The sequence below is a fragment of the Hyaena hyaena genome, unplaced genomic scaffold (assembly GCF_003009895.1).
Source record: "Hyaena hyaena isolate Hyena2069 unplaced genomic scaffold, ASM300989v1 scaffold_31, whole genome shotgun sequence".
NCBI classification, from domain to species: Eukaryota; Metazoa; Chordata; class Mammalia; order Carnivora; family Hyaenidae; genus Hyaena; species Hyaena hyaena.
In genome coordinates this window covers 3,639,336-3,783,514 of record NW_024080664.1, presented here as the reverse complement: position 1 = coordinate 3,783,514, position 144,179 = coordinate 3,639,336, and positions in this window count along the sequence as shown.

The window sequence follows — 144,179 nt, the reverse complement described above, 5'->3', positions numbered from 1 at the left end:
GCCCCCAGGATCCCACAGGCAAGGGAATGGCAGTTTTTCTTTATTGGGATTATTTCTGGGACAGACCCTGGCATTTGCTATGCTAATCCAATCTGGTCAAATTATCCCATCTATTTAAAGGGCATGACACTTGGCCTCCAAGGTTCAAAAGATGAGGCAAAATGCCTTTAGTTGGGTTCTCAGAAAAAAACCAAGTTGGTCTGGCCAATATTTCTCTGAGAAAGGAGAGTAGGCTCAGCTCAGGGCCATCCCCCTGTCCCCTTGTAAGGGCATGGCTCATACACCTCTGCCCAGAGAGTGAGGTCATGGGGTGTTCTGAGCCTTCCACATGGCCTGAGGGCCCTCTGAACCGTCTGTCTGTGTCCAGGACAGAAATCAAGAGAAGTGGAATAGAAATCAAGAGCCTGGAACATGGCAGTGGGCCCTGCTATGCAGCACAGCTTAATTCTCGCAGTCTATGTGGGCTGGGGGTCAGTGGCCACAAGTGTGGACAGGAAGGGAGCACAGGAAACCAGAACCCTCCATGGAGGTCTTTCATCAATCAGGGCAAATGTTCCCTGTGTGTGACCTGTTCCCAGGCACAGCCCAGAACACGGCAGTAAGAACATGAACCCGGAAGAGTGAGTCTGAATCCTGGCTCCAGGGCTCACTCTCCAGCTGTGTGACTTGAGCAGGTGACATAGCCTCTCCGGGCCTCTGCTTCCAATTCCCACAGGGATCTCAGAGTCTGAGGGAAGTAAGCGGCTCATTTCTCTCTTATGAACACTCCCATGCACGTGTGCGGTGTGTGTGAGTGCATCCGTACAAGTGTTTCTTGACAGTATTTGGTCCAAATTATGTACCAGGTGCTGGACAAGTGGAAAAGGCTGTGACCTTGATCTTGGGAACCTGGTGTGTGTTTAGTCCTTAACCAGAGCATTTCCATCTAGAAGAGATAAGAAATTCTATCTGCCTAGGGAGGGAAAGCAGACTAGCCTTTACTTATCTCCTTCCAGACTTTCTGAGATAGATTCCCAGTGGCTCCATAAATTAGGGTTCAATTTGTATAATAGTCAAAAAAGGAAGGAAGGAAGGAAAGAAGGAAGAGGGGGGAGAGAGAGAAGGGAATGGAGGGAGGGAGGGAATGGAAGGAAGGAAGGAAGGAAGGAAGGAAGGAAAAAATAGAGACACCTGGGTGGCTCAGTAGGTTAAGCATCTGACTCTTGATTTTGGCTCAGGTCATGATCTCATGGTTTGGGGGACCGAGCGCTGCACTGGGCTCCATGCTGACAGCATGGAGCCTGCCTGAGATTCTATTTCTGCCTCTCTCTTTCTCTCTCAAATAAATAAACTTTGAAAGAAAGAAGGAGAAAGGGCGAAGGGCCCACGCCAAGCCCACAGAGCCTGCCTCAGCGGCCTGTGGCTTGCTGTCCCTTCTGCCCCGTTGTTCCAGAGCGTTTGTCCTGACATGGGCTCCGCTGGTGCAGACATGGTCCTGCTTGGATCCAATCACCACTTCATTTCTGCCTTCTTACCCCATTTGGCTGCCTCTGCATGTGGGCGTTTGGGTCTGGCCCTTATTCCCCTGTGACCATGTAAACACAAGACTCCCGGTAAAGTTTGCATTTCACACACTCAGGACATACTTACCCTACAAAGTTTTGGCATTTATCCGGAATTCGGTTTTAACTAGCAGCCTACATTTTGACTTGCTGAATCTGGTAGCCCCTTTCTCTTGTTGGGCTAACTTGGACTAGCCCATATACTAGCCCTGGCCAAGCTCCAAGACAAAGCCCCCAGCTACCCAACTCCGTGGCCTCACCCCACCTCAGCCCCACACTCCCTTGTCCATTCCCCTGTCCAGAGGAGGGACGGGCCCTGTGTAGATCAGCCTCCCCTCCCCCAAGGAGGAAGGGAGAGGTGCTTCACTTCACTTTTAGTCAACACTGGCTCTGTTCCCAGGGCGCTCCACCTCCAGCTGCGCCCAGAGTCAAGGTGGCTCCTGTCCAGGTAGCTGACTCGCTTTCTGTTGTGAACATGAGAGGTTTCAGGCCAACAGATGAGTCTGAGGTGTCTGCACAGCCCACGATCCCCAATATCCTCCTTAAGAGCCTGGGCTTGCCAGAGTTTTCTTTTTCAGATACTAGGTCGGGTGCTCATCTCACAGGAGGGAATTCTGTACAAGATGTAGGATATTCCTGCAGCGCAGCACAAGGTGGGGACCCAGGCCCCAGAAGAGGGAAACCGGCCCGTGGAGCCTGGCCTCTGCAGCCTGTGGAATCCGACAAAAGTAGAGAGAATAGACCGGAAACATCGGCTCAGAGGCCTCCTCTGTGGGGCCCCAGTTAGACACAAAGCAACCAGGGGATTGAAAGCCAGGGGAGGCCGTGGCTGAATATCCACCCATGAGGCCAAGGTGCAGGTTGGAGGGAGGGAGCAGACATAGTGTTTAACACAAATCACCCACAGTAGGGGGTTGGTGGGGGGCAGACACATCAGCTCCACACACCTGTTATGATGGGCTCAGAAATCAGCCTGGCAAGGGGCATCACGTATGTACGCTTGGCTGGCATAATTTATATGTATACTGGTGGCCAAAATGCAGATCTGAGGTCAGACACAAGGAAGCAGACAAGGTGGGGGAATTGGGTGTATTTGAGTCCCATCTGCTTTCTGGATATCCACAGAGGACATGCTCACACACTCCACTGCTGTGAGATTAATAACAAGTGAATTTATACTTGCTGGAGACCAGACAAGGGGGTCTGGGGAGGATGGTGTTCGTCCAGAGGGTGATAGATTCAGAATGATCCTGTCTTCACGCCATGGTTCTCAAGTATCATTTGAAAATGGAGAAACAGAGGAGGCAAGTCCTTACCAGTTAAAGATAAATGAGGTCTTCATCTACCAGGTTAATGTCGTAGTTTTTGTAGGAAAAACCAAAGCTAGAAAGTGCTTCGAGGTAAAGCTGTCTGCTTAGCCAGGAGGTGGTTGACTCAGAACAGCTGGGCGACACTGAAGTGACTGTCCTCGAGAACATCACAGGGAAACCCCTGCCTTCTGCAGAGTAGGGACACACAGCAATACCACCCCTGGACTTTTGAGTGTCCTGCCGTGTGCACAAACATATCAAGAGCCCATCAAAATGCCAAGACACCAATGGCGCTAGAGAGGGACAGGATTTTCCTGGTTCCAGCTCCGTTGTGATGCAGCACAGAAATCCGAGGCTTCAAAGGAGGCGGGTGTCCAAGAGATATCCCTTCCATCTCGCCGAGCAACCTGGGGTAGGTCGAGGGGGATCCCACATGGAGTTGAGGGGGCCGCTGTCTCGAGAGCTTTGGCATTTCCTTTCCATTCTTCAATCAAGAATCAGGAAAAGCCCTTCTCCCATTAGGGAATCAGATTCCAAAACGATTCTGTCTGCAAGAGCCATACTGTTTTCGTTTCACACATTCGGAGCCACACGGCCTCGGAGCCATCGGCCAGACAGTGCAGGTCCATGGGTAAGGGCCCCAGCGTCCTGTTCAGAGGGACCCCCATCTCGACCATCTGAAAATGAGGATATAACTGCTTCCTCTTGGGTTTGCTTCAGGGTTGAACAAGAGAATCTACATCAAAAGCCCAGGCCTGGATGCATCCAGAAAATGTGCAATAGATCCCAAGGAGACAAAGGCCATTCCTCGTGGACAGGTGAGGTGCACAGAAAGCATGGGGACTCAGTAAGCCTGCTGACTGGATGATTGCAGTTGAGAAAGAGAGATGACAGGTGAGGGAGAAGCAGCCCCAGGACATGGGGGCACCATCTTGCCCCACTGCCCCTGCTGCCAAGGGCTGGTCTCTTTCCAAAGACTGTGTCTTTGTCATGGCTATTCCCCACACCTGGGATGCCCTTGACCCAGATCTCTGCCAGGCTGGAAACCTTTGTTTTTCAGAGAACAACTCAAAGTCACCTGTGCTGGGACTCCCATGGGAACCTTCCATCCACTCCCCAGTGTGTCCCCTGTTCCCCGTCCCTGCATGGCTGTGTCTAAAACCGTATCCAGGATTTCATTTACCAGCTCTGGTAAGATGACAGGCACAGAGACGCCTGCCTTGGGAGAGAGGAGTGTATTACTCACAGTTCCCAAGACAAGGGGACCGTCAGGCACACGGGCCACCCAGGGAAGTGCCGGCATTGGCCACGAGGCACAGGCGCAGGTGGAAATCAGGGGCCAGAACTTAGATGTGGATTTTGTAGGAAAGCATGGGGAAGGGAGGGCAGACCAGCTGAATGGTTTAACATTGGATCATTTGAATATTTTTGGCAGGCTCCGGGCTATAGGGGCGGTCTCTAGTAGCCCAGTACCTGGCCCTGGTGGGGATTTAGGGCGAGGGGAGGTTGGCTTGGCATGGGAGTTGAAGGAGATGACTGTGGGTGTGGACTAAGGATTGGCTGATTTGCAGAGGAAAGGTGTGCCCGCAGGCCAGCTGAGTCACGTGCTGCCTCTAGGAATGAGCTAACCCTGAGAGGGGCAGTCCGCTGCTGCCGCAAGAGGTAAAAGCCCTGTAATATATAGAAGATAAAAAGTGTGGTGGATACAGGCTGCGGGCATGGGCGTCTGTGCCCTCCGGCTTTTGCCAGAGGAGAAAGTGCAATCAGGGTGTCCACCCACCTGCACCTCCCTGGCAGGCTGTTGCTTGACTGAAGCCACACTGCTTTTTCCTCCTCCACAGGACTGTCCCCGCGGTTTCTGTTGACCAGCCCTCCCTCCTTTCCCCGGGGGACCACTGCCCCACTCCTCGTGAGCCCCATGGACCCTTCCCACATTCATGGGGGCCAATCTTGTTAAAGCCCTCCTTGAATTATCCTAATGTAAGTGTGGAGCGTGCCTTCTGTTTCCTGCTGGGATGCTTACTGACACCAGAACTGCACCCAGAAGCAGCCCTCTGACCCTCAGAATAGATTCTGGGATTGGGTTGCCTGCATATTAATTACCACAGGAGTAACCTCCCTGCTGGTAACATGATTAATGCACGGCACGCGGAGGCCTCACGATGATCATATTATCATCATATTATCATCCGCGGTAGCACAGGATGACGCGCAAGTGGAAAGCAGGCTCTAGGAGATCAAGCGGCTCTGGCATTTAGTCACTATGGCAACAATAATGATTAGAAAGATTACGGAGTAATCTGGCTTCTTCTTACCGCCCAGGGAGCATGCAGAGAGAAGGAGAAATTAACGCTATAAATACGCAATTAAGAACACGCGTGCAGAGCCAGCTTTCCAGAATCCTTTTCTGTGGTCTCAGGACAGACATGGGGGAGGTGTTAGTCTACACACTGGTTACGTGGCTGGGTCACAAAGTGGAGTCCCAGTTAGAAGCTTAACCACCCAGATGCAGCCCACGTAAGGGTGATGGGAAGCTGAGTCAAGGGTGTAGAATCCGGAATGAGCCTCCCTTGTCACCGCGAGTCACCCCTTTGTTTAAAACAATAATAATAGCAGCCTGATGGTCGCAGCTGGGGTGTGGCGTCTGTTTTCTGTATCCTCTGCTTGTCACACCTTTCCCAGGGCACCCTCCTCCCCACTCGGCTAAAGCCAAGTCCTCCCCTCTCCCCGCTCTGCCCGGACCCCCCTCACCCTGTTGTTTGATTAGTTAGTGAGCTCAGGCCGCCACAGACCGTGGCTGACAGCGCGGGAGTTAATTTTCTCCCAGTTCTGGAGGCTGGAAGTTCAGGGTCTCGGGGCTGACAGGGCTGGTTTCTGGTGAGACCTCGTCCCGGCTTGCGACACTGTAAGCCCCTCGAAGGCCAGCCGTGCTGGGAGAAGGCCGCCATGGCTTTGATTGTGGGGCGGCGTGGGGAAAGTATTTTGGGGAATCAATATGGCCGCAACGCGAGGATGGACGGAGGGGGAGTAAGTGAGGTGGTCGAGCCCCTCAGGCTACAACTAAGCTAATCCAAATGTGCGGAGTTGAGTGTCTAGACCCAACAGAGCAGTGGAGGTGAGACAGGGGGATGCGTTAGAGAGACATGCAAGGAAAAATCAAAAGAAGGAAGTTTAACTGGAAAGAGTCGGGTGGGGGTGGCAGTGAAGGGCTACAGACAGTGAACGATCCCGGGCGCCTACGAGGCCGGCAGTCCTGTGGGTGGACAGGGGCAGCAGGGAAGGGGGTCTGCCTCAGACACCAGCTGTGCCCGCTCTGCCATCCCGGCGGCCCTTCCTCTGAGCCCAGCCGCGGGGACGGTCAGGAGCCGCACGCAGACGTCGGTCAGCCTTGTGCTGATAGCAGCTCACCTCCAGCGCGGGCCCCTCATCCCCTACCTCTCACGAGGGATGCCCACGGACAGCCGGCTGGCACTCCTGCGTGGGCACCTGTGAAGTTTAGGAGGGCTGACATCTCGTGGACCAGTGCTCAACCGTGGGGAGCTGGGCACTGGTGGTGCGGGCGTCTCCATCTCACCCCACCGGTTGACGATTCCGAGATGCCTGTTCTGTCCTCACCACGTCCCGCTGGGGTGGGCCAGCTCCGTATCAGAAGGTAGCGTGTACCACACTCACTGTACTGGCTTTTCCTACGTACTCTTTCCAGATCCATATTCCTCTACCTGGTTGACTTCCCAACATAAACTACCTGCACACACCCCTTCTCGGAAGCTGTATTTTTGGCAGGTGAAGGGATGGCAATACCACGTCGGATCCCTTTTGGTGAGAGATCACACGGCTGGCTCGACACATGCAGAGTCGATACAATGCTGGGCTGGCCGTCTGCGATGCGCAGCGAGGGATGTGGGCTCGGCCTCACATATCCAGAACGGACAGCTGTTGCCAGGAACTGGTGCATTTCCTAACGGAGAGCGTTAAGAAAGAGAAGAACAGAATGCTAGAAGCTGAGGCACGGGGCAGAGGCTGCTGGGAATGATTCGCCTGCACCTGCGTTTGCAGTGCATGCCCAGCCCCCAGGCCGTGCCAGGAAGCAGGTGCACAGTGATGAACAGAATGCAGGTCCTGACCTCTTGCGGCTGACGGTCAAGGGGAGGAGGCAGACCCAAACAGAGAGCAGCCCCCGGTGACAAGTTCAATACTGGAGGCCCCCAAGGGACATAAAGGAAATGTGATGCCCGCAATCCCCAGAGATGAAAGTCTTCTGAAAGAAGTCTTCCTGAGTCCTCACTACCAGAAATGGCCTCTCCCTGCCCCGAAACCCCCTTGGACTCCACAGGTGACCATCTTTTTGCATTTTTCACACGTTGCCTTCTGTTCCTTGCTTCCTTTTCGCCCATGTTCATCTCGCCTCGCCAAGTACGTGGCAAGCTCCTCAGTTCCCGGCCAGGTCTTAGCCATGTTTGCACTGTTCTGATTCTAACCCCTGTCCCTCTGTCTCCCTCCTGGACCTTCATCCTGCTCCAGCCCGCGTCCTTCACATTTGAGGATTTAATGGGCCTTTGTATATGTTGCCGCTAAATGGACCGGACAAAGGGAGGAGGGAAAGGAGGAAGCGGGAAGCGGAGATGGGCTGGTTGCAGACTGAGGAGGGAGCCAGGCCAGGAGGACCGCACCATGGCTGCTGACCAGGGCGGGTCGGGGCACAGGGGCCAGGCAGCGGTGATGTCAGATGCTTCCGACGGCCAAGGGGATTTAGGAGGAAGGAGACCCATGTGACCACAGAGGCGGAGATATGACAACAGAGTGAGAGCTCCATCTACGGACAACGTGCCAGGAGAGTACTTCACTCAGACCTCATTCCTGGTCTTCCGGCTCCGTGGACCTGCCTCTTGGACATCTGTATCCGGGCGTTTCACAGGTCCTTCAGAGTCCCCAGGCCCAGATGAAATGGATTATCACCTCCTAGGAAGCCTTCCACGATGCCTCTTTCCCCATAGAGCTATTGATTCTTTACCTTTATGTTGCACCCACCACCATCCCTCATCACCTACTCACCAGGGACAGGTCTGTCTCCCCTTCGTTTTGGTCACTGTGTGATCCCACACTTAGCCCTCTGCCAATGCATCATCCAGATTCTTCAATTTTTTGTTAAAGATTTTTAAAATTTGTTTTAATGTCTTATTTATTTCTGAGAAAGAGAGCATGAACAGGGGAGCATCAGAGAGAGAGGGAGACACAGAATCTGAAGCAGCTCCAGGCTCTGGGCTGTTAACACAGAGCCCGACGCGGGGCTCGAACCCACGAACTATGAGATCATGACCTGAGCCGAAGTCGGCCACTTAACTGACTGAGCCACCCAGGCACCCCTGTCTAGACTCTTTAGAAACAATGGTGGTTCCCTGAAAATAAGAACATGAAGGGGAAAGAGAGTTGTAGTGAGCGGGAAAGAGAAACAGGATGTTCCCTGGAGGGGTCAGCTAGACCAGCGGGGGTTTAGTAAGGGTAAACCTGTACGAATGGAAGTGGGAAGTGAAACGGTCAGTGGAGTGGGAAGGGGGTGGGGACACAGGCAGTTACAGAAGCCGTGGGTCTGCCGTCCCTTTGCTTCCAGTAATTCGCAGGTGGCCTCCATGACCTCAGACTCCAACCGGAAGTCAGAGGCTACTGATGCTTCTTGGAAGCATTTTGAATGATTTTCGCCCCAGCAGCGTTACAGAGCCAGCTCTGCTCAAAAATATTCACCCATGAAATACAATGTATCCGCTAAATACATTCTAATGAAGTCTAGATGAGGGAGTCCTTGTCTGTGGGTGTGTGTCTGGGGCGGATGCTAATGGCCTGGAAATGAGAACAGAAAAGGTCAGCTCCGGGGAGGTCTGGCAGTCTCCACGGGGACATCTCAAATGACCCTGGCGTCAGGGAAGCTCGCACTTAAGCCCAGCAAGGCCGGCTTGCCAAGGACTCTGGGAACGGGTCACAGGGAGCAAGAGCACAGGAAAACCAACCCGGGGCACAGCCCAGGCAGGGGACAGCAGCCAATAAGTCCAAACCCCTGACCTTTTTCCATTCTTTTCCACGGGAATCTGGGTTTGTTTGGAAATTTGCTTCCTCATAATTTTTCAGCTCAGGGCTGCCTGCTAAACTGACCCTGAGCACACAAATGCAGAGAGGCGGGTCTCCGTGATTCTCTGATTGGAAATAGCCTGGCAGTTCCGGCCGGCGGTGACCCCAGGGTCTCACAGAAGCTGCTCCTGCAAAGTCAACTGCTGTGTGCATGAAGAACGGGCCCGACAGTCAGGCTTATTTCTGTATCAACTACACCTTGAGCAGCAGAGCATTGAGTGCCATGCTACGGGAGACACTCTTTATTACCTTTATTATCTTGTTTAATATTCAAAATGCAATGACCTTGGTTATCACAGCTCTGCTTTATAGGTGGGGACACTGAGGTCGGAAACTTTAAGTGGCTTGCCCAGAGTCCTCCACACAGTGGATGGCAGAGCTGGAGTCTAGTCAAAGCCTCTGCTCCATCCAGGATGGGCGTTACTGTCCTGTGTTTTGGGGCAGATCATCGGATTCTTACAAAAACAGCAGACGGTTCCTCGGAGGGCTCCGGGCTCTTATCCAGGCATCCCCAGGACTCTGGGTATTTCTACACAAAACTGGGGCAACGTGCTTACAAGATAATGTAATGATGTGATTCTATCCACCTCCCTGTTAAATTTATTTTAAAGTGTCAGAATGATAATTTGACACATCGAGTTCATGTGTTCGCTGAACAGCCGGTAGATTTTTTTTTTAACTTTAAAAGAAATGTTTATTTATTTATTTTTGAGAGAGAGACAGAGCACAAGCAGGGGAGGGGCAGAGAGAGAGAGAGGGAGACGCAGAATGTGAAGCAGAGAATCTGCTCTGAGCAGGGCTCGAACTCACCAACCGTGAGAACCTGAGCTGAACTCAGACACTTAACGGACTGAGCCACCCAGGCGCGCCTTTTGCTTTTAATGAATTGATGGGCCTAATAACTAGTTAATAGCCAGTGAAGATAGTTAAGCCAGTTGTTGACAGATAGAATTCGAGTGTTTCTGTCTGAAGCATGCCATTTAAAGGAAAACATAATGCAGGCTAGCGTACCCCCTGCACACCTGTGCCCCTAACGGCATGTGGGGACAGGCTCCCTGCACACATCCTCCCCTTCGTCCTTTCTCCTCCTTCCACACTTGTGCTCTGTTGACCCAGGTTTGTGGGGATCCCCCCCGCCATTTGCCTCATGGCGTTCATTGTATATCACTGTGCTTCTCCTGTCTTCTCTGGGACCATCCGACTCCTATTCACCCTTCAAAACCCAACTCGGGCCTCTTTCCCAGGAAGGTTCCCTGAAACCTGAACTGTCGTTGCCCCTCGGTGCCCCCACAGCCATGCCTGTCCCTGCATATCCACCTCATATCTGCTATAACAAATTACTGTAAGTTCGGTGGCTTAAAACAATGCAAAGTTATTATTTTGCAGTTCTGGAAGCCAGAAGTCCAAAATGGATCCCCCTGGGCTAAAACCAAGGGGTCCGCGGGATTGCATTCCTTTCTAGAGGCTCTAGTGGGGAATCCACACCCCTGCCCTTTCTCGCTTCTAGAGTCCGCCTGTGTTCCTTGACTTGGGTTCCCCTCCTCCTCCTGAAAAGCCAGTGTGGCAGGTTGAGTCCTTCCCACATCCAGCCGCCGTGACTTCTGCTTGCCTGGTCACATCTCCTTGGACTCTTCGTATAAGGATCCCTGCGGTCACCTTGGGTTCAGGAGGAGGCACTTTTCTGCCGTGTCCCCCGTCCTTGTGTATAGCTCTGGCTAGAAAGTCAGTGCCTTGGGGCAGAGCCCACGTCTTTCTCGTCTCGCATTTCTACCCCCTCACTAGATCGGGCGCATCGTGGGACCTTCATAAACACACGCACTGAGTTCACCTGCCTCCCTACTCCGCCGAGTCATACCCCGCCAACCCACTGAAGGACTAACACTCAACTGCGTCGCAGAGGACCAGCTCCTGCCCCAGGATGAACACTTGAACCAGGAGCTCCCGGAGACCAGACCCTCTCAGCTCAGCGGAAGGAGAACCTAGAGGTGGAAGAAGAGCCTGTGAGGGTCTCAGGCTTGCGCTAGCCCCCCGCTGCTCTGCTCGGTGGGGCAGGAGCCTGGGGGGCCCTCTTACCTGAGCAGACCCAGAGCGACTCTGTTACTTTCCGGTAACTGCCGGTGCCCCGTTGCAACAGACCAAGCCGTAGAGCACAGAGTGGTGTTGGGGTTCACGGGCCAGATCCAGGACGTCTAGACAAAGCTGCTCCCCCCGCCCTCTGGAGTCTCCTTCTGCTGGAGCCTTCAGGGCTCCGGTCTCGTGATACATTTCCAGCATGTGCCTTTGTCTCCCACCTGCCTCACTTCTAGGCCCCCACACATGAAGGGTGCGTCTGGCTGTGGCCTCTCCTTGCACTCGATGCCTCTCTGTTGTGCTCCCTTTGGTCTGCGCCTGGGCTTGGCCAGCCAGCCTGAACCCCACCAAAGGTAGGCTTAAAACAAACAAACAAACAAACAAACAAACCCATGCTTGACGAGAACGAGAGTTTAGGCATAGAAACGGAAACCGTCTAGGAAAGAGTGTAGATGCGAACATCAAAGCACAGGAGACAGTCTGTGCGGTTGCCCGGCCGGCCCAGGACCCAGGACGGCGTCTCCGAATCACAGCCAGCGGCTCTGACATGTTCTCTCTCCACGGGGTTCTCCCCGGCGATGCCCCTGCTGGAGACGCAGAGCCCACCTGTCCTGCGCCTGCTCGTAGGCAGAGCACAAGCACAGACATCAGCAGTTAGAGTCTCCCAGGGTCCTCGTGCTAGGCTGCCGGGGCCCAGGTTCATACACCACCCCACACACACTGGCCTTCTCTGGACACACTGGGAGCCTCTATGGACCTCAGATGGCAGCTTCTCTGAGCTGTTCTGTGTTGCTCTGAAGGGAAGGCAGATAACAACCTGGACTGGACAGTCACCCTGAGCCTGTTGAGCAGTACTAGCGACAGACTCTAAAGGTCTCTAGAGTCGCCCCCCCACCCCCAGGTCCGATCAGCTGCACCACTCTGCTTGCTGGTCCTGTGCAAGCAGCTGAGCCTCCTGACCTAGGGCTGCGTCAGCGGTCCACATGCTCTTCTTGTTTAGGACCAGATAGCAAAGATTCTTGGCCATCGGGTCTTGATAGCAACTACTCAGCGTGGCCCCTGTAGCACAAAAGCAGCCATGCGGCCATGCACAATGTGTAAAAGAGCAAGTGTGGTTGTGCTCCCAGAAAGCATCATTTACCACAGCACACAGCCGCCGGATTTGGCCCACAGTTTGCTGAGCCCTGTTCTAATTTGTAAAACGAGGATCCTGAAGGTAGGTAGTAGATAGGAATGCTGAGAAAATAGGGCTCTTCGCACCCAACGTGGCAGACACGGAGTGCTGACGGGCGCCCATGAGTGAGGCTCTGCACCCGGAACAGGTAAGGGGTCGGGGCTGAGATCCGTGTTTATTCTTCTGTAGAACTCGAGGCTCTCCTTTGGCTTCTTGGGGCCGTGCGTCTGTAAAATTCTGTGGTTGCATGGATTAATGTCGATCATCGCTGAAGTCGGACTCCTTCAAATGAGCAAATGATTCCTGAACACTCCGTATGGCTGAGCCTGGTGGTGCAGGAAGAGATCGGAGGAAGGGGGACATCATATTACTTCTACTTCTGAGCATTTCTAGGGTCTGCTTTCCGGTCCTGCATCTCTCCATCTTTCTCCCGCCTCTCATTTCCCTTCTCTGGCACTGAGGCTGCCTCCTGTCATACCCACTTTACTCTCTCCTTCTGTAAATACCGGGACATCTGTCTATAGGTGCAAGCCTCATCATTATCTCTCCTCTCTTTTGGGTACTCAGTGGCTTCTGCAAACTTCCACAGCCTTCTTTAAAACATTTTTTAGGAGCACGTGGTTGGCTCAGTCGGTTAAGCGTCCGACTTCAGGTCAGATCATGATCTCACAGTTTGTGGGTTCGAACTCCGTGCCGGGCTCTGTGCTGACAGCTCAGATCTGGAGCCTGCTTGGGTTTTGTGTCTCCCCTTCTCTCTGCCCTTCCCCTGTTCATGCTCTGTGTCTCTCTGTTTCTCAATAATAAAAAATGTTTAAAAAATTAAAAAACAAAAAAACATTTTTTAAATGTTTATTTTTGAGAGAGAGATCGAGGCAGAGGGTGAGGGTGAGGGGCAGAAAGAGAAGGAGACACAGAATCTGAAGCAGGCTCCAGCCTCTGAGCTGTCAGCACAGAGCCTGACGCCGGGCTCAAACTCACAAACCATGAGTGAAAGACTGAGCCGAAGTCAGATGCTTAACTGACTGAGCCACCCGGGGGTGGTGGTGGGGGGCCTCCACAGGCTTCTTTAGCTCATAAGCCTTTTGCTGGAGGCAAAATGCACTGCAAGGGGGGTATATACCTGGCCATGAGCTGGGGGTGCAGGTGAAGACAAAGGAGGGGAGGTTACATTTCTTACTTCCTATGCATTTGTACTTAGTATGAGTGTCTAAATCATGATGTATTACTTTTCTATTGCTTTGTACCAATTATCCCCAAACCGAATTGCTTAACATATAAGCATTTATTATCTCAGTTTCTGTGCATCAGGAATCCCAGAGCAACCGAGCAGGGATGTTCTGGCTTAGGGTTGTCACCAAGATGTTACAGCTGGGGTTACAGTTATCTGAAGGCTCGGATGGGGCTGGATGACCCACTTCTGAGCTTATTCAGCACTTTTGGCAGGCGACCCCAGCTCCGGTGGCTGGCGCCTCAGCTCCTTTGCACACGGGTCTCTCCACAGGTTGCTTACTTCTCTTCACGATGTGGCAGCTGGCTTTCCTGGAGATGGGTGATCCGAGAGACTGAGCAGCAAGTTGCAGTGTCTTGTAAGACTGAGCCTTGGAGGTCACACATTGTCACGTCTGCCATATTCAGTTCTGTAGAAGAACATCACTAAGCCCCACCCACCCCCACCCACATCCAAGGGGCAGAGAGCTAAGCTTTACCTTTTTTTTTTTTTTTTGCTAAGCTTTACCTCTTGAAGGGAGGAGTGGCAAGGAATTCATAGATACATTTTAAAACCACCACATAAGCGTGCATTCAGTTTTCAACATGCATATCAGTGTGTGAAGGCTCATGAGCTGAGAAGCCAGAAAGACCTGCTTTAGATCCCAAATTTCCCCTCTTACTCCTTAGAGGATCTTCTACAAGACTATCGTCTTCCCTGAACTTCAGCTTCTATCTGTAAAAAGAGAATGAAGACACCTAATTCCAAGGAATGGCGGAGAGAGTAAATGAACTGATACGTGGCATGGATACTAAAACGTGTCTCGTTGTTACTGCGCGGGGCAGACGGTCCCTGGCAGCCTCGCCTCCCTCCGGCTCCCTGGGCACCTTGAATCCCAGCCTCACTCAATGGCTCATTGTCCCGCCGCCCTGTGTGCTCTAACACCTGTGCTCTTCACACACACTGCTTTTTCCGCCTACAGTGCCCTGACACTTTCATAATTATTCTTACTGTTACTAATCAAAATCACTATTCTGTGTCCTCTTGCAAAAGACTTTAAACACCAGAAGAGCTTCTACTTTCAAGAGCGCTAGCACAGAAAACCAAAACAAGAAAGAGGAAACTTCCTACGGCCGGTGCCCTGCAGAGATACTTTTCAATGGAGACATGTTGGCACCGGGCCCACGTGCTGGCTGGGAAGAGGGGCTTCACAGCTCTGATATGCTGACACTCAGTTCCCTCCTCATGTGGAAAGGGATCGTTCTGAAGATCAGATCTATGAACTCATGACAAATCTGCAAAAGATGCTCTCTGTCTTGTTCTCTGTCTCTGAGGCAGCCAAGTATAAAGGTGTGTAAGGAAATCCTCTGGGTAAAACCAGCTGGCCCTGAGCCACAAGGGAAAGAAAGAGAAAAAGGTGCTGATTCTTGTAAGTGGAAGTCTATCATATTCCTTTTAGTATCTTTGTACTAACAAAGAAGACAGAGATTCTGATTCCACTTCCTGTGTGGGGTTTTCCAACACCGTCAAGCAATTCTGTGACACGAGCTGAATCGCCAATGTCACAATAGCCAGTATCTGAGCCCCGGTTGTCGCCTGTGCTTTGGATCGAACTGCCATATAGATCAGAGGTTCCCAAGACCCCTCCTCAGGGTCAACCAAATAGCTAGAGCCCCTCGCAGAACTCAGAGAAAATTTTGCTTAGTAGATCACTGGCTTATGATAGAAGGATGGATCCCAGGGATAGCCGGACAGAGGAGATGCGTAGACCAAAGCATGGGCAAGGGACGCGGAGTGTCCGTGCTGTCTGAGTGCGCCACCTCCACGTGTTCACCAACCTGGAGAGCTCTTCAAACCCTGTCCTTCAGGGTTTTGTGGAGGTTTCACCATGCAAGCATGACTGATTCAATAATTGGTAGTTGATAACTGAACTCAATCTCAAACCCTTTTCCCTCCCATCCTTAAGTGATCTAGCTACTTTCCAAAAGTCACTCCATTAACATGAGAAAAGACGGCTTAATGGCTCTCCTCACTTAGGAAATTAAAGGATTTTAGGAGCTCTGTGCCCAGATCCAGGATGAAGACCACATATAAAGTTCTTAGGATGAATCACAATATCACAGGGGTTTATCTTTAAGGTGTCCAACGGAGGAACGAATATGAGAACCCAGACTTGCAATGTACCCTGTATTACAGCCTTATAATTTCAACATGCTTTAAAATTTTCTATTAAGCCTTTCCCATCCAGACTAACAGTATAAGAGTCAGAGACTCTTTTATTTGGACAATTTATTTTATTTGATTATAACATAGAATTTCCATTATAGTTTTATATCACATTTCATTGTAAGGAATACATATTTTTGCCTAAAGATTTGTTGTGCACATACTTAATTGTATATACAATTATTTGGTAATTTCCTTACTTATTCTTTCCTTCTCTAGTTTCTAGTAGTAAAAATCCACACGCAGTTGTATCGCAAAGGAACATTCCTTCCAGAAAGTTTCCACTCGGTGCCTTTGTGCTGGTAGAGTGCCTCACTATTGGTATAGAGAAGCCAGACCTCCCCGAGGGCACGAAGTCTGTGGATAAGCACAGGGGCTGGCGGGCTTCTGTCTCTGGACATTGCCTCCTTCCCCATGGAGAGGATGATGAAGGTCATCTGAACACGAGGCACACCCTCATTACAATAAGGGACATGCCTTTGACTGTGAACGTGGGACCTATCAACCAAGAGGTCTGCATGGCTCTGCATGGGATCCCAGCCATGTGCCTTGCCCCGTTTATTCTTATTTCTCTATGGATTGAGCAGGGCCAAGGGAAATCCAATAATCACATCATTATACAGCTGCCATTACAGCCAAGGTCCTGCACAACGAACATTTTTCATACGGAGGCCCATCAAAGGGGCCGAGCCTAAGCACCATTTGGAGCCCACGTGTGGAGGCTCTTTGCCAGGAACGGTAGATGAAGACGTGGAAGGTGCTTTGGGGAGACTGGAGGGCTGGTGTTTTGCCGGCTACCAGGACGTTAGGACTACTTTCACTTTTTATTAAAGCACTGACACTCAAGACCCAGTACTCTTTCTTGTGAAACCCTCTCCCCCCAACCAGGAGTCTAATCAGGGGCACAGGTCCCTTTAGGGACCTGAGTCAGAGGCAAAGACTCAAGTATGCACAGTTCCGAGAGGCTGGACTGAGGCCTGAGTTTACCTAAGTAAGCTTCAAGCCACGGTGGGAGTGGGACAATCCCCATAGGCTAGATATTCTCAGTCCCTACTGGGTATTACTGCCCACAGAAGTCCCACAGAAGCCTCATAGTATCTGTATTATCCCTTAGTTTTGTCAAAAACGTATATATCTCAACTGGCTGGACAAAGCCAGGATAGCACAAAATTTACTTATTGTTAGTTCTGATCTAATGGTGATGTGAGATCACATTTATGCTTAGTGAGAAAGAGTTCTGGGATCAATTGGAAATGTCTTCCATGAACAAAGGAGGAGGTGGTGGTGACCAGCTTGCTCTACATTTCCCTACCCTGGTCTGAATCCATGAAGCCAATGTATATCTCCAACTTATGAGCTAGAGTATCTCTCCCCTGACCATTTTATGGTAAAAGTAGTGGCTGTACATCCTCCTGAAGTCCCCAGAATGTTTGGTGTTTTGTAGGGTGACCTTGAAGAAACCTTCCAGCAGTGGGCATCTAGTCATACCATGTCTTTGACTCTGACAAAGTGTGTCAGCATCACATGCATGGATGGATGGAGAAGTGGTACTCAGAGTCTATATTAAAACTGAGATGGGGGGCGCTTGGGTGGCTCAGTCAGCTGAGCGGCTGATTTGGCTCAGGTCATGATCTCACAGTTTGTGGGTTTGAACCCCACGTCGGGCCCTGTGCTGACAGCTCAGATCCTGGAGCCTGCTTCGGATTCTGTGTCTCCCTCTCTCTCTGCCCCTTCCCAGCTCACCCTCTGTCTCTGTCTCTCAAGAATGAATAAACGTTAAAAAAATTTTTTTAAATGGAGAGGAAAGTCCCCATAAAAGAGGGGGTTGATTCTGTCTAGGAGTCTTGAACATAAGGCCAAATTTCAGACCAAGCAATAAATAGAGCTGAAACCAGAGTGTGGGTCCCAGTGTAGGACACAGACACGGAGCACAGCAGGGTCATCGCAAGAATGCTCATCCAATGGTACACACACACACAGACACACACACACACACACACATGAGTGAAGTCCCAGGAGCTAAGCTCAGAGAAACAGCAATGTGAGTGGGTTGTGATGACCCTCTTCAACTGCAATGTCATAGATTTAACTTAGAGTTTGAAAGAACCTTTCAGGTGATTGAGTTCCCTCACTATCCAATACATTCTTCTTCACCTTGAATCTCAGGAGCTAGGACAGCCTGGCAGCCCTAGCTCTGGTGGTGGTCTTGCAGAGGAAGGATGTTCTCCCTTCTCCACTGATGTAAATCCCCCTTTCAGGCACAGCCAGTTGGTGTTCATTCTCTATCCTTGCTATTCTTCCTTCAGCCTTCATTCATTCATTCATTTGGATAGTCAGTCAGTTATTCCAATATCCGCAGGAGTTTTTGGAGGACAATGCCTTTGGTGGTCCAGGGTCCCTCTCTGGGAAATCAACCAGGTCTGGCGCTCCATCCATCCATCCATCCCCACCTTGGATTTACTCAAGCATTGGTACACCAGAAATTGTCCAAGGGGCATTGTGGGTTGGCAAGGATTGTGTCCAAATACTCAAAACCCCAAATTTCAAACCCACAAAGAGCTTCCTGTAGTCATGGATTCTTTGGACCATTATTAAAGCCAGAAAACTATTTCCATTTCTTCAAACTCATGCTAAAACACATCATCAACTGATGTGGCAGTGATGGCTGCCCTGCCCAGCAGTATTTTCCGAGTTATTGGAGGGAGTGGGGGAAGGGAATCAAAGAGCCTGAGGATACCAACCACATGGCATGGCTATGAGCTGCAGTGAAAGCATGAACAGTTCAGACTCTTCTGAGCAGAAGACAATTCAATGGTTGGTACCTCCTGGCATCTGGCAACTCTGAGTCAGGTTTGTCTCAGCTTCTGCTTCCTGGCCTCTGGGCCCTCTCTCTGGTTTCATGATCGGCTCCTTATGTCCATGAAGCTGGTGGCTGAACTTTGTTACATGGAGGAGGCTGTGGAAACCTCAGTAGCACTGATCACTGTATCCTACAGCTCTTCTAAGTTTCCAAGCTCCCTAAACCTGCCCCTGGGTCTCAGCTATCACATGTGATGTCTTGGCCTGATCTCATGACTACTGCCTCTTGTATCCTTGGGTTTTGCAGAAAGGAATCTGAATTTGGGCAGGAATCTGCCTACATTTGAGAAGTTCCTTGAGGAACTGGTGGGATTATCTCACCTTGAAAAACAGTAAAATGACAATAAAATAAAAGGAAATAATCACATGCCAGTAGGCGTTTGGAGAAAACCCATTACTGAAAATCTGAGTAAATTTGTGATGTTCTTTTCAGTTCAGCAGGACTTTCTCAATCACTTCCGTTATGGTTATGGAATTTTAGCCATTTTTAAAAATCCATTTTAAGGGTATTTTTTGTCTTTTTTAAAATAAAATTTCTAGCTTATTGTTCTGGAAATTATTAAATCTTGGCTTATGTGATTGTCAGAAGCTCTATTTATTGACTTAATTGTTTACTGTAATGACATAAATATCTTTTCCCTCTTCTCTTTAGCCTGATTTGAACAGTTGTGAAATTTTTCTATGATTTAGTAAGTTCAGTATATACTAAGCTAACAGACTATATTGGATGCCAGAAATACAGATTCCTTTCTTTTCTAAGATCCCCTTTATGTACAGTAACTTATTAAAGTCAAGAGTCCTCAGGGGGAAATAAAAGAAAAAGGTAAAATGAGGGTCATGCTAAATATGTTCAAAATTAGAGGTTGAGGTGTTTGTTTCCAAATTTACTATTTGCAATAACTTGCTACTGGCCACCAAGAGGACCTGGCCCCACACCAAACTTTAAGTTCCAGGGTTAATCAGAGGTTGTCCCAATAGCCTCTATAGGATAGAAGGTGTTTCCCCAGGTAAGTCTGAGGGGAGTGTCTGCTGTAGTAAAGAAGAAAGACTATAGATCTGGCCCCATCAAGGTGGACAGAAATGGACCCATGGGGGTTCCAGAAAACGACAGACTCCCAGTCACAGGCAGAATGCCACATGAGACACACTATACCCATGTTCTTCACATGAGCCCTGAGACCCTGCTCAGCGATTCTCTGGCCTCTCCTTGGACTAGGACTTGGCAGAGGCCCAAGATCTGAGACAAACCATGCATGGGCTCTGCATCTGGTCCAACCACATTCATCACAGAAGAGGATGATAGATGGGCAGTTGGTCTTCCTTCCTTCAACCACCCCCATCCCTAGACTCTGCCTTCTTCCCTTTTAAGTGCCTACTACTGCTTTGACCAGAATCTGAGAGATGTTAGGGAAAATTAAAGGTGATATCTGGCTTCTCTAACTAGAAAGAGGACACTTGCAACAAGCTAGGGTAACCAGACTTGTGTCCTTGGCTTCCCTTGGCCTGTCAGCAGTTTCCATGACAAGCCTGGCCCATGCACTGTGTCTCTGCTGTGGACCTGGGCTGACATCTTCCCTAAGGTTCTGTCCACATCAGAGCCTGGACACCCACTTTCCTAACTGTCACCTCCTGAACATCCAAAGTCTCCATGGGATGAGACGAGGCACCTGACCAGCTAGGACCATTGTATCTGCAATACAAGTACCAATACTAGCAACAACTGCCGAAGTGTGCTGTTAGCACCCAAGATGAGCCATGACTTTTAGTCTCTCAACTCCTTTAACCCCACAAAAGCCTCTGAGCTAAGCATTAAGTTTGTTTGTATTTGAAAAGAAAGGAATGGTAAGAGCTGATATTTATTAATCATCTCCTCTATGCCAGCTACTTTGCCTAGCACTTTACATACTCTACCTCACTTTACCTTCACGTTAGCTCTGTGGGGTGGGTGCTTGTTACCATCTTGGAAGATGGTAAATAACTTGCTAGAAGCCATGGATTTTATCAGCATTAGAGGCAGAGGATTCAACCCCAGGCAGCCTGGCTCCAGAGCCCTCACCATAGGTACCCCAACACCCCTGTGGGCTTCTTTCTGCTAAAGGTACCCCAGGTCCCCAGGCCCACCTGATGGCTCTGGTCTACTGCACTCTCTGAGATGACCCTGATCCCCTCTTTCAAGTAGAAGAAGATAAATCTCCTGGACTGTTAGGTCACCTGGTAGCAATGCAGCGATCTCTTGGAGCCCCCTCTGGCTGAGAGCTGGGATGTGGAAGTTCGGAGGAAATAAGCTCCCTTCCTTTTTTGGAGGGGGGCTGCTGGGCTGATGCTTGCCTCAGAAAGCCTTGGACAATGAGTGCATTCTAAACACAGTGGTTAAGCCTGATCCACAGAAGTGGTGATGGGGGCAGGGGGTGGGGGGCCGGTGCCAGAATGGCACAGGAGAATTTTTACATAATAACAACCATATGTCTTAGAAGAATGGGAATGGTTTTCACTTTTTGCACAAGGACCCTGGAAATTGCTTCAGGAAATCAGCTTCAACCCCCTGATGAAGTTAAACTAACGTGTCAGAAAAGCAGATGAAGTGAAAATGTGCCTTTGAGCATCTGTGGCTTCTGACATCCCCTGACCACTACCCACGTTACAGTGGATGAGATACTGGATGTAGACAAAGAAAACATCAGAGTATCTCGGGTGCAACTAAATCCTCCAAAGACCACGCTGTTCATTTTTCACAGAACTTTCTAGGTACACTTGGAATCCAACCTCGTCCTGACTGAATTCTCAGAAAGAGAAGTCCACGCAGAAAAGAATGTGCATTGTTTGCTGGCATTTGGTCTTAATTTTAAACAGTGTAGTAAACAGTATTAAAACACTGATTTGCCCACCTTATGGAAGCACTAGACATAGACTTGATAGCCAGCATCATTCAACACTCACTAACAGGAATAGTAATTTGTGTCATTAAACTTCCCCTACACTTGAGACATTGACCCTGAAATGCGTAACAATGGCCATATTGACTTCAGTTCCCCCCACATCATGTGACTGCTCTATGCACTTCCAATTTCCTAAGCATTTCTTTGTGAATTGGCATCAGATAATGGGCACTTGAAGGAAACCATTTCCTTTGCATTTTCTTACCTCATTATTCCGATTAGCATGGAATGACAGCACTTGAACTTTATTTTATGATCAGAGACAAGGGAAAACTGGCCGGTTGTTGTGCCTTGTCTCTCCTCTCCTTCTAAACTGTGGACTCAGTGTTGAGCAATTCCTAGGAATCTTTGTCATAAGAAAGGAAAAGGCTTTGTCACCAAAGAAGACAAAAACCGTTCTGCAGAGCGAGAACCAAAGCTCAAGCACGGTGGGGAACATCAACCTCAGAACCATAGGGTTCTGGGCAAACTGGCAACTGGGAGTCCTAGCCTGCGGTGGTGAGAGAAAACCACAGTTTTATGGTGGCAAGTTTTATTCTCCAAGAAAGTCTGTCCCCTCATCTGTGGGCATATAGTGTGTCATTGAGGAGCCTCACTGGGGCTGCAGTGAGCTTTGAAGGGAGCCCTCCCTGCAAATGGCGCGGGCGTTTTAGGCCTTGGGAGCTGCCTTCTTTTTTTTGTGGCTTAGAGACAGTGAGATGTTGTCGTAAGTGCTCCTTCAATAACCAGCCATTGGAATGTGCTCCCTGGGACTGTGAGGCTGCCTGTATGCCCACTCACGTGGGACTCTCTCCTGGATGCAGCTCTCTATTCTCTGTCCTCAGCGCCAACTCCACCAGAGGGGACCCTCTCCTACGGAAATAGCCCTTCTGAAATCCAGGGACTGCCTTATCTGTCATTTTTAATCGCCTCTGTTTCTGAGTTGTTATGAGACATGTACCCTGTTTTGTGACATTTAACTTAGTTCTGCCTATCTAACTTTGCCATCTCCTTGGAATAAAGAGCAAGTTCTTCCACATGGGCCCTGGCACAGATTTACACATGAGAGCTGAGTTATCAAAACAGCTGTGGCAAAAGCAAACAAGCATTATGCTTTCTCCAGGATACATGATGGAAAAAGACTCACTGGCAGATCAAAATGTGCTGCTTTCCAACTCATTCCAAGCTCATTCCGTTTCTACTTAACGACAATTTTATTTGTGAAAGTAATGTAGACAGTTAGCTGTTTTCCCTCTAGAAATGACTTAAAATTTGAAGCTAGGTGATACGATCTGTTTTTGTAACAGTGTTTTGACTGATATTTTAAGCACAATATCTTTTAAGTCACATTTAAGTCACATGTCTTCACTATCCCCCACAATCCAAGTCACTTCTTGATTATAGCATTCATGGCAGCACAGATTTTTCCCTTCCTCCCCTCCCTTTGTAATCTTTGGTACTGTGTTTCAGACTTAAACAGTTGTGTCTAAAATGGCATTAATTCTGGAGCGCCTGGGTGTCTCAGTTGGTTAAGTGTCTGACTCTGGCTCAGGTCATGATCTCACCGTTTGTGGGTTTGAGCCCCATGTCAGGGTCTGTGCTCCCAGCTCAGAGTCTGGAGCCTGCTTCAGATGCTGTGTCTTCCTCTCTCTCTCCCCTTCCCTGCTCATTCTCTTCTCCATCCCCCATCCCCGTTTCAAAACTAAATAAACATTAAAATGGCATTAATTCTAAAGAGTCTGGACATTGCTATGGTTGAATAGTCATTTTTGATCAGCGTGAAGTTGTACCTGTGAAGCCCTCGCAGAGCCTGGCTGGGTGCTGAAGATGCTTAGTTAATTGTTATTAAATGATTGTAAGAGAGTTTGAGATGACAATGATCGTATATGAAGAAAAAAAAAACCACCAAAAACCAAAACCAGAGTCTTGTTCAGTAAGAAAAGCATTTGAAGACTCCCAAAGTTGGAGGCTTCAACAGAGACAACTCTGAGCCTCCAAACCTTTTCTGCTTTTACCATAACAAGAGATGACCATGCGGCATCTGGGTGGCTCAGTTGGTTGAGCATTCTATTTGGGTCATGATCTCACAGCCATGAGATCAAGTCCTGTGTCAGATTCTCCACTGAGTGTGGAGCCTGCTTGAGATTCTCTGTCTCCCTCTCACTTCACCTTCCTCTCTCAAAAAAAAAAGAAAAAAGAAAAAAAGATTGATGTCCATGGATGCATGGATGCTTAGCCTTATTCTGGGTAAATAGGAAATACCATTGAAGCCAGGTTATTACAATTAATGTATACAGCACATTACTAGACATCTAAGAACATTTTAAAATTTCTATTCCCTAAAGGATGAGGAAACTATGATTTATAATTGTCATATTACATTCTTTTCCCAAACTGAAAAGCTCTACGTCTTTAATCTCTTCTAATGTTTGTTTATTTTTGAGAGAGAGAGACAGCGACAGACAGAGCACAAGTGGGGAAGGGGCAGAGAGAGAGGGAGACAGAATCTGCAGCAGCTCCAGGCTTCGATCTGTCAGCACAGAGCCCAATGTGGGGCTTGAACCCAGAACTTTGAGATCATGACCTGAGCTGAAGTCGGAGGCTTAACCAACTGAGCCACCCAGGTGCCCCCAAAGCTCTAAGTCTTTAACTCTTTCAATAAGGACACATTTAATTACCCTATTTTTCTTATTTTCCAAACATTTGGTCATTTCCATTAGCTCTTCTGTGAGCTACTTTTATAATAGCGACCTTCACTTTTAGAGACTACACCTGGGCACGTTTTTTTAATGATGGCCCAATACATGCTAAATACCATCTTAAATTGTCTTCGTGTTATTACATAATGATGCTTTACCACCTCTCTCCATAACACGATTCTATTTTTGGCTTGGTCTTTATTACTGTCCAGGAACTAACTCTAGATCTTTCTCAAGGGTATATATATTGGATGTATCCATCCCTTGACCTTTAAATACTGTTTAGTGATTCATACTATGTCCACACCTTCTGTCTGCTGTAAAACAATGGCACAAGAGTCAGAATGAAACCATTATGCTGCTCTAGGCATCATATATAAAGTGCAGTGAGCCTGGTGTCCTGGGCAAACTGAGGGCAGTTATCAAGAGGGCTTGGGAAAACTCCCTGGTGCTAGCAGAGTGGGCAGAGTGGGTGAAGGGGACGTAGAGCAGGGGTGACCATGCCACTGGTTCATCCTGTCTCTGGTTTGTCTTTGTTCCCAGGTTACTTCCTGTTACCGTAAGAACTTTCAAGTGGTTCTGCACAAGTGGAGCTCTCCTAGATGTGTACCTGGTGAGGTCAGCATAAAATTTCATCTCTCTGATTGCTTTCAATTTATCGCAATTGTGAGCTGGTGGATTGAATATCGTGTGTCTTGGAGCAAACAAACTTATCTGGCCAGAATAGAAACCGCACTTGTTTGTGTATTGCTTTCCCATATTCATTCATTCATCATTCATTCATTCATGCATTCCTCTAACACATTTTTGGAACTTCTACTCCATGTAAAGTGTTAAGCTCAGCTCTAGGAATGCAAACAGTCCTGCCTTGAGGAGCTCATGATCAGCGGGTTCCCCAGAAAACTCTTTGTCAGGGCCTTCCACTCACCATAGCAGAGGCAGAAAGTGCACCTTGAATAGATTGTCATGTGGAATCCAGTATCTGATGCCATGCTACCTAGAAAGGAGTACAGGTTACTTTTAAGAAGGCAGCTAGTTATAGCAGATCAAGGATGAACATAGGAGCCATCAGGCACTTGCCATGTCATTTACCTATTTCACTTACTAACTAGTTAGATTTGGGCAACGTCCTTAACCTTCTAATCTATAAAACAGGGCTAAAGATAGAACCCCTCCCATAGGGTTGTTATAACAAATCACTCTTCAATATGAAGAAGGGAGCACAGTCACAGGAAGAATTGCTTAAGCTTTTGAACCCTTCCTCTCCACCCAATATCACTTACCTCAATCTCTTATTACTGAAAACCCAGCCAAACCAAAATCAATCTATTTCATCTGGATTCAACATTCTGCACCAACTGACACTTATAATCACTTGCTGTGATTATTGGATGTAGCTTAGAACACGAATAGAATCGCTAAAATGCAAGTTATGTGTGCCGATGGGTCAGTGTTAACCCAACTGGTGTAGGGTTATTGGGGGGCTATGGGGATCTCAGGCAATATAAGACTTCCAGCATTTTCCATGGCTTGTTGAATCCAGATTAATCAGGTGGAGGGTTTGTGCTATTGTTGTTATTGCTGATATTATTTGGGTTTTTTAAAGTACAAGACAGAGGTAAATGAATTGGGCTCATCTAGGGTCACCAAAATGTAGATGATTTCTTCCTGAATCGACATTTTGAAGTCAGCAGGCCTCGCTCAGTGTTCATAAAGTTATGCTGAAAGCCACGTGCAGGAAGCAAAATCATAAAAAGGAGTATGTGGACACAGTTGGGAAACTTTTCCTTTTTTTCAAAATAGGGATTTGGGCATAAAAAGGAAAACATTGGACCAGTCACGCATCCTGAGATTAGTCAAGACACATGGGACCTTTCACCTCCTGCAAATGTGGGGTGGCTGGCATGGCCAGTGGTGGCCGTGAGCATTTGGCACTTGGCAGGTGTGATGGGTCACAGTGAAATCAGATCCAAGGCCCTGGCCACTTCTAGGGTGAACAGGTGCCCATGCCACACATGGTAAGTATATTTTGTGAGGGACGAGTAATCCCAGTGACTAGGTGGTCTGAAAGATGAAATCACTCTGGGGCCTCCTGAAACCAACTCATTAATGCGTACGGTCTTTAATCCTTAAGCCCCTACTATACTTGTTGGGTTGTGAAGGGGAATTTCATAAATTCTGTCTGGCTAGAATTGGAGAGACTATCACAAGATTCTAGAAAAGGCTGTGTGTGTGTGTGTGTGTGTATCTCTGTGTGTGTGTGTGTGTGTGTGAACACAATGAGTAGGAAATAAGAAATTGCTTGGCTGGAATAAGAATTTGAAAAGGAAAGATATTTCTGGTTTAGTTCAGAAAAAGGATAAAGGTCTCAAAGCTTGAGACTGATGATACAATATTAAAATCAACACAAGAAGAAAAACCCCTTTACTGCAGGCTGATTTCTGCATTCTTTGTAAAGTGTTTTACTATATGTTTTTCAGCTACGTAGACAGAGCACTGATCTTTATTCTTGACTATTTATTTTTGTGTCGTAGGTTTACCTGTTCCATCAGGAATTTTCCATCTAACATCTATTCATGAGGTAGATATGTATATAAAATCTCCAAATAATTTGAGCCCTACCTTTTATACGCATGCCTGTCCCTGTTACAGAAATGTTGATAGCAGGCCTTAAGAATCACTTCAGGGGCACCTGGGTGGTTCAGTCAGTTAAGTGTATGACTCTTGGTTTTGGCTCAGGTCATGATCTCACAGTTTGTGGGTTCGAGCCCCACTGAGAGCGTGGAGCCTGCTTGGGATTCTCTCTCACTCACTCTCTCTATGCCCTTCTCCTGCCAGCTGTCTCCCTCAAAGGAAACTTAAAAAATAAACTTAATAAAAAAGAATCACTTCAAAGGCTTCTGTATGTCCCCTGAATGCTCAGGAAAGTCTTGACCATGACTGTTGAGGTTTTCTTGCAAGTCTAAGGAGTATAAGGCACTGCTCTACATCAAGGGCCAATTTGCTACAAAGAAGGAATGTTTTCAAGCATTTCCCCCACCCCCCCCACTCTCTTCTAACCTTAGGTCATGGTCCCTTTGTATTTTTCATGACAACAGTCCTTGCCTCTGAAATGTGTCAAATGGAGCCCGGGCTGGCTGTTACTCCACAAGCCTCAGGTAAGGGATCTAACCTCCAAGTCTCTGTGCTCAGCAACTGGGGCCACATGTGACGGAATGGGAATTGAAGGGGCTGGTTATATAAACAAGCTCAGAGCAGAGACTGGTGATAGCCCCTGGCAATAGACCCTCTAATTAGCGAAGTTCAACCCCACCCCCATTTTCTGAGAACTTACTGGATACCTGGAGGAGTTGCCTCAGGAATGTATTTACAGCTAATAAAAGGTGACCCTTCCCGAAAGTCTCCTGCCTCTTCAAACAAACAAGGCTCCCCTGGGACCAGCCCTCGCCTCCTGTTCTGTCCTTTGAACCTATTACTATGCACGCCTGCCCCAGAGGATGTCAGGCCAGGTTTCAGATTTCACTGGTATGCAATGGCTTTTGCTCTGATGATAAAAACTTCAAACACCAGGACTCAGCTAGACGAAGCAGGGGAACCACGGAGCTGGCTGTCCTTGAGCTGAGAGCATTCTGTGAGATGGACCCAAGGGCCACATGGATGTCTGCTGGCTCTGGCGGCTGTAGATAACCTCGTGGAGTCCATGCCTACGTGCTTTTGAGGGGGAGACCAGACAGGATGGGCCTCTGTTGTTTCCTTTCCTTCCACGTTATTTGAAGGAGAGGCTTTTTGTCAATACTGTATTATCCAACCAGAGACTTCATTAGAATAGTAAGATATTAATTGACTTTAGTAATCTGAGCTAAAGGTCTAGTGATACAAGAGACAGCGTTGTCTTAGAGTCACTGCCCTCTGCAAAAGCTGGGATTGTTAGAGCTTCAAGAATCTGCCATCACCCTCTGAGACAGAGCCAGATGGAGAGGGACAAGAAAGGTCCCCGGAATCCTGGGGAGGAGAGGAACCAGGCCAGAGAGAGAACCCCAGGACTCACCTGGAAGAAAACTCAAAAGGTGTATATGTGATCCGCTAAGAGCGAGAATTTCCATCTGATCATGCATATCCCCTACAAGACGTCTCAGGCTCCAGGCCCAGCTTAAGGCTGCATAAGGCTTCTTCCTACCATTGTATTTTAGGGATTATTTTGAGAAAGGAATATCAGAAGGATGTATAAATGGCATGACATTCCCATTTGTCTCTGATAGCTTGTAGGGTAGAAGGAAAATTCTGTGGGTGTTTTAGAGCACAAAGCAGTGTTCTCCCTACCGCGATGAAATGCTTCCAGATACAGAACAAGTGAGTGATTGGCTGTCTTGTCCTGGTCCCAAAGGCCCCAAAGGGCTGCAGGGAGTGGGTCCAGACAGCCTGTGGGGAGCAGGCACACACCTGCACTCCATCAAGGAGGCCCGGGTTGTCTGAGGGGAAACCGAACCTGCCAGCGCAATCTCGTCTTGTCTTCCAGTCACCTGGTGGGGAAGATGTCTACGGTGTGCAGAGTAATGATGTGTCATGAGCGGGGTCTGTATCTGCTGTCCACAGGTTTGCAGTCTCTGGCTGGAAGAATGTGGCTCCCTTGACGTGTCTGGGGAAGATCAGAGCTCGTGGGGTTGCCAGGTTGTCGGAGCTGTGACCAAGGGGGCCTTGGACAGAGCCCCTGGGCTTCCTTTCCTTTCCCCAGGGGTTCCTGGCCAGCGTACGGCCCGCTCGCTGCGGGGACAGCTGACTCGCAGGGGTCCACACTCCTCCCTTTTAGCCCCCAGCTCTGCAGGATGAAGAGTGTGTGGCGGGATCTCTGCTGTTCTCTCATGATGGCGAAATCAGACACCCGCCTAACGCAGTGGAGAAGAAAACTGTCAAATCTGCCATTTTGCTTCATGCAGACCAACCAAGCTATTCATTGATCTATTCTGGTAGGTATTCTCGTAGCACAATGGTTAAGACGCATGTTTTACAGGCAGGGCGTATCTGTTCTTCTGTTAGGAACTTTAGCTCATCAAGGTGGTGTTTGCAGAACCTGACAAAGTGATAAATTTTGCTTATTTTAATCCTTTCCTTTTTCCCATCAGAGGTTAATTGTTTGGTATTCTTTGTTAAACTAACAGTTTTGATGGGTTAAGAACCACTAAGGCTGCTTAAATAAACAGACCCTTCAGGTAAGAACAGAAAAGCCAGTAGACACAAGCTATTAACTTGCTGCCTAGGCTTGGAGTGTTAGTTGAGTGACACTGAAAATGACTTGTGGATTCACTCGCAGAATGTTTTAAATACCTGTTAACTGCCAACAGGCATTAACTTTCTTTTTTGAGGCCGGAGAAATGGATTCCTTGATATTTAATCTTCCTGAATTATAAAAATAATCCTCTTAAGTAATGTTGTACCATCCTTCAAATGCACTGCTTACTCCCTTTGACATTATTTTTAATTTACTGTTTCACAGAAGTGAGCTCAATCTGCGTGTACAATGACCTTACCCCTTTTTTTGTACACAGACTTGAGAATCTAGATTGTACAAGTTTGCTAAAATGATTCAGGAAATATTCCACTTGTTTCCATGCTCCAGAAGAGTTGTTGTGTCGTGGGAATTCTGAATTTGCTTCACAGACAATTTCACAGTAAGAAAGTAGGATAGTCATTTATGTCCATAACAGCAGGTGTAGAAACCCGGGTCTACTGCTCTTCTAGAAGTATCTACCTCCCCAAATTTCCTCCTTTCCTGCAGTCTTTTGTCTATTCTGAAAAGTTTGAAATTCTGAACACACTTCAAAATAAGCCACAGATCTGTACAAAACCAAGTCTGCTGATAACTTGATTTTAATTATTTTAAAGCGATAGAGTAGTCCGACAGAATAGATGTCTTAATGCAACAGAGTCTGATGAGCCAAAGATACAATATCTTCCCAATTTATGTAAGTCTTCTTTCATTTCTTAACAGTGTTTTGTAACTTTCGTGGTATAATTCTTACACACATCTTAAATTTCATACCAAGTGTTTTGTATTTTCCGTGCTATTGTAGCTATTAGTTTTTGAGTTTCCAAGTTTAGTTGTTTGTTGCTGGTACATCAGCTTTATTTTTCCTGGTAGACTTTAGAAGGATTTTCTGCAGGCATTTTCTCCTTCTACTTTATTCTAAATTCTTTTTTTATCTCGCTGTATTGCACTGGCTGGGAAGTTCAGTACAACATTCACTGGAAGTGGTGAGGGGGTATTTTGCATTGTTTCCCACTGTAGAAAAAAATGCATTCAAATTCACCATTAAATATGAAGTGAACTATGGATTGATATTGATGTTCCAAGGTGAAGACAATTCCTTTTATTCCTAGTGGGCTGACAGTTTTGAAATATGAAGTGGGTTTAAGGAACGTCAAATGCTTTTTCTACATTTATTGAGATTATCATGTGGTCCTTCTCTTTTGCTCTGTTTAACAAATATGTTTGGATTTATCATTTGATTCAGTCGTGGTGAAAAATAAAGCACACAACAACATTGTGATTTCAATCCTTTAATATGTATTGAGATTGATTTTATAACCAAGTATTTTGTCTATTTTGGCGAATGTTCCATATGCATCTGGATAGTATGTGATTTCTGTAGTTTTGTCGTGTAGTGTCTCTTTTCTGAAGGTCAATCTGGTCAACTAGTTAATAGTGTTCCCCAAGTCCAGTGCCTCCCAATTGATTTTCTATTTGATCTATCATTTACTGAGAGAGAGGTATTTAAATCTCCAAATATAATTATGATTATGCCCATTTCTCCTTTCAGTTCTGCTTCATCTATTTTCAAGTTCTCTTATTAGGTACATGCACATTAGCATCACATGCCACTGTGATGAAGTGAGTCCTTTATCATAATGAAATGACCCCCTCCGGTCCCAGCAGGATCTTCGGTTCTCAAGTCTCTGTTTCTACCTCTTTGGTGAGCCATGGCCAATGGCGTTTCTATTTCCATTCTTTTATTTCAACCCATCTATGTCTTTATGTTTATGGCTGTTTTGTTGCTGTTTTGTGTTTGTTGTTTTGGAGTCAGCATACATGTGGACCATGTTGTTTGACCCCATCTGAAGTCTAGGTTTCAGTCAGAAATGTTTAGGTGGGCATTGTCTAACAAGACTGTCCATGGTGATGGAAATGCTCTCTATCTACACTGCCTAAGATGGTGGCCACTATCCACCTGCGACTATTGAACCCTGGAGATGCTTTTAGGTTGACTGTGGAATGACATTTTTATTTTTTTATAATTAAATTTATATTCAAATAGACACATGTGGCTAGTGACTATCAGATAAAACCATGCGGGCTTAGATCATTTATATTTAATGCACTTAGACTTATGTGTGGGTTTAAGTATAACATATTTTGATTTGTTTTCTATTTATTAATCTCATATGTGTTCCTTTTTTTTCTTTTCACGTGTCTTTTTTAAAATAAATTTCGTATTTTTTGTGATTCTATTTTAAATCTACTATTATTTGTTAGCTTTACCACTTTCTTTTGGGAGGGAGGGGCTGCTCTAGGATTTAAAATACATATGTTTAATATTTCATACTTTATTTTCAAATGATATTAGATCACTAAAATATACTGTAAGAAATTTATATCTACTTACCACCTTTTTTCTGTTGTCACACATTTTATATTTGCACATATTATACACTACACAAATCAGTGTTATTATCTTTTGCTTTAAATAGTTGTTGGTGAAAGGAATTTAAAAACTAAAAATAAGTTTCATATTTTTGTACATATTTATAATTTGTAGTACCCTTCATCCTTTCTACAGATTCAAGTTTCTAGCTGAAATTCTTTTTTGTTTGCCTAGAGAATTCCCTTTAATATTTCTTGAATGAAGTTCTCAAGGCCCATTTTTTGGTGAAGATTTGCTAGTTATAAATTCTCTGGTTTTGTTGATCTGATAAACTTTTAAGACAAATTTTTAAGATAAAATTTTAAATTGAAATTTCCCCCCGACCTCAGCCCTTTAAACATGAAATCCAATTTTCTTCTGGGTTCTAATATTTCTGATGAAATGTCTTTGTTTTTTTCTTTATAATGTGCTTTTTTTTTTCTTTTAGAGATGTTTAAGATGTTCTCTTTATCACTGGTTTTCAGCAATTGTACTATGAGGTGTTTAGGTGTGGTTTTCTTTGTGTTTGTTAGATGACTTGGATCCATGGGTTATAGTTTTCAGCAAATCTGAAATATCCCCAGCTGTTTCCTCAAATATGATTTCTGACCCCTCCTCTCTCTTTCTCTCTCTTTTTCTGACTCTAATCACACATTTGTTAGGTCGTTTGGTATTATCTAAAAGGCCATAGACTCTGGTCTATTCACTCTTTCGTTCTTTTTTCTTCCTATCTTTATTTTGGATAGTTTCTATTGTTGTGTATTTAAAAAAATTTTTTTTTAATGTTTATTTATTTTTGAGAGAGAGACAGACAGAACAGGGGAGGGGCAGAGAGAGAGGGAGTCATGGAATCTAAAGCAGTCTCCAGGCTCTGAGCTGTCAGCACAAAGCCTGATGTGGGGCTCAAACACAAGAACCACGAGATCATGACTTGAGCCAAAGTCAGACACTTAACTGACTGAGCCCCCCAGGCGCCCCTATTCTGTTGTTTCTTTATGCACACTGATCTTTTGCAGTTCTTACTTCTTAATCCAATCCAGTGGAAATTTATATTTTAAAGACATTTGTCTTTAGAAATTCCACTTTTTTGGATATCTTTTCTTTCCGTATTATATTCATGTCTTCCTTCAACCCTTGATCATATTAAACATACATATAAATAATAGCTGCTTTGGAGTCCCTTCCTCCTGAGTTTACCACCTTGCTCATGTCTGGTTCTATTTGTATTGATGGAGCTTTATCCTTTTCTATGTTATATCTTCTTGCCTTTTCTGATGTCTAGTAATTTTTCTTAGATATCAGTCATTGCCAATTTTTTTAGTACTAGGTTTTTTTTTTTTTTTTAAGAGTGTTAGGCTTTGTTCTGACAGGCAATTAAGATATTTGTGGGTTAGTTTGCTATTTTTGAGGTGTATGTTGCCCTTTATATGGCTTTCCTCTAGAGTTAGTTTAGCTCACTACTATACCAGGACCCTTCTGGGGTCTCTGTTGAAGATCAAGTTGAAGACCCATCTTCTCTGGATGTAGGGAATCAAAAGCTTTCTGGCTCTGTCTGAATAACTCTGGACATCGTAAGGCCTGTAGCTTCCCAGTAACTTTTTGTGCCTGGAATCTCTTCTTCATCCAGCCTCATAGCAGGTGCAGAATGGTCCTCATCCAGAAACTCAAGGGGACATTTATGAAGATTTTTCAAGCACATTCTTTGCACAGCATCCTCCCCTCTGACACTCTGTCTTGCAAAGTCCTCAGTTTCCCCAACTCTAATCTCTATCCTCTTATATCAATGATATAGACCTGCTCTATTTAGGATTCTTCTCCCTGTACAACAGTCTGTGATTTGCTTCCTGGAAGTAAGTTGAGGAAATCTTGTTTCTACATTGTTTGTTTCCTTTTTCTCAGGGAACATAGTCTTATACTTCTTCTCCAATTTCTGGTACAGTTGTTTCATATAGCTTGTCAAGTGTTTTTATCTGTTCAAAGTAGGATAATGAGTCTCAACATTTTTACTCCCTCTTATCCAGGAGTCATATTTGATTCTTAATATATACTTAATGTATATTTTTAATTATAATTAAATCATTATTCATATAGTGCCTGGTTTTAAAAATTTATCTAATTTCTTTATATTGCTTACACACTATCTGGGCTATATGACTGCATTTTGAATGGCATTTTAATATGATCTCAACCGTTTTTTCCAGAGAACATTAAGATTATTTCTAATTTTTCCAGAATTATGATAAACATTTTGAGCTCAACTGTCTTCTTCTCCACTTTATCTGATAATTCTCTTCATCTTTGCCCAACATGATTTCTGCAAAAGAGAAGTCCATTCAGGTGCTCTGTGAGGAAAAGGCACACGGTTGGGTAAGTTTGGGAAGTACGATGTGCTAGACTCTTCCTGGTGAATGATAATGTACCCTGGCTTGTTACAGTCTTGAGAAACTTTACACCAAGAAAGCACACTTATCTTTTTTGTTGTTACTTTAATCATTGGGAAAATTTTATATATGCTTTCATTATTTTGTTAAACAATATTCAAAGCATGACGAATTCTGTTTCAAACAGCAGGGCCTTGGAAGTATGTATCCTGCCGGGTCTCTGGCCCGCTCTCCCCCCTGAGGCCTAAGCTGGGGAGTTGGATTCCAGCAGTTGAATGACCCTTGGCATGTTTTTGTCCATTCCTTAAATACTCTAGCCTGAGAGGTCTGGGGGTGAGCAGACTCCCACTTCATGGGCAGGGACTCACAATCCCTGGGATGGGCCTGATAGGCACAGAAGCTAGTAGGTTCCTGAGGAAGGCAGATGGGGATGGGGATCAGTCGCCATGATGCCCCTTGGGAACTGCAAAGGCTCTGGAGAAGTAGGTTTGTTAGAAAACACAATGCTATAAGACCCTCAAAGTTTTTGTATCCACATGCCCTGGGAAAGGTGGTGGTGGAGTCTGGGGATATGAGGTCTGAAGCCCTGACCCACTAGAATTGTGGGAGACGTGTTTCTAGGCTTCACACTCTGCCCTCTGGGTCCCCTCTGTGGTTGTCCTGGTGTCCTAGACACCTCTGTGTCCCCGCTCTAAGGGAGAGGCCAGCAGGTGGGCAATGTGGTGAAGGGAAGGCCCACCCGGTCTTAGCTGCTGACACAGAGGCAGGTAATGTGTTCCACCATAGGGAAGCCTGGTTCTGCTACTGGGTGCCTCATGCTACTAGGTGCTCCTAAAGAAGGCCATTATGTAGAAAGCTGGTAGCTCTGATGGTTCACTGTGGAGACATCTGTCACTCACTGCTTGTCTCCATAGTTTCTGACCCATCAGAGGGCCAGGTGGGTGGCATAACTGACTTACCTCAAACAGAGAGCTTTCCTTATGGAGTTTCATATCTTCTCAAGGTGAAAATGCATCTAGTCAGGAGGAAATGACATCTACCACTGCCACATTCAGGATCTGCTTGGCCTTGCTTTCTGGGACAGCTGATATCACTGTCCAAAGCCAACTGGGACCTTGGCCCCCCTCAACATTGGAGCCAAGGGCAGCTTCTCTTGTCCTGTGTAGAGTATATTTACAGGACAGAGAGAATGGGGCAGATATTTGAGTGAGGCAGTCGCAATCGTCCTGAAGAGATTTGGTGAGGACCAGAACTAAGCCAGTGCAGATGGAAAGAAGGCAAACAGTGTAAGACTTTTTGATAGAAACTCAGCATGACATCCAGCGCATCTGATGGTTCTGTTCCCTTCCAGGCATCTTGTGCTGTGGCCTCTATTTGCAAATCATCAACCGTACTATGCTGTCCCGAGACTTCCTTCCTTTGGTGATGCCATTCTGCCTGCCTGGAATGCCACCTGCCTTTGACTGTCTTTTCTGCGGTGATAGCCTCCCTGAGGCTGAAACCTCATCTGGCACTTCCATTTCTTGCCCAATGAACATTTTCCAAATCTGCGAATAAAACCAAATGAATAAATGGAATGCACTGGCAATGAGTAGCTCCCCCTCTTTGCAGTGGCCTCGATGTGGTCATGGTTTCCCACTGATGATGAGTGGCCTCTCCTGCAGGATTCATTTTTCTCTCTTTTACCTCCGTCACCAGTTTGTTCTGTCTCACAGCTGCCTGTGTTCTTAAGCTTAACATAGAAGGCACTTCATAAGGGTGGCTGGGGGGAGGTGCCTGGGTGGCTTAGTTGGTTGAGTGTCTGACTTCAGCCCAGGCCATGATCTCATGGCTGTGAGTTTGAGCCCCACATCGGGCTCTGTGCTGACAGCTCTGAGCCTGGAGCCTGCCTCGGATTCTGTGTTTCCTACTCTCTCTGCCCCTCTCCAACTTGCTCTCTCTCTCTCTCTCTCTGACAGCTCAGGGCCTGGAGCCTGTTTCAGATTCTGGGTCTCCCTCTCTCTCTGCCCCTTCCCTGCTCATGCTCAATCTTTCTCAAAATAAACATTAAAAATAAGAATAAGTGCACCTGGGTGGCTCAGTTAGTTAAGTGTCTGACTTTGTCTCAGGTCATGATCTCACAGTTCATGGGACTGAGCTCCATGTTGGGCTCTGGGTTGACAGTACGGATCCTGCTTGGGATTCAACCTGTCTCAACCTCTCTCTGCCCCTCCCCCCATTCAAAATAAATAAATAAACTTAAAAAAAATAAGGTGCTCAATAAATGTTTGTTCAGTGAATAAAGCGATAGACAAAACTACACCCAGCCAGCAATTCAGAAATCAATCGACTGCAACATTTCTCAATGGGAGATGACCAGCCCGTGGAATAGTGCCTCCCCTGTATCAGGTAAGGGGGCTGCTCTGAGAAGAGACCCCTCCTTACACACTCTCCCCGTGCCCTGGATGGTGGTGGAGTTGAGGAGGAAAGTCGGGGCATGTGGTGAGGACACTCAGAGCTGGGGGAGGCCAGCAGCTGTCTGGCTTGAGTCGTCCTGATGGACGCTATGTACTCACAGCCTCATTCTAGTAGGTTGATGACAAATGTGTAAGACACATGGGTTGCATTTTATGCTGTAGGGCTTAAGCTGGTTACCACCCATGTTCATTTTCCTGGCCAACAAGCATTGTCAAAACCAATGAGTAAAAACCAAACGAGGAAGTGGCCTCTACCTGGTGTGATGAACAGCCTCCTGTGGGGAGGAGGGGCTGTGCCTGGAGGTGTCCAGGCATTTGGGGAACAGAACCCCATCGGTAGAAACACAGTTATCTGCCCAGACCCAACACGGCTGGGTCTGTGTAGTCAGACAGGCATTTTTACTGGCTTTTCTTTTCTCTGCGGAATTCTTAGGTTGTTTGCCGGGATTGGCTGCATTAATCAAATAGTTGTTTCTCAAAGACATCGTTTATGTTTGCTGGAGCCAGAGAGGGATCTGTAGGCCTTATTTTTACTTGCAGAAAGTAAACTCTGGGCCAGAAAGTGAAATGCCATTGGTTTTATTTCATCGCAAAGCCCTGAGGACAAATTCTCGCCCCTTCTGGGTTTATAGTTGGGCTTGTGACAGAGTAGGAGGAAAGAGACCAGAGGAAAAAATGCCAGGACATGAGAAGGAAGAGAGGGGGAAGGTTCTGGCTCTCTGAGGCATGAGGAGCAAACCAGGGAACCGCTGGGGTCCAGGTCCTTCCCCAAGAAAGGCGGGTTGGTCTTCCTATGCCTCATTGTCCCCCAAAGGTCAAAGCACTTTTACTCAACCAAAGGGCACAAGGACTCTGGGGATGGTGTCCAGCATTTTCCATGCAGGTACACAGGACACTGGTAGTTACTCGCTGGCATTACCCCAAGTGACAAATTTAACAAAGCCGTGTGGCTGATCCGTGTCAGTTAATTACTCAAGGCTGTGTCCTACTTTATTTTAGATGGCATTCATTACTTCTACAGAGAATAAAAGTAATCTGTGAGTCCATTTTTTAAAAAAGGTACATAGATAAAATATAAAAAAAGGAAAAATTGTCTACATACATACAATTCAGATATCACTTCTGGCAACATTTTGGTATTTTTCTTTTGTCTTTCTTTAGACAAAAAAAAAGGCATGGCCTTTACTATTCCAGAAGAATATAATTTTTATGGATTTGTAATATTCTATACTATGGTTGCACCATGAATGATTTGGCCACTCCTGACGATTATTTAATGTGTTCTTTCTTTTTTTTTCCTTTTTTCCACGACACAGAGGAAGACATTGAACATCCTTGTACACAAACCTCAGGGCAGTTCTTACTTATTGTTTTTTATTCCACGGATGAGAGAAGAAATAAAAATAAATACCGACTCTTTCAGAAATCTTGGTACATAAAGCTAAAAAGCAGTCCACATGGTGCCCTAACAATGTGTTAATTTATCAAGAAAAGTAATTGGACTTATTGTGAAGTCCTCCAGATGCTGGTCGTTTGATTTATTTTTCTTTGAAACTTTCAACCAAATGTCTTAAAACAGACGTGATGTGAAGTGGAGAATTTTGCTACAGCTAGAGGAAAGAGCCACTCATTCTTCTTACTTTTCTATCTTCTGAAACAACATTTTCTTTGTTCGACTGCTTAAAGATGATTTAAAAGAGTTTCCACTTGCGGGGCACTTGGGGGGCTCAGTCAGTTAAGCGTCTGATTCTCGATTTCGGCTCAGGTCATGACCTCACGGTTCCTGAGATCGGGTCCCGCATAGGGCTCTGCTGCAGGTACAGAGCTGCTTGGGATTCTCTCTCTCTCCCTGTCTCTGCCCATCCCCCTCTCGTTTTGTCTCTGTCTCTCTCAAAATAAAATAAAATAAAATAGAATAAAATAAAATAAAATAAAAAAACTAAAAAAATAAAAGAGCTTCCACCTGTGAGAAGACAGCCTGGTCTCTCCTGGGGGCAGAGGCCGCACAGCCATCTGCAGCTCTTGAAAGCCTTGTTGGAAAATAGCCTCAACTCTGGTCGCCAGCATTAGGCACACACAACGGTTCATGTAGATTTTGCAATGGATAAAACAACTTGTGTGGCTGACATCGTGTTCACCTGAGGCTGTCACTGACCCGACAGAGCTGAGACTTTCCCTTCAGTCCAGTCTTTCTGATAAATCACATTGCACCGTCAGCTGTGAACTTTGGCTTCAGTTGAATAGGGTTTCTTTTTCAGCCTTGAAATTCCTACGTCTTTATGTAACTTCCCTGCTAACGACAAAAATAAATAAATGCCTTCCCCAAGCAAGGAAAGAAAGAAAGACAAGCAGAGAAAATGACATTTGCGCCCTCCGGGCGGGCTCCTGATTAAGGACCAGAAAGGTAAGAACAACAGTGTTAACAGTGTCCTTAAGATCCACTGGCACGCGGGTGCCCCCCTCCCCCCTGCCCTGCATCTCGGGAGAAAGATTGGAATGAAACACTTCATAGATACTTACATGCCTGCAACGATGTTAGGATGAGAGCCATCCGCACAACCTGATCTGAGCCAGGAAATTTGGGCTTAAGGCAGCAGGAACTGTTGACGGGCCGGGTGCCATGACTCATGAGTCCTATCTGGCTCCCTACTGTTCGGAGGCCCCGACAGCAAATTCAGCACAGAGACGCGTACCTGCTTCTGCCACAGCACAGGACCCTCTTGGAGATGGGAGAATAAAGCCAGACCAATGGCTTTATGAAAAGATATTTCTGGGGCACCTGGGTGGCTCAGTCCATTGAGTGTCCACTTTTGGCTCAGGTCATGATCCCACGGTTTGTGAGTTCGAGCCCTATGTCGGACTCTGTGCTGACAGCTCAGAGCCTGGAGCCTGCTTCGGATTCTGTGTCTCCCTCTCTCTCTGTCTCTGTTTCTCTCTCTCAAAAAAAAAAAAAAAAAAAAAAAAAACATTAAAAAAGATTTTTAATAAAAAAATTTTTTAGAAAGACATTTTTTCCCACATATGCCTCCTGCCCCTGTGATTGTCTCAAAGAGGAAGGGATTGGAGGGACACCACACGCTCAAGAACCCACACTTCATGGGGACATGCTACATACAGCTCGCAGGGTGCCTGAAAGTTCGCTCTGTTCGCCCATCTGTGATTCTGGGTGCTTGGACTGCGTGAGAACATGTAGCGTCCCGGCCTCGTGGTACCTACGTTCTATGGGGAGGCAAAGAATATGCATGTTATTATGTGAATCGAGTGTGAACCCATTTCCATCAGCCACAGGGTGATATGTGCTGTGGGGAGACAGAGCTGCTTGAGGAGAAGGAGCCAGGACACAGTCGCTGGTGACTTGGTGGAGAAGGGGAAGGACAAAGCCCTGAGGGGGGAGCATCCCTGACCCCACACAGCTGCCCGGAGAAGGGGATTTTGCACAAAGGCCCTGACACAGGCTCGTGAGTGGACAGTAGGACCATGGTGCGCCACCAGTGAAAGTGGACAGGTCCTGTGGTCACCAAGTGAGGGCCTGGAGTTTGCTGAGAGATGGGCAGCTGCTGGGAGGTGTGGAGCTTTGAGACCCACTGGACCATTTCCAGGGCCTCTGCCGCCCCAGCCTCCTTAAGGGCACCTGCTGCCCCAGCCCATCCGCTGCTGGAATCCTCTTTCTGGAGCCGGGCCCCCCAGACCCATTCCTGGGCCCACATTCTGCCTGTTGGATCTGCCTGTTGGATCAGCTCAGACTGTTGAGTTTGAAGGACTTGCAGCCTCGTTAAGTCACTGAGGGAGAAGCTGAGGGCCATCCCCCCAAGGCTGTGCTTCCTCCATCCCTACCTGTGATGGCAATATGGGGGCTTCCGGTCAAGGGGGGACCAGGTCACTCGGTCAGTTGTCTAGGGGTGCCCCATGTGATCCTGCCTCCCTCTGAGCCTCGCAGTGGGCTGGTGTGTGTGTGGGGGGGAGTTGGCCAGATGTCGTCAATTTCCAGGCTCAGCATTATATCCCCCAAACATAAATTAATCTCCCCACAAAAGGAGAAAATACATTTTGCTTCATATTGCTTTATACTTAAAAAAAAAAAAAAAGAAAAGAAAAGAAAAATCAGGTCTTTTATCTCCAGAATGACTACAGATGAAATATCACTAGCTTCATATTTCGAGATAATTCCCCTTCCTGCCAGTGTTCCTCCAGGAATAAAGACGTGGCAGGCGCACTCTGTTGTGACTGCATTTTCTCCCTTTGTGTAAACATGCTCCTCCGGGCTCCCTCTGATTGTTGGGGCCCAGCATGTGACGGTCACTGGTGGCCCGAGAGGTCTGGTTTTTAGCTTCGTAGATCAGCCGGGGAGGTTAACAAGTTAATAAAATCCTATTTATCAGACTCCTGAGTCCATTTCCTCTTCCCTGTGGCTCCTGGTTATAATTATTCTTTATGGACTCTCCGTGTTCCTTTAGATCTGGTTTCCTCGAAACACTCCTATTTCCTGAGAGTCACGGCCACAGAGAGAGAAAGCCCAGTTCCATGGAAAGATGTCTGTTACTCATTTCCACCTGGTGGGACAAGGGTCAGCGGGAGGCGGAGCTTAGATAGCCCACATGGTAACTTGTGCGCAGGTCCCTGTCTTCTCGGGGTCCCGGATTGGCCCCAGCCCTGTCCACACACATCTGGGGGCCCTGGCAAGCTTCTGACCACTTAGCAGCTCCAGGCTTTTACCTGAAAACCGTGTCCACATATGAAGATAAACCACAGTAGTTTATGTGAAAGAGCTTAGAGAACAGCCCCAGGAAAGCATGGAAAATCAAGCCTTGGTGTTGGTTGCATCTGTGGTTATGGTTTCCCCTCTACACTGTGCCAGGGGGACGGGGATTGAAGCCACCTCGGGCAGGCCCCCTCCTGTGCGTCACGATGCATTTATCAGGTGCCCTGTCAGCCAGGGAGACCCGGCCTCAGACGCTGAGACGGTTAAGTCCTGGAGAAATAAGGACCCCTCTCGCTGAGCAGGACAGGGGTGAGGTTGTGTGCGCCTTGTGCTGGGGATGTGCCAGGCTGCTGAGCTCCTGGGGCCACCTCTGGCCTGTGGGGATCGGTCCCCCGACTGCTCCTGGGGACCGGCCTTCTGTTTTACTTTTTTATTTTTATTTTTTAAATATTTTATTTATTTCTAGGAGAGAGAGAGAGAGAGAGAGAGACAGCATGAGCAGGGGAGGGTCAGAGAGGGAGTCACAGACTGAAACAGACTCCAGGCTCTGAGCTGGCAGTCAGCACAGAGCGCGACGCGGGGCTCGAACCCATGAACCGCGAGATCATGACCTGAGCGAAAGTCGGACGCTTAACCGACTAAGCCACCCAGGCGCCCCAACCGGCCTTCTGTTTTAAAGGAATGGCCCAATCTCACTCCTGTAGGTCGTCCGTGCCTCATGTCAATGACCTCTCCTTCTAAGTCTCCACGTGAACTTGTCTGAATTTCAAGCCTTGGCCAGGGGCGTTGGCAAGTAAACATACAGTGTACAAGAGCGCGTGTCCTGGAGGCACCCAAGAGCTCTTGATCCCTCGGGTCCTCTGTGCACCTCAGCTCCCCACACCCCGGCTGAGAAAAGCCACAAGCAAGTTAAATACTCCCCGCTTTCCTCTACCCACACCTTGATATCGCCGGTCTGGCACCCAAACACGAACTTGAAAATCCATCTCCCCGCTGATGCCTGGCAGGCAGAGACTGGCCTCCACGATTTAAAAGCCACAGCATGTCAACCACAGCTAACCAGGCAGGAAAAGGTATTAATTAACTCAACATTCAACAGTCAAAAGAAGAAAATAACATGATCACTCCAATAAATGCCAACAAACTTGTCTGATAAAACCGAATCTATCTTAACGAATGTTGCATGCACACAGGCTAAACCACAGCCCTTCTGGAGAGGGACGCACTGCAGTCCTTGAATAAGAGGCACCTTAAAAATCGCAAAACAAAAATCACGGTCACGCTGAATGGTGCCAGTCAGATTAGAGTCAGGGCGGTGAAAAGGATGTCTGTGTCCACTAGTAACATTTAATGTTGTTTTGGAAATGTCAGCCCACGGAATTAGATAAGAGATCATTTCATGATAATATAATCACACATCTAAAAACACAGAATAATCAACTAAAGTAATTGTTAGAATGGACAGGAGAGTTTGGTGAGCTGCAGGGTGGTTTTTAAATTAATATGCAAAAATCACTAGCTTCCCCTGGCCTGAAAAATAAGCATTTAGAAAATACAACGGAAGGGAGCAACAGTGATTACATTTGAAAAACGAGGCAAGAATTTTACAAGACCTGCCGAACCTAATGAAGAAAATACGTTATTCTGCCGAGAGAGATAAACTCTGCTGTGAGTAAATGAGATAACATAGCTTATCTTTGGAAAGGGCGGCTGGATGGTGTAAAGGAATAAATTACCCTAAATTGGGCTATATATTCCATGAAATACTAAGTAAAGTACACCAGGATACTTCGGAATTTCACAGCATGACACGTGGGAAACACACACGTGGGAAAATAGTTGTGAATCATCAAGGGATTTGTGGAAAAAAAACTGATGAGGGCTCTCTTTCCCAGAATCTACAATGTTGAGATTTTCCAGAAAAATCAGCATGCCCTGCACTGGACCAGGGACAGACAGAATCACTGCACTGAGCGGACGGCCAGACACAGGCTGAAACACCGTGTGCCTATTACCTTAGATACATTGGATACATTGGATACTCCTACAGGAATATTTTATTTCATGTGTTTTAAGCATCTTTAAATATTTTGAATATTACAATATTTACTCTACTATCTTTTTCCTAACTGCCCTGTTGTTTTCTATTTTCTTTTGTACAAATCCTTAAGTCTGTTCCTCATGTCCTTGAGAGTGTCTTTAGTATTGATTTAATATGACTTTTAGTCCGTTTTAATTACTATTTTAGTTTTGAGAAATTAGGTCCATTATAAATGCACATAGTAACACAAACTCAATTAATACCAAAGTGTTTACAGAAAAAGTTGAGTTCCTCTCCTGTTGTAAACACCTAGACCCTCAGTCTATCATCTCAAGATTTTTTTTTGTATCTTTCTAGAAACAAATGGCAGCATAATCTATGGAAGAAGCACCATAGTATAACACTGTTTTTAAAAAACCTGTTGTGACAGCACATATAATGTACTTTACAACTATTTGTGACTGCATAATATTCCTTTTGGTACAAACACCATGCATTATTTCTGAATGTTTACGTTTTTCCACTTTACCATTTTTTATGTTTTATTTTGAAAGCGCCATGTATTTGGAGAATAATTTTTTTCTTGATTCCATTTTCTAAACATACAGCAATGAATAAATATTTATAGGTAACCCCCCCAAAATAAAAATAAATGCTATATATTACAACTATCTTGGCACACATGTGAAAGAATATCTAGGAAAAAATTCTGCATGGAATTGCTATTTAAAATGCCATATGCTATAGTAGTGGGCCCATTTGGCAATGTCTGGAGACTGTTTTGGTCGTCATAACTAAAGAATGGGGTTCTGATTAGCATCTAGTGAGCGGAGGCCAGACATAATGCTAAACAGTTGGACAGTTCCTGACAAGGTAATTCTCAGCATACAGATGGGCACCTGTCTCTGTGAGATTAAATGCCATGTCTCAGTCCAAAGCACCACGTGCAGAACCAGAATTGAGTGCTGGTTTCTCACAGTCAAAACCCACACTCCACGTTTTTCACTGTGGAGCTGAGACCCACACAGAATAAAGACACAGAAAAATAGAGGTGAATGAAATTAAAAGGAAAAGACAGGCAATGGGGGTCTAACATATCATCAGCAGGTGTCTCTGATGTGGAGAATAAACAGATAAAGCAGTGAGCAAAATTAGAGAAGTCAGAGGAGAAACCATTCCCAACATGAAGGAGCCACTGGATCTGCTGATTGAAAGCTCGCATCACCTTCCTGAAAAATTTTAATAGAGAAAATTTCATCTTGACTATATCCTGGTAAAATTAGTTAACTCTAAGGATGGGGAAAGAATACCACAAGCTTTCAAAGAAAAAATACAATCAGTCTGGAGGGGAAGAAAGATGAAGCTTGGATCCCACGTGACACAGCTCTGACACAGAAGCAGACATCATGGCATTCATAGGGGAAGACGTGAGCCTTCCTCCTATACCCAGTGAGGTTGTTCTTCCTGTATAAAGTCAGCATAGAGTCATTATCAGAAGTGCAATGAACTTTTTATCTGAAAAAGTAGCAAGCCATATGTGAAATGATTAAAAATAAAGAGTTCAGGCAAGAAGTAGTAGTAAGCATTGAGATATAGTCAGTATGCTTACAAAACTCTGTAAAAGTCAACATTTTGAAGGAAGAGAGTCCAGAGAAAAATTTTTAAATAATCTGTGATAAAGACAGACTAAGTTTCTTGTGTTTGTTAATAAAAGGAATAGGTCAGAGTGGGCTGAACTGTACAAAAAACTGATGTTCATAGGAGAGAGGCAAAAATTATTTCATTTTTTAAGGTTTCCTTTCTGGGGTTGAGAAATATTTAGTGCTCTTTGCCTGTATTATTTAAAGCTATAAAGTTAGTCACTGAGAAACCTCAGGACAAATTAAATATCTCTTAAATTATCACAAGATGAAAAACATATCGATCATAAAATGGGACATACAAAAAGAATAAAAATATTTCATTCTGCCTGAAAAGCGTGGGGAGCACGGATAACTTAATATGTGAAAATCTATTAGCATAATTCTCTATGTTGCCAGATTTATGGAGAAACCATATGGTCATCTCATAGATGCAGAGAAAAAAAAACATTTAATTAAATTTAACACTCATACATGATCGAATAACAACTCTTAGCAAACTAATAAGAAAAGGGAATGTTCTGAACTTAATAAAAGACATTGATGACGGAGAAATTATCCCGTGAGTGGTGAAGCATTAGAAACATTTATTTTGAAATGAAGAGCAAGAAAATGTTGTCTGTGATCATTGTTTCTGATTAATATTGTACTGGAATCCTTGGCAAGTCTCATAAGAAAAGGAAAAGGGGCTCCTTCCTCGCCATCCCCACAAAAGTCCCCAAACTAAATGAAATATGAAGAGGTTGGAAAGAAAGAAACACAGTTATTGTTTCCAGCAACCATGAATTAGAAAATGTAATTATAAAAGTTTCTGCCAACAACAGAGCAGAACTTACAAGAATCTGGGAATAAATCTGACAAAAGACAAGTATGACTTTTATTGAGAAAATTATAATGCAATTTACAAATAATTAAATTGGTGGAAATGCACTGCATGTTCACAAGCGGGATGATAACTTTATGGTGATATCAATTGCCTCTAATTTAACTTTTGAATTCCAGGCAGTGTCAGTCAAAATCCCACGGGGTTGGTGATGAAAGTTGTCACTAGCTTTATCATAAGCTCCATATGGGCTAAGAATAGAGAAGAATAGAGAAGACATTCTGATGACCATGAGGAGTGGGGCAGGCAGAGGAGATGGACCATTTCTCCCAACTTCACAACATTCTAGTAATTAGAAGAGTATGATGGGTTCAGGAGGATGAACGAATAGACCAAGAAGACAGAGCAAAGGACTCAGAAGGCAATCCGTGTGTACATCCTCTACCAGATTCTACCAATTCTCTGGGACAAAACATTGGCAGAAAGGCCAGCTGGTGCAATGTGCTACTAGAACAATTACCCACCACATGGGCAAGATAAAGTGAAATATATACTTGATGCCATTGCCCATGATGGATTCCAGTAGGCTAAAGAAATGAGTTTGAAGAGTAAAAAATACAGGACAATAGGCAGTTTTGGCGAACATGTAGAGAAAAGATGACACTCTGTCCCGTGGGTGTTGGGGGCTGGTAATGTATATGGGACCATTTCTCTGCAACACCGTGGATGATGGGTATATGCTACCTGACCGCATTCCACTCACTCAGAAAGTCTCACATCTGAAGGTGTTCATTACAGCATTGCTTTCAAAAGGAAGACTGGAAAATACCTAAGCGTGCCCTCGCATGCGAAAATGGATAAATTGTGCCATATATAACAGGATTCTGCATAGATCTGAACATGCTCATGGGGACTAGAAGCACGGGGACGGAAGCTCCAGCCGTGTGAATAACATCACATCTTTTCAAAGACATAACATCTGAAGCAAAAATAGAAAATGCCATTGAATATACAAATTACCATGTTGACAACTGGTAACACAACCAGTGTTCTTGGGGAGAAATTTGTCTGTTTAGGAAAATGGTCTTTGTAAACTCCTTTAGGTCTGAAAGGGAAAACCCAGACGGTATATTTTGGAGAAAAAAGGCATCTGAAAGAGGATACGCTGTGCTATTGGACCATGATTAATTTATGAATGTGAGATCATAGAAAATGTTTACTTAAAAGTTGACTATTCTACTCTGTACATCACCAGAATGGTAAGCACATGTCATTATGCATTTGTCCAAACCCACAGAACATGGAGCTGAAGCCTAATGTGGACTGTGGACCCTGGGCGATAATGGCGTGTCCATGCAGTTTCATGCATTTTAACCAATGTACCCCCTGGTGGGCAGTGTTGGTCATGGGGGAGGCTGGCGGGGGCAGGAAGCATGTGGGAAATCTCACCTTCCACTCCATTTTGCTGAACCTAAAACTGCTCTGAAAAATAAAGTCTGTTTAAAAATACCCCCCAAACCAAACTTGTGATATAGTAATTTAAAAAAGTGTATTAGTTCAAAGATTTTAATGTGTGCCCATTTTACAACAGTGTTTATTACTTTTGTATTTGAGGAAAATAAATTAAGAAACTTCAACTATACTAGGAATTCAAAAAACACAAATTACAACAAGGAAACACCATTTTACATGGACCAAATTGTCAAAAATGTAATTAAAACGACGTGACCCTTGATTGGCAAGAGTGCATGAAACAGACACTCTCTTTTACTGTTGGCGGGACGTAAATTAGTATAGATTATCTGGAGGGCATCTAAACCCTGGAAAACATTCAGACCCTTGAAATTGTAATTCCACTTTAGGTAAATTAACCTAAGTGAAGGTCAGAGACGTGCAAAAATATTTACATAGAAGGGAGTATGTTGTTACTTAAATGATGGAGGTAAAATATAGGAGACCTCTGTGTACCCAACAATAGACATTTATTTAAACAAAATATGCTACAGCTTATATGATGGAATAGGACCCATCCTTTGTGTGTGTGTGTGTGTGTGTGTGTATCATGTGTGTATGTATGTATGCATGTCTATGTATATATGTGTGTGTGTGTGTGTGTATTCAATTACACAAATACACACAGATAGAGGGAAAGAAAGGAGAGGAGGCTGAGAAAGAGTGAGAAAAAAATAAATGAATAAAAACAAATAGACCAAAATGTTAAATGTGTTTCTGGCAGGTTTAACATAGTTTCTGTAGTTGCCTGCCCATTTTTGTACAATATATTACTTTGATGACAATTTCTTTTTTTAAATGTTTATTCACTTTTGAGAGAATGAGCAGGGAGGGGCAAAGAGAGGGGAGTACAGAGGATCCAAAGCAGGCTCTGCTCTAACAGCAGTCGGCCTGATGCATGGCTCGAACCCACGAACCATGAGATCATGACCAGAGCTGAAGTCAGACGCTCAATCGACTGAGCCACCCAGGTGTCCCGATAGCAATTAAAAAATAATAATGTTTATTTATTTTTGAGAGAGAGAGAGCACAAGCAGGAGGGGGGCAGAGAGAGAGACACACACACAATCTGAAGCAGGCTCCAGGCTCTGAGCTGTCAGCACAGAGCCCAACGCAGGGCTTGAACTCATGAACTGAGAGATCATGACCTGAGCTGAAGCCAGGAACTCAACTTACCTCAACTGACCCAGGTGCCCTGATAGCAACTTTAAAGTGCTGGGGGAAGTACCTCCAGCTTCAGTAGCCAGGGCCACTCAACACCTTGCTCACGTGACCTGTGGCTGGTGGAATCAGATGCCTTCTGGTCCAGTGACAAGAGTAATTAAGAATTCACTTCCTCCGAATCCAGTCTTTGTACTACAAAGCAATTTAGAAATACTGAGGAAAGAAAAATAATATTGTAGAGTATATGTAAGCAAATGAAGGAATCGGAAACATTTGGTAACACAAATGTGAAATTCCTCATCTCCATGAACACATGTAGCACAGATAAATAATGACCAGCACGTCACACGGTGCTCAAACTCATGGTAGGGAGTAAATTAGAATCCCATCAGGGCTTGAACTGAAAATGAACTACTGGGGAGGAATACCATTTTTGTTGTGAAAATAAAGGTACTAATTTGATAAGGAGATTAAGGGAGTGGATTTCAGGGAAGGGAGGTTTCCTTGTTAAAAATTTACCATTGCTAATGGAATTCATTAATCACTCCCATCTGCTATGTCTGGTTATAAAAATAGCAAATCAAGAAGGAAAATTATGGAGATCTTACACCCCTGGAATGTTCTTATACTTCTTAAGGAATTAGACATTAAGCTTTCATATTTGGCAAAGAGTAAGGGTTTATTAAAAGACAAAGTTCAGTGTGCATTTGCATAAATATTTATGCAAGTGTCTATACCAATAATCAAGGGGAGCACACACAAAACGTTTCTGGAAAATAAAGTGAGCACAGTGTAAGAGACTTTTAACCCACCTACGAGGCAGAAGAGCCCTTGCTCACCTGATAGGTGTATTCTTACTGCTCTGCAGTTAGGAAGTTGACAGCATGTTTTCTGATGTTAGTATTTCACTTCCCCACTCTACTGATCATTTTTCCAGTCCCACGTGATCATTTCCTTAGCTGTTCTGAAATCCTAATGATTTCAGAAGTGATGGCTATTCCTTCTGGAAATTCAGCAAAGGAAAGACTAACTTATTTGAGGCTATGGTATATACTGTAAAAATATCAGATCAAAAACACTTTAGCTGTTTAAAAAAAAAAAAGTTTGTTTTTTCAACACATTGAGCCTCTGCTCTGTTCTGACCTCTGTTCTGGGATCTGCAGTTAGAGACATGGTTGATACTCAGTCCCAGCCCTCAAGGAATTCGGCGTCTGAGGGACCTCTAAAAGTACAATTCAACATGGCTAGTGTGTAGAGCAGTGATTGACACAAAGTCCTTTGGTAGCATATTAATTCTGCCCTAAGGTGGGGGCATGATAGTCATTAGTGCTATTCATGGATATTTTCTTGTTCTCACAAACACATGGTAGGATTCTACTTGTCTACCCTCCTTTAACTGGGCGTGGGCGCGTGGTTTGCCTTACTAAGTAGTTAAAATGGCAGTCCCACTATTGACCACATCGAGCACATAACATGAGGGAGAAACAATCCCTTTGTTGTGTCAAGCCCCTGAGATTTGGGGGCTCTTTGTTTCTGTGGCATAGCCCTGCCCTGCTGACTAATACAGAGAAGTATAGGCTAGGATTTGGAGAGTCTTCCCAAGTTCAGAAGAGCAGGGAAAGGGGGAAAAGTGACAGTGAGACCCACAGACACAAAGCCATTCTTCTTTGTCTTGACTGTTCTCCCTCAAGTCCTTGTTTGCTAGGTCAACTTCTCCTCATCTCTTTCCAGACTGCTGGTTAAACACAGGGTATTGACCACAGCCATCTATCTCCTCCTGCTGAAACTACACTGAAATGTCAGCATTTCAACAAAGGCATCACTTTGCCAATAAAAACAGCAGGGGACAGGAAACCTCAATAGACAACAGATATCAACACAATTTTGGATGAAAGCAGATGAAAGAGATACCACCTAAAGGAATTCAGAGGGGATAACGCTCAGTAGCAACCCGGTTCACTTTGCGGAGCCCCCAGAGGCTCAACCCCCCGGCGGGGGGGGGGGGGAGGGACAGAGTTGCAGGGCTGAACTCAGGGGCTGTAGAAAGAGCAGGTGAGTGGGTGGGCAAGTCCCCCCTCCCTTTCACCTACTGAGCACAAAGCTGTACTCACTTCCTGCAGAGGAAGTTGGAGATCCCTGGTCTTGGGTGCACCAAACACACAAGAAGTCTTAGGTGAGAATCAGAATTTAAATTAGACTTTTAAAATATTTAACACAGAGACCCCCAGTTCTCTTCCTCAGCATGACTTCCAAAATGTTGGCAGCCATGTATATGTTCCCCAAATAAAGATCTCTAGATGCTGTTGGGGAATCCTTCAATAAAACAATCAACTTGCTTCTCTCAGCCACAGGGATTCCTACCAGTCACTGAACTCCATTCATGCATCCAAGACTTTTGATTTGTTTGTCAGTGTCCCACACTGAATATGAGTGACAAAAAAAAAAAAAAAAAAAAAAAGACCACCAGGATTTGAGTGACTCCAACTTGGAAGCATGAAAGTCAGTCAAACAAAGGCATGAACAGAAGGAGGCTGGAGGAAACAGATGGTTTGGGGACCAGAAGAAAAATTCCAAACAAATTGAAAGTTATTTTTGAGAAATAAAAGAAAATATTGCATCCACAACACAAGCACTGAATGCTTTTACAAGATGAATAATTAGGGAAGTGGAAGAGCTCTGGGAAACTAAACACTTGAGCCAAATTTAAAACATTAAATTGGATGATAGGGTTGAGGACTCTCTTCATAAAGAATGCAAAGACAGAGAGGTAGAAAATGTTAGGGATAAAAACAAGGCTTCGAGGGTTTATCCAGGAATTCCAACATTTTACTAATGGGAGTTTGAGATTGAACAGATTACCGAATTACCAAAGAATTAGGATGACAAAATGGCCCAGTGAGACCAATCCAGGGCCAAGTAGGGCGAAGAGGGCAACCACGCAAAGAGCAGCCTGGCTAGAGGGGTTAGAGCTCAAAGTGGTCAGAAAGATATCTGGGGAGAGCAGTGTCACAATGGAAAGTCAGGCCCAAATAAGGAAAGGAGGTCATCTATGATGAGGGGTATGGGGTGCTGGTGGAGCTGTGAGATTGGTTACATAAGTGGTGGTCAACTGAAAAAGTGTATAAATATATCAAGGACAATGGGAGTAAGGTCCTCACTGTCAGAGAAAGGAGTTATATAGAGAAAAAAGAAAACTACAATGAACTCTGGCTATTGGCTTGGAATTAGAGGTATTGAGCATTACTGTGAACTTACGATCTTCAACATACAGGTAAGTAGATGATAGATGGGGTGCCTGGGGGGCTCGGTTGGTTGGGCGTCTGACTTCAGCTCAGGTCATGATCTCACAGTTCATGGGTTTGAACCCCACATTGGGCTCTGTGCTGACAGCTCAGAGCCTGGAGCCTGTTTCAGATTCTGTGTCTCCCTCTGTCTCTGACCCTCCCCTGCTCGTGCGGTCTCTCTCTCTCTCTCTCTCTCTCTCTCACTCTCTCTCTCAGAAATGAATAAAAACATTAAAAAAATTTTTTAAAGTAGATGATAGATGGATAGGTGATAGAGATTGATAGAGATAGATAGGTAGATAGATAGATAGATAGATAGATAGATAGATAGATATTGATTCCTAACTCTATCCACTAGGAAAATCGGAGCACAGTGATGTCTCCAACCAAGATCTTGGTTTCTAAATATCATTCTTCACTGAAGCACCAAGAGAAATGTCTGATTTCAGGGCTGGGGGAGGGAACAGTCAAAATGAGCTAGAACAATTTATACTGCAAAACAAAGAGTGAAAAGAACATATCAAAGCTGGACAGAAACCAGCTTGAATGGTCTCCTACTGGCCAATTTGAGCATGAAAATAAATCCTGACAAGGGATTATAACCTATCGAGTTGAATAAACTAAATAGGAAATCATGAGTCCATGCAGATGTAAATAAAATAATTTAAAAATTGAACGTTTAATTAGAAATAGTATATTTACATAATTTCAAACACTTATAGATTTCCCAGGAGAAAGAAGGACACCAGACAAGAAGGACACCAGAGGCCAACATCATCTTCACCAAGGGCTCCTAGTGAGCATCACGAGGAGTGGGACAAACAGAAGAAGAATGTGGCTTCCGTTCTAGGATATTCCTACAAAAGATGCAGAATCTGAAATGTGAGAGCAAAACAGAGAGAATGATACTCTACAAAACAACAAGTCTGTAATCTTCAAAAGCTTGTCTTAAAGGTCAGGGAAAGGCAGAGGAACTGTTTTTGGTTGAAGGAGACTAAGGAGACATGACAATCCATGCAGTGAGTGGTTGAACAGAACCCTCTCCCTGTGGAGGATGGGCTACTCCTGAGTAAGGGGAGTGGACTGGCCTGTAGACCTTCCCGATGGTGCTGGTTGTGTGTGGCTCCAGAGGAGGTATCCTTACCAGTGGGACTCACGCACTAATGAGTTCTGGATGGATGAGGCATCAGTTGAGTGACTTCTGAAGGGGAAAAAAGGGGTGCCTGAGTGGCTCAGTTACTTAAGCACCTGACTTCAGCTCAGGTCATAACCTGATGGTTTATGGGATTGAGCCCCGCGTCGGGCTTGCTGCTGTCTGCGTGGAGCCCTCTTTGGATCCTCTATCCCCGTCGCTCTGCACCTCCCAGCTCATGCATGATCTCTCTCTCTCTCTCTCATAAATAAATAAATAATAAATAAGCATTTAAAAAAAGAAGGGGAAAAAGTGATTTGCACTTTACTACCAACTTTTCTATAAGTTTGTGGCTGTTGAACAAAAATCTTTCAAAAATTTGCCACTTCTCCTCGGTCAGGAGTTCAAAATGCAACCAAGTTTTACCTCCTTTGACTATTTCTTCTGGAAGTTACCGACTCAGTTCTAAATAGTATGCTTTCACCACTATTTGGGGGAGAATATTTCAGTAACTGAATGGTTTTGCTTCTAGCTTATGGTAGATTGGGGAAGATTTGCATGGACACTATTTGTCCTTTGTTGTTTACTTTGCATTGGAGTGTTCCAGAACCACAGGCAGAACAACTGGTGTTTCTACTGAGTGTTGTTTGTTTCTGTAGATTTTGACCCATTTGCCTTCTTTCTTTCCCTTCACCAGCTTCCCCCTTAGAGCTACCGCCCCCTCCAACAGTAGCAGTACCTGCTTGAAGCTGCTGTGAGCCCACTCCAGCCGCTTGCTTTACATTGTCCAGTAGCTGGTGTTCCTGTCCCCAGGGTCCCAGACCTGCCCTCAGAACTCCCACCAGGGATGGGAGACTGTTTCTGGGTGATGCCATCTGTGGTCCATTATCACCAGGTCCATGACTGCCCCCTCTTGCATATGCTTCCAGAGCTAGCCTTGTTAATTAGAAACTCTCTTTTCCTACTTACTTGCTTAAATTTTAATGTTTATTTATTTTTGAGACAAAGAGAGTCAGAGAGTGAACGGGGGAGGGGCAGAGACAGAGGGAGACACAGCATCCGAAGCAGGCTCCAGGCTCTGAGCTGTCAGCACAGAGCTCGATGCAGGGCTCAAACTCATAAACAGTGAGATCATGACCTGAGCTGAAGTCAGAAGCTTAGCCCACTGAGCCACCCAAGTGCCCACCCCTCTTTTCCTACTTACCTGCAATGTAAAGTCTGCCATATTCTCTAGCCTCCAGGTTATGCTGTGGGTGTGGGTTGTACAGACTTTTGTCCGCCATCTTTGTTGATCTGTGTGATTTTTGGAGGACATGTGGGGATATTTGGATTTAGGTGGTCACAGCTGTCCTATAGGGACACGGAGATCCGGAGACTAACATGGTACGATATCTTCATGGTTTTCGGGCATGCAGAGACATCTGCAGCAGGAGAATAGCTCAGATGAACAGATGGAAAGTACTAAGTGTTGGCTAGGTCGTGGAGCTGCTAGCCCTGACATACGCTGCCAGAGGGAGTACAGATTGACACAACCAGTTTGGGAAACTGGCAGTTTCTACTAAAGCTGAGCACAGACACACTGGATGATCCAACATGGATTTTCACTCTTACTCACACACTCAGTGAAATTGGAACATGTGCACTCAAAGGCATATACAAGTAAGAGTCCGTGGTCATCAAAGACTAGAAACCCAAATGTCCACCATCAGCACACAGATAGATCTATTTCAATACATACATGCACACACGCAGTGGGATACTACAGAGCAAGGGAAAGAGAGTCACAAACATAATACTAAGTGGAAGACGTCAGATACAAAAAGGATACTGTAAGTTTCATTTACATAACGTTTAAAATAGGCGTAAAAAGCTAACTTCAGAACAAACACAACGTGTAGTCGTCGGGAGAGCGCCCTCCTCTGGGGAGGAAGGGAGCAGTGAATGGGAGGGCATTGGGGAAGCTGGTGTGTTCTGTTTTTTGGGCCAGGGGTGGGGGGGAGGTGGGGCTGACTAAAAATGTGTGTTCACTTTGCAAAAATTCATCCAGTCGTTCACTTCGTTTACTCTTCCAATAGATTTTTAGTGCAGTTAAAAATTTGATTGAGAGCAATCTTAAATTTTTTTTAATGTTTATTTATTTTGAGAGTGTGAGAGAAGGAGGGACAGAGGGAGAAGGAGACACAGAATTGGAAGCAGGCTCCAGGCTCTGAGCTGTTAGCACAGAGCCCAACTCAGGACTCGAACTCAGGAGCTGCAAGATCATGACCTGAGTTAAAGTCGGATGCTTAAGTGACTGAGCCATCCAGGGGTCCCTTGTTTACTTTTCTGATAAATTTTTATAGAAATTAAGACACTTATTGAGAACAATCTTTTAAAATGATCTTCAACTCAAAGCAAGACATTTACTTTAAACACAATCTAAAACGTTAAGCTTTTCTTTAGCTGTTAACTGTCTTTTGTTTTTCATTAGGTCTATGAATTTTGCCCCCTAAAGGGGGCGCCCTCATCAAGCATGCGTCTGGGCACCTAGGCATGGCCAGCAGAGGGGCATCACTTGGCAAGCCCATGTAGAGATGCTTGTTTAGGCAGGTGCGGAAGAAGGGCAGCCAACGGGGTACCCAGGGCTCCCCCCACCGTGTTTTTGAAACCCAATATCCTCCTCTACAAAACGGAGTTACCCCACGTCACCCTGAAGTGGCCTGCAGGTCACACCACCTGGTGTGCACGCCTGCACAGACATTGGAGAGGGAGGCACGCTCACAAACCCGCTCAACAGACAGGTCTCTCTTGTGATCTCTGCTTTTGCTCCTTTGATGGTATTTGACCTTTGGATATCTGCCTCTTTCTCTAAAGTTTACTAATTTACTTATTTATTTTGAGAGAGAGAGAGAGAGAGAGCAGAGATGGGGAGGAGAGAGAGAGAGAGAGAGAGAGAATCCGAAGTGGGCTCTCCGCACCAGCAGCACAGAGCCCAAAGCAGGGCTTGAACTCACAAACCATGAGATCATGACCTGAGCTGAAACCAAGAGTCGGAGGCTTAACCCACAGAGCCGCCCGGGAGCCCCTGCTCTTTTCTTCAACAATAATATTTCCAGACCTGAACATAGTCCACCAGATGGAGTCAGGAGCCCGGAAGGAGGTGGGCATGGCATCAGGGGGCAGGTCTATGCTGGTTGCTATGGCAACATTTAAATTCTCCCATCACCTATTTTCTGCCAGTTATACAAATTCAGGGTCTTGTTCCTATTTTCCAAATATACTAGGCAGAATTCAGGTAAAGAGAATGAGGTGAAGGCTTGATACATGGAGCTGAGGCAAGTTTTCAGTTACAAAGCTCAATGGAGATCTTACAGATGTGTCTGCCATCAGTTACACATGTAGACTCTTCGTGTTTATTTTGGTCCTTTCCAAGTTGTAGGAACAGAAAACTGTGAGAACCATTTTCTCTGAAAGGCCGGTGTGAACCTTGTGATCCCACAGCCTCACAACCTCCTATGCGTTCCCTTGCACCCTCTGGGCTTTATCTGCCTGGTGCAGGCTTTATCCTAGCGACCGTCAGGCACATGGGCTTTCATGTCTGGCTTTCCATATAAAACACTACATCATATGTCATTCTATTATGGTCATAGGCGAGTCATAATTATTCTAATTGTGTGGGGAGGACAGCATTTCAAAAGTTTTAAAGGAATTTGTTAAGATAACAAATAAGTCACCCAAGGCCATGTTCGAGCTTCTCGCTCCCGAATCTAAAAGCCACCAGTGGCTTTGCTATGCTCTGGAATGAGACCAGACCTCAGTGCTTGGTGGAGCCCCTAGCCACATCCCCACCTGCTGCCCATCCCTCTACAGCGGCCAGGACCCCAGGTTCCTCTTCTGGCTCACAGAAGGCACACGGCGAGACCTCAGAACAAACATCACTGCCTCAAGAGGGCCGTTCTTTTTTGTTTGTCAATTTTTTAAATGCTTCTTTATTTCTGAGAGACAGAAAGAGTGCAAGTGGGGGAGGGGCAGAGAGAGAGGGAGACACAGGATCCGAAGCAGCTCCAGTCTCTGAGCTGCCAGCACAGAGCCCAATGCAGGGCTTGAAACCACAAGCCATGAGATCATGACCTGAGCTGAAGTCAGACACTTAACTGACTGAGCCAGCCAGGCGCCCCTAAAGAGGGCCGTTCTTGACTCCCACCCAGGCAGAGTTGGGGACCAGGTCTATGTGCCCTCCTGGGAGCCTGGATTTTACTACACATCACAGCAAGTAATCGCATTGTTATCTGGGGGGCTGTGAGCTTACTACTACTCTCTCTACTTGCAAATGGCAAACCACACAGCCTGGGTCCCCGCCACCTTGAATGATTCTGACATTTAGCAGCACTTTGCTGACTGGCAGAATGAGCTTGTTACCCCAACACGAGAACATTTTTATCTTGTACATGTGCTTCCCTCTGATCTTTGTTTATGTGCGTATGTAACTTATACAAACCTGCAATCTGTATGTTCATCATTTTATGTTAAAGGACTTTTTAAAGTTAAAACACCCGTGAACCTACTGAAGTCATCAGCTGACCTCACCCCATGGACGGGTGGAGAGTTTACTGAGGTGAAGCTCCTGCACAGTCAGAAGATGAGCTGTGAGCAGGGCAGCTGGGGCAGCAGACGGGGGGGAGGGGGTCCCTACACGTGCCCGGAGCAGACTGTCCCTCAGAGCACTCTGTACATGGTCTGCCTGCCACTGTGTCTGAAAGCTGAGCTCCGTTCTCAGACACCTCAGAGGCTATCGGCACTGTGTCTGTGGATGAACCGATTTCACTTAATTTCATGCACACAAAGCCGAAGGCACAGTGCGGTTGCACTTGAACATGATAACAAATCATTAACTGCACCCTTACACATCAAAACTGGGCATACCACAGCTTTTTGGAGAGCCTGCATGTCAGGGTGGGCTTCTTCATGGATGCAGTGGTGCAGAAAACAAGGCTTATTCAAGTTTCTATAAACTCGGAAAAGGTGCACTTTGGGATCTTCTGTATAGAACCTGGGGTTATGATCCCATTTTAAGGGTGAACAGGCCCTATTTAAAAAAATTTTTTTAATGTTTATTTATTTCTGAGAGACAGCGTAAGATGGGGAGGGGCAGAGAGAGAGGGAGACATAGAATCTGAAGCAGCTCCAGGCTCTGAGCTGTCAGCTCAGAGCCTGACACGGGGCTGGAACCCACAAACCGCGAGATCATGACCTGAGCCGAAGTCAGACGCTTAACCAACTGAGCCACCCAGGCACCCCTATTTTTAAGCCAGCAATCTTTGGGTCCACTCTGCCTCTTCCGACACTTCAGACCAGACACAGAGACATGTTAGTGAGAGGTACAGGGCAGCAGTTACTGGTCGTCCCTCATCAGTGACCTTGGACTGACCCGGAAACCCTGGGGAACCACTCTAAGGGCTCTTACGAAGCGTGTGTGGTCTCCCCAGTAAACTTGAAAACAAAAGACAAACAAAGCCTTGACATACTCAAGGGGGCATCTGAATTGGTAGCGGGTTTTGACGCGAGCACGTCCAAAGGGAAATCCGCTTGGCATCTACCCGGGGGAGTTCTTGCAATGAATGGGAGCTGTCTGTTCAGGATCTCAAAACCCCGTTCTTTTACCCCCGACTGTCCACATTTTCTCCATACGCTGCATCATTTTAGTGGGATGATCATGCATTGTTTTTAACATGCACTTGTCTTTATTCCCACAGGAAAGAGCATAATAAACAGAAAGCAGGTCTTTTTACCATGCAGAAGACAGGCCACAGAATTAAGTCTACCCCGGATGTTCTAACTTGAAGCCCCGTGACTTTGAGCATGAAGGGCCCCGATGAAAATAAGAAACAGAAACAATAACGCAAGCACAGAGCCAGGTCTGGATATCTGACACCAGATAATGGATTTAATGAATTTTTTCCCAGGACGTGGCGGACTGTTTGTCTCGGATAAATTGACTGGCTGCTTTGGCCTGATACAGACAGCCTTGAATATCAGATTCAGTTTGTGTAATCAACCAAATGACCATTTCACCTCTCTTTCCCTGTCCACAATGCCTTGCTTCTCCCAATTCTGCACCCCATTCACAGTGGGAGGGGTGTCAGGGCCAGAACATGAGCGTTGCGTCAGAAGGCCTGTGTGATACCAGCTGGGCGATTTACCACGGGTTTGACCCTGCGCCAGGCCTGATCTTTCTTTGCAAAGTGGAGACGGTGTCAACCCCGATGAGCACGAGGAGCTGTTACAAGAATCGGAGTGCGTGGGTGTGACACAGCAACCAAAGGAAGTCTAAGTCACTATCCAGAGGCATTTAAAAATGATTCTTCAATTTCTATTTCTGCTGCATGCTGTGTACCTTAAATGGATTAGAACTCTTTAGGGCAGGGGCCGAGTCACGTTCATCTTTTTCCTGGAAAAAGATATTCTGTAGATATTTGCTGAATTCAGTCATAATCTCTGGCAACTCATTGAAAGTAATCATTGGCTCGGCAGGAAATCAGCAAGCCCAGGTTCACTCATTCCAGGGCTTTGCGCTGTTTGGTGTTTTCTTCTTGGTTTATTTGTTTTCTTGCTTCCTCCTCAAGAACAAAAGTGCCTCAGACATGGTAGGCACCCAACAAATACTATTAACTGGCACAGACTTTCATTTGAATCCCTAACTGTAGAAGCCACAAGTGCCTTTGCCAACGCTCCGCGTAACCATCATTGGTCTGTTCTTCTAATTTCATCGCTGGTTTATAAGTTTGGGATACAACACAGGACCCATAATGTGTGTTCTCAACTTAATGAAAGAACACCTACCATGTTTACTTACATTGTTAACCTTCTTTACCCAGGTTTGTCTTAAGAAAGTATTCTCTGAGCCTAAGCTAGCAGCTGACAGGAAAAGGTATTAAAAAAAAAAAAAAAAAAAAAAAACAGAACAAAGGGGCGCCTGGGTGGCTCAGTCAGTTAAGCATCCAACTCTTGATTTTGGCTCATCTCATGATTTCACAGTTTGTAGGATCAAGCCCTGCATCAGGCTCTGTGCTGACAACACAGAGCGTCCTTGGGATTCTCTCTCTCCCTCTCTCTCTGCCCTTCCCCTGCTCTCTCTCTCTTTCTCTCTCTCTGTCTCTCTGACCCCAAATAAATAAATAAACATTTAAAAATCTGGAACAGTGAGATAATCACTTCTTGTATCTGTCTGGCAAGGTTATGAAGGAAGATACTCCTGAGTGTTAGCCAAGGTAGAAGAAAATTCAGACACTTAACGTTGATAGGAGTGTTAACTGGTATAAGATTCTGAAAGGTAATTTAAGAAGTTGTGGTAAAATCTACTTAAAACTGTATACATTTGCACCATGAACTTCTGTTTTTAGACATTATGGCCAGGGATCAGCAAATATGTGCAAAAACATTCATGAAGAGAGGATTATGATTTGTGGCTAAGTGAGGAATGTATTCACAAAATGGCGCACATGTTTTATCTTTCATGAAAACTGAGTTCCAGACCCACTGCTTTCTGTTGAACAGCTTTTCAGAGTACTTTTTCTTTTTTTTTTTTTTTTTTTATGTTTTACTTATTTTTAGGAGAGAGAGAGACAGCGTGAGCAGGGGAGGGTCAGAGAGAGAGGGAGTCACAGACCGAAAGAGGCTCCAGGCTCTGAGCTGGCAGTCAGCACAGAGCCCGACGCGGGGCTCGAACCCACAACCGCGAGATCATGACCTAAGCGAAAGTCGGACGCTTAACCAACTAAGCCACCCAGGCGCCCCTCAGAGTACTTTTTCAACGGTGAGTCATTGTAGGCTCGTGGGATCATGGATAATGTTTTTCTTTGTTTATCTACAGTTCTTGTATTTTCTATAATAAATACCTATTATGGGCAAAAAAAAAAAAAAAAATCAGAGTGTAGAAGGAACCAGATCTTCTAAGACTCCACATTAGCTTTTGCTACAGGCATCATTGACAAATTACACATTGTTGACTCTAGCATGAGTTGCTGCAAGGTACACAATGGCAGCTACTAACTGTAGAACAGTAAATATTTACATAATGCAGAGGCCAGTGGGGAGAGCACATGCATGAGGGGCCATCGGAGGAATGTTATATTTACACTGAATGCGGTTGAAGGAAGTTGGTTAGGAAGTCAGGCAGGGAAGAGGAAGAAATATTTGATTGCGAGAGAGGCTGCATTTGAAGATGTGGAATGGTGCCAGTTTACTGTGAGGATTTCCTAAGGCTTATCTGAACCCTCTACTCCCTCCTTAAGATGGAGATTTCCATCCATGGCCATATTCTTGGGCCTTATCTCCCTCGTTTCTTTCTGAATATCTGCCAAGATCTGAAATGAATAGTTAGGAGGGAGATGCTTTCTGGCAAGCTGGCAAATGTGAGGCCCACACAGTGCCACGTTCTGTGCTACCTGACAGGCCGCATTCATCCGTCACAGCTGTTTGGTCAACCGAGATGAGTAGCGAGAGGTTACTGAGAAATCAGAAAGGAAGGACAGTGTTAAAAACATCCAACTACTTAAAAAAACAAACAAAAAGCCAAAAACAACTATCTTTGTATTTCTGTTCGGTTTAAAAGTCCTCTTCTTATCAAAAAATATCTTGTATAGGGTACCTGGAACATAATAGACATCCAATAAGTATTCGTGGGGTGAGTAAGTGGATCAGAGTGGAAATGAATGCAGTTGGAGAGACTCGTCAGTGTTTTGCATACCGTTCTAGCCATAAAAGTAACATGGCGGGTCATTACACCACAGCCCTGGGGAACTGGACCCACATTTTTTGAATTTCTGCACGTCTGAGGCCCGATCCGTGGCTACTTTCTCAGAGGAAATGAGAACACATAGACAAGATACCTGAGGATGAAGGTGGTGTATTGTAGGATTAATATTAAAATGACATGAACCACGATGCGAAGTCGGTATGGGCTGAAAGGCGCAGAGATTCTGTGAAAGAGGTGGACTTGGGGTGAACCTCAAAGGATTGGCAGAATTGAGGGAACAGGGATGAGAAAGAGCTCCCAGGAGACGGGAATCGGGGACAGGCCCGGAGAGGCAGAGATGGGGGCAGACTGCTCAGGGAACAGGTGACCACAGACATTCTGTTAAAGATCGGTAGAGCCAAATCAGAATTTGACCCATGACATGGGAGTAAGGAATGTCACATTTCATTATTTTTATAACTCGGATAAATCTCTCAGCCCTGGGGTTGGCAAGAATTTGAAATGTGGCCATTTATTCCCAAGCTGCTCCCCATCGCCAGGCCTGTTCACTGTCTATGTGGCCCCGGTGTCTATGTGGGGGGTACGCAGTTAAGAATGCCGGCCCCTTTCCTTTCAGGTTCAGCCTCCCTCCACCGTGCTCTCTGATGTGACATGGCTTAGTCTGCTTCTGTGGGGCTCAGTGCTATGCTATGTTCTCCTCCAGACACCCTGGAGCTGCCCAGGAGCCTCTGGACGTGGAGGGCTGGGTTGTCTTCTCCTTCTTCACCCTCGTGCATTCAACTTTTTCTGCCGTGTCCTTTTCGTAATCTCTCAAGTGTGGACTCTCTGGGGTCTCTTTCCCGCTGCCCCAGGTTCTTATTCCTGGAAAGGTGGTCCTTATTTTGGCCTGGCCAACGCCTACTCATGCCTTGAGTGGCAGTGGATTGCCACCTCTCAGAAGCCCTGACTGGAGCCACCACCCCCAATTCACAGTGCCTGCACTTGCGTCTCCGTCCCTTGTTAGATTCTATATCCTTCAGCTGCACCCCAACCACAGGCAGCTTGTGCAATGAACTCTGAGGAGTGAGATGGTCCCCGCGCCGTGCTGAGGACCCTGTAGACGTGGCAGACAGTGACTTGTGGTCGCCCCGGAGTGACGGCAGCCCACCTTACCTTCATCACTGTCCCAGTCTAGGGGGTGGGCCGAGAAGAGGGCGAGGGGGCCCTGAAGCAGGCCATGAGGCCCCACGTGATGAGGACCTAGAAAGGTAAAGGAAAAACGACATCGAGGGATATCTCAAGCCCTCCCCACCCCCATCTCGGTGAAGGCTGGTCAAACTGGCTGCAAATGAATCAGCAAACAGAACTAGCGTTGGCCGAACCTTTCCTGTGTCTCTACCACCAGTAGAGTGAACCAGGTGTGAGTGCATTCACAGGGCTTACTTCCTGTCTCCCGTAAGCTTTGGCAAAGGCTGATAATTTCATGTCTTACAGATAGTTTTGTTGACTCCACTGTAGAGAGAAGTTTATCATTTTTCCTAAAGAACAATGACTCTGATGGGGACGAGGTTGAGTAAACATTTATTTATCTCCTGTTTCCATAGGACAGATGGAGAAGTAGTTTTATGCTCAGGGAAAAGAAAAGACTTTCAAGGCCCAGGTCGGGGGATATTGTTGCCGATTCCTGCTCAGTGCCACGCTGTTAACCAGATGGTAGATGTCTTGTTTCAATGTCCTCCGTGGGACATCTGAGGGGACAGCGTAGGAACCAGGTTTGGAGCACTGCCCAGCGGCTATTCTGCCGTGACGAGTGTTGAGGCTTTTCCCTGCAAGGGTCCCCGCGTTCAACTGTCCCCGCACCCAGTGTGTTAAGAGGTTTAATCTGTGTCTGCACGATGCGCGTAAGCTCCAGTCTATGATGAATCTCCTAGCATTCGGCTCATGTCCAATTAGGAAGAAGAAAATGTGTTGTGTAAATACAGCTTATTTACCTTGCACAGTGCAATTGAATTGCAGATACGCCACATTGTCAAAGAGCGTGGGACATGTCCTTACCACCATCCTTGAAAACAGATGCCCCTGATACGTGACAAAGGTCAGCAAATGGGAACAGGGGCATGACTTTACTCTTTGAACTTTCTCGTATCATTTGCAGTAAGATATAAACAGCTGAAGACGGAATTTAAAAACCAAAAAGGCAAACGATATTCATTAAGGTGGAATCCTGGTTCGCCTTTGAAACAGGAACGGCCCCCCTTTGTTCAGGTCTCCCGTTCGGGGAGTCTGTTTGTGCAGCACCTTCAGGCTGGATGTGGGGGCCCGGGCCCCTGCTTCCGATGTTTCCATTTTGGAATCGGCACGTGCATCTTGTGCTCAGGCCTTGTCTTTTCAATTGCCGTCCAGATGCAAAGGCAGCTCGTCACAGCCAAAAAGCTGCAGAGACAAGATCAGACAGAACTGAGGGTCCCGCAGACAGAACCTCAGCCCCGTAAGTGCCCCGCCTCGGGAGAGGCCCCCCACTCGAATGTTCCCGCCCCCTTCCTTGGGCCACAGCTTCCTTTCCTAGGGGAGACCGCAGAGGCAGTTGGACTTGATTTCTTTTTCAGGGTCTGACACGAGCCATTTGAGCTCTTCCTTCCCAGAGTCACTTCTCACCCTGTGTCCTGATGAGGCACTGTAATATACTTTATTCTATCCTATTTTATTGGATTCTATTTTATTTTAATCCGTTTTATTTTATTCTATTTTATTTCATTCTATTCTATTTCGTTCTATTTTATTCTATTCTATTGTATTCTATTTTATTTCATTTTCTTTTATTTTATTCAATTTTCATTCTATTTTATTTTATTCAATTTATTTCATTCTATTTTAGTTTATTCTATTTTTTTCATTCTATTCTATTCTATTCTTCTATTCTATTCTATTCTATTCTATTCTATCTTATCTTATTTTATTTCACCATGGTAAGAACACTTCACATGAGATTGACTCTCTTAACAGGTATCTCAGGGTAAACGCTGGACTGTTCTCTCCGGGCTCCGCATCTGCCTCCTGTGTTGGCCCCAGCCTGGGACACGGCCTGTGAGCTGCTGCCAAACTTAACTCTGTAGGGGCCGCGCTGTCCTGTGAAGCTGACGCTTAGTGGTGCAGAGCTCCCCACCCCCTCCCTTCATTTGTCGTCCTGCTCCTCAAAAGCCCGTGCACCCCGCTGACACCGAACCGAACCGGGCTCCACCCCGGAAACTCAAGGCCCATGCCGGCCACCAGACTCCCTCTCCTCTGTCCCCTGGGCCGTGTCTGCCCAGTCCTGTGCCCCTGAGCCCCCTCAGGAGCCCACGTGTCGCTCCTCCATCCCTTCTCTCCGACACCCTTCCCCCGCTGTCCTTGACCGTTTACGGAATCTGGATCTGTAACAAATTACTTGCTATTTCATTCTGTTCTGTCCTCTCACTCCTGTTGATCTTGGCTGTGAACTGCCCCCTCCTTGAAGGTGGAAATTCCTTACTGTTATGTGTGGCCCCAGAGAGCAGAGCCCACGGAAAGGGGCTTCCAGACTGAGGTCATCTGAGCTCCATCAGCCTGTGCAAGTTTCCACTTCTATGTTTTCCCAAACCAATCATTTCTTTAAACTTAGATGACTTCCTTATTCAAGGGACTTCTTATCACCTCCAGAAATGGAACACCCGTATCACCTGCCCCCAGCAGAGGTCGGCCGTAAAACAAATTCCCTGCAAACAGAGCAGCGTTGTCCATCAACATCTAGCTCCCCACATCTAAGACGTGAGGGATGTGAGAGAGACGGACTTGGCATGAACTAAAACTCTTGTGGTATCACAGTTGCTGAACCCAATGTGCAGTCTCCTCCTGAAATGGCCGTCCAGCCCACACTCAGGCTCTAGTAACCACCATCGCTTGTGTGATTTTCAAGTAATGGGTCCCAGGTATTGACTCATCCGAGCCAGCCAAACTCTCTTGGAACATGGTGCTTTATCACCCATTCTCCAGATGAGAAGATGGAGGCACAACAGATAAACTAGCTTGCCCGAGACCCCACAGAGGCAAGTCGCTGAGTCAAGACCCGGCCGCATGACAGCAGCCATTCTAGACTGCAAACCAGAGGGAATTGAATGCAGGGACACAGGCTGGAAGCTGGGCCAGCAGGGATTTACGTCACAGGAACAGACGCCCGGAAGGTGGCAACGTGTGAGCCTGGGCATGTGGCTGCGGGAGAAGCGATCATAACAAGAAACTCAGTTTCCTCCTACCTGGTGGTTGGACACACAGAATCCTATTCAGATTAATTTGATGCAAATACAGACGTGCTATTTCTTGCACGCCTGCACATGTAGTCTAAGATTCTCAGCTGCCGTGGGATGTGGAGAATGAGAGGGGATGGTATGAGGTCAGTCCCCTGATGTCTGCTCATCTGGGGGGCTTGCTTGAGTCCCACCCTGGGGGTGGATAGATGTCACTGGAGCCCTGTGTGAGACCCCGGGCCCAAAGCAGACCTCCCCCCAGGCTAGGTGTAGGCGCGACACAGAACTAGAAAGGGGCCAGTCCTGTACAGCCCCCCTGCCCAAGGGGGTCTACAGAGTCAGGGGAGGTGGTTTCCCAGGGAGACGCAGCAGCCGAGGCAGTGGCCAGTCCCCGAAGCAGAAGTAGTGAGGGGCTCGTCCCTGGTCCCCGAGCAGCTGCGCCCTCGTGGGTCTTGGTTGAGCAGGACACAGGCAGGAGTGAGATTTCTGGTCCTTCTCCACTGGGGAGGGGACAGGACATTCAGGGTCACTTGGGTTACTGCAAATCAAAAAAGCATTTTCTCTCCAGTCATTTCTTTTCACAACCACCTGAAGGCCGTGGACTGTTTCCCATACTGGTGTTTTATTGAGTTTTCATGGAAGTTCAGCAAACTAAGGACACTATTCATGTCTCTTACACTAAAAACCCCAAGCTGTACCATTTCCAAAGAAGCAGTCATCAGAAAATAATAGGGTCTCTTGAGAATTTGCTTCCTGCTTCCAGCGAAAAGAATTGTGTTTTCAGCTTGTATCTTGTGGACTAAATGCCTTTCAGGTCACAGGCTACGGTTCCACTGAAGCCAATTTCCTTCCAAATTTCCTGGAAGGGTCTTGGCCGTGAACTCTAGTGCTGCGCCCCCAGAGTCCCTGAGGGAGGTTCCCAGCCCGCATGGGGCCACTGACCCCCTGGCACCGGCCAGCTGTCCCCATGCCTGCTCTGGATGTGCTACGGTGACCTGACACATCAGGTGTAGCTAGCCCTGAACTCTCCCACCCCAAGGAAATGGGAAGACTGTGGGGCTTGACTCCCAGGACTTGGCCCTTGGGGCGAAGGCCACGGGCATTATGTCCCCTGGACCAAAACTTTTAGACCCTCTCAGAGTAAAAGTCACATGCTCAGGAAAGTTCAGGTTTCATAATGGTCAGTTTTCATTTGACATCACGCCTGTGACCTATTGAGTGATTTCTTGGAAATATGTAACTTCTTGTAAGTGGTAACGGGGCGTCCAAAGCTGAAACAAAGAGATTAATGGGAACCTCAGACTGAGAGAGAGAAGGGGCTAAGAATGCAGCTGTGGCCTCTCCTAAGAACCGTGGCGGTAGGTGGGGCTCCCTGGGATGTCCCTTGTGCTCTTGGTTAACCTTAACCTTCGTTAAGGCCCTTGAACAAAACCTGCGCTTTGTTCTTTAAACCCGGCGTGGGCTTTTGTGTTGGGAATAGGAAAGCCAATTTGTCTGGGGAGGAATTACTCAGAGCTGTCTCACGGGCCTCCCGGAACAAAAGAGGAGCATTTGCAATTGGAACAGAAGCCTCTGAAAGGGTGTCTTTTAGACTCAGAGATGTGAGGCCTCAGATACCGGGGTCTGTCCCCACCATTTGCATTTTAACTGCTGTTTTCAGGCGCGGCCATTGTGAAGGGCAAGGCGCCGCCGCTGTACACACTGTCTGGGCAGCTGGACACTCTGCCTATTGTTGCCAGGTGCTGTGGGCGACATCGGGCGTTTCTATACTCTTGTTTCAGCTTCTTTTGGTATGTTAACGTCTCCTCTTTCAAAACAATTTTGCCTGTTATTTCTTTCACGCAAATAGAGAAATAGAATTCTCACCGACCCCCTTATGTATGAAATATTTACAACAAATAATAGGAATAAGAGAAGAAGATGGAATATGGGTCTCTCATAGAGGGACAGATAACCAAGGCACAGGAAAGCTCGTATAAACCATAGCATGTTGTATAAATGCTACAGACGGGTGTTAGATGGTGTTAGCATGTCCTCCAAGCTGAGGACCATGACGTCAGTCCCCACAGGTGCTGAGGTCTTGTGGGTCACCTAAAAGAATTCTGTTTGAAAGACCAGGAGCTGCAGAAAGGAATTTCAAGGAAGTACTGAGATTTACCATCTAGAAAATCTCATCTCATCGATGATTCCCTTACACGTTATCACAGAAGAGGAATGTTAAAAGAAAAAAAAAAAACATAAGGAGAAAAATATCACTGTGTGCCCTTTTAATGTCATAGAATAACATCTAATAATTTAACAAGTCCATCCAAGGAACATCTGAAGCTCTACAGGAATGTTCTTTTAAAAATATAACATTGAGGCACCTGGGTGTCTCAGTCGGTTAAGCATCCAACTTCTACTCAGGTCATGATCTCACCCTTCGTGAGTTCAAGCCCCACATGGGGCTCTGTGCTGACATCTCAGAGCCTGGAGCCTGCTTCCGACTCTGTGTCTCCCTCTTTCTCTGCCCCTCTCCCTCCATGCTCTATCTCTCTCTCTCTCTCATAAATAATAAATAAATATTAAAATTTTTTTAATAAAAAAATAAAAATGTAACACTGAGGGGTTCCTGGATGGCTCAGTTGGTTGAGCATCTGACTCTTGATTGTGGCTCAGGTCATGATCTCACCGTCATGAGTTCGAGCTCCACATTGGGCTCTCTGCTGACGGTGTGGAGCCTGCTTGGGATTGTCTCTCTCTCAAAATAAATAAATCAAAACATTAAAAAAATAAAATAAAGATGTACTACGTATTGCTGATGTGAGGGTACAGCAACGTGATGAATGATAAGGAGTAACTTTCTGTCGAGTAGAAAGAAGGATCAAGTCAAATGTGTTCTTGCTCTTATTGTTCTTGGTTACTTTTGCTTTGCTTTCCCTGGAAGCCACCAGTTTTGTTTCTAACTCTGCAAGCTCATTAGACATTCCTTCCCCAGTGATCACATACGCTCATATTTTCTTTTCTTTTCTTTTTTTTTTTAACATTTGCTTATTTATTTTAAAAAGAGAGAACACGCAGGAGGGACAGGGGGAGGGGGGGAGAGAGAGAGAGAAAGAAAGAAAAGACTCTGAAGCAGGCTCCATGCTGTCAACTCAGAGCCTTACATGGGCTTGATCCCACAAACCATGAGATCTTGACCTGAACTGAAATCAACACTTGGACGCTCAACCAACTGAACTTCCCAGGCGCTCCTCGTATCTTCTTTTGACCGAGCCTTTAACCTTCTGGTTTCCTCATTAATAAGTGAGTCTTCAAAACATGCTCACTGTATATTTGTAGGAGTTATATTTTATGAGCTCCAGGAAATAGTACTCTGATTGTATGGCTAAGTTTTTAGAAAACAGTATTGGTCTTTGTGCTACATTTACAGCGACAGAGCAAACCAGAGGAAGAGCTTTCATTCCACACATCTCCCTAAATAAAAGCTAGAACGCAAAGTAATTGCCTAAGGGAGTTTTGAAAAGCCACTATTGACTTGGGAGAAATCTCCTCACAGGAGGGCATCCATGACAACATCAGTGTTACCCACACATCAAAAAATATTTTATAGGTAGCAGCTGAAAGAGATATTATTTCCATTTCTTAAATGAGAGTGGAATCATAGCTGGGCCTTTTTAGTTGTGCATGGAGTCGCTATTTAGTCATGGTTTTTACTGTCCTTCCCTCATAAAGCCATGTTATTCTAGAAGAAAAGGCAAACAGAAAAAAAAAAGGTAGATAACACAGTAAAGAACTCTACTTCAGATCTTTTCTATATGGAACAATTGATATTTTTTCCAGGAAAACGCAACTTGTTTGTAGAGGCAAATATCAACAGATGAGCTCCAGGACCATAATTGCTTTAGGAAAGGAAATTCAGCTGCTCCGTGTCCTTTCTAGGCTTCAGATGAAGACCTTGACTGCTTTCCCAGGGCTGTTTTGCTTATCTGCTGCAGCTGTATCATTTACAGGGTCAGGGAAAGTCAAAGTCTCACCAGTGCTCACAGATCAAGGGGACCCTCCCAAGTGCTAACTTCCCAACATTCGTTTGGAGAAATCCAGGATGTTTCCTACACAAAATTTGGCTACTTACAAGTTCAGGGGTCTCGTGATAACAAAAATATGTTTTCCTTCCGAATTCTCCTACAAGTCATTGAGAAGGGTAGTGAGCTATCATCTTTTTGAAGAGACACAGGACAGTGGCCAGAATGGCAATTTTATCATGAATTGCAAAGCCTGAGTGATCATACTGGCCAGAAAATCTGTCAGACTGAAGTGCCACACTTTAGGAAATGTCTGTCAGTCAAGTCACATTTTGGGATTAAGGTATATGTGTCTCTAAAAGCCTCGTTAAAATAGAATATGTCATTTGGGAGGAATAGCTTATTAGCTAATCAGGACTTATGAATTTCTGATTAGACAAAAAGGGCACAGAGGTGAGAAGCAGAGGTGGGAAGGGAATTCAAGAGAATTCCTGCCCAGGGAAGAGTTTTGTCTGCTTCTGTTTTGTTTGCAGGTGGAGTGGGGGTGTGGGCAGTACTGAGCAAGAAAGTCTCTTTTTCCCAGTTTTACCAAAGACCTCACATTTCACATACAATTTTCTTATTTCTATCATCTCTGATAGCTCACACACACACACACACACACACACACACACACACACACACTTTCTCTCTTGAGCTCATGTAACTTCACCGTAATCATCATAAGAGGGACTTTGAAGTCAAAAGCCCAGATTCTACCTCAGCTTTGCCCCTTCCTCACCGTGTGGCCACAGATAATTTGCCAGACTTCCTGAGTCTCAGTTGGTTCATCTATCAAATGGGGACAGTAGCCCTTCTGCATGTGTCTGGCTTGGGACAAGTGCTCAATAAATGTTGGCAACTAGCATTCTATTAAATTAACACATCGAAACATTCAGCTGTTTCTTGGGAGATACAGTCTGACATTTCAGGTGGGCTTGAGTCTTTGTGTTATTATAGTTCTTATACAGACTCTTGGTCTACCTGATGCTTCCACTAGGAAGGGTACATTCTTACCATTGACACTGGATAATGATATGCTCCAAACATAAGGGAGGTTCCCAGCATCCTTCATTATATTGTATATCCTCAACCATAACTCTGGTTGCAGATCTTGAACAACCTTTGTAAGGTGCTAATTATCTGAAATGTAGACAGAAATCCATGAGATGTTCCATCGAACTGATGACTCTATGCAGTTTAGAGCCACAGCTCCTACCAGCTGCCTGGGTAAGTCTGGTGACATCCTCCTCGGGCAGAGCTTTAAACGTGGGTTCTGGGCACTTGGTTGAATAAACTGGAGTGCAGCAAAGGAGGGGAAATTGTTTCTCCAATGCCAGGTTGAAAATAGATTTTCCTCTTGACGAATTGGATAGATTGTCTTTGTCTACTTCTTGATCTATTCCCTTAACATTTATACAAAACACTCCCCAGGTGACATGAAACATACGTAAAGATGAGTATTCATAGAATCACAAGTCTTTATTGCACCTGTTTAAATCCTCAGGTATTTGGCCTTTGTTTAAGATTTTTTATCAAGAGGGCATGAGAAGCAGCAAATTTGTATTTCACACAAATTGCTAGTGCAGCCCTCATGTCCTCGGGTCCCAGCAGCTTTGGGGGCGAGGGGTGCCTCACTTTCCCCAAGTACCTAACTTTCAGCAGAGTCCTTGCTGGCCCAGAGCTGGCTGCTTCGGGAGGCTAGCAAGGATCTAGAAGTTGCCTCATTGGCCTTGGACCCCAGATCTCCTGTGCCACATTATGCCACTTCTCCCAAGTTGCCACTAAAGTGTGCTCTTTCTGGCCAGCTTGGGAGGTTTTCCATTGTTTCTCTTTAACGGTTAATGTCTCCAAGATTTCACCTCCAGCATCACTCTCACCTTGGCCCCATTGGTGGCCACCAAGGGTGGTCTTGGTGTTCCATTTCCTCCAAAGCAACTCTTTGCCCATGGACAGGGAAGGAAGTTTGGGGAGATGTTCTTCCTCTACTGCATTACCTGCTGGCCAAGTCTTTGTGCCGTGAGAGTCCCCAGGTAAAGAAACTTGGTCAGAGAACATTTGAAAGTACCAGGCATCGAAACTCTTTCTTCAGCTTTGATTCTTCTAGTGGCTCACTGTCCCTCCACCCACGGGGAACTGCCTGGGACTGGGGCCATCTGAAGAGGACCCTAGAGAACTCAGTGAATCACCAATGGATCTAATTTTGGAAAAAATGTCACTATTCAGAACTTACTGAAGAGGCAAAGAAAAGCAATGTCTTTCATGAATAAAGCTTGAACTTCAGACAAAACCACAATGGTTGGCTGCCTCCCTGCAAAGAGGGCAAAATCCCATCAAACAGAGAGCAACTCACTTTGCACTTTCTTCAAAAGTGTGGAGAAAATACCTTCAGAAAAGCTTAGTTCATTCAAACTTACAAAACAGCCATAAGGTCACTACAGATTTAAGCACGGCATGAACATTTGGGATAAAATTAAAGAAAGGTTTATGAACTTCTGAGAAAAAGTCCAAGAGTGGTTTTCCCTTTCCAATATAACTGCCTTCTTCCCTTCCTCCTCTTTTTAAAATATATCCCTGCCATCATCATCACCATCATCACCATCATCGTCGACGTCGTCGTCATCATCATCATCATCATCGTCGTCATCATCATCATCATAGTCATCATCATCATCATAGTCATCATCATCATCATAGTCATCCTGGGTGGACAATTTAGGATCCAAATTAAATGGAAATAAACATAAATGTATTAATGGTTCCTGATTTAATACACTTTTATTATTATTGCTATTTAGTGTGCTGTATTTTTCAGACCTTTAGTGATCATAATGTTTTCAAGTTTATGTATTTTTAAATAAGCTCTACACCCAACATAGACCTCAAACTCACAACCCTTGATCAAGAGTCTCATGCTCTCCCAAATGAGCCAACCAGGTGCCCCTAGTGATCATAATTTTTAAAAATCATATTTATTGGACTTCAATTGGCTCAGTGGTAATATAGTTCTTTTAATTTGCTTGACCATACTTGTGATTCTTGACCATAAGTGATTCTCCAATGAGCAATGCTTACACATTTTGGAAAGAACTGCCATTCTTATGGTACAATAAGATGCTTTAAATATCACTATGAACAAATTTAAATTGTTTGTTGAGAAACTATTCAAGGAAATGCATATTTAATTAGAGACATGTTAGACCATTAGAGGAAAATGTTCAAATTCTGAAAGTAATATATTTAGCAATCATGTGTTGTTAATTTATAATATATGACTCTATTGCCTGGAAACATTTTGATACTTAATAAATAAGATTAACAAGTGCATAGATGGCTTTAGTTTCTAAAAACTTTACAACTCTACAACTACATGGTAGAAAGACAGATCAATTATCCCAAGATGAATAGCCACTCCTTTTGTAAAATATACACCAGATTGGAATCCTATGTTTGGATTTGGCATTAAAAGACATAATTTTAACCACAGTTTTGTACTGACTGTAAAAAAAAGTAAACTATGTATAAAATAAAAATTATGTATAAAACCAATTGTTTTTGAGGTGTTAAATACATGGATTTACACGGAGTTAGGATTTGGATAATTCACAGGTTTTTATTTTAACAATGTTTGTGTAAATTAGATAGAAAGGCAGGACCATCAGAGTTCCTAACCAACATACGGAAGGGAGAAATCATTGATGATGTGTACCGACAGGTGATTTTCACTTAAAACAGCAACAAACTTTAAACGCTTGTTAATATTTGGACATATTATGATACTAATAATAGCAAGCGCTTATATAGAAGATGCAACAAGCACTGTTCTAAATAGATGTACATTACCTCCCCTCAACTTGAGAAAGTATGTATCATCTCCATCACCACCATCATCATGGTTTTGGTCTTTATCATCACTATGTTACAGGCAAGGAGACCCATGAACACAGAATGTAAGTTATCTGCTTAATACTGGGCAGCAAGCATGAGGGAGCTTCATGTAAAGCCAGGCATTCCTTCTGCACCTTTCAGGGTGGCTGTGCTCAATCTCCTGTGAGTAGAACACGCTGGTGTAAGCGCCTTCACTTCCAGTGTGTCTCCAGTGCTGGCGTGCCCTTCACAGCGCTGTGTGTAGACACTGCGATGTCTACTGTTGATGGCCTCGAGCATTTTACTTCCAAAGAAAGACAATGCCATCAATCACACACAGACACATTTGAGCTTTTAAAAAATGTAACTTTGCCCTGAAATGTCGGAAGAGTATTTTGGGTCATCTGTACTAACTGCTTTCTGCCAAACAACAGACTCACTCAATGGTGTTTGCTTCCATTTATGTTTTCAAATTACAGGGTTTCATTTAGCCTGAGGCTATTCTCTACTGTTGGGTAACGTTGAGTTTTAAATTAAGCCTGCTAAAAATAGAGACTAGAATTGGATTGGCCACCTGTATTTTCTTCTCTTCTCTTTTGCTTTCAGTTTCTTTTAGAACAGGAACAGAGAAAAATGAATGACAGACTAAAGTATCATTTCTCTCTAAATATCGCTTCTTTCTCTTTTCCTTTCCTTTCCTTTCCTTTCCTTTCCTTTCCTTTCCTTTCCTTTCCTTTCCTTTCCTTCCTTTTTTCGTGTGTGTGGCTTATTTAATTATATTAGTCATTTATTTTTATTTAGCCAAAAATTATATTATGTATTCACTTATTTTGTTTTAAAAGAGAATGTTCTCTGATGCTCACATCATTCTGACGTTCAATTCATATCTTTGTTTGTTTGTTTGGGTTTCTTTACTGTTGCTGTTGCTTTTTATTTTTCATTTATTTTTTAATTTTTTTAAATATAATTTATTGTCAAGTTGTCTCACATACAGTGCATACAGTGTGCTCTTGGTTTTGGGGAGAGATTCCCATGAGTCATCACTTACATACAACACCGATGCCCTCCTCAATGCCTATCACCCATTTCTTCCTCTCCCCTTCCCCCCATCAACCCTCAGTTTGTTCTCTGAATTTAAGAGTCTTTTATAGTTTGCTTCCCTCTCTGTTTGAAATTATGTTTTCCTCTTCCCTTCCCCCATGGTCTTCTGTTAAGTTTCTCAAGTTTCACGTTCAAGTAATATCTTACTTCTTTGGTACTTAAAGGCAGATAATTCTCAGTCCAAAATTCTTCTGTTACACTTTAAAGTATGAGTTATAGGGTTTATCAGTAAAACATACATTACTGAGAACAGCTTAAAAGATAGTAGAGCTATCAAAGGAATTTACTAAAGATTATCTGTTGTTTTTAAGCCAGTAACATACTTGTATGCATGTATTTCCAATTTGCAAATCTATAGCCCGTAACATTTCTAATTCAGATTACCTTTCAAATTTATATCTTTGAAATAACAATGACAACAAAGTCCTTTAGTGTATATCTTAAGCATATTATAACCCTTAGCTCATTTAACCTCACAACCTGCCGTGAGTAATTGTTATATCCAGCAGGTCAGAGTGGCTAAGTGACTTGCTCAGGTCACACTGCTAATAATGATATATCACAGAGTCATGAAAATACTTTTGATCATCATCATTTTTATCATAAGGCTCTTGGAAGGGTGCCTTCTATGACTATCCCAATTGTCCTGTTAGAAATGTATTAAACATGTTGCTCCGTTATATGGTCAGTAGGGGTAACTGACATGTGGAAGATCAAAGACCTCAAGTCAGTGCTGGAAATCAAGTTTGGATATCTCTCCCTGTGCTATTCCATACTTGTTTACATCTGAGGGCCCTCAGTGCTCTCAGGCAAAAAATGAAAACAAGGCCCTTCTAATCACGATAACACGATTACATATGAGAGACAATTTTTATGGCCCCACTTCTGAACCCTAGCAGTCACTTAAAAAAATTTTTTTAACGTTTTATTTTTATTTCTGAGAGAGAGAGAGAGAGAGAGCATGAGCAGGGGAGGGTCAGAGAGAGAGGGAGAAACAGAATCTGAAACAGGCTCCATGCTCTGAGCTGTCAGCACAGAACCCGATGCGGGGCTCAAACCCACAAACTGTGTGTGAGATCATGACCTGAGCCAAAGTCGGACGCTCAACCATCTGAGCCACCCAGGCGCCCCCCTAGCAGTCATTTTTTAAACAAGAGGCAAAACCTTTTGGGATTGAGATAAAACATTCTTGATAGAAAAAAAAACAAAAAAAAACAAAAAACAAAACAAAAAAAAGGAGTCCAGGCAGGTCCTGTCTGATATGCATGATACAGATGTTCTGTGGTCTTAAATAATCCAAGAAAAAGCCTGAATATTTAGAATCTGTTGATGCTTAATGTATTCCTGGGACCATCCGTACTTTAATATTATTTGTCTTGGGTGGATATTTGGCAAGATTTATAAAGGAGGATATAGGCATGTCAAACTTGAGGACTAGTTTTTTAGGCATTCTTGGCTCTTTTCTGCCTATTTACCATCCATAAAGCTTATTTTTTACTTTGTGTAGATCTAAATTTCTATTGGGTATCACATCCTTTCTGCTAGAAGAACTTCCTTTAACATTCCATGTGGTGCCGGTGTGTTGGCAATAAATTCTCTTGGCTTAGCTTTCCTGAAAAAGTCCGCATTTCATCTTTACTTTTGAAAAAGCATTTTAACTGGATATAGGACTCTGGGATCACAGTGTTTTTTCTTTCCTTCAGTACATTAAAGATGTCACTCTACTGACTTCTGTTTTACGTGGCTTTTACTGAGAAATCCCCTGGAATCACAACTTTCCTTTCTCTGTGTGTTATGTCCTTTCTCTCTGGCTGTCTCCAAGATTTCCTATTTCTACATGTTTTGTAGAACTGTGTTAATGATATATCTAGGTGTATGCTCTTGGAGATTATCCTGCTTGGGATTCTCTGAGATTCTCTCAGTTGTGGTTTGAAGTATTATATTATTTTTGGAAAATGTTGATGATTATCTTTTCAAGTACTTCTCCTCTTTATCTTTTCCTTTTCTTTCTGAGACTCCAGCTATACCTATGGTTTGAAAAAAAATTTTCTGTCCCCAAGGTCTTGAGAGCTTTTTTTCCTCATTATTGGTTTTTCTCTCTTTATGTCTGAGTAATTTCTGTGGACTTCTATCAAGTCTACTGATTCTTTTCTCAGTTGTTTCGAGTCTACTGAAGAGCCTGTCAAAGACATTCTTCATTTCTAATATTATGTTTGTTTTAATTTATGGCATTTCTATGACACCTTTTCTTATAGTGTCCATCTCTCTGGTAAAATTCCCTGTCTGTCCATGCACACTGTCTGCCCTTTCTGCTAGATTATCAAACATATTGACCAGTTATTTGAAAGTCCCTATTGGATACTTCTAACATCTGTGTCATCTCTGAGTCAAGGTTTGTTAACTGCATTGAGTCTCATCAATGTTTTTTTTTTTCCCCCTGCTGTTTCCTTATTTTGTGTGTGTGTGTTTCCTAACCATTTGTTAAAGCTTCGGGTATACAGCCCTGTACACCATTTCTATTCCAATGACCAAGGAAATTTTAGAAACCACACCTATAAAGGCAAAGCAATTGTCATTTATTTTATAGATCCAGTTGGGACTTTAACACATAGTTGGTCCATAACATGGTGCTGTGACTGCCGTGAGTCCAAAAGACGATTACTGCTTCCCTCCCACAACCTTACTATGAAGAGGAGTCTCACAGAACTTGAACAGCAAAAATGAGAATTAAATGTAGTCCGTCCAACTCTCCTATAGGTCCAGGTTCTGGCAGGTCTGGTCATCCCGCATGCATTGTTCTGGGTGAGTGAATGAGTGACCTACTCTTTGAGAAGCCTGCTATGGAGGTTTGTTAAAGTGGTCCTCAAACCTTCTCAGTTACAAAAATAAAAATAAAGAATGGATTACAGAGAAAATATAATCTAGAGCAGACAAGCATAAAAGTTTTCTAGCATCAAAAAGCAAAAACAGAAATAGAGTGGAGAGATGCCATTAAAAACGCAAGAGCAAAACAAGATTTATTAAATATTTATTTGTTAATTAAATAAAGGATCCTTGATCCATTGGCTAGTTCTTTGAGAGAAAGCTGAAGAAATACATGAATTCAGAATCCTTTTTAGTACTGCATCCCAGGTGGCCACTATTAACTAGACCTAGCGTTTAACTGAAAAGAATTGATCAACTTTTATACAGTATCTTACTTCTAAATGACTAGAAAAATAGTCAACAATCTCAAGGACTTCAATGTACAAAGATAGAGGGTAATTTTGACATCTCATATTTGTACAGTTAAAGATTTTCTTTTTAAAAAATTTAATTAATTAATTAATTATTTTTACTGAGGAATAATTGGCATATAGCATTATATTAGTTTCAAGTGTACAATGTGTGTATATTTGTATATATTGTATATATTGCAAAATATATTATTGCAGTAAGTCTAGGTAACATCCATCACCATAAATGGTTACAATTCCTTTTTTTGGATGTGAACTTTTAAGGATCTTTTTCGGATCTCTTAGCCACTTTCAAACATGTAATACAATATTATTAACTAGAGTCACTATGATATTTGCTACATCTTAGGACTTATTTATTTTATAACTGGAAGTTTGTACTCTCTGGCAACCACCAATCTGATCTATGTATCCATGAGCTCCATTTTTTTAAATTTTAGACCCCATGTATAAGTGAGTTCAGACAGTATTTGCCTTTATCTGACTTAGTTCACTTAGCATAATGCCCTCAAGGTCCATCTATATTTTTGCAAATGTCAATATTTTATTCTTTTGTATGGCTTCAAAATTCTACATATATATACACACACCATGTTTTCTTAACCATTCATTCTAGGAGCTAAAATTACTAAATGAATCACAAAGGAACACATTAATAAATATGAATATATAAAAAATTTAGATGTCTTCATAGCAAAAAAAAATCCTCTGGTTAAACAGTAATAAAACGAGTATATTTATATATAAGATTTTTGAACAAATATGACATCAGAGAATTATATATACTGAACAGTGAACTGGAGCCCAACTCACATCTCCAACATGACCTTGGGCCAAGCTCCATAGTCGTTATTCATGGTAAAGATGAGAGCTTAGTTTCTTAATCTCTAAAATTAAGATATTAACAATTCTCACCCCACGGATTATAATTTTAAATGATTTCCTTTTGCTATGCAGCATTGCCCTACAAGAAACACTACCATAGTGTGTGTTTGCTACTATTATTATTGGTTCTGACTAAACCAGTATATTTATTCACTAAATACTTAGAACTAGTTAATATTTATTATTTGTCATAAAAATAATATACAATCACTGAAGGTTTTTTTAACTAAAAAGTTTAAACAAAGTTATTCATAATCATAGATAAGACCCTTTAAGAAGTTTCCCTTCTAATTATATGTATGTGTTTTCTTTAGTATAAATATGGATTGTATTGCATAAAGTGTTCTGTTCTGCTTTGTTATTTATGATTTATTGTAAACAAAATGTTCCCCCCATCACTAAAGGTCTTAAAAACTCTGAGTTTTTGCTGTTTATCCATTTCCCTTGAGGACACTTTGCCAGTTTGTTTATTTTTTACTATAATAATTCTGCAAAGAGTGCTATTGTATAAAGGCATTTCCGGTTATTTCCAAGAATAGTTGAGATGTTGAAAACATACTTGTTTGAGTGGAGAGATAGGTGAATGAATGAACAGAAAAAATGGACGAATGTGTGAATGTTAACCACCGGCATGTAAATATTTTAATAAGACACAAAGCTCCAAGAATATCCATTGACAAGTGAAACAAAAGTCAGTTGTTGTTTACTTTTTCCATGAAAATGTCTTGAGAATATTTATGTGTTGAATAAAAAGAGTCAATAGTTGAGATCCTAAGCCCAAGATGGAAAGAATATGAGTGAGAGGAAGACCAGGGAATCAGATGCAGAATGGAAGTAGAAGGCCAGTGTCTCAGGAGTCCCCTCATCCTTTGTGGATGGAGAGGAGGAGGCAGGGGTGCAAGTTCATGTGCTGATATGGACATGGTCTATGGAAGCAGAAAGAAAGTTAGGAGAGCTCTGAGGCTCCAGTGGGGCCTCTAGTGAAAGTCAGGATGACCTTTTCAAAGTGGAGGGGGAAAGGAGTTGGGATTACAGTGTAGGGAGATGGCAGAAGTCCACAGGAGCCTCATTACTACAGAATATGAGAAGGCACTGGAAAGGGCCACCCAGAGAGCTTGGCCAGGCAGCTCTGAAGTGTTGCTTGATCCTGGAGGCCTCACGATGCCAGATGGAGAGGGGGGACGTCATGACTGGGCTTTGCTAGAAAGAAGGAATAGAAGGATAAGACAAGGAAAGGAAACACCTGAGTGTCTGGGCGGGAATGTGAATGTTGTGATAGCCCAAGATCAGGGCTTAATATCATCCCAGTGGAGGCAAGGCCAAGGGAACAGGCAGATTGGGAGAGTCCAAAGGATCAAATCCTCGGGTTTGGCTGCATCTCAGACAGAGCTCATAGGAGAGAGCGGGAGTGATGGGAAATCGTGGTCAGGGAGTTCATGGGGTCAAGGAGTTTAAGATTTCAGAAGTAGGTAAATTCTAGGGACAAGTCTAAGATATGGCCCTGGGACTGAGCACCTGAAGGACATGCCATTGGGTTGAGAAGCTGAAAGCCATCTGGTCAAACCCAATGGACACTTAAGTCATCCAGAATAGAGGTGAGTCTTAGAGTACGAAAGGGGATAAGCATCTGGTGAGAATGTTTTCTAGGAACATGAGCCAATGACTCATGGATAAATGACCAAGAAAAGGAAGGCCAGAACGTGGTAGACAGGATGGCAGAATATTCATCTACACAAGGGCACCTGGCCTTTGGAAGGAAGTATAATGGGAGAAACCGCATTGCCATAAAGAAAAGAGGGGAGAAGAGCCTTTTAAGCAAAGGCTGCACCATGAGTGTAATCAGAATTCTTATACTATGGGGAAAAAGAGGAGAATGGAGAGGAGTGAGTTCAGGTGACCAAGACGTAGTCAAGCCCTCGGCATTTAATGGCAAGACTCTTGTACCAGTGAGGCTTAGTGTCATGAGTAATGGAAAGTGTGTTTCGGTTGTCAAAGTAAGTGAATAAAATGCATTTTATGGGGTGTTATTTTTAGTTTTATAAGGCCAGATGTTCCAGCTGTGCATTGCCTAATGTGCCTGTATTTCCTGGAAGCATCACAGTCTCCATTTTCCTTATAGTCTGGAAATACCAAGTTTGGCCTCTGTTATCCAGAGTCAACCCTCCCATAACCTCACTTATTTGAATATTGGAAAAGAAAACAGATGCAACACAATAGGCTTCGGAGCGGCCAAAACAGATGTCACAAAGCCCAGGAACTTTAGCCACTGAACATCAGTCACAGCCCATTGGATTTTAAGGCAAAACTTTAACAAAGAACAGTTTTCTGGGTTTTTAACCCAGAAGTGTAGGTTCTGCTGCTAAACTCGAAGAGCAGAGAGGGAATAATAAATCAAACGGATCAGCTCTCAAAGAGGCCAAGCAGAAGAAACACGATAGGCTGCCACGTTCTGGGGCTGTCAGGAGCAGCTGAGGAAAGACACAGGAAGGCTAGGACAGGAAGGAATGTGTGGTTTGTGGCCACAATTCTGTTATTACTATAAAACTCTGTTACAATAAACAGTCCATTTCACCTGAATTGGAGGCCTCCAAGGTAGGACCCCCTCCTCCTTCCTTGGCTGTCAGGTTCCTTAAGTTCTCTCCTGGGTTCCTCCCATGGGGTCCAGGAGCTGGACCATCACCTTACAGTCTTCCCATCTCATGAGCCAGCTGCAGACTCAGAGCCCCTTTTCTTTTTAAGAGTTTTTGTACCAAGGTTTTGGGCCAGAAAGAGAGAGACAGAGAGACAGAAAAGATATATGGGAAAGTTTCAAAGAACAAGAAGTTCTCCAAGCAGTCATGTTATGGTCAATAAAAATTTGTTGGGTGAATTATTCATCTATTTAGGATGAACTCAGACCTCAGCCAAGCTCTCACTGCCCTTCCCCCAAGCCAGGGGTCTCAGCCGTCCCCTGGAAGTCAGGGTGTTTTATTTTCATCAGATGTTTTTGGATATTGAGATAGAGAGAAAGATTCTCAGCTGGAGCAAAGACTCTTGAAATAAGCCTGGGGCTCTGAGGCATTTCCACACTTGTATCTGCCACCCCATGCTCCTCCACTTGGCTCCTTCTTAGGGGCCTTTCCTCTGGCCCATTCTTCCAAAGACTTCTTCATAATGGCAGATCAATAGATCTCTGGACTGGTTCCTACAGTGAAAGAATCATTTGCTGACCCAGAGAATTTCTAGTGAGGCTCCTGACTTGGTCCATTCTCCTTATTCCTTGGTACTAAGAAATCAAATAATTATTATATATATTTTACCAAAAAATGTTAAGTCAATCAACATTTTACAAGTAGTGGTCCTCATTGTGAAAAGTGGACTTTTGGGGCCACAGCGCCCCAGCTCCACGTGGACTCCATGAATAATGACAGTAGTCCTCTCCCTTCATCTCAGGCCACTCAGGGCTCTGAGTGGCCCGCCATCTTCTCTTCTCAGTGTGTGCAGACCTCTGTGTGTGGCTAGTGGTGATAAAGGGATTCCTGGAGCATAAGAATGAGTTCCTGGCTTGAAATAAAATCTGGCCAGAGAGACAGGACAGAATCTTCTGAGAGTCAACTGAGTGGTACAGAGTAGTGCTCTCTAAGAGTACAAAGTTTGACATCAGAAATGAGAAAACCTCCACTTTGGTTCAGTTCCCCAGTCACTGTGCACAAATCATGAGCCAGATGTAGGCTACATACTAGAGACACAGAGAAGAAAATTCAGTCCTTAAATTTGCAAACCTCACAGTCCAGGAGGTGAGATGGAAGCTGGAAACAGTTCAGATGCAGTGAATGAAGGGCGTAGAATGAGGTCTGGATCTCTGATTTGGACCATTTCCTGAGGGGTGATGCCTTGTCTGAGCCAGTGAACACAGGAAAAGTGGGCTGGAGGAAAAGATAGCAGTGGGGCATGTTCAGTTAGACGTCCCCTACGCAGAGACTGACTGTGATTCTTCCCTGAGCCAGAACCGTGCTGGCATTAGAGGGAATCATAGAACCCAGCCCAGGGAAGCCCAGGGGGGTCTTGCACAACAAAGCATGGCAGAAGAATGGCAGCTTGGATTTACCTGGACTCATTCATCGTGTGACCAGCAGGATGTACTTACAATGAGGACAGACTCAGGCCCTGCAGCAATGGACAGAGAAAGATGCAATAAATCTGCTGGGGTCTGGGGGTGGGTAGCTAGGCGTGAATAAGAAAGTTGCTTTGCACACAGGTTGGTGGGGGGAGGAGTAAGGCATAGAAAGGAGTACTTTTCAGGAGTGGAGCCCTGGCCTGCAGGGGAAGGGCAAGGAGAGGCTCCCCAACCCCCAAGCCTGGTTCCTCCTCTCCATGAGATTTTGGAAATGATCCTAGAAAGATTGGGATCAACAAGTTTAACTGCTTGGTGCACCTTGGCCTCCTCTCAAGGGTGCTTTGGAAAAAAACCCTTCACTTCTTCCTTTTGGGCCACTGGAGCATCCACCAAACAGTGAGTCAAAGCAGGACAGAGCCTCTAGCCACCTCCAGGATCCCAGAATACTTTACTGTCTGGTGAGAGATGACACTTTTCCAGGAAGGCCAATTCCTGTACTCCCCTAAAGGTTCACAGAACCAGAATACAAGCTATTAGCTCCCTGAAACCCCTCTAAATGAAAAGCCTGTATTTCTCAACATTTTAATGAAATGTATTTTATTTTTTAAGTGTATTTATTCGGAGAGAGAGAGAGAGAGGGCAGAGGAAGGGCAGAGAGAGAGAATCCCAAGCAGGCTCTGCACTGTCAGCTTGGAGTCTGATGCAGGGCTCGAACTCATGAACCCATGAGATCATGACCTGAGCCGAAATCAAGAGTCAGATGTTTAATAGACTGAGCCACCCAAGTGCCCCTAAATGTATTTTAGAGCTGAAATCTTGCCTATTTAAAACTCAGGTCTCGCTAACCAGGTGGAAGATTTCTATGCCATTGTTGATGTCATTGTCTCCAAAGCAACATTGTAGACTCCATAATGGGATGATGGTAGAGTTCATTTTGAACCATCATGGCACATGAGGCTTCTTTAAAACTCATTTCCACGTAGAACCAGAACAGATTCAAATGATTTTTGCTGCCATTTACAGATCTGTTGCTTAAAGAAATCCTGTTTTTTAAATGCTTCAATCATATAACCTCCTTCAAGGTCTTCTCTTCATTCGTTGCCTTTAATTGTTTCACATCATGTCATGTCTCTTTCATTTTGACATTTGACAACAGTAACATGGCAGCTGGACTATACCACATTTTCACAGTCTTAGTGTACAGGAGTTTTTATTTGACTTTAGACTTCTGGATAACAAATATGGGTGCTGATTGTAATGAATGAGAAGCACTATTTTTCTGTGTGCCGCCAGTGTGACTTTTGATCGATGATGATTTCAAGTCTGATAATTCCTAACAGTCAATGATCAACTCCCGTGCAGGGAGAAAACAGGTGCTGAGCATTCTGCTCCAAAGCTGTATAGAGCAGCATGGAGACTGGGTGCTGTCCTCACTTGCTATACGAGGGGAGCCTGCGGTATGTGGCTCACATGTAACACATAAAAGTTGATGACTGTCAAGTGTAAGGTTGACCAATTAATACCTTCATCCATTTAGTTCAGCAAAGTTGCATCAAGTAGCTACTATATGCCAGACACTGAGCTACATGTTGAGTAGTCAGTGATGACTAGCACACACCTTCTTTGGGAATCTTACCTGAGAGACAGATAATAAGCCCACCTATCAAACACAATGGCAAGTGAAATGGAAAATATAGATGACGTAGTGGTAGGGCAGAATATGAGTCTGTGTGCATATGTTCAAATGTGTATGTGTGTGTGGTGCGCTATCAAATCTTGGGAGAACACCATTTTAGTTAGCGTGGCCTGGGAACATGTCTCTGAAGAGGTGAGGTTTCAACTGAGACCTGATGCTAGACACATGAAGAACATTTCAGGCAGCGATGATGCACATAAAAAGTCCTGAAAGTACAGGAGTCTGGGGGGGGGTGGGGGAAGGTGACAAAGACTGGTGTGACAGAAAGGAGGCCAATGTGACTGAAGCAAAATGAACAAAGGAATGAGAAAATGGAGGGGGTATAGATCAAAGAAAAGAGTAAAGAGCATTGGGGTGTCATTAAAAGAATTTTTAAAATATTTTTCAAAAATTTAGAATAGTTTTAGGTTTGCAGACAAGTTGTAGAGATAGTACAGAGATTTCTTGTATACTCAGAATATATTTTCCTCTGTAGTTAATCTCCTATATTAGTAGGATGCATTTGTTGGGGCGCCTGGGTGGCTTAGTCGGTTAAGCGTCTGACTTTCGCTTAGGTCATGATCTCACGGTTCGTGGGTTCGAGCCCTGCGTCGGGCTCTGTGCTGACTGCCAGCTCGGAGCCTGGAGCCTGTTTCTGAGTCTGTGTCTCCCTCTCTCTCTGACCCTTCCCTGCTCACGCTGTCTCTCTCTCTCTCTCTCTTTCCTAGAAATAAATAATATATATATATATATTTAAAAAAAGTAGGATGCATTTGTTCATAACTAATTAACCAATAACAATACATTATTGTTCATCATTCACAATTTATTTTTTGAGCACTTCCTTTCTTTCCTAGCACTATAAGGTGCTCTAGACCCACCTGGTACATTTCCTGCCCATACCACCACCAGTCAGTTCTTCAAGGGTCTGCATTCCTTTTATTGGAGAATGGTGGTAGAAACCAAGATTTGGGTGCTAGGTGTGCTCATTGCCATGGGATGCCTGTGCTCTGCACTCAGTAGAAAGAGCTTAGAAATGTCTGTATGTGAGGGACGCCTGGATGGCTTAGCCAGTTAAGTGTCTGACTTCAGCTCAGGTCATGATCTCACGGTCCATGAGTTCGAGCCCTGCATTGGGCTCTGTGCTGACAGCTCAGAGCCTGGAGCCTGCTTCAGATTCTCTGTCTCCCTCTCTGCTCCTTTCCCACTCATGCCCTGTTTCTCTCTCTCTCTCAAAAATAAGTAAACATCAATTTTTTAAAAGAAGAAATGTCTCTGTGTGTGCAAACCCATGTGTACACGCATATCTGCAATTGCTTCTGTATTTATCCATATGTAGCTATATTAAGATAGACATGAGTACATACCAGTGTTTCCAACCCTGATGCTGTATCGTGTGGTTCATTCTGTTGCCATACCCCAGCTTATCTCTAACTTTCTACTCCAAGAGAGAGGAACCCAGCCCTCACCATTTGCTGCCCATTTATATGACTGTCCTATTGTAACATGCATATATTGGTTTCCGAGCTGTTAACTTGTACATCACCGAAAACAGCTTCACCAACCACAGCATGGTGCCCATGTGTGGCTCCTTTGCCTTTAGCCTTATAGACTCCACTTATTTCCCAAGCTTTTCAGGTCAGCCCCTCTTTTCCCCCTCCACCCTCAGTGAGGCGATTTCATGCATTTGTGATAGATTCTTTGGTCATAGTCCATGTTCCATCCTGGGACCCCTTGGCCTCCCAAGACTTTCTCTGTCTCAGTTACCTTTCCTGAGCCCCTCTGGCTGCTGCATGGGGACTGAGCTGCAGGCGGTTGAGTTGGTGCGGGAGGACATGCAGGAGCCGACACAGCATGTGGGTGATGGAGGGCAGGGCTTGGACTTGGGTGACTGCCATGGAGATGAAAACATGTACATGAGATCAATTGTGGGCATAGGTGGATAGATTTGAATTTAGTTTTTGCAGTAAGTATAAAGATGTCCCAAAGGGAACTAGACCTCCCCATTCAATTTTGTCCTGAAACCAACCTCAGCCTCCTCCCTCCCAGTCCTGAGTCCAGCATTAGGCTTGGTAGGAAGCTTTCAGCATGACTCATTATACCCCAGAGAATCGTGTTCACTAGCAAAGGCACTTTATTATCCACGTGGATAACATCTTTCAGTGTGGTTGAGTCACGCCATCCAATCATAAACATAGTTGCCAGGCTGTTTTAAAGAGTTATGAGTGTGAGGAGGATGTCGTTCACCTCCACCATCTGCTCAGCACCAGGAACAGCTGAACTAGGTCTGGCGAAGGGGACAGTATATACATTTTCTGCTCCTTTGATAGATTTGTTTGGGGAACATGTTCTAGTGATTAATGAGCCATTTCCTTACTGATACACCACACGTGTCCCCATTAACAAATAAATGATTCCCGGGCAGCCTTGGCAAAGCCCTGTCTTGAACATATCTCAGGATGCAGCCGCGAAGGGGCAGACCAGGAGGGGATGCTGTCTGGGAGGAGGTCGTGACCCGGGGTGGGCAGCCCTGGAGAAATAACTTTCTTTGCAGGCTAGTGGAGGAGGTGAGCACGGTGGGGGGCCCAGGGAACCCACAGAGGGGCAGCAGGCTGCAAAGTTCCCTCCTGTCCATTCCAATATCGTTCCTACTGATGGTTCCTGCAAGCATGAGCTCCTCCCCATAGGATGAGTCATTCTTCCTCTGATCTGTGATAGCACATCTCATGTCTCACCTGCTCACTGCCTTTACCTGGGCTGTGATAAGCCCCATGCAGAGCCCAGGTACTCTGTCCTAGAACTGTGGACAATGAGACAGAGAACTGACAACCCAGAGTATACTTGTCACCCAGCCCCCAGAAGGATTCCCTTAGAGCAGTCAATGTGAGTCATTGTGTCCAGTATCCTGCTTGGACAGTCCCCGAAGAAGCTTCTCTCATATGAGCTTCCCAGCTCAGAGTGATCCACCAAGGCTCACTCCCCAGGAAAGGGGCTCAGTGAGCCAGGTCAGGGCCCCATCCAGCTCAGGTTTTATAATTTAAGAGTCTTCAGAATCTCAAGGGCCACCTCTCAACTCTGCATCTAATATAGGTTCCCAAGACTGGAAGAGATGCAGCCGCCGCCCCATGGAAGGGAGAGGAACATTTCCAAGGTCCCAGAGACCCAAGTGGCTTGGCCATGTCTACTTCAGAGCACGCTTTCTCCAACCCTCTCTCTCTTCCCTTTCCCCCTAGCTCTTTCCTTTTCTCTGCCTGGTGCCCCATGTACTCTACAGTTTAGCTCAGATGCCACCTTCTCTAAGAAAACATGCTGACCCCCTAGTTAGGAGAGAGATACTCCTCTCAGCTCCTATAATGTGCTATGCTTGTCCTAAACACAGGATTCCCACCTTGTCACAGGAGTAGGATTTTTAGTAACTTCCTCATTCTCTGGAGTTTGGGATTCTTAAGTCACAGATGAGGCCTTCATATTCCTGGAACCTCCAAAAAAATACACACTCAACAAGTGTCTGTGGAAGGAAGATTCATATGAAGGAATGAGCCCAACCACTTCATAGGGTGTTTTTCTTCTTCTGGGAGGAGACCCAGAACCACCTTGTAGTTAATGACGAATTAAGATCGATCATGGAATGACTCCTTCCTGGGGATACTTTAAAGCACAAAGAAAGGGAACTGGAATTTGTTAAGTACTTTCTAATACTTTTTGAATTGTGGATTGTGAAATCAGTTTAGAAGGTGGTGGCCAGCATTTGTTGAATGTAACAGAATGGAACCTAGTGTAGGATGAAGTACAGTATTAAGGGAAATAATATACACATGGTAAGGATAAGTACTGTTTAATTGCATTTAAATACAGTATTAATCACATACACACATGCAGACAAGAATGCCTATAGTTCGTCTTGGGGAATCTAGTGTTCACTTGTGGCTTTAGACTTGATCTTCAGAATATCAAGAAATAGGCTGTATGCCTATTTCACATCGGTTCTGGCTTCCCCAATCTTGCATGAATCAAGAAAGATTGGGTGATCCTATAGGTTATTATACTATCTAATCAGTTTAACAAAATAATTACTTGGACAAAGAGGTGACATTCAGGTTTATTATCAACATATGAATATTTGCTTCCAAATCTAGGTAACCATTCCAGATATAGCCAGGAATAAAAATCTCTTTGTCTGCTTTATATTCTAAAATTATACCAATCCATGGAAAGATAAGGATATATTCAACATTGCATGAGCAGAATGCTATAATAAATAATAACATGAAGCCTATTTTATATCAAATATTAAAAATTTTCATATACTTAAATAAGAACAAGGATTGGTAGATACTGAAGAGAGTGGCTATGTGTTAGGTAGTGTTAGGAATAGCATTGTTTTCCTTTGGACCAAAAATATTCATAAAAATGTAAATAGTAATGCAGGCAGAACAGAAGTTAGCTCTAATCTTTGTAGGATTTGTCGGGTGCTGATATTTATAACAGTAAACACAATAAATAACTGTATTTCTATTTTTTGTTATTTAATTCCATTTAGTTCGTGAGTGTTTTAAGAAAAAAAAGTCCACTTGAGAATACTTCACACCTTATATGGAAGAATTAAAAGCAGAATGTCAACATTTGCCATCTTGAAATATTCTAAAAAGGCAAAAATCCAAAATCATGATCTTTAGCAAATGGAATAATCAAGACAATAAAAAGAATAAGAATATGAAGGAAATAAATCTCAGGAACCCATTTTCTACAGAGGTCAGAGGAGGAACAAAGTATTTGAGGATGCCCCCCACTCTGTTTCATGTGCAAATGGGCAGTAGCATGGCACAAGTGAGAGATGCCAGCACCAGGAGATTGTCACTCCTGCACCACCCTGCATCTTGGTCTCTGAATTTCTTTAAGAAAGAGAAGGAGAGAGTACAAAAGCAGAGGAGAGGGGCAGAGGGAGAGTGAGAGTGAGCAAATGAGAGAGAGAGAGAGAGAGAGAGAGAGAGAGAGAGGGTTAAGCAGACTCCATGCTCAGCACAGAGCCTGATGCAGGGCTTGATCCCATGACCCTGGGATCATGACCTGAATTGACATCAAGAGCTGGATGCTCAACTGGCTGAGGCACCTGGTCACCCCTTGGCCTCTAAAATTTTAATAAAAGCATAATAATAAATAAGATTTTAAATAAAAGTTTAAATAAATTTGAATTTTATTATTTTTATTATTAAAACCCAGATGTCTTGATCTTAGTGCCAGTCAGATGTTGATTTTAATATTTGGTCATTCATCATTTGGCCAATATGTGTATTCAGCACATCTCTAATGTGTCTGTGTGTGAGCATGTATGTGCCTGCAGAGTGCCCATGTGGGCACATGTATCTACATGTGAGTGTATGTATGCATTTGTGTGTGTGTGTGTGTGTGTGTGGGTACATGTGTGTTTCTGCATTCTGAGACTAATATGTGTCCCTGTTCTGGCCCACACTGGGGTTATGCACTCAGAGCAGGCTTATAAGGGCTCTTCCTTAGGGTCATCCTGAGCTGGGACTGACTTGGGTTGAATCTAAGGTTTTCCCTGGAGGAAGGTGAGAGGCTCAGGAAGAGTACCCTCCCAACCTTCTCAAAAGATTATCTAGGTCACATTTAGTGATTTCCTCTTGATCCCATGATCCTCCATTAGTTCATAGATGTTGGGGCAGCCTCTGGAGTCTAGCATGTGGAATGACACAGTGGCTATTTCCTGCAAGAGACTCAGAGTACACTGAGTACTCTGGGGATGGTGTATGAGGATTCCACAGGTCTGGAGATAGCTCTATACCCTAGATACATTTCAATAAATACATTTAGGAGGTCTCACAAATATCCCAAAATTATGGGTGTGTTTTCAAGAGTGTTTATAGCTGTCATCTTATTTCAAAGAGGCCACTGACCCAGAAATGGATAGAAGCCCAATTCTCTGAGACTTTAACCAAACCTTTGAGTCATAAGCATTAATTCTGGACTGTTGATGTGATGGTAGGAAAATCCTATTCTCTGCTCTGTAGCTGGTGGCAATCCAACACAAAGCAATGCAAGACCAGAGCAGACCATGAAGCTCTGGGCATGAGTCAGTTGCTAGGAAGGGATTAGTCAGAGCGAGGGGAACTGTAGCCTGCCCAGGATGTCCAGGAGGTCCTGAACACTTTCTGTCCCATCTGTAGAAAAGAGCCTGTGGCCAGGAGTAGGGCAATTGAAAGAAGGTATTTGGTTTTTTTTTCCATTTTTTTTAATGTTTAATGAGACAGACAGAGAGAGACAGCATAAACAGGGGAGGATCAGAGAGAGAGGGAGATACAGAATTCGAAGCAGGCTCTAGGCTCTGAGCTGTCAGCACAGAGCCCAACGCGGGGCTTGAACCCACGAACGTGAGCTCATGACCTGAGCCAAAGTTGGACGCTTAACCGACTGAGCCCCCCAGGCGCCCCTGAAAGAAGGTATTTGGACTCAGAATCTTGGACACTTTCCTGGAAGGCAGGGGTCAAAACTCCCTGGTTCACATGACAAAACTGAAATAGGAAGAAATTTAAAATTTTGAACAGACCAATAACCAGCAAAGAAATTGAGTTGGTAATAAAAAAAATCCCCAACAAACAAAAGTTCAGGACCAGATGGCTTTACAGGTGAATTCTACCAAACATTTAAAGAAGGGTTAATACCTATTCTTCTCAAAGTATTCCAAAAAAACAGAAAAGAAAGGTAAACTTCAAAATTCATTCTATGAAGCCAGAATTACCCTGAAACTAAAACCAGATAAAGATACTACTTAAAAAGATAACTACAAGTCAATGTCCCTAATGAACACAGATGCATATATTCTCAAAAAATACTATCAAACAAAATTCAACAATCTAATAAAAAAAAATCAGTCTCCACATTCAAGTGGGATTTATTCCTGGGTTATAAGGGTGATTCAATGTTCACAAATCAATCACTGTGATACATCACACCAGTAAAAGAAAGGATAAGAACCATATGATGATTTCAATGCAGAAAAAGGCATTTGACAAAGTACAACATCTATTCATGATGTAAAACTGTCAACAAGGTAGGTTTAGGAGGAATATACCTCAGCATAATAAAGGCCATATATGAAAAACCCATAGCTAACATCATCCTTAATGGGGAAAAACTGAGAGCTTTCCCCCTAAAGTCAAGAACAAGATAAAGATGTCCACTCTCACCTCTTTTATTCAACATAGTACTGGAAGTCCTAGCCACAGACAACAATCAGACAACAAAAAGAAATAAAAAGCATCCACATTGGTAAAGAAGGAAAACTGTCACTATTTGCAAGTGACATGATACTCTACATAGAAAATCTTAAAGACTCCACAAAAAACCTGCTAAAACTGATAAACGAATTTAGTAAAGTCACAGAATACAAAATCAATATTTAGAAATCTGTTCCATTTCTATACACCAATAATGAAGCAGCAGAAAGAGAAATTTAAAAAATAATCCTATTTACATTTGCACCCCACCCCAAAAAGAGAGACTCAGGAATAATCCTAACCAAAGAGATGAAAGACCTTTACTCTGAAAACTATAAAACACTGATGAAAAAAATCAATAATCCACAAAGAAATGGAAGGACATTCCATGCTCATGGATCAGAAGAACAAATATTGTTAAAGTTTCTATATTACCTAAAGCAATCTATCCATTTAATGTAATCCTTATCAAAATACCAACAGCATTTTTCACAGAGCTAGAACAAACAATCCTAACATTTGTATGGAGCTACAAAAGACCCCGAATAGCCAAAGCAACCTTGAAAAAGAAAAGTATAGCTGGAGATATGACAATTCTGGACTTCAGTTATATTACAAACCTGTAGTAATCATAACAGTATGGAACTGGCACAAAAATAGACACATAGATCAATGGAATAGAATAGAAAATCCAGAAATAAGCCCACAATTATATGGTCAATTAATTTTCAACAAAGCAAGAAAGAATATCCAATGGGAAAAATAATGTTTCTTCAACAAATGGTGTTGGGAAAGCTGGACGGCTGCATGCAGAAGAATGAAACTGGACCACCTTCTTACACCAGATACAAAAATAAATTTTAAATGGATTAAAGACTTAAATGTAAGGGGCACCTGGGTTACTCAGTTAAGTGTCTGACTCTTGATTCTGTCTCAGGTCATGATCTCAGGGTCATGAGATCATGCCTCATGCTGGGCTCCTCAGTGAGTGTGGAGTCTGCTTAAGTTTCTCTCTCCCTCTCTCCCTCTCTCTGACCTTCTTCCACTTGCACTCTCTCTGTTTCTCTCAAAAAAAAAAAAAAAAAAAAAAAAGACCCAAATGTGAAACCTGAAACTGTAAAAGTCCAGGAAGAAAACACATTAACCTCTTTGTCATTGGTTATAGCAAATTCTTTCTAGATACGTCTCCTGAGGCCAGGGGATGAAAACAAAAATGAACTATTGGGACTTCATCAAAATAAAAGGTTTCTGCACAACAAAGGAAACAATCAATAAAACTAAAAGGCAGCCTACAGAATGGGAGGAAATTTGCAAATGACATATCCCATAAAGAATTATATACATATTCCATAAAGAATTATATATCTAAATATATGAAGAACTTACAAAACTCAACAACCAAAAAGAAAAATAATAGTAATCCAATTAAAAAAAGACAGAAGATATGAGCAAACATTTCTCCAAAGAAGACATCCAGATGGTCAACAGACACATGGATAGAGGCTCAACATAACTCATCATCAGAGAAATGCAAATCAAAACCACAATGAGATATCACCTCACACTTGTCAGAATGGCTGAAATCAACAACACAAGACACAACAAGTGTTGGCAAGGATGTGGAGGAAAAGGAACCGTTGTGCACTGTTGGTGAGAATACAAACTGGTGCAGCCCACTGTGGAAAACAGTATGAAGGTTCCTCAAAAAAGTTAAAAAAGAGAACTTCCTTATGATCCAGCAATCATGCTACCAGGTATATACCTAAATAAAACAAGAACACTTATTAAAAAGGGATGCATGTACCCCTATGTTTATAGCAGTGTTATTTACAAGAGCCAAGATATGGAAACATCCATCCATCAAGAAGACATATTGGAATATTACTCAGCCATAAAAAATGAATGAAATCTTGTCATTTGCAACAGCATGGATGGAGCTAGAGAGTATAATGCTAAGTGAAATAAGCCAGTAAGAGAAAGACAAATATCATATGATTTTACTCATATGTGGAATTTAAGACATACAAAAAAATCAAGCAAAAGGAAAAAAAATAAAAGAAAGATATAGAAAGAAAGAAAGAAACAGACCCTTAACTATAGAGAACAGACTCATGGTTACCAGAGGGGAGTTGAGTGGGAGAATGGATTAAATAGGTGATGGGGATTAAGGAGTGAACCTGTTGTGATGAGCACAGGGTGATGTATGGAAGTGTTGGATTACTATATTGTACACCTGAAACTAATATAATGCTATGTTAACATACAGCGTTAAGTAACTAGAACTAAAATAAAAACTTTTTAAAAAGCTCTGGTCACTTGGGACATGAACTTCATTCATTTTAAGTCAAATTGCCTTGTAAACAACTATTGCTGAGTCCCAGAAGGAACGCTCCTTTGTCAGGACTTGGCACATGCCTTCTTCATCTGCCTCATCCTCCGGAGGGCTAGAGAAGGTCGTGAGGAGCTCTGAGCCAAAATATAGTCTCATGGCTAGACCATGTGTTTGTCCTTTGGTACTTGGGGCTGTGTAAAGTCACAGATGGACACATGAGCTGGACATTCCGGTTCATGTGGACTGCAGTGCAGGAATGTGAACTGGGTTCTGTAGAATTCAAAGATTTCCTAATGCAGTCCATCTGCGCTAACTGTTCATATGAGGACTCAAGGGTTCACATTGGGTGAAGTCACATACTTCCATTTTCTGGGTAACTTCAGTGCCTGCATTGGAGTTTCTCCTTCCCATTTATCCTAAACTTATTCTGGCTGTGGTTCCTCGTTGACATTGAACCTGCTCTTTATCCTCATTTTTGGTGCCTCATTCTTAAACTTCCCTCTTTGCTCCTGGTTCATTGACGCTCATCTGCCTACTCAGTCTTAACAATTGTGAGTCAGGATTCTGTAGTTGCAAATAATAGGAGTAGACTGACTAAAGCATAATAGTGTTCTATAGAACAAAAATAGGGAATGTCTCACAAAATAGAAAGACAGCTAAGGGCCGACAATTGTGGGGTCTCCAGATGGCAAGAACTGATGGGCAGATTCCTCAGGGCTCACCCTCCATGACTGACATGTCTGAGCCAGTTTCTGACTCTGATCCACTTGGCTGGATGTTTAAACATCAGGGAGAATCTTATTTGTTTAGTCTGGAGCAACTTCCCCCATTGATGGTATTGGATGCACTTGGAGCAGTGGTGGAAATAGAACAAGGTGCATCCCCAAAGGAAGGTCAAGGTCTTGTTACCAGAGCACAGGAGAAAGGATACTGGGCAGGTAGAAACACAGACATTGTCAGAATGCCTCAGACAAGACACAAACACAGGAACAAGACAAAGCATGCACAGTGGGCAAAGGCACTTCTGAGCATCCACAGTCCTCTCTGCTGAATGTCACAAGCTCAGACCAATAGCAAAAGTTCCCTGGAGTCAACTTGTGCTCACCCCTCCTAGCAGGATGGAGTGAAGCTGATGGATTTTGTTTATGCAAACAGACCGTTTGGTAATCTTGCAGCCACATTCCAGCTATTGTCCCACAGGATATGAGATAAGACTTGCATGCACCAGGAAGGGCGAGTCTCAAGCAGAATGTCATTTCAGCAAGGAATTAGATAAAGGAAGACCCAATCTCTGACCAAAAGCCTGGAGCTCGGCACCCTTTCAGAGCCCACCAAGACAAAGACTGAGGCCACCTTTGAACTGGAACACAGAAGTGGGCACCCTGGGTCAGGAAAGATTTGCCACTAATCAGCTGGTGTCTTTAAACAGTCAGCTCTCCTTGAAACTCAGTGTTTTCATCTTGAAAATGTTAAGGTAGCAATCCTCACAATAACCCTCTCTGAATCAATAGCCAACAGACCAAGGCTGGACAATGAGCAGTGCTCTGTCCATAACTCCATTCTAGGACTTGTGTCACAGTGCATGACTATTTCTGTGTTTGTGTGTGTCCCATGGTATGTAGTCATTTCTTCCATGGCTAGAATTCTTATTCACATCAATAGCCAACCCAGCACAGTGACTGATGTATAATGAGCTCCTATTGGATATTTGTTGAACAAACAAATGGATAAATGAATGAATGAGTGAGTGAAGATGATGCAGAGGCTAGACTCCATTACCTTAGAGGATGCCATAAACAAAAGAATGCAGTAGCCCCCCTTCTAATCAGACCATGTAAGAAAGGAAACATCTAGCTCAGCTGTGCTGGTGTGACATCCTTAGTGTTATCTGTTCTGTAGCTCAGAAAACCTCTCTCTTTGGAGCTACTGAAAACAGAAAGTCATGATACTTATGCGGGGGCGGGGGGGGGATTGCGTCAGTAGAGGCCCTCAAATTTCTGAGAGTGACTGGGTGGGAGATTCAGATTAGAATAAGCCTTACCCAAGGCTTGGTGAAAAACCCTCATGGCAGAGCGGAAACCCCTTACATGTCCTCTGTGGTGACATAGGGCTTTGTCAAGAAGGGTGTGGAGCCAGAGCATCACCCAGGCAATAACCCTGAAGCAGGACAAGGTCTTTCTTTTCAAAGGTCATCTAAGGTCTTGGGAGTTACAGACAAGCCACACGTTCTGGAGTGCTCTGCAACTTTCTCCCCATCAACCCCCAAATACGGGCTGCAGTTTTCATAACAGCCAAAAGGTGGAAGCAAGCCAAGTCATCGTCGAAAGAAGGATGGAGAAACAAAATGTAATCTGTCTGCACAATGGAATGTTATTCAGCCTTAAAAGAGAACGACATTCCGACACGTGCTACAACATGGAAGAACCTTGAGAACACATGCGAAGTGAAATAAAGGCAATCACAAAAGGTGTTGTGTGATTCCACTTATATGAGGTTCCTAGAGTGGTCAGATTCACAGAGGCCAACCACAGAGGGCAGATGGTTAAAGGGTTGGGGGGAGGGAGAAAAGGGGGGTAGTGTTCACGGTATAGTTTCAATTCCACAAGATGAAAGAATTCCAGAGATTGGTTGCACCACAATGTGAATATACCCAACATTACTGAACTGTACACTTAAAAATGGTTAAAAGACACCTGGGAGCCTCAGTCGATTGTGCTCAACCAACTTCAGCTCAGGTCATGATCTTGTTGCTTGTGCGTTCGAGCCCCACATTGGACTCTGTGCTGACAGCTTGGAGCACGGAGCCTGCTTCGGATTCTGTGTCTCCCTCTCGCTCGCTCTCTCCTTCCCTCACTACTGCTCTGTTTCTCTCTGTCTCTTTCAAAAATAAATAAACATTAAAAAAAAAAAGGTTAAGATGGTTAAGAGAAAGAAAGCAAGAGTTCTAGCTGTGATCACATGGCTGATGCAAGGAGCTCGGAGATTCAGATTTCAAATAAAAACAATGTAGAATCAAATGTCAGTTCTGCTGATAAAGGAGGAAATTGAAATGGCATGGAGCAACATGAATGGCAAACTGAATGGCAAAGCAACAAAGTAGGCAAAATGAAGCCAAAGATGTGAGCTGGGGACCTCCCTGCCCCTCAAGAACAGGTCCAAATAGCTGTCTTCTGCCAAGGCCCCAGTGCATGACACCCCCAGGCCCCACCCAAAGTCCCCACACTTTTGAGGGCACCCCACAGCCTCTGTGTCCAGGCTCCTGTTCCCGTGTGCATAGCACAGATGTGAACCCTACACCTCTTTGCACCTTGCAAAACATAGAAAACTCAGATAAAGTAATTTGAGCACTCTGGAGTCTGGGGGTTGGAGATGTGATGAGGAGTGAGGGGGTTTCCACTGTCGAAATGCCATGAAAGGCAGGGACACTGTAAGCATCACCTGCTAAGGACAGGTGCAGGCTGTCCAAGTTGGCTGCCCCACTGCCAAGCTTCACCAACACCACTGCTTTCTAAACCCACCCCCTACCTTCCTCAGCCTCCCCTGCTCTCCCAAAAAGAGTCCATGACTTTGTGGGAGTTTCAGAAGACCTTTTCTCTGTGGGGCTTCAGCACCAGGTCACGTCAGCCTCCAGTGGTTCATCTCTGTGCCAGACCATAGCTAGAATCTTCCAATCAGTGTTACTTCTCCACCTACATGGAATTCTCGTGCCGGGTGCTAAGATAACACAGAGCTATCCATGCTGTTGCTGGGTTGCTGGGAAACTTAGCTGGCTATGCAGGGTTAGGGGAGCAGATTCACATTTAGATCCAGGTCTTACATCAAAGCAGCAGAATAAGCTTTGGACAGAGTTAGATGCAAAATAATCCACAGAAGGCAATCTTTAATCTAAGCTATTGAGACTAAAAGTAATGACAGAAATAATAAAATGGTAATTGACAGGCTTAACTACATGAAACTATAAAATTCCTAAATAAGTAGTGAAGTTTAAAGGCCTTGGAACAAGTCTGTGTCAAATTGGCTGGTTTCTACCTCTTCTATCCATAGCTTAGATGAACCAATCAAAAGAACAGCAATGCCTTTGATATAAGAGAAATCAATGATTCTCCGCATCACTTTTCTCTGAACATGAAATAGAAACAAAGTGTGCTTTCCATTCACTTTTAAAAGAATACCCAATCTGACATCAAATATGATTTCTTGTCTGTACAATTGTCAAAAGATTTTAATGACAATCCTCCATGCTGACAAATCGCAGTGACATGGAGAGACTAAAACCGTTTCACTTCTTATGGAATCTTATGTCCCAACAAATCTTCTGAAAAGCAATTTTGGCAATAATGATGAACGGCCTTAAAGTATTCATTTGGGTGGATCTTTCCAGGACTCTATCCTAGATACACACACTGAAATACTGCAGTATGGACCTAGCTTTTTCTCAGTTCTGTTCATAAGTATGAAAATCTGGCAATAATTTGGCCAACAGCATTGAGATGGCTAAATATTTGACATACTGAGATAATGAAACATCATGTAGACATGAACAATTACGTTTTGATGGATTTAAATGACAATTAGTCAACATTAATTTAAAAAGCAATGTTAAAAACATTCTATATGCGTGAAGATATCTATTACAAATAAGCATGCATATATATTCATAATATTTTTGGTAAATGACTGGAAATCTGCTGAGTGAATTGGATATCCTCCTGGGAAAACACACACCATAAAACAATCACTTCCAGATTTATTATAGATTTAAATGTTGAAAGAAGAATGGTGAAGAATGTAGAAAAAACAGAGCATCCTTGTGAACATGAAGTAGGCAGGATTCTTCAGCAGAACATAAAAGTGCTGAACCATAAAGAAAAAAAGATTAACATAATGTTTTAATATTTTGAGGAGTAGAAATACAAGCCACAGAGCAGGAGAGATTTGTTACACATGCATCTAAAAGGGATTTATAACCAGAATTATAAAACACTCCTAGAAATCAGCAAGAAAAAGAAAATAAATAGCCTATTGGGGAAACAGGTAAAAGATCTGAATGGGCAGCTCACAAATGAAGCTATCCACACAGCCAGTTAACATATGGAAACACTGGGAAGAAAATAAAGAGTTGGCCAGAGTGTGGACAGAGCTACCCACTCGCTCCTATGCTGCCTGTGAGAGCGAAACTCGCTACAACCACTGGGGAAAACTGGATTGGCTGAAACTGAACAGGGATGTAAGTAAATGGAACACAGGGGTAAATACAGTGTGTTTCGTTCCCGAAAGAGAACGCCACAGAGCAGCGAGAAGGACCAGCTGGATGCAATAGGGTGGGTAAGTCTCAGAAACACAGCGTTGATACAAACATCTACTTCCAAAAAAGAGCACACTGTGTGATTCCATTTACGTCAAGTTCGAAGAAAAGAGGAAAACGTCATCCGTAGTGCTGTCACCTTGGAGGTGAGGAGGGGGGACCAGACGGGGTGCGGGAAGGTCTGCTCACTGTGGCTGAAGCTGTTTATTTGGGTAGCTGGTTGCACGGATGTGTACAAGCTGCGAAAATCTGTCAAGCGGCACTATTAGGACTCGTAGACTTTTCGTATCTGTTATACTTAAAGGTTTGTTTAGAACCATGAGAAATAATCCCTGGAAGAGGGACGTATGTAGTTACAATCTCTGGACCGTGGGGTTCCTTGCTTTCTTCTTTATGTTTGTTTTCTAAAACAAGCACATGTTACTTGTATCATAAAATGGCTGTTCTGGTTTTGGTTTTGCTTGTTTTGAGGACAGCCTGCCTGTCTTCAGCAGAATGAGCCCTGCGATGTGTCACATTTGCTGGGCAAGGGTGGCCTGGGGGCGGAGGGCACGCAGAGAGCTCCCTGCTCTCAGGGCAGGGCCCACTGGTGTCACAGCTCCTCATAATGCTGAAGCCAGAACTGAAATGCAGGCACGTTTTTGGAAGCTCGGGGCGGGGGCCTCCTGCCCTCTACCAGGACACTTCCTCCCTGCTCCCCAGCCAGTGCAGTCCAGGCTCTGGCCACATGGGGACCTTCCCAGGACACATCACATCCAGAAAGCCAAGAGTGGATCCCAAACTATCCTTCATGGATGAGAGAATGTCAAGGAGAGCTGGAGAAGAAAGGTCATAGACCCACTCCATGTACCACTATTTCAAAGGGAAGGAGACCCAATATCGGAAGATGCTGACGCTGACATTCTGATGCTCATGGATGCTCCAGCCAATAGCCACGTCTTACCTAACACACCCTGTCATCCACATCCTTTTGGTTTCAAGTTTCAGACCGCCTGACTCACACTGGGTTAAATGGCAAAGACAGAGAAATTCAGAGATGGACTTGGTATTCAGGCGTGCTTTCATCTGGACCCTGACTCTATTTCTCTGTCATTTGCTCAGACTTGTCCATCTCGCTGTTTGCCACCCCTTCCCCATGATGGCAAGATGGCGGCAGCATCCACCAAATCTACCTGCTTCCTCATTCAATTCTGACCAAGGCCTGAGCTTTGAGCTGACGGAACACTCCTGAACCAACCCCAGTGACCAGGAAAATGGCATGCTCTGAGGTCGTGATTTACCCGATGTGTCCACTGTGCCAGGGGCACTTGATATCCTGGAGTGGAGGGTGGGGTCACTACCATCCATACTGCTAAACTGGGAAGGAGGGGTGAAAGGAGGGAGCAGGGAGGCAATCCTGATTTCCACACCACCTCTTCCTTGTGCAAAATGGTTGTCTAACCTTAGGTTTTTTTTACAGTGTAAATTTGGAGTTCATCACTTTAAAAAGATGGAGGGGGGGGCACCTGGGTGGCTCAGTCGGTTGAGCGTCCAGCTTCGGCTCAGGTCATGATCTCACAGTTCGTGGGTTCGAGCCCCGCGTCGGGCTCTGTGCTGACAGCTCAGAGCCTGGAGCCTGTTTCCAATTCTGTGTCTCCCTCTCTCTCTCACCCTCCCCTGCTCACGCTCTCTCTCAGAAATAAATTTAAAAAACATTAAAAAAAAAAGATGGAAAGGGGGGATCCCTGGGTGGCTTAGTTGGTTAAGCGTCCAACTCTTCGTTTCAGCTCAGATCGTAGTCTCACAGTTTGTGAGTTCAAGCCCTGCTTTGGGTTCTGTGCTGACAGTACGACACCTGCTTGGGATTCTCTGTCTCTGCCTCTCCCACATGCTCTCTTTCTATCTCAAAATAAATAAATACACTTAAAAAAAAAAAAAAAAGGAGAGGAAGACCACAATAAGATCTTTTCCTTCTCCAAGAACCCTCAAAGTCTCCCTATAAAACATATATACTAGATACCTACCTATTTGGGGCCAGGCTCTGAATGAGGTCCTAGAACAGAAATATAAAAAAGATAGACTGTGATCTTGAGACACTCTGGGCAGCGGGCTCCCTTCTGCGGTGGGAAGGGTCTAGTCGCTCTGACATATGGGAAAGACCCTAGAGCTGAAGCAGCAGGTGTGGGATCCTTAGCGGCAGCACTGGGGTGCTTAGGGGCTGTCTTAATACCTCGGGCTGGGCTGGGGAGCAGGGGACACCTTGTCCTGCCTTCCTCCGAGGTCTGTAGGACAGTGGCGCCTCCAGCATGATCTGACCTGACGTTGTCACCTGACCCAGAGGATGGGGAGGCCTGGGGAGGAACCAAGCTCTTCTCCACCCACTTTTACACCCTCTCCGAACTGTGGCCCCACTTTCCTTTATGTCAGTCTGTGAAAAGCAGGTCTGAGCCAGTGCGGCCTGGGAAAGGAAGGAAAGGAAATGCTCTGCTTTGGGAAGGGCCACTTTATACAGCCTGCTTCTGATTGTCTTCCCTCCCAGTGACCTCTTCTTTTAAAAGTACTGGCCTTTTCTGAGGTCTGGGAAAAATAGCCAAGAAAAGCTGAGGACCGCCTTCTTTTAGGGCCAACCTTTCCTCCCTTTCATGTGGTAAAGAAACCCCCTTTGAGGGCTGCGTTGTGTAAGCCTCTTAATTGCAGAGCTAATACAAACCAGAACAGAATGATCCATCCAAGAATCCTTGTTTGGATTTGTGACCGTTTTTCAAAGGGGACTCGGGGTCCCTCCCTTATCTGGTCTCCTATCAGCTGAATGACGTAAGTGTTTACAAAGGGCTCAGCAGAAGAGATAACACATTATCTCCCCTCCCAGCCTCAGGGGCAAGGGAGGTTTACTCTAAAGATTATCGAGTCTTAACTCCCAAAGGGTGAAGAAACCCAGACTTCTAGGAAGCTGTTCCTGCCCTGTTCATGGCCCGGCACGGCCAGGTGTCCCAGGGAAGGTCACAAGGGGGTCCCACAGCATCTCGGCCAAGGCCAGAAGCATGAGCCAAAAGAGGCCAGCAAAACCGGTTCTTGTTTGAGACAGGAACTGGATCCCAGTGTAGACGACATGCTAAGGGGATGGGACTCTTCCTGCTGGAGCTGACAAGACTACACAGAGGTTATCAACAGGCCCTGTTATGAGTGAGCTCAGATTCCCCTTCAGGCTGAGAGGGGTGGTTGGCTGACAGATGTGGGTGACAGTATACAGGTGACCCCCTGTGTTTGAGCCAGGACCACACCGAGCTTGGGGCGGTCCCACCAGAGCTAGGCAGGGGTGCAGTACGAGAGCCCAGTCGTTGCCACCCAACACAGGACTCCTTGAATGAGCAAGCCTGTTCTAGAAGGAGCTCACTGTTGGGCAGGTGGGGAAGATGTCAGGTCTGCATTGTGAACCTGCTCCCCCGTCTTCCTCTCTAAGCCATTTTCTTCCCTCAATCTGTCTCAACACATGCTTCCCAGAGGGTTCGACTGACACACCTCATGTGTCTGTCTATTCACCTGCCCATGAGACACTGTCTTGTGGCCCCTCACTGCGGCAGCTACCACTTAAGGAAGGAGATCCACAGAGGGGTAGAGCCTCAAGGGCGGCTTAAAGAACAGCAGGGATGGTTTAGACAGTTGAGGAAATTAGACTTTTTTGGAATCTGGCCCTAGATTCTCTTCCACCATCTGAATTCAGTAGCCAAGTGCGGGGTGAGGGATCCCACGTAACTGAAGAGAACACCTACTTTCCCAGGGATCTCCTCCCGAGGGGCTCTTATTGGATTCAGAGCAGCACACTGTGACAAGCCATGCCACGTACACTTGTCGGGTGGAGATGTGTCCGGGGTGTTCACAGCCCAGGAATGCAGAGTACCCCACACTCTAGGCTGTGTCCTCATCAGACAACTCTTGGAAAGACGAAGAATGTACTTCTCAGGGTGCCTGGGTGGCTCAGTCAGTTAAGCATCTAACTCTTGGTATTGGCTCAAGTCATGATGTCAGAGATCGTGAGTTCAAGCTCCACATTGGACTCTGTGCTGACTTCGTGGGGCCTGCTTGGGATTCTCTCTCTCTCTCTCTCTCTCTCTCTCTCTCTCTCTCTCTCTCTTTCTCTCTCTGCCCCTCCCCTGCTCTCTCTCTTTCTCTCTCAAAGTAAATAAATAAACATTAAAAAAAAAAAAGAAAATACTTCTCAACACCCAGTTTTGTCTGATCCAGCCCAATATCACCAAAATTCCCTCTCTCCAGGACCCAGAGTCAAGCAGTGTCCAGCCGCCCTTGGCACCACATCCAAGGAGGCACTCGGCACCTGTCTCTGGAGGATCACCCAGCCCTGGCCGTCCTGGCTGATGGCACACTTAATGACATTGCACCCCCACCTTTGTATAAGAGCTTTCTCCTGTAGAGTAGCCTGTAAACATTCTAAGGCTGCCATTTCCTCCCAGATACACCCTAGTGGCTTCTTTGTTTCTTGATGTACAGCATAAGATAGCTTTAAGTGATGTTTGGAGAATTTGGTAATTAAAAGAATATGCTATGTGGAGAAAGTTTTTCAGTTGAAATTTAATACATAAGTGCATTCAAACCAGGTTTCCCCGACCATAACCCAACAGTAAAATCCAGTGCGGACACCAAGCCGAACCCAGGCTCAAGTTCAAGAAGAGAACATATAACTGTCTCTCTATCCACTGACATTTTTGCAGGGCATCAGGGGCTGTCCACAGTCTGGCATGTTACTCTATGAAAATATGTCTCTGAATCAAAAACATGATGGCTTTGTTTTATTTTTACAGTGGGTGGGTTGCAGAAAGCCAGGAGGAAATTCAGTTTTCTAGCCTGCTTATTTTACTTGGACAGGGAAAATACCTCCCTAATGGGTGTCCTTGAAAGCAATCAAAGCCAAGAAAAAGCATTGCCAAGTTTCAAAGGGTAAATATTCCAAAAAGTAATATTTAGCAAATTATTTTCAGGAACAATGCCCACTACCACCATAATTATTTATTAAGTTTTGGAAGTCTTGGTCACTGTAACATTATAATAACATCGGAAACAGAACAAAATGAATGCATATGGTAAGGGGAGAACAATTCTCTTCACAAAGAGTACCCGTTAGGAACATACTATCATTTAAAAACAGTTTGGTTAAGTGACTTTAAAAGACAACTGTGTAAAAACTAATAGTACTTCAGTAAAGACCTCATTCGTCATACGGTTACAAATAGCATATAATAGAGATGGTTTTGAGAAAAGAGCATATAAATAAAACCTCAAAGTTCTAACAGAAGTCATAAAAGACAATCAGTTTGGGAACAGAAACATATTTCTAGAGCTAAGAATGAATAATTCAAACAAAGTCTTTATGGATTTGGCAAAAATAATTTTTGAAATTCATCTGAAAGAACAATTGGCTTGGACTTTCAAAAGACAGTCTGAACAATAAGACTAATGGGGAAAATGTTTACAGCTCGAGCAGATATTAAAATATATTTTAAGAGAATCATTAATTAAAACATTAGAATATTGGCTCAAGAACCAAGAGAGATGCATGGAATGCCATATGTGTGCCTTGAATGTGTGCCTTGAGGTAGAGGCAATTGTATATAGAAATACAGTCAGTCATATATGGAGTTTTTGATGATCCAGTAGCCACAATTTAATAAAAGTAAAAGGAAATAGGTAAAACTAATATTAATAGTATATTGTATTTAACCTTATATATCAGAAGTATTTTAATATGTGATCAATCTAAAGAAACGTTATTAACAAAATTGTTTATGTTCTTCTTCGGTACTAAGTGCTTGAAATTTGGACTATCCATATGTCAAGTGTTTGATAGCCACACATGGATAGTGACTATTCCATCGTTATGGCATAAATTGTGGGGAAGGGAATTTTGTACATTATGAACAAGCATTAGGAAAACAATGGAGAAGGAAAGTAGATATGTAATGAAGAGTATGATGTCCTGGTAATGGTTTTAAAGTCTAGAAATACATAAAAATAGAACCACACTACAGGCTATCCGATGCAATACATTTTAGAAGAAGTAAATGATAAACTATTTTAGAAACAAAGAAATAGATAGGCAGGCAGGGAGTTAAACAGGGTCATGACTCGGGTGGACCTGGATGGGAGGCCTGCTAGTTCCAGGACAACATGACCTGAGGAGGAAGAGAAGAAGGCAGGAGGTCACAGATACAATGGAAACAGATGATCTGTTCACTAAGGCAAGTCCTGGGGATGGAGGCCAGGAGTCCAACAACGAAAAGGCAGAGAGAAAATTTCCAGAGTGATTCAGATAACTCTCGGGACCTGGCAGTCCTAGTGGGTGAGGCTATGTAGCAGAAGTTTCCAGGCCCTGAACCAATTTGAAGTCCAGAAGGGTGTTGGCCAGTGTTGGGTAATCTGCTCGCAGTGGACAGCACCCCACCCATGGAAGCCCCACCAAAAAGAACGGACTTCTCCTGGGAAGAAGGGCTTGTGGAATCAGCATGCCTCAAGAACTGCCTGGGTTTTGGACGGCTTCAATCCTAGAGGGACCGTAGGACACCCTCGAGACCACAGACATACTGTCGAGTGAGAGAACAAGGCAGAAGTTGAATGGCTTGGACAGATAGCCACGGGAGTGGAGCATGCTGTAACGTGCTGAACTCTGTTTCCCAAATTTATGTGCTGAAACCCTAATCCCCAGTACCTTCAAGTATGACCACATTTGGAGATAGGGTCTTTAAAAACATAATTAAGTTAACATTTGGTCATTAGGATGGGCTCTAATCCAATATGACAGATGTTCTTATAAAAAGAGGAAGCTAGGACAGAGAAACTCAGAGAGACAGCCATGTATGTGAAGATTCGAGGAGAAGATGGTCATCCACAAGCCAAGGAGAAAGGTTTCAGAAGAAACCAGCCCAGATGACACCTTGATCTTGGACTTCCAGCCTCCAGAATAGTGCAAAACTAAATTTCTGTTGTTGAAACCACCCAGGCTGTGGCACCCACTATGGCAGCTCTAACAGACTAATACAGATACAGAAACTGAAGACTGTACCAGTGAGAGCCCCCAGCCCCAGGGCTGGTGAGCAGGAAAGTAGTGTCCGTGGGGTCAGCGCACAGGAGCCTCACCTCTGTGTCTTGGGCAAGCAGCACAGCCGCCTGAGGACTGCAAATGAATATTTAACCTGATTGAGAAGACTTGGCACAAGACACAAGAGAGGACCCAAAGCTAGAGTTGTCAGATGAAATACAGGATGTCTAGTTAAATTTGAATTTCAAATAAGCAACAATATTTTTTAGTGCATGGCTTAAATTTTGCATGGGACATACTCATTCCAAAAAAATTATTTGACCATGTTACATTTTAACTTCCTAATCAGATATCCCCATTCAAGTACAAGGGAAGGGCCAGCACGTCTAGCAAGAAATGCAGAGGAAGACAGAAAGGAAGGACCTGAGATGAAGCAGGTGGCTGGTGGGGAACACTCACCAGGACAACCAGTGTTTGTGTAGTCTGTTTGCAGTGGACAGCACCCCACCCATGGAAGCCCCACCAAAAAGAATGGAGCTTCTCCTGGGAAGAAGTGCTTGCAGAATCATCATGCCTCAAGAACTGCCAGGGTTTTGAATGGCTTCAATCCTAGAGGGACAGTAGGACACCCTCCAGACCACAGACAGGTCAAGGGAATTTCCAAAGACCAAAGCCAATGGATGGAATTGCAAAGAAACATCCAACAGATTTAACTATATCAATGCTTCATAACTAAAATGAAAAGAGATAAGGAAAAGTAATAGACTGGACAAACCATTCCTACGATATGAAGGGGTTGGTATAGTAATAAATAAATACCAACATCTCAGTAGGCAAACAGGTCAAAGACATGATCGAACGATTTGTACAAAAAGATCTACAGTTTTCAAACAAGTTTGCAGAAGTATTGTCTTTTTCATGATTTTAACATCCAAGTTTTTAAGAAACTAAGGATCGATTTTCATCTTTTTAAATAGGAACTTAAAAAAACTAATAACAAAAACATTCAGTGAGGATGGGAATGGGGTGTAGCAGACAATGACCTTTATGGTGGTGGACCATGTTTTTAGCAACATGCTCATGCTGGCTGACCCAACAAAACCATTCCTGATTTTATCCCAAGGGTAATAATTTAAAATAAAGAAGGAAAAAATGATAAAATATGGTGCATTATTTCATATCATCACTGTAAAGTTATAAATATGCTCGAACAATAACTGGAAGGAAACATGAGGGAGAAAAGCATTTGATGTGAGTATAGCTTTATCTTTAAAATTTCCTCTTGGGTCATAAGTACACTCTTCTTCTATAATGACACGTTTTAATGTGAGGAGCAGTTCCATTGTTGCTTACAAGGATTATTGCTGAAGGGGTGCCCTGAAAGAACTCACAGAGGGGTGGGGGCAGAGGGTCCACCTTGGTGGCCTCTGGCTCTGCTCAGGGAACACCTCCAGGAGACTTCCTTTATTTGTCTGCATCTGTAGGGCAATTGCTGGCCATCCAGGTCTTTGAAACAGCTCCTCACAAGCTCTAAATGTTTTCCTCCAGCCAAAGGTTCAATGGACTGTTGGTCATTCTCAACAACAAATGTTTCCATTGAATGAGATTCATTATTCTGTCATCTATTTCTTCACTGGAATATTAATGCCCTTCTTCAGTCTTCACTCTGTCTTCTCTCAACCAAAAGCCAAACTCTGAGTAAGTTATTGTGCTGCCCGTCTTTTCATATGGTCTGCAAAGTAATAAATCTTTTCTGTCAATACCCTGTTTTCCAACATCCATGAGAAGGGAGAGTGGTCTGCTGGCCTATCCCCCAAGTGTCTGTGCTTTGGTTCTGGAATAGACCGTTATCAGAGCTAGCAGGAGAAAGACACTGTATTATTGGTTGGTTAAGTGGATATTCTTACTGCTTGGGGGGCTTCCTAAGAAACAAAGAGTTCATGTTAACATCAAAGAATGTTGGACTCTCCTGAGGTTCATACAGCTTTTCTCACTGCAAATGAGCCAAGAAGAGACCACTTGCGTGTTGGTCTGCCCTAGGCTGCCATAAGGAAGCACCACAGACCGGGGTGAGGAGGAGGGGGTGGCTTAAACAACAGAAATTTATTGTCTCACAGCTCTGGAAGGCTCAAGTCTGAGATCAAGGGTGGGTTCCTCTGAGGTATCTCTCCATGGCTTATAGATGGCCGTCTCCCTGCATCCTCACCCGGTCATCTGTATGTCTGTGTCTTAATCTCCTCTCCCTGTAAAGATATTACTCATCTTGGATTGGGGCTAACCCTTATGGCCTCATTTTAACTTAATTACCTCTTTAAAGCCCCTGTCTGCACATCCAGTTCCAGTCTGAGGTCCTGCGGGTCAGGGCTTACACCTATGAATGGGGGTGGGGGTACACAACTCAGCCCAAAACGACTCATAGGATCAGTGGGGACCTTGTCTCTTGCTGGCCCCAAAGCTGCACAAGAATTAAAGAGGAGACGCATGAGTCCCAAGCCAACCACTGAGACAAATGTGCTAGAAGAGCCTGTGGGGAGCGACTTGAGGGCTTGAGGGTGACACACATTTCTCCTTCACATTCCTGAGATTCCTGTCTCGATCCTGCAATTGCCTATTAGGAGAGGAACCTCTTGCACACAGGTGTCCGTGTGAGCCCTGCCCCAGGCGCTAGTAAGGAGTAGGTTTCCATTAGGTGGCTTTGGGCTCGTGATGGCTGGGTGAAGTCTCCCAGCCTGGGCACCCCTTGGGTTACAAGTTTTCTCAGCATCTTGTCCTTCAGCCAAGCCTCATGGCCTGATGCCACCTGTGGGTGACTTGCAGAGAGGGCTGGGAAGCTCCCTGACCCCTGGTCTAGGCCCTCATTCACATTTCCTTATATTGCCACAGTGTACCTTGGCACTGCTGGCCATAAGGCTACCCCGGCACGAAGCCACACTCTTACTCCTGCTCAGACCCCGTCCTCCGTGTTCTGGGGCATCTGGGATGCACGGAGCACTGGGAGATGCTACACTTGCCTTCTTGAACCTCCATCCCCCCGTGGGTCCCTAATACATCATCAGGCTAGAGTGACACCAGTTTTTAAGTTTATTTATTTATTTTGAGAGAGAGAAAGAGAGAGAGAGCGCAGATGGTGGAGAAGTAGAGAGAGAGAGAGAAAGAGAAAATCCCAAGCAGTCTCCATGCCCGATGCAGGGCTTGAATTCACGAACCTTGAGACCATGACCTGCTGAAATCAAGAGTCAGATGTTTAACCGACTGAGGCCTCCAGAGTGACACCATTTTTTTAAATGTTTTATTTATTTCTGAGAGAGAGATAGAGACAGCATGAGCAGGGGAGGGTCAGAGAGAAAGGGAGTCACAGAATCTGAAGACAGGTTCTGAGCTGGCTTCAGCACAGAGCCTGATGCGGGGCTCGAACCCACGAATTGTGACATCATGACCTGAGCTGAAGTTGGACGCTTAACCGACTGAGCCACCCAGGTGCCCAAGTGACACCATTTTTAACAGCAAGTTGAGGGTCCCAATCCATTGGCTTCCTCCCTTCCATGTACTTTATCTTTCAGCCACGCCGAGGGTGGAAGCACAGTGTGGCAGGAGAAATCCGTCCAGCTCTGTGTGGAACAAATAGGAAAAAGCATGCCTGCAGTACGTGCAAGTCATTTTGGTAGCCAGCTTGCCTCCTGCCATCAGCGTGTGAGAGCCCCTTATTGAGCACATCTGTCTCTCTGTGCTATTGGGCCTTAATGGTCTCTGACAGCATGCGGAGTTGGTGGCCTAGCGTAGACATGGGATTGCGCTGCCTCCCTCAGAGGACACGCGGCCGACTCCGTAGCTGGAGTTCATGCTTCAAAGAGGTCAACAGACATTATGCAGTATCCACAGCTAAACACACGGGCCGCAGCACAGCCCTATCTGCTTGTGAGCGTCGTGGCCCGGGACGCGGTGTCTGTGCCTCTGGAGAGCATGTGTCTGGTATCAGATAAAGTCAGACCTGCCATCAGCACCGCTGAGCAAGACTGAGGAGACTCTCCAGGTGTCGAGCTGAGCAGACATCTGGGTCAAATGGGATTTCTCTCGGGCAGCCCGGAGACATTAAATATGGCACCACTGCCTCACTTCTCAGGCTTGTCTGCCGCTTAACTGCTGGTTAAAAATAACCTGAAACGCTTTGCCTTATCTGTACTGGAATACAGGCTCTGAAATTATCCACAAAATTGTTCATTACTCGAATGCCAAACGGCCAGCCAAAGGCCAGGACCATTTCAATAGATGTCTTACATTTAGAAGCAGAAGGAGTTTCTGGATCCCTGGCTTAGTTTGGTTTTGTCTTGTTTGTTTGCTCACTACGCACTGCAATTTCTAACAGGAACCAGTACTGGAGAAATAGGACAATGAAAGGAATTAAAGATTCTAGTCTGATGGGCCTTGAGGGTGTTATGCCGAGCGAAGTAAGTCAGGCAGAGAAGGACAAATATCACATGTTTGCACGTATAGGAGGATTAGGAGGAACTTAACGGAGTGATGTGGGTGGGGGGGAGGGGAAGAGGGGTGATGGGCATGGAGGGGGGCACTTGTGGGGATGAGCACTGGGTGTTCTATGGAAACCAACTTGACAATAAACTATTTGTAAAAAAAAAAAAAAAAAAAAGTTCTAGTCTGGCAGATGGACCTCAGAGCAAGAAGAGGTGAGACCCTTAGGAGCCAACGGAAGTAGGGGAGTGGGCGGGGCATGGGGAGGCTCCTCCCCCCCGGTCGGTCAGGCCCCACCGGGAAATGGACTGGCTGTGGTAGCGTCCAAGGAAAGGGAAATGACACATGGGATCCGTCTATAGGATTTTTCACAACTGCACGTGACTCTTTAATTATCTTGAAATTAAAAGCTTAGCTTCAGATCGGGCAGCAGGTATGCGGTCCCGGTGCCCTCCCCGTCCGCCGCAGGACACCTGAACTGTCTTTGTGTCCCTGACACCCTAGGAAGAGACGACCTTGGGGTGCGGCAGAGGCCCTGTCACCTGGCGCTCAAGTCTAATGGGTACTGTTTTGCGGGGGTGGGGGCGCCCCTAAAGCCAGGTTGCTGGCCCATGGCTCCTCCCGCCCCACAGTGACCTGCCGACCAGGGTGCACCCCCAGGGGAAGAGAAGATGGCACTGCCCACGTGACATTCTCCCTCACATCCGAGAAAGGAATACAGAAGTTTGGGATGTAGCCGCCCAGACAGGAGATGCTGATAGTATGAGCCCGACTCTTAGAGAAGGAAAATGACCCCAGAATCACTATAGGATTTGGAACCTCAGTACTTCCTCAGGCTCTCAGGTCTGAAATGAGATCTTGGAATATGAACAGTAGGACTTTAGTGAAGACCCCAGCAAGCATGATTGTGGCTCAGTAACCGCTGGGAAGGAAGGAAGGAGGGAGGGAAGGAAGGAAGGAAGGAAGGAAGGAAGGAAGGAAGGAAGGAAGGAAGGAAGGAACGAAGGAACGAAGGAACGAAGGAAGGAACGAAGGAGGAAACTAGGCTAGACCAGGTCTAGCTACATCCAAAACTAGGCTAGAAAGATCTTTTCACAGTTCTGCTTTGGATCTTTCTTGTTTCCTTGTAATGTGGACCTCCATGACCCAACAGTGCTTTTAGGCAAACACTTCCAGTCAAGAGAGAGGCAAGCACTCCCCCACCCCCACCCCCTCCCGCTGATGATGTCTCTTACCATTGGGGCTAGGAGCCTCCGGGAAGCTGTCTCTTCTGGAATCCACTTCTGCTGGAGAGGATGCTTCAATATTAATTCTGTAAAAAAGAAAATGGTCACATTTGGCAGACATCTCCCAGCATGTAAATGCTAAATTCTAAACAACTATTCTCAACAGTTATGTCATTCAGTTCCCAAGGATACTTTTCATCACTAACCCACCCGGGGCGGATCCCAGCAGAGCTCCCAACCCAGAGTGTTGGAGCAGGGAGTCAGAGGGCTGTTTCGGATGGGTCTCTCTAGAGCTGGGACTGGTCACATGTGACACTTGCTACTCAGTTTCTGGAATACACTAGTCTCCCAAAGTCCTGGAAACATGGCAGCAAAAAGGGATTCACCCTCCTCTACATTTCTAATGGTGTTTGCTGTCCACACGCGGAGTGCTGGGCAGTGGTTGGTCACCCTGCTGGATAAACGGCTACCCACCACAGCAAGTGCAGCACGTAACAACCCCAATACACACCAGGACTCGAATTTAGCTGGGACCACATTTCTGTAGTTTGCTTATTACTAATCCACCCTTGAAGTCATCATTCACCTGATTTGGGGGGAAAGTAGCTAACTGTCCATTCTTTTTTAGTGCCCACTCTCATCTGATAATTTCAAAAATTGCTTTTGTCTGTCCCCGAGCAGAAACAAAAGGTTCTGTTTCTCAGCAGCTCCCTCTCTGCCTGCGTCTCCACGAAGATGTCCTTCCCCCTGTCGGGGAGCACGGCTCTCTGGGGAGTCTGCGCTGCGAGCTGAGAGTTGAGGTGCTGCAGGCAGAACTTTCTGGCAGATGGTGACCTGGGTGCCCGAACTGCCGCCAGCCTTGCTGGCATTTCCAGCTCACGCTGCAGGTGTGAAAGGCTGTCTGGTCCGCCAGCATCAGGCAATGCTCTTGCGAGCCTCCTGGTGGCTTCAGCTGGTGCTGGAGAAGCTCCAAGACTCTAACTCCTGTTCTAGGACTCTGGCTCTGGAGCAACACATGGCTGCAGCCATGAAGCCCGGTCCTGGGCTGCCTCGGGTGTGGGGGGGACATGGAAAGGACTGAAGGGCCTCCTGTGATTTGGAAGGACTGAACTAAGGATGATCCTGCAAGACAAAGGGCCAAGGGGCCAGTGGTTCTCAAAGTGTGGTCCCTGGAGCAGTGGTTCTCAAAGTGTGGTCCCTGGAGCAAGTAGTAGCATCAGCATCACCCAGAACTGTGCTAAACATGCAGACTCTCGGGGTCCACTGAATCACAACTCTGAGGATGGGATTTTAAGAAGTCCCATGGGGGATGCCGAGGCAGGCCAAAGTATGAGAACAGGAGGTACATCTGCCTTCCTGAGTGGTAATGAGCCAGGAAAATATGAACTTGTGGTCAATTACTTTGCCTCTTTGATTTTTGTTTTTAGGTTCAGAACCTGTGTTTCGTCAACTTGGGAAATGACACAGCAAGAGGACAAGCTTTGATCAAACGCTTTTCCGCTCATCGTGCTCTGCTGAACGTCACCGAGGTCGGGATCGCGGCATTAAGCACTTGCCTACTGTTGGTCCAGACATGGGGCCCGGAGAGGTGGGGCTTCAGGTCCCTCCCAGGAAGGAAGGTGAGTGACCCCATGGGGGTCAGGCATTCAGAGAGGTAGGCCGGGGATGAGATCTATAAATCCATTTCCAGAAAGTCCAAACGTTCCATCTGTTATAAACGGACGTGCCTTTTTAGTGACAGAAAGCCTCTCCGTGAGCCGGAGGGTGAGAGGGTCAGAGGAAGGAGGGTTTGCTGTTGAAATTTTTGTCTTTCCATAGCATGGCTGTCAGCATTTTGGGCAGCTTCTGAAGGCCGGGCTCCACCTGAAGCGAGGCCAGCCTGGCGCCTGGGTTTCCTGTGTGGGTGCGGCGTGGCTCCTGCACCTTGGTCCCCAGGCTGGGAGCCCCCCTCGGAGGTAGGGCCCCTCTGAGTGAGCCGGCCTCACCCGTCCCTGCTACGTGCCCTGAGCTGGCCTCCCGACCCTGTGGGCCTCACTGTCTCTCAGCCGGAGAGGAGGGAGCTATGGCATGCCTCTTCGCCCATTTGTCCTGGTGGCGACAGCGTGGCGAGGCTGCCTGTGACCCTGTGTGGTGAAGGACGCTCCCACCTCTGTGCCATCAGAGCGTTCCTCCCAGCTTCTTCATTTAAAGATGTTTCCAGTATAATTCTGCTCACAAAAACGAAGTTTTGCAACTCAGCCTCCGTATCCTAAGTTGTAGATATTTATGAGGTTTAGGAAATGGACGTTCTGTTTAGAAATGGGTGCATCTGGCAGCTCCCTGTCCGTCCAGAACCTGATCAGCGGAGGAATCGAGGGGGCAGAGCACCTGTCACCAAGAGACCCGAGATTGCTTTGCAGAAGAAACAGTCCTGTGAGTCTTGTTTTCTTACAGACGGAAGCTAATCCACCCACCCTACCTCTCCAGGCCTTCTGGGCAGGTGTGCAGCTGTGTACAAATACTCAGCCTGAGTTAGATGCGTCTTCTGAGTACTTGACCTAGCTAAGTCCCCCGCAGCTCACCACCCTCCCGGCACCTAGCAGGCTCAGGCCCAACGAGTCTGGCTGCAAGATTAGGTAGAGGGGACATATTCTGAGGACAAGAAGCTTCCAGATTGTCAGAGAGTTTACTGTGCTGCTTAGTTCCCAAGAACTCAGCACTTTCAGGCACTGAAGCCTCAGGATTGGAGTGTGGGTCCCGGGACCCAAGGTGGCCTGCTGCCCACCGCGCCTGCCTGCCTTCGCGGGCAGGACTCTGGGACCCAGGCTTGTTGGAAGAGAGGTGCCAGCCACAGCCTCCTGCCACAGGAGGCCCCCTGAGCGCCCTGCCCTCACCCCAGCCCCCATGCACCCCCCGCAGAGAAGGGAGGTTGACTTCTTCCTGTACAAGATCCCCTCCGTGAAAGCTCCACCTGTTCAGAACACAACACGTTCTCAGAATCTGCCCCTGCCTGTTCTCTGTGTCCCACCCGGGATGTGACCATGGACAACAGGATTATTTATTTCACTCAGCATTGGGCCCTTTGTTCTATTACTTAATAGGACAAAAGTGCGCACATTGTAAAGATGAAATCGAGACCATTTCGTCTTCTCACGGACTGCCCCCGGCTGTTTCCATGGCTCCGGGCGTCACGCTCACTCTCTGCAGTTGGGATAATCAGGGCGAAAAGTGTCTGGGCGACGCAGGCCTACAGGGACCAAAATCAAATGTGGGAACCAACCTCCATTCACATGTATTAAGCCAACCACAAATGAGGCTCATGACACTCTCCTCCCCCGGGGTCCCCCTCACTCCCTGTGCCTGCTTTCCTGCCTTGATTCCCTTAGAAAAGAGCTGCGGCTAAAGTCTTCACCATCCTGCAGGGAAAACAAAGTTCCGGATGCTCTCTTGAATTTATCAGGCTGCAGTTTGTCTGTATCAGATGCATTTCTCTCCATGAAGGCGTATTAGTTTCAAATCAGCTGGGATGTGAACATGCGCCCTTGCGGCAAAATTCGTACCTTGCCCTGTTGTGAAGACCAGCTGGGCGGGCTGGGGTGGCGATGTTTGATCATGAAAGGCCAGGTGCTGAGGAAAACTCTGCACTTGTGCATGGGCTGGCCTACAAGAACGTTCCTCGGCCTCCTCTGCTTCATCACCAGGAAACTTCTGCCCCTCTCCACCCTGGGGTCTTTGCACAGCCCGTCAGTCTGTGTGGTGGCTCCTGCGTGTCCTGCAGACAGCCAGCGTACCCGGGACTTTGGTCCCCTTCTCCTTCTCGGCCCAGGGAAGGTACACACCACTACAGCTAAATGGTGAGTTCTAACCCAGCAGCTCCCCAATCCCAAATCCCGGGTGTAGGCTTGCATCTGAGTCACCAGGAGGTGGCGTGGGGAACTTGTTAAAACACAGACCGCTGAGCTGTGTGCCCCCCAGAGCTTCAGAGTTAGTGGGTCCGGGGTGGGGCCTGAGAACTCGCATTTCTGCCATGTGTCTGTCTTCTCTGTGGCTAATGCTTGGGGACCGCCCTTTAGAACCACTGTGGCAACTGTCCCTACTCAAAGTGTGGTCAGGGGCCAGCATCAGCATCACCGGGGAACTTGTCAAAAACTCATTCTCAGGTCCCTGCCCCAGAACGACTGCATCAGAGTCTACATTTTAACAAGGTACCAGGGGATTTGGGTGCACGTTAAAGTTTGCAAAGCCCAGCTCCCAGCTATGCTCCTGGAGGACAAGGTTTTCTTCTTATTTTTATGGATGTTCCCAGCCTCCGGTAGAGGAATGAGTGAGTCTGGGGTGTGGGGCTGGAGAAAGCATTCTAGCTTGAGAAACAACCCCCTCCTGGACGTGCATGCTTGTGATAGTGCACATCTTCTTACCCACAATGGCTTACTGGGCACTTGGAAGAAAACATCCCTGAGCATCTCCAACGACCTGCAAGGTTCTGGAATCTCACAAACGTGTACCATCGTTTGGGTTCCCAGGTGACCTAAATAGAATTGAAACCTGGCTTAGCAAACGGAGGGTTTCGGCAGGTGTGTTTCCACACCCAGTTTCTGGAAAGAGGGAGTTGTGGGGAACACATTTCCAAACCACCTGGCTTGTAGGACCTCCCAGAATGGACTGCATCTTGGCTGTCTGAGTCCAAACTTGGAGCTCGGTTTTCCATTCACAACGTTTCCATCGTTCAACAGTTTTTTCAAACCTACAAGCAGTTTCTCCCCAAGCTCCAGGACTGATAGTCACGAGCCTGCAAACTCAGTGGTGTGTTTAATGATCCTCAGACTCACCTCCACGCCTGCTCCTGATTCTTTGCTACACGAAATGGCTGCTCTCTGGGGCGTGCGTGGGCTGCCTTCGACAACCCAGCAGATGGATGATGTACAAGACAGATTAGCACATCTGGTAGATGAGGCCCAGAACTGGGTGATGATGAACGTTTTCATTTGGGCTGATGTAATAGAATCCTCCTCACTCCGCAAATGGAATATTCCGGGAGGGAGGAAGGAGCCCTCACTGGAGCGGCATCTTGAGTTAGTGATGCCGCATTGGTGCCCTCCAGGGAAGGGGGGGGGGGGTTCAGCTTGATAGAAAAATGGTTCAGCCAAGAGTTGCCCAGAAAATGTCTTGTAAAATCCACACATGGATAAGGCAATCTGAAGAGCCTCCATTATTATGTGTTTGGTTATTGATAGAGCCCTGAGCGCTCACAGAGCCGGGGCCGGAGCTGACTGGTGCCCAGCGGCTCCTCCCTCCTCAGTGCAAGCAAATCCTGCAAAGGTGGTGTCAGCTCAAGTTCACATTCCTCTGATCTCTTCCCTCCCCCATTATTGTCCCAAAGTATATTTTCCTGAAATGTGAGTGTTTAGGGCAGAGTGTAGGCAGGGGGATGACCAGACAGGAGGGTGTATTTTGTGTTCCCACGTTGAGGCCATGACTCAGCCCTTGCTTTAAAGTCTCGGATCCCTCTAGCCAGCCCCTCAGCCCAGGAGGCGCTGCCCCACAGCGTGACAAAGGCTGGGCCTGCGTTGGGAACACCTGCTTCTTGCCCCTTGTTTTCCTGAACCCCCAGGGGACCGCGTGGGGCTGCGCACCTATAGGTTCTGTGATGTCCCCTGGGATGGAGCCGGGAACATGCCCCGCTTCCCTTCTTACTCCAGGGTCCTGGGTGAGGGGTGGCTGAGCGGGTCCTCTGCTGTTCCCCAAATGTGATCCTTCTGTCTCCTGAAGGAGAAAGAATTTCCCAAGGTCAAGGGAGTGCTTCCTCCCAGACTCCACCTTTCCTCTACATTGCCCTTCCTCCTGCCCCCGTACCCACCAGCTTTCTAAGCCACTCAGCCAGTGGGTTTCAAGGGTACAAAGTGCTTCACGCAGGACAAGGGACGCTCGGGGCAAAGTGTCTGTGCTTTGAGGGTGTTGTATCCCTGGGGCCCGGCACAAACTCCGCCCCCCGCATGAGCCCTCTCTTGGCTGGGCTTCACCCCAACCTCCACGGAGGACCGGGGCCATGGAGGAAGCATGGATCTGCATCAGCCTAGCTCAACCCCTCCTGGTAAGAATGTGGGTCAAATCCACCAGCAGCCCCCAGTTCTGCCCACAAATCCGGAACAAGCACCCCCCTCTCCTCATGTGGTCAGCTCCCCAGAGCCCCATCTGCTCCCTGAGCCCCACCCAACATTAATCATCTTGGAGCTAGAACTCGCTGACACCCCAAGGGCCTCCCAGCGTGCAGCCTTAGTCACTAGCATCACAGAGGTCATGAACTTCCCATTTCTGTCCTCACAATCTGGGGCCAGTGTGGGCATCCAACTGCACGTTCTCAAAACATAGCTATTATTCCATTTCCATCCCTTCTCTTCATTCCAGACTCTGGGAGGGAGGGGTGTGAATTGTCTGGATGATTCTAGGCCTGGTTTCTGGTACCCTTGGTGCCATGCCCGCCTGCTATTATGGTAACAGAACACTCCTATCTGAATTGTGGGCTGGAAAGCCTGAAAGGTGAGAGTATGGCTTTTTTCCAAAATCAGAAAACACACTGAAGGAAGTGACAAGAAAATTATGCTTTTTCTTTCAAGTTTGGTTCATGGTCGAGAGATGGTATCTTTACGTATGTGTGAGCTCCATGTATGTGGTGTGCATGTGAGTAGGTGTGTTTGTGTGTGGGTGTATGTGAGCATGTGTGGGACTGTGTGCTGTGTGTGCGTGGGTGTGTGTACATGAGTCTGTGTGCATGTGTGTGTGTGATATGCAGAGTGTATGTGTGACACAGAAGGCTTTGAAGAGAAGGTAGGATTTCAGAAACTATTTACAAGAAGAATTATAGAATTGGAGAGAAAGCAGGAAGAGAGAGAAAACGGGGAGGGAGACAGAGACAGACAGGGAGGATTATGGGACAGTATACCTGACATGAGCCTGTGCAGAGCAGAGTTAGACAGAATTCCTGCTTCCTGATACAGTGAGTCTCTCCAGCCAGGACTCGTTCTGGTTAAGGACTGACGTGGACCTCAGGACTCTCATGAAAGTTCCTGAACCTTCATTACCAATAACTGTACCAGGCTTCTAAATTATAAGCATCTGTCTCTGGAGCCCTGGCTGTTAGGATGGAGATGACACTGACCTGGTCCTCCTTCCCCAGCCAGCGAGCCTCCCAGGCAATGGGCGATCCCCAGGGGCTTACCCTCGGGGCTCTGTCTGTGTCCATTGACTCTATATGTCAAGCAGGATAACCAGAGTGGGACTGAATCCATTTCCTTTCTATCCACCCCTCCCCCTCCCCTTCCCTGACCCCAACCCGTGAGGCCCACGGGTACAGCACAGATCAGACTCAACATTTAGGAGCCAGAGGAGGATCTCGTTGCAGGGTTCCTAGCCTCTTAAAATACTGGAGTTTCTTTGCTTAAAGTTCTGAAGCTCACTCTCCTGTCTGTGCCTTGGAGTCTTCCTCTCTTCTCCCTCCCCTGGCCATGACCCTGACATGCCTGCTCATTCTGAATGCAGAGGACTGAGCCCTGCCTTTTTTCTCCTCATCTTTTGCTAATCCACAGCCACAAAGAAAGACAAGCAAAGAGAAATTCTGGTCTCAGTTGCATATTTTAAAATATTTGCATGTACCCATTTACCCATAGATGCCCCAACACCCAAATGAGATCCCAAGTATTTCAGATCAACAACTACCCTTGTCTACACTACTTGTCCCTAAGGACTGGCTGCTTACCTCCATGACACTCTTCAGCTTTATGCCTACATTTGCTGAGGTATCAGATTCTGACAACAAGGGGCCCCAAATCTCTGTGGTTCTGACAGTTGCCTTCTCCATCTGAACACAGGGCATGAAGACGGAGCATGAAGCATGGAGCATGGGGCATGGAGACTGAGCCTGGATATGGAGCATGGAGCACGAAGAATGGAGAAGGAGCATGGAGATGGAGCAGAGGGATGAAACATGGAGCTTGGAGCATGGAGATGGAGCACGAAGAATGGAGACGGAGCATGGAGACGGAGCACAGAGGACGGACCTTGGAGCGTGGAGCACAGATCACAGAGGAGAGAACTTGGAGCATGTATTCCGGGACATGAGGACAGAGCACAGAGCATGGTGCGTGGAACATGTATCATGGGGCATGCAGCATGGAACATGGACTGTGCACAGAACAACTTCCTTCTCTTCTCTATTTTTTGATGAGGGTGCTGTTAGAGATCGCTGACACACACCACTTTCAGTGTGAGGCTGCCTTGGAACCCTCCAGAAGCCCCTGAACTCTGTACAATTCCTATAGTCACTTGTCACCCCCACCCCACCCCACTCTCCATGTCCAGAACAAGTGGGAGCTTCTATTTCCCCATTTAAGGGCCAGCTGATAGTTCTGGTCAGACAGGAAGAGTCTGGGGTGAGGGGGGTGTGTTTGGAAAGAAGGCTGGGCTAGAGATTAGGAATCCTGGGTCTGGGTGCCGCTTGGGCACAGGCCACTGCACCAACCCTGGTCTAAGTCACCTCACTCTCTGGAGCTCTGTTTCCTCATTTGGCTGATTATAGTTTGAATAATTGGATTACTCCTAGGGCTCCTGGGTGGCTCCAATGGTTAAGTGTCCGACTCTTGATTTTGGCTCAGGTCATGATCTCATGGTCCATGAGATGAGCCCTGTATTGGGCTCTACGCTGACGGCACAAAACCTGCTTCGGATTCTCTCTCTCTCTTTCTTTCTCAATAAGCAAACATTTTTAAAAAAATAAAATAATTGGGTTACTCTTAAAGTACCTTTGATATTTAAAAGGTGTTTCTTAGCAAGTTATGCCTACTGGAAATCAGGGACCTCTCCTGACTTTTCCACAACCTGACTGAAGTCTTACTAAGATGCTAGAAGGTTCTAGAACTTTCCCCTTTGACCTTGGAGAACTTGACTCCACTGATGTCACAACTTCCCTCTGACTTTGGGTTATTCTTTGGCAGATGAAAGGTTCCTGCATCTGCTGTTTTACTGCAGCGAAGTTGCTCTGTGGTTCACAAACAGCGTATTGTTTTATTCTTTAGTCTTGAATCACAGTCAAAAGTTTCAGATGGGGATAAAATAAGACACTCCCGAGGGGTCCGTTGTTCAGCACAAACACCCTTAAGCCTCTGGGTGTGTCTGTCATCAGTTCTCTACAGACATCACAAGCTACCACAGTCTGTCATTTCTGACTAGCTCTGGGAGGCTATTTTACAATCGAATAGAAGGGAGTTACCACAGAGCTGCCCCTCCAATACCTTCTGTCTATACAAGTTTTAATTGGTACCCAGAGGCATAGAGATGATTTCTTTTCAGTACTAAAAGAACCTCTAAAGAGACAGGCCTCCATCCCTCCAGGGAGCTGAATGAACAAGAGTGTGAAGGAAATCTTTTAGGAATGGAAGTCAGTGTACTGTGACCCCCAGGGATAAAGAGAAAAAGTTTAGGCTTATCCCTGCATATGGAAGACGCTTAGACAAGTCCCATCTGTCAGGGAATTGTCATGCATCCTGCTTTATGGACTGACCAGCAACTTACTTTCCATCAGCAGATGGTTCGAATGAACCCAGAGATTAGGTCTAGGGAAAATCATTTTGCGAATGTAAGTCACAGTAAGTGAGAACTTTTATGTGAAAGCGGTTAGCACAGCACTCGACATACAGCAGGGATCCTACAACTATTCATTCTTCCTCCCATATAAAAATTAGTAAATGAGACAATTTGTAGGGTAATCTGGACCGGTAGGGAAGTGAAAAGTTGTGTGGTGGATTTGTTTCCTAAAATGGCGGCACGACTCTCTGCCACCCCACACGTTCCTTTGCAATGTGACCCTGCTGTTCTCCCCACTAGAAGGCAGAGTCCCTTTCTCCTTCCCTCAAATCTGGGTGGGCCCTGTGAGTTTTCCTGATCAAGAGAATGTGGCAGAAACAATTTCATGTAACTCCCTAAAATGTCTATAGCTTCTACTTTTGACTCTGAGAAACCTAATTTTCCTGAGACCACCATGTTGTGAGGAAGCCCACGTCAGCCAGGGAGAAAGAACAGCCATATGGAGAAGCACTCTCAAGACCTGAGAGTGAAGCGTCCTAGAGCCTTCCAGCCCAGCCCAGGTGCCCACTGAATCCAGCCTTGCCCATGATCCCGGCCAGCATCACATGGCACAGACCAACCACCTGGCATGAATTCCTGACCCACACGATCAAGAACAGATAAAATGATGATTGTCTGAAGTCACTAAATTTACTACAGGTGGTATGTGGACTGAAGCCAGGTCTCCTCTAACTGTTCATCCAGCCCTAACTATCCATCAGCCATGGGTGGGGTATCCAAGGACTGACCCTAAGGAAGACTCTTTGGGTTCTATGACTATCGGAAACCAGAAAATTGGACAGACACAAGCTTATCTAAACTGGGCTTTATTTTGCTGGCATAACGATAAGGCCATAGGAGGGGCTGGCAAGACACCTGTACAGAAAGGTCAGGGTGTGGGCTCCTTCCTGCTTCCTCTTCCAGTTCTTCGATGCGGCTTTGGCCCACAGGCTCCCTAGAAGGGTCCACCACCGCTGGGTAACTGGCTCACACTTCCAGGTAGGAAGAAAAAGATGGAAAGGACAGCTCTCAAAAGGAAATTCCAGTTTGATCTGCCCCTTTTCATCAAGAAAGCACCTGCTTTCCTAGAAGCTTCAGCGATCACCCTACTGCTAAAGTCTTCTGGACCAGAGTGTGGTGGGGAATCTTTAGTGGCAGGAGAACCTGGCCACACACTGACATAAGCCCACCTTTGTTGTTGAGGAAAAGAGCACCAACCGGTACCGGGTGTTAGAAGGAAGGAAAAGGGTGACACATACTGGGGAGCCCGTCAGTAGTGTCCACAGCAGTCAGAAGGTCAATGGACTGAAAAGGTCTTTGACAAGATGAATTATGGTGGCATATGCCAGATGGAAGTCGACACGTGCTTTTCCCTCTCCGGGGTGCTTCTGCATGGAAAGAAGATTATGTGTATAGATATATAGAGTATAGGATATAATATATATATATATAGTACATATCCCACATCTATATTATCTATATACACTAGAATATTATATATTCTACTTCGGCTCAGGTCGTGATCTCACCACTCGTGAGTTCAAGCCTGGCATCAGGCTCTGTGCTGACAGCTCGGAGCCCGGAACCTGCTTAGGATTATGTGTCTCCCTCTCTGTGCCCCTCCCCCTCTCACACCCTGTCTTTCTCTGTCTTCCTCAAAAATAAATAAACACCAATTTTTTTTTTTAAAACGCATGCAAAATGCTCTGCATAACACCCTGCCCAGAGTGAATGTTCAACAAACATCAGCTTCCATAACCTCATCTCAGAAGCATTAGTGAAAACGTAGTGGAAGTAGACGTTGGATGGGGGACGGGACTAGAGAGACATCCTGATGTAACATGGTGGCCTCGTGCTCTACGGGGTTTGAAGGAGGCAGCACAAAGGAACCCAGGCCTAGAACCCATGCTACTATCTGTCTCTTCCGGTAACCTAAGCCCTGGGGTCTTAGGCTGACTTTCAAGCTATTTCTTTTAGCTTCTTCCATTAATCCTTTTTTAAATGTTTTATCCATTTCTAAGAGAGAGAGAGAGAAAGAGAGAGAGACAGAGGGAGAATGTGTGAGCAGGGGAGGGTCAGAGAGAGAGGGAGACACAGAATCCAAAGCAAGCTCCGGCTCTGAGCTAGCCGTCAGTACAGAGCCCGACGCGGGGCTCGAATCCATGAACTGTGAGATCATGACCTGAGCTGAAGTCAAACGCCCAACCGACTGAGCCACCCAGGAGCCCCAACTTCTCCCATTAATCCTGATACAGAGGAGTCTGACTAAGACCTGAATGGAAGCTTCCAAATGCTGAGAATGGTCTTGGAACCAGTAACCATGCCATTACCATCTATGAAACACCACGCATGTGTCCACGCTCTTCCAGCTGCAGCTGTGGTGCTCACCAGGACAGACACTGTCATGTCTTCCTAGAGTTTCCCGTCTACCACGGGGAATGGACCCTGGGAAGTTTGCCCATGCTTATGTATATCTGTTAGGACTGATGTGATGGAGGAAGGGGTTGCAACAATGCCTCCAGGGAGGGCTCCCCTGAAGAAGTCGTGTGTGGGCTGATGTCTGATTAAAGACATAAATCTATATCAGCTACTCTAGCATCCCTGTGAGATTTTTGGTGGCCAAGCTGCTGGTGGTGCCAAATGTAGCTTTTGTAGGGAGCAGAGGGTAAGTAAATGTTGCTGAAGGCAGTAGGGAACCCAAGCAGACAGTGGAGGAACAAGGGTGTGTTGCTCAAGGTCAATCTGGCAGCGTGTGCAAGATACGAAAGGAAGTGGAGGGCTGGGGTTGGGTCATGGATCCGGACCACCTCAGTGGGAATGGAAAAGCAGCAGAAAGAGAGTTTTTACAGAGAATCTACAGCTTTTGTTACATATCCAAGTTTCTTTCTTGCGGATCTTCAGAAGATAAAAGAAAGGAAATGTAATCATTTAATTGACCCAACTTCTCCTTGGGGAAGCTTTAATGACCCATCTGTGAGTTTGCATGGCACCCCTTGTGTGCCTTTCAACAGCTCAGATCCCACTATTATTTGGTTCATCTGCTTTAATCCCCATAACAATGAGACCTCGGTGGGAAAAGGACGCCTTCCTCTCTGCACTACAATGCCTGCAGAACTGGTGTCCAGTAAGTGGCGGTCAGCGGTAGGAACAATATTGGGTGGCACTTAATAAATGTTTATGGAAGGAGACCATGCGCAAATGAACAATACCCACATATTAAACAATGTGGACACAGCTCATTCCTTCTGGCTCTCAGAGGAATGTCCTATCTGTCAGTTTCAATGTCCTTGGAGAATAGGATGTCATAATTAGTGAGAGCTAGGACTCACGGAGCCAAGTCCTGGGCTCAGTACTGCAGAGAGCTTTGAGGGTATCTTGGGGGCAGGGAGAAAAAAAGGCAGAGGGGAGATGCCGGCTGGGCTTAGGATCCCAGGGAAGGGGAGGGGCCGGCTGTGGATCTGACCCCTCCCCTCACAGGGTGATCCAGGGAAGGCCAATCAAATATTAGTGACAGTATCTACTCCTCCCAATTCATAGCTTCGCAGTGAAGAGTAGACCAGACAATGTGTGAAAGAGCTTCTTGATCCTCGTAAAGATGCAATGACTTACTAGTTAGAATATTGCAGAACCCGCAGGGCACAAACTGAAATTTTCTAGTGGAATCCCTCGGACTACGTGGATTGATACGGCTCAGGCAGGCAGTGCCAAGCAGGCTTCTTGTGAAAGGTACATTTTGAGCAGAATCTGAAAGAAGGAAATGTAGGGATTTGCAGAGAAGTGAGGGAATCCTTTTGTTCTTCATTAAGATTGACTTCGCTATCTTGGCAATCTGAATTTCTGCATTTTTAGACCAGACTCATCAAATGCCACGAAACAGACTCTTTCGGGTTTTGATTGGGATTTTATTGAATCTATAGATTCCTTTGAGGAGGACTGACTGGCATATTTACAATCTTGGATTTTTCTATCAATGAGCTGGCATAATCTCTCCGTTTATGTACAAGAAATGCATTAACCGAAGATTTGACCCCCTGTGCTATTGAGAATCTGTGAGAGGTTTATACTGAAGAAGGAAATCACAAGCCACCCACACTTGAAGAACTGCAGTCTCTGTTACCTCAAAAGGGGTCCCTACATCAGAAGGGAGTGAGGACCCTAAAGACAGAGCAGTGTCACTGAGGACAAGGTGGGTACCAAGGCTTATAGGTCAAAGGAACATGGTGCCAGGAGTCCGAAGTCCTAGCTTGCCGAGGAGTTGTCTGTTCTTGGCCAGGAGGATTATTGCTTCTGTGCCTCAGAGTTCCAGATATAAACAGCAACAGTAACATCTACCTTGTTACTTCATGGGCCAGCTGAAGAAATTAAACAAAATTCCCTCCAAATTATAGGGTTCTATCCAAATATTTTTTTAATGTTTATTTATTTTTGAGAGAGAGACAGACAGAGAGAGAGAGAATGAGCAGGGAGGGGCAGAGAGAGAGGGAGACACAGATTCTGAAGCAGGTTCCAGGTTCCGAGCTGTCAGCGCAGAGCCTGACTCGGAACTCGAATTCGCAAACGTCGAGATAATGCCCTGAGCTGAAGTCAGAGGCTCAGCTGACTGAGCCACCCAGGGACTCCTCCATCCAAATATTAAAAGTCACTCCTATTCCTGTCACACAGCCACTCCACAGAATTGCTGTTAGGAAACAGATTGCCACCCACCTTCTGCAGAAAAGCAAGGATGGTCGGTGCTGGAAATTGCTAAATTAATGGAGGCAAGTTCTTTTTTTTTTTTTTTTTAAATTAATCAGTTTCCAATAATTGTCACAAACGGGTTTTTTTTTTTAATGTTTTATTTATTTCTAGGAGAGAGAGAGAGAGACAGTGTGAACAGGGGAGGGTCAGAGAGAGAGGGAGTCACAGACTGAAACAGGCTCCAGGCTCTGAGCTGGCAGTCAGCACAGAGCCCGACGCGGGGCCCGAACCCACGAACTGCGAGATCATGACCTAAGCAAAAGTCAGACGCTTAACCGACTAAGCCACCCAGGCGCCCCAATGGAGGCAAGTTCTTAAGAAAGTAGCCCATTAATGGTGACTTTTTTTTTTTTTAAGAAGTCATCACCTAACTAAAATTTAGCTTGGAAACCATCCCTGACTCTCCCTTTACACTCGCCTCCAGTCATCAAGTTCTTCCCCTATTTGAACGTGGCTGGATGATACGCCCCTTCCCATCCTTGATGCCTACTGCCCCAGTCCCGGAGTCACGGCCTGATGCCCCAGCAAGCAGGTCCGAGGCAGAGTCATGCATGCTGGTTACTATACCAGGGGGTGCGTTCCCTGAAAAGCAGTCATGAGCAGGGAGTGCAGTAAGACAGGGGGAAATGAGAGCCAATCTGAGGGTGGGGCTGTCACGAAATGACTCCCACTTGGTCACAAGTGTCCTTGCTGGCCAGTCCTTATGGGACCATTTTCTGAAGGACTTGAAAATGCTTGAGTCTGAGAACATTTCATTCTGAGGAAGGAAGGAGAAATAACTTCTCCATCTGCTTGCATCCCGCACGGATCTAAAGCTCACGCCATGGGATTCTAATTCCCCATGGATTCGCATGTTGCATGTGTACGGACGCAGGGGTGAGAGGAGAGGTGTGCCAGAGCAACTCCTTGGAAACAGCGGAGCTGGTCGTGGGAGTCGCTGGTGCACAGCAAGTAGCCAAAGGCCCGGAAACAGATGAGGAACAAAGAAGCATCTGATACACCTGCCCCATAATCTCTCACGTGGGCGACTTCAAGGGCTTCCCAATGTCCCATGCACTGGCCAATCTTTTTTTTTTATCACAATTCCAGACCTTTTTTTTTTTTTCTCAAATCCAGGTTTTGCCACTTTTATTTATTTATTTATTTTTTTACAAATAGTTTATTGTCAAGTTGGTTTCCATAGAACACCCAGTGCTCATCCCCACACGTGCCCTCCTCCATGCCCATCACCTCTTCCCCTCCCCCCCACCCCCATCAGCCTTCAGTTTGTTCTCAGCATTCAAGAGTCTCTCATGGTTTGCCTCCCTCCCTCTCCCCCACCACTTCCCCCCTTCTTCTCTCCCTTGTTCCTCCGTTAAGTTCCTCCTAATCCTCCTATACGTGCAAACATATGTTATTTGTCCTTCTCTTCCTGACTTATTTCGCTCAGCATAACACCCTCAAGGTCCATCCATGTTGCTACACAAGGCCAGATGTCATTCTTTCTCATGCCATGTAGTATTCCATCGTGTAGATAAACCACATCTTCTTGATCCATTCGTCTGTTGATGGGCACTTAGGCTCTTTCCATGTTTTAGCTATTGTGGAGAGTGCTGCTATGGACATTGGGGTCCATGTGCTCCTATGCATCAGCACTCCTGTGTCCCTTGGGTAAATTCCTAGCAGTGCTATTGCTGGGTCATAGGGGAGTTCTATTGTTAATTTTTTGAGGAACCTCCACATTGTTTTCCAGAGGGGCTGTATCAGTTTACATTCCCACCAACTGCACTGGCCAATCTTAATAGACATCTAAGGTATTTGTTGAGTGTTCTTGATATCTCTTCCTTTAATAATCTTCCATATGACATCATTTTCTACAAAGGGACTATTTCCTCTCTAATGTCATCTATTGCCCGAGAAAGCAAAAAGAATGAGCCAGAGATTTGATATATGGAGCCTCCCGGGGTCGTATAAACCGGATTTGAATCTTGCTCTGCTACACACTTGCTTTGTGACCTTGGGTATCTCTGAACTGCATCCCAATTATAAAATGGGGAAATGGTCCTATCAAGTAAGATGTTGTGACCGCTTCACAGAGTGTCCGACACAAGGAAGGCTTTGGCCATTGTCAGCGGCCATCACCACCAACCGTCAGTGTCACTGTCACCAGCAGCAGCAGCACTGTGGTTTTTAGGCCCTGCTTCATGCTTACTTCATCTACATCAGAGAAGAAAACAATGACCTCTTCTAAGGCTTATTCAAGACTAGGATGAATCAGAGGCGCCTCGGTGGCTCAGTCGATTAAGCATCTGACTCTGGCTCAGGTCATAATCTCATGGTTTGTGAGCTTGAGCCCTGTGTCAAGCTCTGGGCTGACATCTTGGAGCCTGCTTCAGACTGTGTTTCCTTCCTTCTCTCTCTCTGCTCCTCCCCAACTGTGCTTTGTCTCTCAAAAATAAATAAACATTAACAAAATTATTTTTGAAAAAAATAATAGGATGAGTCAAACTTGTAAAAAAGCTTAACAACTACAGAGTCATCTGTGAGGATTGGTGGTCACAATTCCTCTGATCCCCCTTGCAATTCCTAAGCTCTACACCATCCAAAACACATTTAAAAAGCAGGAGAGAGGTGTTTGGATAGGGAAGGGGATGGAGATACCTCTAAACAGAGACAGAGAGAGAGAGACACTTGTGAATGTAGTGTTTCCTGGGAAATCACCTGTTCCATCCCCAGACAACCATCAGGGTAGGATTTATTAATCCCATTCTGCAAACGAAGAACAGAAAGCCCAAAGAGAACAAGGAACACACCCCAGACTACAGGACTGGCAAATCAGAGAGCCCAGGACTGTGCTCCTCCGGGCCCCTGCCTTTCCCAACACAGAGCTCCCCTCTCATGGCTTTGGGGGTGTTCTGTTTGAAAACCAGAAATTAATCCCTGTGCCCCTAGGGATGTTCTTAGAACAGAGATAATTCTGTGATACATCCCCATGTATATTTTCTATGCATCCCCTCTTCCACCTGGTGCAGAGCTGTAAGTCAATCTTTTAGCCGCTCAGCTAAATTCCCAGGGTGCTCTTAAGATACAGAAATTCCAGCAGTAAATAGCAAAACTGTTAGACCAGATTAAACTTGCCAAAGCGATTTGAGCAGGAGCTGAGAAAAATGGACCCCCTTGAAATGATATGCTATCAGCCAACAGTAACATAACCCTGGAAACGAACCTTTCAGTTTGTTATTCAACACGCAGAACACATGGTAAGGAGGAGAGTTGGCCAAGATCTAGCAGAGGGTGTGGAAAATGTAAGCGATACTTAATTTACTTTTCATGCTCCCGCTCTCCTTTTTTCTTCCCCCCAATAGAATGATCGTGTGGGGAATTCCCTGATTTTGACACTTGAAATCTATGGAGTCTGTCTGGAAGGTGACTGATGAAAGGGTAGCCCCTGTGCTAAGGATCACCATCCGAGGAGAGAAAGGTGGCCAGGCAGGCATGTGACAAAGGGGCAACTGAGTAGATTCAGACGAGGGACACGTGGGGGAGTGGGAGGGGACATCCGTTCTCACTCTATTTTTCTTGTAACAGCTTAAAAATGGAAAACAAATGTTTTGGGGACTTATTCTAGGGAATTGATGAAGTTAAAAAGCAAAAAAATCCAACCTGTGCTTCCATAGGTCAGTTTTTCTATGAGGACTGGAGCAGCTGAGGATAGTACGCCCCTGCCAACCCCATCCTGAAGACGTCTGGTTTCTGCAGATCCACGCGAGCAATTCCAGGCAATACTGTACACCCTCACCTGGCCTCACTCCTTCTATTGATTTCTGATTTCAAGGAAGCCCATGCACTAAGGTGACACTGGCACAGGTAAGTCACCGTAGCTGAGGAAGCAAAAAAGCTGTAATTCTATAGTTGGGTGGGTGATTTATTGAGAAACTGTTCAGACCCTCCCCCGGAACGATACCCAGATGACAGGCCATCCGGCGTTTCCCTTTCCAGCTGGTATCTTGTGCTGTAACCAGCACTGTGCTTTAGATCCCTTGGGGCACTAAATGTTGACCTGGTCTGTTGTCACCATCCTCATAGGAGCCTAGCTGCATTCCCTCGCTGGGAACCGTCTGTCTGGCCCTGGCATCTTCTTTCTCTTTCTCCCTCTTCTTCCTCAGTCTTTCCTATGGAAAAGCTCTTCCAAAATCTGAAAATATACCATTTTATGTATGTATGTATGTATGTATGTATGTATGTATTAAATTCAAGTGAGTTAATATACAGTGTAGTCTTGGCTTCAGGAGTAGAAAAAATCCAGTGATTCATGTCTTACATATGACACCCAGTGCTCATCCCAAGTGCCCTCCTTAATGCCCATCCCCCATTTCTCTTTTCTTTTTTTTTCTTTTTTAAAGTTTATTTATTCATTTTGAGAGACACAGAAACAGTGCAAGTGGGAGAGGAACAGAGAGGGAGAGAGAGACAGAGGGAGAGAGAGAATCCCAAGCAGGCTCCACACTGCCAGGGCAGAGCCCGATGTGGGGCTCAAACTCACAAACCATGGGATCAATGACCTGAGCTGAAACCAAGAGTCAGAGGCTTAACTGACTGGACAACCCAGGCACCCCTCCCCATCACCCATTTAACCCACCCTCTCATCCACCTCCCCTCCAGCAGCCCTCAGTTTGTTCTCTGTATTTAAGAGTCTCTCATGGTTTGCCTCCCTCTGATGCACACAAGGCTGTGTTCCATATATTTCATATGAGACTACTCCAGTGGTCACAAAAGGGAGGATTCCTTTGAAGAAAACCAATAACCGACAGATGGTGTCGACCTGCCCCTTTGATCCTTCTTCTACAGCAACGGAATCAACTTGATATGAATGAACTACCCCTTACTTCACTTTCCTTCTACAGCAAATGTTTAGTAGCCACCCAACCAAACTGTTCATTGATTTGCAAATCTCTATTCGTTGGTAGCTTGGTCAGGGCACCAGATCAGCAGAGCCCAATTATACCATGGGGAATGGTGGGGGACACCCTAGGTGCTTGCCAGTTTCCATTCGCGATGCCTCTGGGAATGTATGGAGACATGTGGTGCGCACTCCTGGTGGAGAGGCTCCCGCTTGGTGGAGTTGAACTGGGCGACTGGCCCCTGAACTGATGCACCCTCTTTGAACACTCACCAGTCCACACCCTGCAGTGGGGGCAGCTGGAGAAGGGACTCCCACATTTACAGATGAGGCGACCAAAGCCAGGCAACCCTCTTCTGATTTCTTTGTTCTGGAGCTGAGATCCGGAAGGAAGCGGGCGGTAGTCGCCTGCCCTGTGGAGATGACCTCACGTGTAGTCTGAAGAATCCTTCTGAAAGATCAGAGTCTGGAGCTCCAGTTCCCATTGCCGCCATGCCTCCATTAGGGGGTAACGTCTGAGATCACCACTGGGTGATGGGGCTCTGATGGTATTTTGGTCTGGAAAACCATGTCCTCTCAAACAGGTCACTGGGGCCCCTGGAAGGAGAATCCTCAGAGCTGCAGAGGGGTGCTTGGGCAGACAGGGAAAAGGCCCAGGCACCACATCAGCACTGGGGACTCAGGGAGCATGGAGAGACCAGCAAGGCACCTACAGCAGTCAGGGATTGCTCTCCCCACCACATGGACCCCAGAACAGAGGGACACCAAACAGCAGCAGTTCCTGAGCCTTCGCCTCCCCTCCCCTCACCCTACCCCATGCCCAGGAAGGGCATTCCTCTCCTCCTGCCCAGGTCAGAGCCTCCCCCTTCTTAAAGGGTCTGTAGTATCCTGGGAGGCCTCAGTAGGGGGAGGGGGGGCGTCAGTCCCAGGAACCTGAGTGCAGCTTAGACGTCCACTCCCTGTGGGGCCGTGAGTGCCCTTGTCCGCGAGTCTGTCATCAGGAGAAGCATGACGTGTAATGGGTTTGGCTGAGCTGACGTTCCATAGCCCGGGTCCCTGTGGTACGCCAAAGCGTTCATCCCAGCATGACAAAAAGAGGAGTCAACCTTCTGCCGTTAGGCACTTACATTTCTGTTTGGGGTGATCTGTGGAGAGATATCCACTCCTGAAACTGCAGAAGCTAACTTAAACCCGTGGGCTGAGCCCATGGACACAAGGAGGCCATAGTTTTTCCTGAAATTCCAGACAAAAGAGACGGTTTGGGACCCAAGCAAGCAGTTGAGCCCACAGACCCAGGCAGCCGATCTAGAACGCCAGCCCCCCTAATGCACAGGAGACCAGTGTCATCGACCAGTACATGCAAACACCTGCGTGAGAGCTTCACATGGTGACAAATTCAGGCCTGTTGGTGTCTGAACCTTGTCCCGTGATCCCTGCTCACAGAACATGTTTGTCAGAGTGGGGGGGGGGTGCTCACAACAACTTGAAGGGATGGATTTTCAGCCACTGTTAGAGTTCATTTTTACCCTTGAAGAAAGCAGGCCTCAGATCTTGCCAAAGGGAGGCTTAGCGCACCATCGTGTCTTTAAACAGATGCCCCTTGGAAAGTGCTGGAATTTTTATTATAAGGGAGAAATGTCAGCCAGCCTGGTGTTGGCAAGAAAGCACTTGCCACGATAATTTGAACAATTTGTTCTAGGTGATTCTGGTGTTTCCTCTTGCTTCACACAGCAGGCCGGGTGCGCGGGGCACTGTCCCTCGCCTCATTTGTGTTTCTTTCTTTTGTCTTTTTAATTTTGGAGAAGATACACATTGTTCCAAGTTCCAACTCTGGGACAGCGACAATCATCCACAACCAAAACACTCTGCAGCTGTGTCCTTTGGAGCAAGGAGCGCGGGCTTCTCTGTTGACCGTTCTTCACCCCAGAGGCGTATCCTCCACATCCACCCACCCAGGTTGGACTCAGACAGGCCACAGACACGTGTGGCACCAGCCAGGTCGATCCAGTGGCTCTACGCATGGCAGCGAGCCATCCATCACCCCACAGCCAAGACGCTCACCAGCAGCCGGGCCACCAGATCAAGCACACGAGGCGGGCACCACTGGCTCCTGACAAGGCCCCCCGCGCACCAGCAGCCCTCATGTTAATGGAAGAAGTTGACTGAGACTATTTGGCACAGTTGCTGGAAACTGAACAGAGTGGGAGAATGATAAGCAAAGTTCTTGCTTAATTAAAAGCACATTTGTACGAGGTTATGCCTGGCAGGGAAATGACAGAGGCAGTTAAAATTTTAAAATCAAGCCATTCTCTCTTGAGAGATTTCTTCCAGACCCTGGTGGATTCAGGATGCTGGGTTTTCTCTTCCAAAAGAGCCTGAGCATCTGAGTTGGGGTGAGCCAAGTGTGAGCTCCCTGGTTGTTCTCAAAGAAGTGGAACTTTTTCCCCAAAGTGATTCCCCCTTCTGGAGCTAATGGCAAGAATGAGGCATGTTAGGCACGTGGCTGGATGTGGCTCCCTCCAGAAACACGGGGATGGATGAGGAAAGTACAGGGTGAGTCTCCATAGGAACAAGGGACCTTTGACTGATTACCTCCGTGAAAACGGCTTCTTTGAGAAGACAGTCTTAAGAGTGGGTCACAGCGGCAGGCGAAGGCACCAGGAAAGCCTGGGTGGAGAAAAGTGAAATGTCACAAGTGTCTTGATAGCCATCCTCATCTCTCGGAAAAAAGAACCATATGAATTCTCTGTAATTCCAGAAGGCAGACCTAGGGCCGATGGGGAAATATACAAGGGCAGATTTCCGATTAATAGAGTTTTCCAACAAGTATTGCTCAAATCGGAAACCACAGGCAGTCAGCCTGCCTCGGGAAGTGCTGGAAGAGACCAGAGCCGATGTCCTGATGGTACTGGTTGGGGGGGGGGGGGGGGGGGGGGGGGGGGAGGGAGGAGGGTCCTACAGTGGGGACAGTGGGGACAGGGTCAGGGGACTAAGTAAACACCTGCCATGTTCTAAAAAGTCTTGGATTCCAGATCATTGCATAACACTCTGTAGAAACATGTATTTATTGCTCAGAAGTTTGGGAAACAATTGTTCTTGGACATTTTACTGTTTATTTGTCAAATCCACTTCTGAATGAGAATCCATTTGGTAAAGCAAAAGCATTTGAATGCTCTCCACTGGTCTAAGAACTTCATATTTCCTCAGTGAATCATTATAATCTGTGCACATGGACAGAATTCTCGCTCTTGGCGCCAAGAAGTACAATCAACCGAGGGAGAGCGTTTCTTAAATAAAAGTGGTGTTTCCAGTTGGCAAAACAGATTATTTTTGCTATTAGAGAAATTGATTTCTTAAGACGTTGTGATTAATTATGTCTGTAAAACAGAAAATCCATCAAAGACAAAATATTTTTCCCTTCAGAAAACACTTAACAAATTCCTACAATGTCACCGACCATATATGACATTCTATTTATAGGCACCTTGTCTCCAAAGATATATCTGGACTCACTTTCCACTCTGTCTTCCCCAGGCTCTAGGGAGATTGATGACCTACGACAAAACCAGGGGAGCACTTGGTGCCATTCTGCTGGTTCTTGAGAATCGAAATGAAAGCTCTACCCTAAGCCTGGTCTCTGGAGAGGAACCCTCTGAGGAAAATAATAAAAGATGGTTCCATTTCCAATGTGAAAGGACCCTTGTTGGCGAGTCCTGTTGGCTTTAGCTTCCAAATAGATCCAGAACCCTAGCACTTTTCACCCCATCCACTACTAACTCTGGCCAAAGCAGAAGGATCTCATGACACTATTCCAACAACGTTTGCTGCAATGGTGCCCCCTAGCATTGTGTAGGCACAGCCTATCATCCGCAGCCTTGTCCTCTGAAGGTGTCTTTCACTTAGACTATTGCACTTCCTCATATCTAGGCTCCCTGGGCCCATATCACTCCTTTTTGTTTATTCTAAACACAACAGCTGGACTGATCCTGTTAAAACCCAGAAGGGATCACCCAACATAGCTCCAATCCCTCTCAGACATTTTCATCCCAACCAGTGGCCTCGGGGCCTGCTTGATCCAGCTCCTCCTTACCCTCTGGCTTGCCATGGCCCAGAGGCACTGCCTTTCTATTTCTAGAACATGCCAGGGCAGCACGGCTCCAGACCTTGCTATTGCTGTCCCTCTGTCAGGAATTCTGCCCTCTGTGGGCACCTCAATGGCCAGCTTCCTCTCCCCTTGTAAGAAGGATGTCACCTTCTCTGAAGAATGGCTCCCAAACATTCTTGTTAAAATGTCAGCCACCCCTTCACATTCTCTGTCCCTCTCCCCTGCCGTAAGGTTTCCATAACACTGGCTTTGAAGTTGTAACTTGCCTATCTGTCCTGTTTTTGTTTGTCCCCTTCCTAAGGAAGCGGCATTTCTGATGGCAGGATTGCTACCCGTTTTGTTCACTGCTATACCTCCACTGCCTGGCACTGCCCAGCACACATCAGGCCCTCAATGAATGTTTTTTGAATAAATAAATGGTGAGGTGGATGGAAGGCAGATGAATGTATGGGCAGATGGATGGGTGGATGGATGGATGGAGGGAGGGAGGGAAGATGGGAAGATACATGGATGGATCCCTTCTTCCAACTAGAAGACAATTGAGGGTCCACAGTATTTTATGCTTGTACACAGCATCATGAAGGATTTGTGTACCCAAAAGTCCAGTCATCCATCTTGCCAAGGCCTAAAATGAGTGGGGGCTCAATAAATATCTGCAGACAGGAAAGAGGGAGGAAGAGAAGTATAACAGAGTGAGACCACGGGCTTATCAGAATAAGACACAAAGAACCAACATAACAAAGAAATGAAGACACAAAAGCAGCAGAGGAGAGTGGAGGCACAACCTTTTGTTAGATAGTGTTAGAGTCCATCATTGTCACCTTGGCACCCACCATTCATGGGTGTGCCCCTGGCTTCTTGCTGCAAGCCCCTGTGACCCTCTGCTGGAGGGCTCCTTGTGGCTGCAGAACCTGGCTTGGCTGAACACTCTGGAGAGCCAAGCCCAGAGCAGCCCTTAGCCACGATGGAAGGGAGTGGGGAGGTAAGTTGTCCAGCTTCCCACCCTTCTGGAGGGACAACTTGGAAGCATGTTCTCTGTGGTCTCCCAGAGTTCAAAGTGGGAATGAGCCCAAATGCCCAGAGGGGTGATCTGCTCATTAGGGCACCTGGTTTCCTACAATTCCCTAACACCTGTCTCAACTCATTTGTTTTTGTTTTTCAGGATCACCTCCAAAGCTCACAACCTGCACTCACATCTTCATCATGGGGTTTGCTTCTGGGGGACCCCAACCTAGACAGGCCCCAACAGGAATAGGCATGAGCCCCTTAGACAGATGGAGATCATATAAAAAGTTTTGATCATATCACACTTACCCTGAGTGGTTCCAAAAAACGTGCAGAATTATTAAAAACCTTTCATGAACTAGGGGAAATCTCAGACCTAGCACAATGGCTGACCAGTTGTAAAAATAGTTTAAAGCAATTTCATGCTTCCTCCCCACTCTGGAGCGTGCAAGAATTCAATTCCCCATTCGATGCAGGTGATTTCTTGAATCCTTACTTTCACTGATCCCTTTATACTCTTCTGCTGTAAGAAAAGTTTACATGTGTAACTCAGAGCCCCTTTGTCCTCAACCAGCTTCCAGACTTCGCCCACTGAAGGGGGTGATGGAGACTCAGGCTCTGGTGTGTGGGATGTCCAGCGTCCATCTTGGGAGGTGGCCTCTGTGGCAAAAAAAAAAGTTAGTATTAAGAACTGGGGAAAAAGGGGGCCCAAAATGTGCACAGAATGGGTTCCATTTTAAGTGCATGGGCATATTAGTTACCTGATCTGATTTTTTTCCATATGAAATATATAGACATATATGAGCCATTATCTAATGACTCTGACTTCTTCTGATGTTTTCCCTGGGGGGCAGAGAACCAGTGTGCTCTCTATTTTTTCCTTCACCAAATGGGAGAAGCACCTTAGCCATGACTGTGTGCCTCTTTCAGAATGTCACTTTCCCAAGAGCTGACACAGTGTCTTTCTCCATCCCATGGGGCATAACCAACCTCACGTCTGGTGGACATTCAGGAGACAAGGGTTGGGTGACTGAATAAAGGTTGGATAGATGGATAGATCAATACTTTCCTGCTAGTTTTCTTTTCTTTTTCTTTCCCTTTTTGGAAACTTCTTTTCCCAAAAATCTTCCTTCTCCATTAAGATGATCATGTTTTAAAGACATAGTTTGAATGGAGTTACAAGTTTGTGTTTGTTTTCATATAGTCTGAGAGTTTGTCCTTTAATACAATAGTTTAACACATTTATTTTGCTGTATTAACTGTTTGCTTGGCCTTAAGTCTGTCCTGTTTGTTTATGATTTCAATTTTTTATGTTTCTTCTTGTTTCCAACTCATTTCCTTCCTTACTTTTTGCCATATTGCATAAGGAATGCTTGCTCTCTTTTGTTACTATTTTTAAAAATTTTCTGCTTATCTTTAACAATAGTAATGCATAAGTTTCTAAGTACAACAGTATGCCTAAATATATCATTATAATAATATAATTTTTCCATGAACATTTATAACCTGCATCTCCTAGCTCCTCCACATAGAATAAAAGAATTAACATGTAGCGTGTTAATAAACTTTTCTCTTCTGTCCAACCTCCCTTCCAAGATTTTGCTGAAATCATTGGGAATTTTAAATGCAAATTATCATCATTGTGTGATTTTTACATAACAGGTCATTTCTTTCTGGTATGTTTTTTCTCTTTATTTTTGTATGAAGTTGTATGATCTTGTTAATGAGGGTTACTTACTCATTAACTCAATTACATTTCATGCAACTTGTTTCATACCATATTTTCACCATTGCTGCTTCCACATTTTGATCACTGTTCAGTTTTTAAGAGATCTCCTGTGGCGACTTTTGCTGTAAGTCGTCAGGGCCCTTCCAGTTCCAGGAATGTCACGATGTGGCCACGGGAGGGGACAGGACTTGGCGATACCAGATGCTGGTGTCACATCCTTCCCATCAAAACTCAGAGACTGATGCTCCACTCACACTGCTGTTTCATGCCAAGAAGTCTGCATGTTGGCCTGTTTTCTTCTGGAAGTTTCTGGAAGTGGAAATCTTCACAAGCAGATGTCTAGTTATATGGTTCTCTTTTTAAAGTGCAAAATGCAAACAGCTTTATTTTTTCCTTGTGGTCTCAGACAGCAGGGACAGAGAGAAGGTATGTCTTCCCAGTGCTGATGCTACTGGTGCACAGGTCCAGGCGGGGAGGCAGCCCCGGGAGCAGGTGCACCTGCTAGTGGTTGGTGCCCCCAAGATGCCAGGGCGCGGCTCTCCCAAAGAGCCCACTGTCACCAGCTGTGTCTGCGCATGAGAGCAGGCCCACAGGGAACCCCTCAGGGCTGCTGAGACCCCTGCCCACCTGTCCCTCTCCTCCCGCCCTGGCTGTCGAGCCTGGGCTCCTGGCCCAAGTAGCTCTCTGGAAAGCAGCTCTGTCAGTAGCGCTGTGGGGCAGGGGTCATCAGGACGCTGCCCCTCTCCCACCTGTTTCTCTAAGTGTGCGGAAGCCTCCTGGGGTTGCGATTCTTGGGAACCTCTGGACCCCCTTGAGCGAGCACAGCGCCTTTCAGCCTGGGCACCTGTTCTCCGATCTGTTTCAGGAATGTGCCCACATCCCGTAATTTGGAAAACCCCGAAGCTGTGTCCAAAGTAGGGCTGGGGCCTTGGTTTGGGAAGACACAGCTCATCGCTGGGAAAACCCTCGTGAGATTTCAGGCCCTTTGCATAAATCCTCTCGGAAATAATAGGCTGCGATTTTTGCACTTTTCCCTCCCCCTATATAATTGACATTTTCAGTTAGCATCGTCTTCCAGAAAAAGAACACATATTTGCACTTTGTGTTCCTCATCACACTCACCGCATGGGAACTCACACACGTCACTTGTTTGCGGGGCGTTGTGGGAAGGGACACAATAGGAGTGTTTATAAGACAGATATTCGAATGTGATATTTTATTCTTTCTTCCAAAAGGTCTTGACCCACCCACCACGTGAAGCAATTATTTTTCCGGACAGCTTCCTGACACTCCCAAGGAGAGAGAGAAAATGACAGGTAATTAGGAAAAGCATGCCAACAGGCCCTCCATCCTAACGTGGCAGAAGCGTGCTCACACCTAATTTATCAACGTTTGTTTTTTCCCGCCGGAGCCGCGGACACAGGATTGCTCAGCCAATGGGGAAGAGAAGGGTAAAGTCACTCTGTGCCTTTTCCAGAAACTTATTTTTGTTTTGGTCAATTTCCCCAATAAATTATGGTCTTGTCTGACCACCGCATTGGTGGGATTCCTATAAACGTGATATAGTACATGTAAGAGCCGTGCAAAACCCAAATGGATTTAAAGTTCAAAAAAAAATTAGCTAAACTGAATGTTGAAGTTTTACGCATCGTTCACGGGCTCCTTTTGGAGCTTAATCAACACAGCCTTTCGGTCCTCAGTGCCTGCTTCAAGATGCAGCACAAATTGAAACTTCAGGAATCTGGATGCTTTGCTTCCATGTAACTCATTAAACGTTTCCCCATATGCTGTGATAGATATTTCTCCTGGCCAGGAATTTTCTACCACGTGTGCATGTCTCTAGTTTGTTCAGCAGAGCAATCTTTAAGATATACCAGCTAATGATGCCTGTGGTTTTGAAATTTCATTGTTATTGTTTGTGGCGGGCATTTGGAAAATCTGCAGACAGGTTATTAAGACGATGCTGAGCACTGAAAACATTATTAGGCCTTATTATTGTTTATTGTACCCAGATGTTGTGCACTTCCAGCATCCTGAAGGATTAGGAGTGATGTCAGATACCAAAATCTTACTTTTCTTTGCAGATATTAAAGTCTAAATCTTCCTCATTAAACACAAACCGTTTGCACCAAGCAAGTGGCTTGTGCCTGGACAAAACATCGGTTTGCAATAAAGCCGCATGGCTCGGACGAGACTTAGGGGCATCATTGAAGACCAAAGCGAAGCCTTGGCTACTGTCGGAAATTCGGTCTGAAAAAAAGAAGACTAATGAGGTATACATTCAGGGTGAAATAAATCATGCCAGCCAACACGCAGAGAGGCAATTTTAAAGAAAAATTTTTTTTCAACAAAAAGGAAAGCAAGGTAGGGCAAATCTTGCCAAGCATTAAAAGGTACTAAATTCCTAGCAAGGGCCAGGCGCTCTGCTCAAGGCAATCAGAGGGCGTTTGACTGTTAGTCAGTTGAGACACATCATGGGAAAACAATAGTTTGGCCAGAAAAATTGGCTTTGCTAGCTCCATTGGATATTAAACCATACCAAAGAGCAAATGATTTGTAATAAGGAGTAACCCGTTTTTAATACATGTTAAACGTGCACCCAGGATAAACAAAACTGAGATTATTGTATGTGAGAATTCAATATATAACAAATAATCACTCCGTTCTGGGAAAAGAAGAATTATGTAATAAATGTGCTGGCTTGTAAGCAATTTGGGCAAAGCGAATCTAGAAGGAACCCAGCAGGGATTGCATTCACGGGCTTTCTGCCTTTGGGCTTCCTGATGACTTGGCCTTTGGAAGGACATCAGGAGACCGGAAGGAGAGGGACAGTGTGTGTATAAGGTGGTGTCCCTGATTCCCCACATCAAGTGGCTGCTGGAGGCCTGCCCCCAGTCCTAATGGCCACGGCGTGGCTCAGGCAGCCTTTCCATACAACACTCCATGTTCAGGAAACTGCTTCCTCATCTGCTCCTTGAGGTGTGAGGATGATCGGAGCTCCCAGCTGCTGCCCGGCCCAGAGAGTTCCTCATCCCTGAGCCTCCCTGCTGTTGCTGTGGTGATGTCCTCAGTCTCACCTCCACCACCAGATCTAGCAGGCCGTCTGTTTCCTCCTGGGCTGCCGAGCGGGACAGGTGCCCTGGGGACAGCCACTAAGCTTCAGCCTCACGTGCAGTTTCGGACTGCGAAGTTTATCTATTCACACGAGGCTGGAGCGGTTCTTATCTGTGCTCACCAGACATACACATGACCCGCTGTTGAGTAACAGTGAGCTGTCACCCGGTGGTGGGCCACTGTGACCTTGGGGACATGTGGCTGTGTCTGGAGACATTTATGGCGGATACAGCATGGGTCAGGGTGCTTCTGGGCCCTTGTGGGTGGAGCCCAGAGATGCTATGCACCCTACATCGTGCAAGACGCCACCCCTAACAGTGACCCAGCCTGGGATGGCTAGTGCTGCCCTCAAGAACCCTGTTTTGCCTGTTGGAGGAAAAATGCATTCACAGCAGCAGCTCAGCAAAACTGACTCTTCCTCAGTGGAAAGCTGATGAGTCTACTTGAAAAATAAATTTTCTGCTGCTGGCTCATTAGCAAGTCCCTCCTCCCAGAGATGGAGGCGTGGCTGGATGACCCTAAGAAATACTGTTGTCAAGCTCTGAAAGCCCAATTTATTCCTCTCTGTTCTTGGGATGGATGGATGGGTTCCCCACATGAACTGGGAATCTCTCCCAAGAGCCTACAACTGACCGTCGCTGTGTGGGAATGCGCAGGGTGCGGCCTCTGTGTCAGGCTACTGAAGTTCAGGTCCAGTTCCTATCAGTGCTTGATTGAGTTGATTTCCTTCATCTCTGGTAGCTTCTGTGTCATCATTTGTAAAGCATGGGTACTACCAGTTAGAAATTTTTTTCTTTAAACTTTATTTTATTTATTTTGAGAGTGAGAGAGAGAGAGAGGGAGGGAGAGTCCCAAGAGGGCTTCATGCTCTCAGCACAGAGCCTCATTGATCTCACAAACAAAGAGATCACGACTTGAGCTGAAATCAAGAGTCGGACGTTCAACTGACTGAGCTACCCAGGCACCCGATGGTTGCAAATTCTGTAGGGTAATGTAAGGGATTAAATGAGATAATACATGTCGAAGGCTTATGCTAAGCTGCTATGAATATGGCCCTAGAGAGAGAGCTCTGCCATCAAGCCTCTTGAACAATACATGGGGTTAAATGAATTCATCAGGATTTGCTTGTTTTCTTGGTAGAAACTATCAGAGCCTTTAAAATGTTATTAAACATCTCGACTCTCTAGAAAAAAGGCACAATGCACCACCATCCCTGAGCCCAGGCGCCACTCAGTGCCACTCTGAACTGAACACCTGTTATGCCACAGGGTAACATCCAGCCAACACCACTGGAAACACCACCGGGCCTCCACAGCATACTGACAAATGATCTAGTAGGGTGGCTGCCATTAACTGATTTTTGAATGTTGGGCCAGCCTTGCACACCTGCAACAATTCCCACCTGGTCATGGTATTTAATCACTTTTATAAACTATTAGATTTGATTTGCTAATATTTCATTGGGGGTTTTTGCATCTGTGTTCATGAGAGAGATTATTCTCTAGTTTTCTTTTCTTGTATTGTGATGTCTTCATCTTTGGTGCTAAGATAATTCTCGCCTCCGAGAAATGAGTTAGAGAATATTCTCTCTGCTTTTGTCGTCTGAGTAAGATTGTAGAGGATTGGTATAATCCCTTCCCTAAATACTTGGTAGAATTTACCAGTGAATCTATCTAAACCTGGCACTCTCTTTTTTTGGAGGGTTAAATACTGGTTCAATTTCTTCAATAGAAATAGGCCTATTCAGATGATGTGAGTTTGGGTAAATTGTGCCTTTCCAGGAATTGACCTATTTCATCTATCTGTGAAGTCATAACATTTGTGGGCACAAAGATGTTCATAGTATTTCTTAATTTACTTTAAGTAGCTCATTTATTTTTATTGATCACTTCCAGCTCCTATATCAGAGGATGGCATTTTCTGATTTCCCCCAAATCAAAGTCCGCCTTTGGGAGTCTGTAGCTACATCAGACAATTTTACCCTTGACTTTATATTGTTTTTCTTTGCTCAGCTTTTCATATTGACCTGGGTTTTCAATGTGGATGTGGATTGTAAACATGTATAATATCTTTAGTCATTTAAGGACACATATATTTTGTTTTCCAACATTTAGCTTACCTTTCTTAACTTAGAAAATTGGACTACCTGCTAAAAATAATCTTACTTTATGTGAAATATTTTTAAAAACTCTCTCTACATTATCATGGCTTAAATTTAAAAAATTGAAATAAGTTCATATACAGAGATAACAGAGGTTACCTCATTTGTCAGTGTTGAAACATGTATTTTAAATATGTTTTTAGAAGGAGAGGGAAAGAGAGTGAGCACACAAGCAAGGGAAAGAATAAGAAGGAGAGAGAGAATCTCAAGCAGGCTCCACGCTCAGTGCAGAGCTTGACATGGGGCTCCATTCACGACACTGGGATCATGACTTGAGCCAAAATCAGCAGTCGGACACTCAACCAACTGAGCCACCCGGGCTCCTGAAAAGCATATATATTTAAAATGAGTTCTTTTTTTTTTAAATAGTTTATTGTCATGTTGGTTTCCATACAACACCCAGTGCTCATCCCCACAAGTGCCTCCTCCACGCCCATCTCCCCCCTCCGCCCCCCACAC